Source organism: Acomys russatus, chromosome 14, assembly GCF_903995435.1.
Source record: "Acomys russatus chromosome 14, mAcoRus1.1, whole genome shotgun sequence".
Taxonomy (NCBI): domain Eukaryota; kingdom Metazoa; phylum Chordata; class Mammalia; order Rodentia; family Muridae; genus Acomys; species Acomys russatus.
Genome location: NC_067150.1, coordinates 42,246,553 through 42,353,419, shown reverse-complemented (window position 1 = coordinate 42,353,419; position 106,867 = coordinate 42,246,553). Strand labels below are relative to the sequence as shown.

The 106,867-nt window shown below is 45.1% G+C and overlaps 6 protein-coding genes across 8 annotated transcripts; 3 read left to right on the top strand and 3 right to left on the bottom strand.

Moving 5' to 3' along the window:
• Positions 1-1,314: 1,314 nt before the first annotated feature.
• Positions 1,315-65,937, bottom strand: Alg9 (ALG9 alpha-1,2-mannosyltransferase). The gene is made up of 15 exons (XM_051156430.1): positions 65,715-65,937; positions 64,409-64,544; positions 61,823-61,957; positions 59,391-59,461; positions 57,217-57,305; positions 51,982-52,117; positions 49,594-49,681; positions 49,341-49,446; positions 41,173-41,295; positions 38,241-38,395; positions 35,604-35,733; positions 34,643-34,790; positions 32,151-32,280; positions 16,534-16,664; positions 1,315-1,508 (listed from the first exon to the last, which is right to left on the bottom strand). The coding sequence occupies exons 1-15, from the start codon at positions 65,840-65,842 to the stop codon at positions 1,385-1,387; spliced, it is 1,830 nt and encodes a 609-aa protein (XP_051012387.1). The 5' UTR covers positions 65,843-65,937; the 3' UTR covers positions 1,315-1,384.
• Positions 65,938-67,357: 1,420 nt separating this feature from the next.
• Fdxacb1 (ferredoxin-fold anticodon binding domain containing 1) lies at positions 67,358-71,621 on the bottom strand. The gene is made up of 5 exons (XM_051156425.1): positions 71,389-71,621; positions 71,079-71,232; positions 69,677-69,880; positions 69,278-69,436; positions 67,358-68,606 (listed from the first exon to the last, which is right to left on the bottom strand). Exons 1-5 carry the CDS (start codon positions 71,600-71,602, stop codon positions 67,430-67,432), a joined length of 1,908 nt encoding a protein of 635 aa, XP_051012382.1. The 5' UTR covers positions 71,603-71,621; the 3' UTR covers positions 67,358-67,429.
• A 26-nt stretch (positions 71,622-71,647) lies between these two features.
• Cfap68 (cilia and flagella associated protein 68) lies at positions 71,648-76,504 on the top strand. Of its 3 annotated transcripts, none has more exons than XM_051156427.1 (4): positions 71,648-71,977; positions 74,484-74,687; positions 75,699-75,765; positions 75,971-76,504. In XM_051156427.1, the coding sequence occupies exons 1-4, from the start codon at positions 71,933-71,935 to the stop codon at positions 76,123-76,125; spliced, it is 471 nt and encodes a 156-aa protein (XP_051012384.1). In that variant the 5' UTR covers positions 71,648-71,932; the 3' UTR covers positions 76,126-76,504. The 3 variants fall into 3 exon arrangements, with proteins under 3 accessions (XP_051012384.1, XP_051012383.1, XP_051012386.1); XM_051156426.1 differs by having other exon boundaries at positions 71,651-71,977; positions 74,484-74,714; XM_051156429.1 differs by lacking the exon at positions 71,648-71,977 and adding an exon at positions 73,267-73,800 and having other exon boundaries at positions 74,484-74,714.
• Positions 76,505-81,805: 5,301 nt separating this feature from the next.
• Positions 81,806-85,274, bottom strand: Cryab (crystallin alpha B). The gene is made up of 3 exons (XM_051156423.1): positions 84,832-85,274; positions 83,581-83,703; positions 81,806-82,148 (listed from the first exon to the last, which is right to left on the bottom strand). Exons 1-3 carry the CDS (start codon positions 85,030-85,032, stop codon positions 81,945-81,947), a joined length of 528 nt encoding a protein of 175 aa, XP_051012380.1. The 5' UTR covers positions 85,033-85,274; the 3' UTR covers positions 81,806-81,944.
• A 552-nt stretch (positions 85,275-85,826) lies between these two features.
• Hspb2 (heat shock protein family B (small) member 2) lies at positions 85,827-87,319 on the top strand. The gene is made up of 2 exons (XM_051156422.1): positions 85,827-86,225; positions 86,660-87,319. The coding sequence occupies exons 1-2, from the start codon at positions 86,132-86,134 to the stop codon at positions 87,112-87,114; spliced, it is 549 nt and encodes a 182-aa protein (XP_051012379.1). The 5' UTR covers positions 85,827-86,131; the 3' UTR covers positions 87,115-87,319.
• Positions 87,320-91,623: 4,304 nt separating this feature from the next.
• On the top strand, positions 91,624-100,583 carry C14H11orf52 (chromosome 14 C11orf52 homolog). The gene is made up of 4 exons (XM_051156424.1): positions 91,624-92,249; positions 97,582-97,619; positions 98,969-99,033; positions 99,985-100,583. The coding sequence occupies exons 1-4, from the start codon at positions 92,176-92,178 to the stop codon at positions 100,231-100,233; spliced, it is 426 nt and encodes a 141-aa protein (XP_051012381.1). The 5' UTR covers positions 91,624-92,175; the 3' UTR covers positions 100,234-100,583.
• The last annotated feature ends 6,284 nt before the right edge of the window (positions 100,584-106,867 follow it).

The window sequence follows — 106,867 nt, the reverse complement described above, 5'->3', positions numbered from 1 at the left end:
TCAGGGCCCCCAGCAATGTCACACAGCACTGCTAAGAAGGCTAACCTACAGGCTCCAAAGAAATATAAGAACTCAATCTAAGAATCTTCTTTAAATAGAAGTTGACAAAACTAATTTGGTCTCTGGTCAGCCTCATCCTCTTTTCAAGTAGTATTTTCGTAGATGAGTCCAGAAGCATGGACAATCACACAAGCGTGAGAAGTCAGACCGCCTAGATTCTACCTCGAGCCCTATTACTGTGCACACATGTGACACTGGGTCAGCCACTTGACCTCCTCCACCCTCAGGGCTCCTCTTCTGTGAAGTGGGTTCTCCTCACGTGGTTGTGAGGATCAAATGAGACACTGAGAAGATGGCTTATAGGTCGTGACATATTGCAAGGGAAGGCGAAGCCACGGGCAGGCTTACCTGCTGTTGATGAGTTCTTACCAATGCCTATGTGACTAATGGTGCCCGCTGCAGGGCGCCCTGCAGCAGAACTAAGTATGGGTGCCACCTATACACTGTCACTTTCATTTCGTTAGGGCTGTTTTACAAAAAGGAATTCTTGATTTCCCCAAAATGGCCTTAGACTATTTTAAGATGTGATGTCGCTCAAATCTATTGATAGGCTTTTCTCCAGAGATGCCCTATATAATCTTTGTACAGAGTCTAGAATTCAAGATATAGCATGCTGAAACATTTAAAAAAAAAATCTTAAAACACTTCCCAAATAGCCAGATAATTAAGACCAGTTTTAAAGAAAATAAAAGGAAAATTAGAAGCATCATAGATAGTATGGTTAGGTCACAGCTCTCCCGGGGTCGCCTTTTTCCTGAGCTTCAGGACATGGTGCTAGTCCTGGGAATGCTTTCAGAAGCTGAGTCTTGCTGGCGGTGAAAGGACATGTCAGTTGGCACTAGGCTGTGCTTCCTCAGCACTGGGACTTGAACCAGGTCTGCTAGGAGCTGCCAAACAACTTTGGTGGGGAAAGCAGGTGGCCTAAGGAAGGTCTGCTAGTTCTCAGACAGCAGGCCAGAGAGGGGGGAACGCTAGCACATCCCCCATCAAGGGCGCTCTGCTCCTCCTGTAAGCAAATTCTGCTCTTCTCTGCTCTGGTAAGCAACTGAACAGGGAAAAAATGAGGAGAGGAGCGATGTTATGTCCCCAGGCTTTAGGGACTCTGCATATCCGCAGAAAGCTCACGTGCAGAACAGACACAGGGGCAGGAAGTGTGTGACTTTGATTAGACCCTGACATAGTCCGTGACGAGCTCAGAGCACCCAGAATCTGGCATCTTGTCAGGCGACCTTTATCATGAGTGTTGTGTGATGACTTGGAGGAAGCCAGCTCAGGGAACCCCCAGTTAGCGCGCTGGCTGCCCGCCCGAGCCACGGGGGCGTCGCTAACCTCCACTCTTCTTCCTGCTTTGCTTTGCTTTCCGAGGCTTAAGGATGGTGTAGTTCGCATACACTGTATACTGATCCGACAGGAAGGGGACATAGAAAGCCCGAAGCAACTTGGAAGACCTGAAAGAGAAAAGGACGAGTTGAAGAAATGTTCTCATTTTACTGATGGCTGTGAAAACCATAAAAGAAACCAAGCGCTGTGTCAAGGATAGTATTTTACATAAGCACAGAAATGTCTATTTAATATTAGATCATAATAGACTACAGATCTTGTTACTCGTGTCTGTTTCCCTAATAAGTCTAAAGAACCTATCAAGAGCTACGGGTCTGCATTTTGCATTCAAATGTGAATGAAAATTTCAGTCTCAAATATTCTACTCCTGCTTGGAGTAAATGATTTGGGTTTAAGTTTGTTTATTCCATCTGACAGATCTATGAGCAAGGCGACACTGACGCTCTGCTTCGCAGATGGCAGGCAGAGGCATAAGCCTGCCCGGGTCACCAGATGAAGCAGCGTGTTCCAAGTTCACTCAGTGACTGATAAGAGTCACATTCAAGATGTTCATCCAGGTTTGATCCTAGAGTCGGCAAGTTTACCCATGATGGCTTATCCTGCAGCCTGCGGATTTAGCCTTTCCCGGAAGCTGTAATCACAGCTTCCAATGCGTCAAGCCTGAATTTTTCAGTCAGAAAATCCAACTTGGCCCCGTTGCCGACACCAGAAATGAGATAGCTGAAGTGTGTCCATGGCCAGTCCCTTTGCAGATTCTAAACTTGTAAATGTCATGTCAACGTGGCATTTGCACTGGCAGCCTACCTCTGGGCTTGGCAGACTGCTGTAATGCCTGCACACAATGACACTGCACTTGGCACACCTCTTGTAGACACTTCCCAACTGAGGTGCTGGCAGTGCCCGCTGCTCCACAGAGATGCACTCCACTTCAACAGCTCAAGGGTTTGGATAGAGAAGAGGGGCTTAGAGGAGACTCTAGACAGAAAGCAGAGCTCTCGGGAACATAGTAGCCAGGAAGAAGATGCACCTGCCTCAGACAAAAGGTAATTTCCTCTTTTTGCTCACAATGCACAGGTAAGTGATGTCCCTGAGAGAGTCTAGAGCCGGCACCAGCTCCTTCAGGTCAGTGGCCACTCCAGAAATGACTCCTGTCTGCTAGCAGCCACCTGCGCTCCAGTGCACTGCAGGCCTTGGCTAACACCAGGGGCTGCAGAAGCAGCTCTGCAGCAGCTTTCGGGTGCAGAATGAACCACAGGAGACGCTCGCACCCGCCAGTGAACACGGCTCAGAATCCTCATTTCAACATTTCGCATCTCTCACGTCATAGGAAGAACGCTGGCACAGGGACAAGGCACATTTCCGACACACACAGAGATCAGAAGCGGACCACGGGCGTCCAAGGGTCCTCGGGTGGCAGTAAAACTAGATGAATTCCCTCAAACTCAGGAGCGGATGAGTCGGGCCAGCACCTGTTGCCAAAGCCTCGTGACCTGAGGAGGATCCCCAGAACCCACATGGGAGAACAGAACAGACCCCTCAAAGTTGTCTTCTGACCTCCCTGTGCGCGTTCCTTCCCCCTCTCCTCATAATAGACAAAATAGACAGTAAATGCAATTTTAAAAAGAAAGAATTGATCACTAAACAGTATGTTCCCAGCACAAAAAGGAAATAGCACACTCTGCACAGTTAGCCTTCAAAAAGGAGGTCATCGCGCAATATTTGCAGTAAGACCTGGCTGACCCTGCTATAATAAAAAGAGATGCCCCATCCTTTCATTTTCCAAATTGTTGTGTGTAAAGAGTTTATTTGGTATAGTTCACAAGTGGACAAGCTGAAGGAAGGCATAAAATAGTGACAGAAGGAACATAGATGACAAAGACATTTTTAAAATCATTGATCAGTCTAATTGATTTTTAAACTCCAAATTAAAAAAAAAAAGTCTGAATTAGGAAACAAAGGAGATATGTGAATCACTAAAGGTTTCACAAACACGTTTCAGTGTTTCTTTTGATGATGCAGAAACGAGGAGGCTGAGGAGCAATGGTGAGCTGGATGTTAACAGCAGCAGGTCTGAAACCCACAAACGTTCAAGATGGATGCATCATGTTCCTGCACAACAGCTAATAACCGTGTGTGTGTGTGTGTGTGTGTGTGTGCGTGTCTCTTCCCAACAAGGAAAATACAGAATACAAATTCAGAATACAGAGCCAGGCATGGTGGCCCATACTTTTAATTTCAGCACTTGGGAGGCAGAGGCAGAAAGAATCCTATGAGTTCAATCCCAGTTTGGCCTATAAAGCCAGTTTCAGGCCAGAGTTCTATGTTTATACCCTATTTCAAGAAATTAAACAAGAAACACTCAGTGTGTATATCCATAACCAGAAGAATATGGAAAAGGTTGTTTCATTTATTCATATTCTTATTAAGATTTATTTTTATGGGTGCAAGTGTTTGCCTGCACGTAGGTGTACCATGTGCATGCTTGGTGCCCAAACAAGGCCATGATGTCGGTGCAGAGAACTGAACTCAGGTCCTCTGGAAGGACAGCAAGTGCTCTAAACCAATGAGCCATCTCTCCAGCCTCCACTTATTATACCTTCAAATGAATCCATTACCCTCCTGCTCCTACTTTTGTAATTTATAAAATAACTTAAGAACATTAAAAAGCAGACAGGGTCTACTGGACTGAGACAATGAACGCTGATGACCGTTTTCCTGGTGTGCTGACAGGTGACACCAGAGCCCCCCATAGTTGAGAACACTGCCTTGGCTGCACACAGAACATACCATCACCAAAGTACTGACTAGACTGGAATGGAAAGCCCATGATTCATTATCGTTGGGTGTAAAAGGCAAGCTGGAATAACAGGAAAGAAAAAAGACTGGGACAAAATATTTACAATGCATACAATAGAGGATTGCCATCTAGGGTATACACGCTGCTCCTACAATTCAGGAAGACAAACTCGATAGAAAAAAACAACAAAGAACATGAATAGCAAAGAGAAATGCAGATGGCTAACGCAATGTGGCAGAATGCAAGCGTGGACATCAATTCAACAACCAGGCTTGCAAAAGCTATGAAGTCTGGCGATGCCAAACATGGTACAGAACCAGGAAACAAACACATCAGAGAGAGCTACACCTATCCAGCCTCATGGAGAGGCAACTTCAGCAGAACCAGTTAAAGCAAGCAGCATGCAGCATGGATAGTACGGGCTTTCGTTATTTTATGACAACTCATTTATTTTCATGCTTCACAAATAACTTTTTATCTGAATACAAATGACACATGACCATAATGTAGAATACATACTATTAAACCACCAACACATAAGTTCAAAGCGAAAATATAAACATTCAGAAAAGCAGCCAAACTTTGAGAACTGGACAGAAGCAGCATTTAGTGCACACCTTTCCTTCTCACGGTCACCTCACAGTTACTTCGCTGGAGGCGCTGTGGTTGTCTGGGAACTCTGGTGACCTTTCTTCCAGTTCCTGGGGCTCCGTTACCTTTTTCACAAACTGTATGTACTTATTTGCTAGCTTGTTGACTGTCCCTTTACACTTACACATTGATTTCAGGGACCAAGGATGTTTGATCTACGCCTGGTACTATCAGATGATGAACAGCACATATATTGGACAGACGGATGGGTGGGTGGAGGACAGATAGGTGGATAAAGAAAGTGGGCAAAGGCTATCAACAAGAGTTCAGCTGCACTCAACCACACTGAGCACCATCAGGTGCCAGCGTACACAAACACAGAAAGGCAAGGGGAGCCAATGAGGAGCTCCAAGTCCAGGAAGTCGTGGTTTGGGATCATCATCTTGTCAAGGACAAACCTGAAGTGAACCGAGAGACACCCCAATTCTGCCGTGTTCACCCAGTGCAAGGCCACTAGAAAATTAGCACTAACTTCTAAACAGCGTCCATCAAGGAGGCTTCTACAGGTAAACCTGAGCACAAACTCAAATAGGAGAATGGGAGCACAGGGGCCTCGTCAGCGCACAGCACTGAGCACCCTCTGAGAACACAGAGCATGCCTCTCTCTCCTGCAATCGCCACATAGAGCTTGGGCCAAGTTAGCTGGAGTTCCCCTTGTCTGACATGAGCTGCAGCTCTACCTACCTACCTACCTACCTACCTACCTACCTTCCTTCCTTCCTTCCGCTTTGACGCTGAGAGAAAGGAATCCCTGATTACCTTAGTTTTAACCACTGGTATGTGTACCAGCACTGTTAAGGTAGAGTTATTACATTGTATTGTTTCTCAAGAAAGGGAAATCAAATTTATAAAAGGAAAACAGCTAAGTGCTGGAAGAGGGAGTCTGCACACAGTCACACACGTGGGAACATAAATCACACTGATCACAAGCTAAGACAACATGAGTTGTCACAAGGCCTGCAATGAAATGTAATGACACAGGGTGACCTAAGAGAACACAGGCATGTAACTAAGAGATACAGGTTACATGTTACCCACACAGAAGCCCAGTAAGAAAGTCTCTTAAGCATTCACGGATGGTACAGACCTGGACAAAAACAATTGTCTGAGTGGGCCGCGTAATTAGCTGACAGCTCAGCATGTGTTCTAATTCAATTACCAGTCACATTTACTGGGGCTCCAAAGCATTCTGCTGTGGAGACTTAAGTCTGCTCTTGCTGCACAGAATGGTGGTGCACACCTGTCATCCCAGCACTCTGGGAGGCAGATGGCTGTGAGTTTGAGGCCAGCCTGGTCTACAAAATGAGTCCAGGGCAGCCAAGGCTACACAGAGAAACTGTCTCGAAAAAACAAAAAATAAAATAAAGTTCTGTACTTGCTGACATGAAGGGAAGACTGGGAGTTAGCCCCCAAGTACCACCAGTCCAGCCAGTGCAAACGGAAATACTAGGTCAATTTGTCAGCTTAAAAAGACAGCCTTCTCGGTGCTGGAGAGATGGTGCCACAGTTAAGATCGCTGTCTGCTCTCCCAGAGGTCCTGAGTTCAATTCCCAGCAACCATATGGTGGCTCACAGCCGTCTATAATGTAATCTAATGCCCTCTTCCAGTGTGCAGGTGAACATGTAGGCAGAGCCACGTGTACATAATAAATAAATCTTAACAAAACAAAAACAAAAAACAAAAAACCCCCACAACTTTCTGACACCCAGGCTTCCCTCCTGTTCTTACCTGTCTGTCCGCCCATCATCTACCTAACCACTCATCCCCCTTCATTCAAACATTAAAACCACACTTAGCCTTGCTGGTTCAGCACCAAGGGGTATTTTGTGGAGCTGCTTTTACTCTTTTTCTTCCATGCAGTGCACATTTCAGGGAGATAGTTTCTATACCTATCCGTGCAGAACTGGCCCTTCAAAGTACCTTCAGTCCTAAAGACTATCTGGATTTCCTCAAGATTCAGTCAGTCAGCCCGCCAGCCTTTGCTGGGCAGTTCTAATGGTCAAAGGACTGGTTCTGGGCAAAGGTGAAGTTGTTTTCATAGCCCTTAACAGGACACGGGGTAAGGGGCATGGTTTTATCAACAGGAGGCACTGCAGAGATGCTCACACTCCTATCCCAGTGGACCAGAAGTAATGGCTGACTTGCTGCACTTGCCGGAGGGCCCTCTCCCAGAGACAGGACTCAATCCAGTGCTGCATCTCCAACTTTAGACCTGTCCATGGAAAACACTCGTGACTCTGCAGACCAGAGTACACTCTCAAATCAGACTCTACAGTCTGCTTTCCTAGCATCTAATGTGCACCTTCCACAAGGAAACAAAACCTCAAAAGGAAAACTGAGTTCCTTTTGTTTCCTTCCCATACGTTTCAGTCCTAAAGTCCTGAGGCAGAGCGGAGCAAAGGAGGAGTCTACACAATATGCGTAGAAGGGACGAGGGAGCTAGAGTGACCTATGGGATGGCGGTACCAGAGATACAGAAGGTGTCCATGTTAATGAAGAAAATGTTGTTCTAAGAGGTCAAATAATCTTTTCAGGTTCTGGTTCACACAGAATTTCCCAAGTCATTCTGACCCACGTGACTAGTGTAATACTCAACCTTCAGCAGGTCTATCCAACGTTCAGGCCACGTGGCAAAGTACGGCTACAAGTCTGTCCGTTAGAGTAAGCTCCAAAGATCTGTGATGCGGCATGCTTAGGAAGCCGGCCGAAGCACAGGTTGGAATCACAGCACTGCAGCCTGGACACGTATGAATCATGCAGCTGGTGTGTACAACATCTGGTGTGACATCAGCCTCTGCACCAGTCACCTTTAGCCAATATTCACAACAGTAGAGCTGAGATCTTTCTCAGCTGAGATCTTGCTGTTACGCAACTGGACCTCCTTCTGGTCTCCGGGCCTGCCGAGGGTTGGGGGCACCGGCTCTTCACCACTGTTTTCCCATCTGGTAGCTACTGAGAGATGTAGGTAGGACACAAATGGTGTCTATCAGACTCTCGACCCTGTCCCTCAGACCCGTATCTACGCGGCAGGAGAGCACTGGAAAGCAGGACAGGACAACTCTGGCAAGCTTTAACGACTTGAAATAAGCAACGAGATACTCTGCCTCAACAATTTTTATTTCATTAAGGTACAAGCTTCTGACAAGATCCTTTTCTTATCTCTCTCCTTGTCACTGTTCCATAAATCCAGTTTTAAGAACATGAGTCTCGGGCTGGAGAGACGGCTCAGAAGACCCTCTAATGTGCTGAGTCGTGAAGGAGCTACAACAAAGACTGCTGATGCCAGTTGCCCAGTCCCTTAGTGTAGAGCAGGGGCCACCCTGAAACACGTACCTCCTCCCCAAACTGAGTCTCCAGCACTGACTCAGTGAAGAGACGTGGAGAGGTCTTTCTAGAGCGCTCACTCCACAGCAACAGAAAGCAGAGTGCTCTGGGCTCCAGGGGATTAAAAGGTTTGTTCTTTTTATTATTCCTAAATGTCAGCACATTTCAATGATTATGGAACTGAATAAGACATTAGGCAACATGTAGTGCGTTTCGAAGCCAAATCTGGCCCAGGACAGCTCTGTCAGATGAAGGTCTTGGCAAAGCCTCTGGGGGGAGATGAAGGAGAGGCAGCAGCTGACAGAACTGAAGACTATGAGAGCAGTGAGCTGATGAACAGGGGGAAGAGTACATAAACTCTGCTCATCCTTTTTCTCAGCGTCCTTGGCACCAACGAGGGAGGTTAGGCACCACCATGACTAGGATGCAGGAAAAGAGACAAGAGCCTACCACTTGCTGGCCACATGGAAAAACAAATTCTTCCCAAAGGAGCAGACGTCATGTGAAGTGAGCCAACTGTTGGCCATCAAATCCTGTCACCTGGGTAGGAAAGGGAAACGGCCTTCAAAGCTGCCCTTTTCTTTCTTGTAAGAAATCTTTAAATTGAAACATTAATTTAGAAGAACGGCATTTTAAAAGCTGTGGTGATTTTATGGCTGTGGTGTCCATTAAGTTCACTGGGACCCTGTGGTAAGTAAGGCAGTTCTACTCTTCACCCCTTGAGCATGGGCTTCCCACCTCCAGCAGGGGGAAGGGGAAGGGACACTGTCTGGCTTCCAAGGCTAGGATGACAGCCTCCGCTGAGATCTAGCCAATCACTAGTCTCAATGGCCAGAGGTGGGTGAGGAGAGGTGTCTCCGTCTCAGTTATCACCTGATGGCCAATGCAAGAGAGACCCCCCCACCAAGGAAAAGCTGGCTGGATAAGCCAGCTGTGATCTTCTTTTACATCTTTAAGAATGGGTAATTGGGGCTGGAGAGATAGCTCAAACGGTTAAGAGCACTGGCTGCTCTTCCAGAGGTCCTGAGTTCAATTCCCAGCAACCACATGGCAGCTCACAACCATTTATAATGAGCTCTGGTGCCCTCTTCTGGCCTTCAGGTATACATGCAAGGCAGAGCACTGTACATGTAATAAATAAATCTTTAAATAAAAGAGAATGGGTGATTGTTACACTGCAACAAGATTCCAACTAACCTACTCTTCACAATACTTACTCCAGTCACATTATAATTTTACAGAAATAAATAGTTCTGCCTGTGCTGGTTCCCATCAACCAGGCCACCCTGCTACAGTGGGTACAAATAAATACAGGTATACAGGAGTGATAGTCTTTAGGCCTCATAGTTGCTAGATTTACTTCTTGGGAGATAAGTAAAAGGCCACACACAGGCTGTAGAAGTTCTGTACATAAGGCAAAGTTCAGGTCCCTGTGCTGGGCCCTGAGAGAACAAAGCAGTAGATACTGCTATGCACTCCCCACCTGGCTACAGCTGAGGTCCTTCAACTAGAACGGACCCCTCCTCCACCCCGCCAGTTGCTGTGTGGACCTGCCTCTGTTCCTCACCTGTAATGAGATCTACGGGAGTGTGAAACCCAGCCTAAGTTCCCCTGAACCTTCTCAAGCCTCTAATCATGAGAGTCTGTAACTCAGTTGGATGAGGCCCCCAAATGCTCTAAAATGGGGAGAGCCACAGGAGGAAGCAATACAAACAAGATGAAAGAGGCTGGAGGAGCCTCTGCAGGTGGAGAGCGCTGCACATCAGACCGTCTCCAAAGCCGCAAGCAGACCCCACAGTTCAGAAGGCCAACTTGAACAACCTGGAGAGCCTTTCCCACCAGGCTCCCACACTTGGCACTGAGCTGCTAATTTATTCTAGCACTCTTTTCACCCCTCTCAGGGGACTCTTAGAGGAAGAATTACATCCACCCACTTGTCAAGCTATTTTATACAAGTAGCAATTATGTCCTGCTCAAGAATGAAAAATCCCCTAGTTTCATGTATGTAATATGAGCTGGCCATAGGATGGCAAATCTGCACTTTTTACTGTTGAGGCTGGAGAGACGATTCAGCAGTTAAAAGCACTGGGTGCTTTTCCAGAAGACCTGGGTTCAATTCCCAGCACCCACGTGGCAGCTCACAACCATCTGTAACTCCAGTTCCAGGGGATCTGACACCCCTTGAAGGGCACCAGGCTCACAAGTGATGCACAGACATACATGTACGGAAAGCACTTTTCTTTTTCATTGATAGTGTCAACTACACTGCCTCTCATCTCCTATGAGTCTGATGGTCCTTATAAGCACAGTCAGACTCAGTCATGACACTCAAGGTCCAGAAGCTAGGGCTAGAACAAGCCCCATGTGAGCAGAGCTCAGTTGGTCACCGAAATCCTCCTCTCCAGCTAGCAGGCCTGAGGTCCCTCGTCCTCGGGAAGTAGGGGTTCTGAGACAAGCAGCCAGGGCCTACCTTCCTTGCTATTCCACAGAGAATGGCTCCTTCCCACAGCCACTGGTGCCCAACTTTTCCCCCCCTGGTTTTACAAGACAGGATTTCTGTATGTAGCCTTGGCTGTCCTAGACTCGTTTTGTAGACCAAGCTGGCCTTGAACTCACAGAGCTCTGTCTGCTGCTGCCTCCAGAGTGCTGGGCCTGGCTGGTCTCTAGCATTTAAAAATCTGCCCTAATCACAAAGTTGCTTATCTTGCGCAAAGGCTCTCCAGTAGCATTCTTTCCAAAGTATGATGTGTTTTAATATGTTGGTACTTAAATTATGCTGATTGCTTCTGTTTCATATGGCTGAGGCCTTATTTAGACTATGTCAGCAAGGAATGTCAGCAAAACAAATCGAGTAAAACTGCACAAATCTACATAAGAATTAAGGACACTGTATTCTGGAACCCTGCAGAACTTGCTAATTTACTGAAAGGTCTAACTTGTTAGAATGCTTTAAATTTAAAGGCCCTTTCATACACTCCTCCCTACAAAATGTATAAAACATCTTTCTGAAAGTTGGGGCATCAGCGCAGTACTAACACCAAGAAGCCAGGATTAATGTCGCAGGTCCTGAAAACCTAGGTTCAATCCCCATGACTCACACGGGAGGAAAACCAACTACTACAAGTTGTCCTCTGACCTAATGAAAGCCATGGTATGTATGTATGTGTACATACACACACATACACACACACACACACATTGAAAACACAAGTGGCCTGACTTGTCCTCTTGTCACACTCATTACTCTTTTTGTCACTTGCTATCCTCAATTACTTCACACCCGCTCTCTGAACTTTTCAAAACGTCATCCCATATTTTCTTATCAAGTGAAATATTCCACTTCTGAGTTCCCCGAGAAAAAGGGGTGCTATCAGGAGAAATGCTCTGCACTCTACCAACCACGCGCAGCCTTGACTATGAACTCCTGTACTTCAAACAAGGAGCTGGAGAGACACGTGTGGCCTGGGGCTGTGATGTCACACAAAGGCTCCTCAGGCCTGCAGAAAGCTCTAGCAGACACGCTGTACAGACGGCCCACGGCTTTCTCTGCAGACTCTTCTCTCATCTACCTCACTGACGATGCTACAGGAATTCTTTCCTGTCTCAAACATCACCTGCTTTTAGCTGAACAAGAGTCTTCTCGTCAGCACATGGCCCAGGTGTTTTCTCATTCTTTTTTTTTTTTTTTTTAAAGGATAGTTTGGGGTGATAAAATGTTTTAGAATCTCCTGTAACTAATTAACAATTACAATAAAGTAGCAAAAACATACTGAAGTCAATCATTTTTGTACAAATCAGCAATGAACAAGCAGAACTGCAATAAAAAAAACATCAGTACCATTTGCATTAGCACTCCCCCAAAAGATATAAATCTCAACATGCGTACAAATCCATAAGAAAATTACAATGAAATGACCCATGGCGTCATCCCGTGCTCATGACCAGGGTGGCTCAATATTACTGAGACACCAGTTCCTCCCAACCTAATATTGATACAATCACAATCAAAATCCTAGAAAATTTTACAAAGACAAAAAAACTCTGAGTCTAAAGTTTATATGAGCAGGCCAAAAGCCAGAATGACCAACACACTATCAAAGGAGAAGGTGACAAAAATATCTGGAAAAATGACCACCTGAAGACTGAATATATATAAAGCAACGTCAATAAAGACTGGAGAAAAAACAAATTCATGGATGGAATAGAAAAAAAGTCCAGGAAATGGTCTTTTCACAGAAAACTACAAATCTCTGAGAAGGGAGCAGAGCTATAAAATGGAGAAGTAAGAGACTTTTCAATAAACGGTGCCCTAAGAAGTGGACACATAAAAAGCTATTTTATAGTGCTGGGTGTGGTGGCACGCACCTTTAATCCTAGCACTTGGGAAGCAGAGGCAGGTGGATCGCTGTGAGTTCGAGGCCAGCCTGGTCTACAAAGCTAGTCCAGGACAGCCAAGGCTACACAGAAAAACCTTGTCTCAAAAAACCAAAAAATAAAAAACAAAAAAGTATTTTATATTCATATAAAAATGAATGAATCTAGACACAGATATTATACCAATCTAAAATCAACATGGATTATAGGTGTAAAAATATAGTACAAAGTATAAGACCCCCAGAAGGCAGCACAGAAAAACACCAGGTCTTCAGGTTGGCTACTAACTTTTAGATATAACACTATGACACGATCAATGAAAAAAAAAAAAAAAAAAAAACAGATAAGAGGGAGCTTAATAAAATCAAAACGTTTGCTTTTTGTAAAAGACACTCAAGAAAAGGAGGAGGACACTAAGACCAATGGGACATACTTGCAAAAGATGTACCTGAGAGAGGATTGTAATCCAAAGTACACCAAGAGTTCTTTAAACGACACAGTAAGGACATAAAGAACTCAATTAAAATGAGTCAAATGGGACCCAGGCCCCCTGCACCTAGGTAAGGGTTGTGAGCAGGTCTTCCTGTGGGAATCCTAAAACGGGACAGGGGCTGTCTCTCACTCTGGACAGGGGCTGTCTCTCACTCTGTCGTCTGCCATTTGATCCTTTCCCCCTAACTGGGCTGCCTTGTCTAGCCTTAACAGAGAAGATGCGCCTAGTCTCACTGCAACTTGATACGCCAAGGCTGGTTGATAACCATGGGAGGTCTGCCCTGTTCTGAGGAGAAGGTGAGGAGAGGCGGATGGGGGCGGGGCAGGTGATAAGGAGGGGCTGGGAGGAGAAAAAGGGACAGGGAGCTGAGATCAGGATGTAAAGTAAATAAATAATTTTTATTTTAAGGGAAAAAACTGTCAAGTATGCTAGAGGGACGGCTCAATGGCAGGGCACTTGCCTAGCAACCATAAGGCCTTGGGTTCAAGCCCCAGAGCTAGAAAAAGGGGAGGAGGAGGAGGAAAAAAGATAAAGGCACTAGCACTTTAAAAACACCTCCTCCAAACAGACTTACAGTTGACAGATAAGCATATAACCAGATGTCCTCACCATTTATCTCTAGAGAAGAGTAAACAAAAGCCACATCAAGAGACTACACTCCCTACAGCAAGCGCCTCCCTCTTGGCTGGTCAGAATGTAGTGGAGTGGCAGCCTCCTACAAAGCTAAGCACACTCACACCAAACAACTCAGCACTCACACTGTTCAGAAAAGACGCAGAGCTGAAAACTCACCTGCCCAAATGTGCATACGGGTATTTATCCGAACCGAGCAATGGAATCTGATCGCTGGAAATGTGCAACAATCGAAAGCTTACAACTTTCTCAGGGCCACACCATTAAAACGTGTTTCTTGCACAGAATCATTATATAAAATCATCATAGGAGCCACAGAGATGGCTCAGCAGTTAAGAACAACATTGCTCTTCCAGAGAACCCAGGCTTGATTCCCAGCTGTTGGGGTACACTGTGTGAAGCTGTGTCTCTGTATATTCGACTGTTAATTGCTAAGCCAGCAGAGGGCTAAGTCCTAGCCATATTGTTATTTCTACGGCCCATCGCCTGCTTTGTATTTTGTAAATATTCATCTTTTCTCAATTGCCTACAGGTTATAATAAAGAGCTGAAGGCCAATATCTGGGCAGGAAGTGGAGGGCAGAACTTCCAGGAGGGAGGGGGGCACATTGGAAAAAGAAAGGAACGGCAGGGACAGGGATTCGCCAGAAAACACGGAGGTGAACAGACATGGACCAGAACGGAGCAGAGGTAGAGCTAGCCACATGGCGGATGTAGTGCCAGGATTAGTCATGTAAATCTAGACAGTCAGCTGGGAGACTGCCCAAGCTAAAAGGCCTAAGCTTTAAACTTATAAATGTCTCCGTGTCATTATTTTATTGCTGGACGGTCCAAGAGCCTCCCTATGCCCAGCACCCACTCCAGGGCGCTCACAGCCATCTCTAAGTCCAGCTCCAGAAGATCCCATGCCTCTGGCCTCTGTGGGCACCAACACCTGTGTGACATACACTCACACAGACACACAAATACACCCAACTGAAAATAAAACATCTTTTTAAAAACTACCAATAAAGGTATACGTATAAAGTATATATGAAACAAACTAATTTTGTGTGTAGACCTGGGTTCTTTCCCTAAGATATCTTATAATGCATATGCCCACATTCCAAATATGACATCTGAAACACTTCTGGTCCGAAGTATCACAAATAATAGACGCTCAATCTATAATAGCTTTACTCACAACTGGATTATAGACCTTTTGTGTGTATCCTCTCAAAATTCATGTTGAAACAGACATGGTGACTCACACCCATAGTCCCTGTGGTTGGGAAGTGGAGGCAGGAGAATTGCAAGTTTGAAGCCAGCCGAAGCTACACAGTAAGACCCATTTCTTTTTTTTCCTCTGCTCTAATTTGATCCCCAACGCAATGGTGTTGTGGAGGTGGGGCTCTGGGAGGTGCCTCTGCCCTGTGTGGAGAGCCCTCCAGAGTGCGGTTAGTTCCCTGCAGAGAACTAGCTCACCCTTCTTGGCATGTTAGATAAAAGAAGTCTCTATCTGAAGCCTACAGGGCCGCATGAGAAGCTGATTGCTAGCCCCCTGGCTTTGGACTCCGGCTTCCAAGACCTTGAGGAATAAAGTGCCTGCAGGTTAGCCCCTCAGTCTAGGGTGATTTGTTGCAGTTGTATGAGCTGGACCAATTGCAAAAACTTGGAAGCCCTTAAGGTCTTTGATAGGGGGAGACAGAAGGCCTACTTTGACCACCCAGCTAAAGGACTAACTCTCAGCTCCAGCAGGTCCCGCCCTCCTTAATGCTCCCTCAGTACCTATGCTCTTCTACTGGACTGTACACAATGACTAACCTTGACTGTCAACCTGACTGGGTGGAGAAGGCCCTAGCTCAGGAAAGCATAGTCTGCTGGGTATTTCAGAGAGGTTTGACACAGAGGACAGCAATCATTGTGAGGGTAGGGGTAGGGGATGGGAGGGAGCCTGAATATGAACATCATCAGTCAATGGGCTGCAGGCCTGCCTGGGACAAGGTTATGTCACTGGTCTCACATTTGTTCTGAGCTTCTACCTTGGACTGAGTAGGAGCTACCAAGTACTCTGGCTATCCAGTGTGCTCTAACAAGCCCCTTCCATAATTACACACACATTCAGTTGGCTCTCTTCCTCTAAAGAATCTTAATGCACCATACAATCTATCTCCTTCTTCCTGCTGCTTATTCGCCTTCAAATAGGAAGTTTACAAACACCCTTACACTGCCAGCCCACAGTTCCCATCACTCTTCTTACCTCTAACTCTGAGGCCTTTCTGAAGAGGCAGCCAAGTCCTCTAGCTCTTTGGTTTAAAATCTTCACTAGATCTGCCAGGCATGGTGTGACACACTTGCAATCTCTGCATTTGGGAGGCCGAGGCAAGAGGATCACAAGTTCAAGACTAGCCTGGTCTACCTAATGAGTTCCAGGTCAGCCCTGAGCTCCAAAGTGAGACTCTGTTTTAAACAACCAAAATAAAACCAAACAAGTCCTATCTAGTACTCGCTGAGCTTTGATTCTGAAAATTATGGACATCAAGCTCCTCAGTACACAATTAATCTTGTTAGCAATGTCAGAATGCTCGGTTAAGATAGCTAAAGTCAGTTACCAAAACCTTATTTGAGTTTCCACAGTAGACCTACCTGTACTACTCCAGGACCTTTCAGTACGGTAATAATAGAATACACTTTGCATCCCAAAGCCTGAAGAAGAGAGTACTCTTAAACGTTCTCAGTGCACATGGACAAAACTGTAAGATGTCTTGGAATCAAATAAAAAGGAAGTCAGAGTTACTCAAGACCGCAGGGGCTAGATTCTCTCAACTCCAGCGTTCATTTTTACACCAATCAGGACACCTCTCACAACTGAAGCACATACCTAGAGGCATCCAGGAAGGGTCTGTGGGCAAGGCTGACCCACTCTTCCTTGTTGGAGGAGTAGTTTGGCTCCCGAGGTGTTTCTCTCATGGTGTCCAAATCCACTAAGTAATGGCATTTGCTGATGTCAATCTGAAATGAAAAGGCAAGCTCTCCATCAGTAATTGTGAAGGTTCCTGAAGAGTGGGGACCCAACCACAAGCCTAACACTTCCCAGAAGTCTGTGTAAGGGCCAAGGACCAAAGCCACCTGTGCTTCGTCCACTCTGCTAGCACACAGGCTATCACCGAGGCTCCTGGGGACAACATGCGCTTGCTCAGACGGGCACATAGCGAGCTGTGGGTGGTCTGCAGCTAGTCTACATCTGTAAGTCCCTCTAGCCCCTCAGACACTTATAAAGCCAATTTGAGTGTACAGCTTATCTCTAGAAAAGCTGTCTTGTGCTTGCCACTGCTCCCTTCTATCTATCTTATTCTAGAGATCTAAAGGGCACAGTTAACACAGACACCAGTCTGTGAGGAAGCCCTGGCTCTCCTGAGGGGGCCAGAGGCTGCACTGCACCTCATAATAATATAGCAGGATCGTGAGCTTCTCCCGCAGGAAGTCAACAGAATGGACAAAGGAAAGAACTGTCTCCACAGTGAAGCTCAACACAACTGAGGAGCCGCAACTACGGGACTGACAAGCAGGCAGAGTACAGAATATTAGCAGTGTCATTCAACTGGTGACAGCATGGATGCCCTAGAACCTACAGGTCAGTATGAGTGCATTCCACCTTAAAACTGAAAGGGCCTGTTCATCACAGTCACCATTATGAAACACAGAAGGTACAGACTAGAAAACAGATGACACACACCAAGCAGTCACAGTTGGCAGTGTATATGATGAGCTCCTGTCCATCAGTAAAACAAAGGAAACCACCCAACAAAGAATGAGCAAGCTACTTTTGTAGGATAAGGGTCCACGCTCATTTCCGGGTCTGAAAACTTACCAAGATCTACCAATCCCCTGAAAACCCACCAATCTCTGAGCACAAAATCCCATCAATCCCTGAACACAAAATCCCACCAATCCCTGGGCTTGTCTTGAAATACCATTAGTCCTTACACTGGAAATCTCCACCCTGGAAAACTCATTCTTCCACAAAACCCTATATCAGCCTGTCTCCCGCTCGGTTCCCCGCTGGCACAGCAGGAGCCGCCCTCCTGTGTGTCTCTTGCATGAGGCTTGCTGTGTGGTGCAACTCTGTGGTATTCCTTGGCTTCCAACTGCCAAGATACCTTTCCTGGCAGCCCTACTTGAACCTTCTCAAATTGTCCTACAGTATTCCCCTCACATCCACTGGGGCAGCCTTTCCCCTCAGAGCTGTAACACTTACAGCATTATTAGGTATTTCAAAGTCTTTAAACAAAACAACTGAAAAAGTGCTCAATCTCACCAGTAAGCAGAAAATGTAAAGTTGAACCACAATAAAAAATCCTGGCCATAATATAAATCAACAATTATACATTAAGGTGGTATAAAGTTTTTAGAAAACTATTTGGTAGATCTACCAAAACTGAACATCAGTATTTCCTATGACCTTACAATCACAGGAAACCATAATTTCATATAATTCAACCTAAAATATATCTAACAAAAATACCTATATCCTTAGGACAAATCGAGAAGGGCTGGCAAGAGCCCTGAAAGCAATTCATCAGGAGCCAAACAGTGGAAGGAAAGAACTGACTCTCATAAGCTGTCCTCTGACCTCCACACGTATGTCCGCACTCATATACACAAGCAACATATGCACACACAGGCAGGTAGGTAGACCAACAATTTAAAAGGCAAAAGCAAGAAAACTATTACTATAAAAGCAGCAGGCTGCCTCAGAGATAATGTAGGTACGGTCAGAGGTGTCACTGGGAACGTTCTGTTCTTTGTCTTAGGAAATGACTTAGGAAGTCATGGGGACTTCCTCCTGTAACAACTAACTGTATACTTGCATCTTATACATTTAGGTTGCAGGTTATAGCAGAGAGAAGACTTTTTAAGTGCACATAAGAGCAGCCTGGCTTTCACCGGCTTGCAGCAAGCTGTTCTTTTCCAAGGTCTCCCTCACAGCAATGTTCTCATTCTCTCCCAGTATTATTTATATGCAAAAAGGACTTGAGTCTCACATCTGTCTCTACATATGGGCTTTTCCTCCAGGGGAGAGAAAGCACACTGCGAATTGACGTCAGACCCAATTCCATTCCACATAACTCTCTAAAAATGGTCCTTTGCATAAACACTTCAGGAAGTAGCTTTTTTTTTTTTTCTGAACACCCACTCTGAAGCTCCCAGGCAACAGTTAAGAACAAGCAATTTTTCGAAAGTTTCCCAATGCTATGCCTCTACTAAGGAGAACCAGCAAGGGGCAGAGGGTCTGACAGCACATGCTGGCAGGGAATCCAAGCCTAAATGGTTACAATCCCTAACCGTTAGCCTGACCTTCCCCTGCCAGGCACACCACGTCTAATTATGGAGGTCTGGCTGGGTACAGTCTACTGTAGCTGGAGGTGATAACTACCTAACATCCTCTTAGCAGTCAGTCTGGGTCCCACTCATCACAATACCCCTAAGGAGATTCTAAGTAAAGTCTTAGAAAGATATCAAGGCAAAGCCACATCGAGCTAATAGTGTTTTTTGTAAAACTTTATTCTCTGTCTTAGCCTTTGGAAAACAGTTGCTGAAAACTAAAACCCACGACAAAGGCCTCCGGAAACTGAGCTTAGGTACAATCAAGACAGGTTCTTCATTCAAGGCAAGATAAAGTTATTAGAAAAGGAACTTTAAAGCTAGACATGGTGGCGCACGCCTTTAATCCCATCACTCAGGAGGCAGAGTTCGAGGGCAGCCTGGTCTACGAAGCAAGTCCAGTATAGCTAAGGCTACATAGAGAAACCCTGTCTTGAAAAAAACTAGAAAAAAAAAAAAAGAGAGAGAGAGAGAGAGAGAAAGAAAGAAAGAAAGAAAGAAAGAAAGAAAGAAAGAAAGAAAGAAAAAGGAACTTTAAGCCCAGCAGTGGTGGCGCTTGCCTTAAATCCCAGCACAGGGGAGATAGAGGCAGGCGTACCTCTGTGAGTTTGATCCCAGCACAGGGGAGGTAGAGGCAGGCGTACCTCTGTGAGTTTGATCCCAGCACAGGGGAGGTAGAGGCAGGCGTACCTCTGTGAGTTTGATCCCAGCACAGGGGAGGTAGAGGCAGGCGTACCTCTGTGAGTTTGATCCCAGCACAGGGGAGGTAGAGGCAGGCGTACCTCTGTGAGTTTGATCCCAGCACAGGGGAGGTACAGGCAGGTGTACCTCTGTGAGTTTGATCCCAGCACAGGGGAGGTACAGGCAGGTGGGCAGGTGTACCTCTGTGAGTTTGAGGCCACTGCCAAGTTAAACCCATCGTGGAAAATGGCCAGGCTGGAGCCACTGACTAGCCATGACGGAAGCAGGAGCACCCACTAAAGGATGTCAAAAGCCAGGCCCCAGGGAGCTGGAGTGATGCTTACCAGTTGACAGCACGTGCTCTTGCAGAGGACCCTAGGACTCACACTCACACACATACACATGCAAATAAGGAAAATACATATATTTTAAAAGTCTACGCAGGAGAGGGAGGAGGGAAACGGATGGGAAGATTGACCTCAATGACCACTTAAACTAGGACGGTCCCCAAATTATGTTCTCACAGCACCAAGTACTTCTCAAAACACTTCACAATTACCTATAAACAGTGAAATGTCTATAAGCTTTACCAAAAACAGGAGTTATGTCTATCTGATTCACTCTTATATTCCAAAGCACTCAGCAAGTACTTAGTAAATGTGTATTTAACAAATAAATAGGAGGACCTGCATTTTAAGAGGGGAAAGGGGAGGAAGGGGGAGAGAAACTACGGAAGAGCCAGATGTGGTAGCACATACCTGTAATTCCAGTTTGGGGCTGAGGCAGGAGGACCAAGAGTTTGGGGTCTTGTCTCAAGAGACGTGAGACTGAAAGAGACCTGAGAGGAAGGGGTGTCCACACTAGGGAATAAAGGCTGTGAGAAGCTTACAGCCTGGGCAAAGGCAACTCCTGAAATAGTCAACAGTTATGCCAGCGTGTTCTATGCACTAGAACATTGCATGCAGGACAAGGAAGAACAGTCCAGCCTCCTATTCTCAGTGACGTTCCCTGTTGTCCACGCTGTAGCCTGAGCCAAACCTCCCAAGACAGCAGGAAGGATGTGAGCCTGCATCCAGGCACCTACCAGCTGGAACCGACAATGACGCACATACTGTAATGGCGAGGGCCAGTGCGAAGTCCAAGGAGATCAGAGAGCATCTCCACATTCAGCACAGACCTTCCTTCCCTGATGTCACTCAAAACCTCTAGTAAACAACTGCAGAAACAGCCTGTATGCGCATAAGAGAGTGTGACAATCAAGGGAAACCCCGCGTCCTCCAATATCCAAGGCAAGGATCAAAGCTGAAAACACCAGCCATTTTCTCCACAGCTACAACTTGGTACTGAGTCTGCCCAACAACAGTAGCTGACAATGATGGTGGTGGCTATGCATGGCTTTAATCCCGGGGCTGACAATGATGGTGGTGGCTGTGCATGGCTTTAATCCCGGGCACAGGCAGGGTGTCTCTGAGTTCACGGCCAGCCTGGTCTGCAGATGAGTTCCAGGACAGCCAGGGCTACACAGAGAAACCCTGCCCCAAAAGAAGCAAAGCCCCTGCGAGATCTGCACAGCAAGCAGCAGTTGCTAGAGGGATGCTCTGGCTTCCTACATTAGACACTGGTGCCAGTGGGGAACCACCATAGCGGTCTTACATTCAAACTGAGTGGCTGAAGGAACAGAGGCCCTGCAGTTTTATACCCTTAAGTCCCCGTGGCCTCTCTTCTTCACTGGCTAAGTGAACAGCCACCCTGTGAGTATAGATTCAGGAAAACAGTTTCAAGCTGGACATTTACTTCTGACCACAGGTCTATGTGGGACAAAGTATCTGTCCAGCACGCTTCCACTCAGGAAGGGTAGAAAAACAACAGTGAATGGATATGGTGGTGCCTGGGACAGAAAGTGGACCCAGCACTTGTGTCTCACCCACACCCATCCCCAGGGCAAACTGTGCTGGTTGGATTGCTCTTTTTTCTTTTTCTGGTGTAAAAGGGGCTTACTGGGGTAGGAGAAAGGAGTGAGGACCTGGGGAAGGGGAAGAGACAGCAAGAAAGCCATGATGGCAGAGAGAGAGGGCAGAAGGCGGGCACACACGGAGAACAGAGAGGGGGAAACACTGAAAACAGAAAAAGACCTTTTCATCTCTTAAAGCTGCAGAGACACTAGGTGGACACCAGCTGGGCAGACAGACTAACTTCTGCCCAGCTGTTACCCACACTCATACATGCACTAGCCTACCTTCTCCGGCACAGTGAGCCCCTGACCAGACAGCCCTCGGGCTGAACCAGCAGGGTTCTAGTTCAACCAACCTGAGGGATTCCTGGCTGAGCTGTGCTGTGGACTCTGGGAAAGACTACTAGCATGAATTCAGGCCAGTAGCACTTATCTGTCCAAGGTCACAAGCCAGTGTGAGAGGCAGGGTGGAGCTCAGCCTCCTCATAGCCTTTTCTTGTCTGGCCCATTCAGAACTGGAAAAGAAAATGACTTGTAGCCCTCCCCACTCCTCCTAGTGAACTTCAATAAAAGACTCGAGGGAAAAAAAGCAAAATCTCACGATCCTCAATGTCAGCAATAAGAAACTATTGGCTGGACTGTTTTTCCAGTTTGCCAAGCAGGCACTGTACATTTACTGACCGATTATAAAAAGACCATGGGCAACGGTCCTTACTTCATCCTTCTAGTGGGCCTGTTGATCTGGACCTCTCCTGTAGCCAGCATTTCCACATTCCACCAAACTGCCTTTTTCTTCACGCTACCTCCTGAGGAGGATAATTTAAAAGGTCCACAGGAAATTGTTCACTGCCTTGAAGTGTTTCTTATCAGTATAAATCTCATGAGTCAGAGCCTCCATGTAAACGATGCCACATTTACCAAGAGACTGAGCAATCAAAGAGTTAACTGTCAAGGCAATTTGCTTCTTATTGGTTTTTGCCATCAGGGTCCTTACAGATTAGCTCACTACTGCCTTGGGGTTGGGGCACTCTCATGCAATGTATGGCCCCACGTCCCTCAATATGTTAACTGAAGCCGTGTGGAGCTTAACGAATGTGCCGATGTGTATCAGGCGTGGGCAGAGAAGCTGCAACACCTTGCAGATCTCTGGGCCTGCAATGCTACTGATATGATAGGCTGACAAATGATAGATCAATAGATGACAGGCAGACAAGCATGGAGGCAGATTTTGCAGACAAATGACAATTTGGGTTCTGCAGGTCATAAAAGTTGCCATCTTTTCTTGCCACGGTAGCCACTCAAGTCTCAGCTCTGCACATCTACCTACCCATGCCAGGCCGTGGCCAGCTCTTCTGTGGGAGAGCTTCCTCTTTCAGTTCCTCTCACAGGCACTTCACTGTACTCTACCTTGGACTCTGAAATTCCTCACTTCTTAAGAGTCTCTGGCACAGCAGGAACCTGCTTTCTCTTCTAGACTCTTCTTCCTGCCTGCTGTACATCTGTTTTCTTTCCCTCACTTTATTTCTCCTAACTTTATCTCACAGACTTTCACTCTTTCCTGGTTTGCTGCTACTCTCCCCACCTCCTCCTATTATTAATAGTTACCTTTCAATTTTTTTTCAATTTCCTACTTTATTCAATCTTAGCTCTTCTCTTTACAGTCCTTACTAGGGGTATAGTTATTGTGTCCAACTGTTTTTATTATATTAAGTATCTCATTTGTTTTCTTTCAGAGGTTTGCACTGCTACTAAAGTCTGCTTATTCTTCTCCAAACGGAAGTGGGGATTGACCACAACAAGAGAACTCACAAAATACCAGGATGAAGACAAACCGTAACACAGAAACACAAAATAACAAAACATGAGACAACACGAGTCCTTCAATAGTTCCTAACTCTCCCAGAACCCAATCCAAAGAGATCAAAATGGTTCAAATATTGGCCAAAGAATTTAAACGTAAAAATTTTTAAATATCCAGTTGCCACAAAGACGCAAATTAACAAATTAATGAAGTAAATTCAAGATGAGGACGTCAACAACAAACAAAACAAAACAAAAACCCAGAAACTGGGGGGAGTGGGACCTCAATATATAAAAGGAAAAAAATCCAAAGGAAAGCAGTTCTGTGGACTAATTGGGAGAAAGAAAGAATACCACGAGCCAGAGACTGCAGACTAGGTAGAGGGATTAATAAATTAGAAAACAATAGGGGAAAAAGTAAAAAACTATAACAACTTCCAGGACTTCTAGCGTGTGGTTAAGAAACAAAGTGTGGGGCTAGAGAGATGGCTCAGAGGTTAAGAGAACTGGTTGCTCTACCAAAGGTCCTGAGTTCAATTCCCAGCAACTACGTGATGGCACACAACCATCTATAATGAGACGTGGTGTCCTCTTCTGGCATGTAGGTGTTACATACAGATAGAATACTATATACATAATAAATAAATAAATGTTAAAGAAACAAACAAAGCCTGAGTGGTACACGACTGTAACCCCAGCACTTGGGGAGGCGGATGTTTTTGAGTTCGAGGCCACTAAGTCTACACCACAGAGAAATCTTGTCTCGAAAAACAAAAACAAACAAACAAGCAGAAAAATGGGTAAAAGTTGTCCAAGCCCATTTAATCCCAGCACTTGAGAGGCAAAGGCAGGAGGATCTTGGGAGTCCAAGGCCAGCCTGGTCTACAGAGAGTTCCAGGACACCTATTGCTGAAAGAAGCTTCTCTGAGGAAGGTAGAGTGGTGCACTGACCTGGGATAGAGTGAGTCATTAGGAGTCAGTTTAACCCTACGCCCACACAGCAGCAGACCAGCAGTAACAGCTTCTCCCACGGCCTGACCTACCCAGCCACAAGTACTTGGCCCATGAACAGTCCCCGGCATGAGCTTTGTCTGGTAAAACGGGCTTTAAATAGAGTAGAAAGTAGTTGGTTGTTGCCATAGCACGTGTGCCACTATTGCACCACTGGGCCTGTCTCACCAGGCACTCACTACTGCAGTTCCCAGCATTTACGTCTGGATAAGACTACTTACTAATTGCTCTGCCAATAGCATGCATAGCACCGCTAGAAGGGGATTTTAAAACAAAAGCACCACTTATCAGGAAAATGAAAGATACAGCAAAGGCAATTCTAAAAGGAAATTTTACAGCCACAAGCACCTATATTTAAAAAAAGAAAGACAGACAGAAAAACAGAGAAATCACAAATAAAATAGTTTCATGATACAATTCAAAGTTTCCAGTAAGTAATAGGCCAAATCCACAATCAGTACTCTGAAAAAAAAAATCAGCCCTAAAATTAATAAAATGAAAACCAACAGAAAGGAACAATAAAACAGAGTTGGTTCTCTGCAGAGAAGATGGACCAGCCATTAGCCAAACCAACCAAAAGGAAAAACGAATATTCAAGCTAATAAAATTAGAGTAAAAATGAAAGACTGGGGCTGAAGACCTGGCTCAGTGGTTACAGCTCATGCCAGGAGCAATGTCTTCTGCCACCCCCTTTGTCTCCACCACCCAACAGAGTTCTGAAGAGCAGTACCAGGCACAGAACACGGGAGCTGCCGCAAACATTAGTTCTCCGCTGCTGAGCTGCACCCTCAAGCCCTCATGTCTTCATCTAGATAGCTTCAGCTAAACTTTAAAGCCAGGCACAGACTGGCTACAGTTTTTCTGTCCTGCACACAGCCTTGTTGAATACGTATTTGCCTTGCTAACCACATTTTTGTTAACCAAATTTTTATATTCACAAGCCAAAATTTACCACACTGCGAAAAAATATAAACTCAAGTAAAAATTCACCCACTCATTACAATTTATAAAAACGTTAATTTTTAAATGTCAATACAACAAATAGTAGGGAAATGATCCTGAAGTATTTTGAATGCAGTTCCATTAGGTGTTTAGTACATCCCAATCTCCTTACAGCATGAATACAGCGATGTGAATCCACCTGCTTTGATGACCAAGAACGAAACAATTAGCCAGAAAACCAACAGGGTAATTCATTTTCTCCTCAACTCAGGGTCCAGGAAGGTCAGCAGAAATGATGAGAGAAAAAGAGAAGAAGGAGCCTGATTATTTCTGTTTATTGATAAATATAGAATCAGCTACAAGTACCTGCCACAAATGAAAAAAGCTCCAGAAAAAAAATGCTTTTAACTAAAAAGCAATGCTCAGCTACTTATGCTTGTGATTTGTGTTACATCAAAGAATGATCCACCACAGCATGAAAACACTCAAGTGAGCTGTGCGAGAACACCGGGGATCCTGAAACCACATTTCTTATCTAGGACCAACTTTTGTCAGGTCACGAGCCTGAGCCTCACTTCCTTCTTCACCCACAGAATGAAGAAAGCTCAAATGCGCAAGTAACTGCCTAAAGGATAAAAAGCAAAGTCGGGAGAACTGTAGCTCCGTAAACAACGCTTCTGTTTTTAAATGTCCTTTGCATTTATGTATATATGGATGGATGGATGGACGGATGGATGGATGGATTGATTTATGTATTCATTGAGAGGGAGAGAGAGAGTGTTCACAGAGGACATCTGCAGGGGTCAGTTCTCCCCTTCCACCCAGTGGGTTTGGAAAGGGAATTGGGGTCACCATGCTTGGTGACAAAACACCTTTACCCCGAGTCATCTTGCCAGTACAGTGCTTCTGTTTTAATACTCATTTTCAAAATATAAATTTGTACCAACAAATGAATGTAATGCGGAATATTTTGGGCATAATTTAATTATTATATGTGCTAATGCATAAGAAATGGTAATTAAATGCAGAAAACTGTATATAGCTGAATCCATCGGTATACAAACCACACAATAAACCATCTGCAGCTCCCTCAGCTCCGGTGATAAGCCACTCATGATGCACCTGGTACTCTATCAGGTTTCAGGAGACCTCTCCCAGCTACAGAAGGCATCTCATCAGCACGAGGCAAGACAAGCACCGTCCCCATTTCAGAGGGTGTGTATCTTTAAACACTCAGCGGACAGTAAGCTGGGTTGCGGTGTTTATTGGGATCACATCACTTTTCAGTTTGCTTGTTTGAGACAAGGTTTCATGTATCCCAAGGTGACCTTATGTGTGCTAGGTAGCCAAGGGTGACCATGACCTTCCGATCCTTGTGTTTCCACCTTCCAGTTTATCAAGATGTGTCATGTCCCCACACAGTGCTGGGGATCAGACTCAGGGCCTTGTAGATGCTAGGCAGGCACTCTACCAATTGATCTCTTATTAACAAATTAAATATTGTGGCTTAATCCCCATAAATTCTGTGGTTTTATTTCACAATGACACTTAGCTATTCCATGCCATCTTATAACAGAACTGTCTCTACTGCTGTTTGGGGCAGGGGTGGGAGGAACTTACTGACCAATCTATTTCTTCCACAGATAACACATGGGCAAGCACCCAGCCACTCCACTTACATATCAAGTCAATGTAAGAGGAAAGCCTTTTCCTCAGCTCCCTCCTCACTAGCTGTCCTCTCCAATGCCTAGCCACTGTCTGTATGAGCCTAAAACCAGATGCCAGACTTAGGAGCCAAAGGGTCATCATTTGCTTTGAAACAGTGAGGAGGAAAAAAAAAAAAAAAACTCAGTTTGTCAAGAAAACCAACACTGAGTGTGCCTTTTAAACTCGGATCTAGTTTCTGGGACAAATTTTGGTGTGACCCACTAAGGCCATTTTTTAGTAATGGATAAAATATGAAGCAAAAATCATTTCTGCAACACAGTTGTGACACTGCATTAGAAATGGCAGTGCCTACACAATACCTCCAATTCCTGATAAACTCAGAGGGACAAGGGACAGTGAAATGACAGGAGCTAGCCACCTTCTCTGGTGTCCATGCAAGAGAGATTTATGGGAGGGATTGAACTGAGAGCAGACTAAAACCTGGCACCAATAGCCAGCAAGCAGATAAGCATAGCAGGTCAGCTACAATCTGTGTGTTGTGGCGCACTCCTACAACCCCAACAATTCTAAGTTCCAGGCCAGGCTGGGCTACACAGCAAGACCCTCTTTCAAAAATGCAAACAAGAGCCAACATCATCAGCAAACAAATGAACTTGCTGTTAAGTCTGAAGACCTGAGTTCAATCCAAGACCCAAATGGTGAAAGGAGAAAACAGACTCCTAAAAGTTGTCCTCTGACCTCTACATGGGCATATACAGACAGAGGATTAAATTATGATGTAAAAAAAGTAATGCAAACCACTACAGTACTAGTTAGCATGCTCTGCACAGGCGGGTAACGGAATAATGCTGTGTTCTATGAACCGGGGCTGCTACCAAAAGGCACAAGCATGAGTGAAGGAAAGTGTGTGCTTCCATCAATTAGGCAAAGCCATTTGGCTGTTACAATCAGAATTCTGGGCACTATTTGTTTTGTTTTGTTTTTTTGTTTGTTTGTTTTTCGAGACAGGGTTTTTCTATGGGCACTATTTCTTAAATAATTAAATGGGACTCAAACCTTTACAAATAAATGATATTTTGGTTCATATCTAAATGAACATACAGAAGAAGGAAAAATGAAAATGCCAGCAAAGACTGCTCAGCAAGCAAAGGTCTTGCTGTACAAGCCTCACAGCACAAGCTTAAGCACCAGAACCCACGTAACGGTAGGAAGGAACCAACAACAGAGTCCTCTGACCTCCACACACATCCCATGGTGTGCAATATGTAAACACACACACGCACGCACACACGCATGGATAACAATAGTGGTGGTATTTGAGCAACTAAATTAATTTTTTTCTTGGTCATAGTGCACTGTTTTTATGTCAGAGGAAAACAAATCTCTTCTGGCTTCAACAGATGACTCTCTCTCTAGTCCTGGCTCATATGGAATTAACGATAAGCCATCAAATGTCCCTACAAATTTCCAAAGGTCCAAAGAGAACACACTGGCTTTGGAAGGCACTTTCCTCACCACATGAAAACACACTGCATCTAGAAACATGGAGAAGCATGGGGCTTACAAAACACCCAACAACACGTGGGCTGGCCTGGCCTTGCCTTTCATAGCTACAGTTTGGTGACTCCTACTGGCAGGCACTAGGAAGCCCTGTCCCTCTGCGGTAAAGCTAATGTAGAGTCACTTAATCATATGTAGCAATGCCCGATAGCAGGAAATAGGAGAACATGATTTAAACAGACATAATATAAATTTCATATCCAGACTTCTCTCAACATTATCCCAACTATGAGAAGTTCATTGTCTAGGTCCCTAACCCAGTCCTCTGTCATCTAAAGTTTCATTTTCATGGTTTCAATAACCTCCATTAACAGAATATTCCAGAAATGATCAATTCCTAAAGTATTCAGTTGCATACTGCTAAGTATCATGATAAAGTCTGCTGTGGTAGTTTGAATAAAAATGATCCCCATAGGGCCCATAGGAAGTGGGACTATTAGGAGGTGTGGCCTTGTTGGAGGAAGTTTATCTCAGTTCTCTTCCTGCTGCCTGCCAATCCAGATGTAGAACTCTCAGCTCCTTTTCCAGCACCATGTCTGCTTGTACACTGTCATGTCCCTCCATGACCATAATAGACTAAACCTCTGAAACTGGAAGCCAGCTCCAATCAAATGTTTTCTTTTATAAGAGTTGCTGTGGTCATGTTGTCTCTTCATAGCAATAAAGCCCAAACTAAGACACCTATCATGATGAATTCTCATGGTCCCACTGAGCACCTGAATCATCTCTGTGTCCAGTATATCCACACTGTACCAACTACCTGCCCATCAGTCACACAGTAGCATCTTGGTTGTCACATCCATTATCAAAGCACACCGGTGCTCACACTCAAGTAACCAACTTAGCGATGGTTCCAATGCACAGAGGAAATGCTGCTGATAACTTGGACATGGCAAAGAGAGGCCAAAAGAAGTTCTTTTAAGTAAAAAGACAAATTCTCAACTTATTAAGGAAAGAAAGAATTTCTATGCTGAGATTACTGAAATTTATACTACAGTAAAGTATTTGGGGAAGATATATTCACATTTTTATTATAGTGTACTACTATACTTTTTCTATTTTATTACTATTTTTTCGTGGGGATGGTTTTTGAGACAGGGTCTCACTATGTAGCTCTGGCTGTCCAAGAACTCATTCTGTAGACCAGGCTGGCCTCAAACTCAGATCTGTCTGTCTCTGCCTCCTGAGGGCTGGGATTAAAGGTGTGCACCACCATGCCAAGTTATTGTTGAATTCTTAATGTGCCTAGTGTGCAAATTAAACTTTATCACAGATATATGTACAAAAAAATATAACATGTCCAGAGTTTCAGAAATCCACTGGGGATATCCCAGACAAAGGGCAGGCAGGCATGGTGGCACACACCTTTAACCCAGCAGTAAAAAGGCAAGTAGATCTCTGAGTTTGAGACTTATCTGGCCTACATACAGAGTTTCAAGGCAACAAGAGTGACATAATAGAGAAACTGTGTCTCAAAAATGAGAAAGAGGGGATGGAGAGATGGCTCAGAGATAAGAACCCTGACTGCTCCTCCAGAGGTACCCAGCGAGTTCAATTCCCAGAATCACATGCTGGCTCACAACATCTATAATGTGATCTGGTGCCCTCTTCTGGCCTGCAAGTATACATGCAGGCAGAGCACTGTATACATAATAAATAAATAAATCCTTTTTTTAAAATGAGAGAGACAGACAGACAGACAGACAGACAGACGGACGGACAGACAGACAGACAAGACAGGCAGAGACAGGCACAAACAGGCAAAGTATACTAACTATAATTACTAGAATACCAGCATCAGCCGAGCTCCTCCATTTACAACCTTATCCTGGATGCTGTGGTGAACACAGAAGGGACTCAGTGTGGTCACCCCCCCTCACAGTACTCAGTCACTTCATGAGGAAAAACATACAAACCAATCAGAAACACGCAGATAGAATAAGAGAAAGGCTAATAACTAAGTTACTATACAGACAAATACTTGATGCCCTTACAGAAACCCTGTGAAACACAGGTAGACATAGGTGTTCACTTCACAGTTGAAGAGCACTCTGATAGCACGAGGTGGGAAACTAGAATTCCAGACATGGCCACCAACACAAGCAAAAAAAGACACAGTAAAGGGAAGAGTGAGTATGGACAAGCTGAAAGAAAACCTAGGTTGGGCTGGGTGGTGGTGGTGCACGCCTTTAATCCCAGCACTCAGGAGGCAGAGGCAGGTGGATCACTGTGAGTTCGAGGCCAGCCTGGTCTACAAAGCAAGTCCAGGACAGCCAAGGCTACATAGAGAAACCCTGTCTCGAAAAACCAAAAAAAAAAAAAAAAAGAAAGAAAGAAAAAGGAAAAGGAAAACTAGGTCAGGGAATAGGAACAGTAACAGTAAGGAAGGAGAGCGATCTGAGCAGACTGCAGATTTCTGTAAGGGATCCTTGTCAGATTAAGATCATTTGTAGAGAAGCCTCAATACCAGGCCCTGTGCTAGGCGTCTGGACGGAGGTGCAGCTCAGCGGGACAAGTGCAGACCTTAATTTTGATTCCCAGCACTGCATACACCAGGACGCTCTCTCACTCCCATGACCGGAAGGCCTCACGGGAGTCTAAGCCCCCTGAAATGGGAGGCACAAGGCCTAATGTGGCTACAGGTCTGCTTCAAAAGACAAAAAAGACTCTCACTATGCTCTGAGTATGTGACACAAGAGAACCTAAATTAAGCATACTGACAGCTAAGCTACTAACCTAAGCTAACCTACTTAATAACAGGTCGCCAAAAGGAGTGCTTCCCAACCATTTTACCACATGGAGTTTTACTGTCTATGAACTAGGAAGAAAATGTTCTTTATTACTATTACTTTAAATTTTTCAATATATACACACACACACACACACACATATATATATTTGCGTGCATGTCAAGGATGTATGCACACACACAGGCACAACAATGTGAACTCAGAGGACAGCATGTGCCTGTACCACTGAGCCATCTCAGAGGCCGGCTCTCACCTTTTTTGACATCAGAGATTCCAGCGGTACCAAATGTCAAAAGTATTATCTTCCAAAAGAGCCGAATAAAGGTCACATGACTCAGGAGTGTGTGAGGGCAAGTAGGTAGAAGAGCATGGCCCTGACTGAGATTGCTCCATGGGACTCACTATGGAAACAGCCTTTCTGAATGTTCCTGTGCTAACAGCACAACAGCGAAAGCGAGGTCAAAGGTTAGCTGCTCACTTGGAACCTCACCACCTCCTATTTCAATAGACCGAGGGCTGACGTGAGTTTCAGTGTCCCCAGAGAGCCAACTCAAGACTCACGAAAATCTCCAGCCCCTTTAACACTTTGTAAGTCATTAGAAAAGTAACTCGGAAAGAAATGATACCATGCCCTCCTTCCACACACGCATTATTCCATCTCTCACTCGAGAAATCACTTTCTGAGAAGCTCGCCTGGTCGAAACCCCCAGGTAACAGTCCTAGAGAGCAGGACAAGATGGCAGGCCTTACGTATCTGGAAGGTTCCTCCAGGTTCTGGTCATTCACGTCAGCAGGGACAATCCGAGTGGCCAGTGGTCCCTCTGCAAAAGGCTTTGGTAGCTGACCTCTGAACTCTGATGCAATGAACTGAAGTTGCCAACTGTCAGAGACACAAATGACAAGAATGAAAAAAGCACAAGGCGGTCATATTGCTAAATACACTTGAAACAGGCAACCCTTCACCCCAAGTCGCGAGGAAAACATTTCACTTGAAGAAAACATGATTTCTGCTAAAACCTCAGTCAGAGAGCAGAGGTCAGAAGTCAGTCTGAAGCCATCAAGAAATGTACCCTTTAGTCAAGGCTCAGCTCCAAGCAGATGGCCAAGCACAGAACAAGGAGAAGAGCGTCAGAATGCCACTGATTGCCTCACAAGCAGGAACACGAGTCACACTAAAGCCACCTCAGGTGCACAGGAGAGAACAGTGCGCACTAACACACACCAGGGGACCGCTTTCACCTAAATTATCCTCAGAAGGCCTTTCAGCTATGAAACTATCTCAAATATAGACGGCAAAGGACAAGATCAATGTTTAAAATAGAAATTTCACCTTAATCTCTAATGACTGATATAAAAATCGTCATATGTTTAAAAAATTACTATTTTACCAAGTGAGGAGTTGTTGCAATCAGCAACATTACTCATCTTAACCAAATAGGAAAAGCAGAGAAGTCCAGGGTTGTATACTGTCACATCTAACGCTGATGCATCTTAATCACAGCTCCCCCTACTGCCTGTACATCAGTGTGGAAATTTACTGTTGAATGGAACATACTTCTTTCTAGATCCAGCCTTCCTGCCAGGGTCTCTATTCCACTGTTAGAAGTGGCTTAGTATCAACTGCAGAATGACAAATGTGTACGCTCCAGAGGAGCCTGGAACAGTGCTTGCTGCGCAAGAATGAAGAGTTTAGTCTGGATCTCCCTCACCCGAATAAAAGCTGGGTGTGGCAATTACACCCGTAACCCAGCACGGCAGAGAGGAGGCACACGAGGATTCGGGACAGCTTGCTGGTTGAAACCCTGAACTCCAGGTATGTTAGGGAGAAAGACCCTGTCTCAAAAAATAAGATGGAGCTGGGCATGTGGTGCATAGCTTTAATCCCAGGACTTGGAGGCAGAGGTGGTGGAGCTCTGTGAGTAGAAACCAGCCTGATCTGTGTAGCAAGTTCAAGGCCAGCCAAGGCTACATAGTGATACCTTGTCTCCAAAAAACAAACAACAACAACAACAACAACAACAAAACAAAGAACCCCAACAAAACAAAACAACAAAAAAGGTAAAAAGCAATAAAAGATGATACATGACATCAACTTCTGGCCTCTATACATGAACATGCAAGAGTGTGCGTACACACATAGCATGTACACACACATACGCACACAGCTTACTAGCAGAAGCATACACAAATAACCTTCAGAAGTTCTTAGATGTCTGTGACTAGAAGTGCAAAGCCCAGACCTAGCCAGCCAGCCTAGCCTAACTGGCAAGTCTTGGGTCATGAGACCCTGTCTCAAAAACCAGGGGAGACATGCCTTAGGAAGGACACCCAAAGCTGACCTCGGGCCTCAACACATACTTAAACATTGCACATATGCCCCAAACACACACACACACACACCCTCCAAAGGGGGAAAAAATTTGTTTTGTTTTGTTTTTTTGAGACAGGGTTCTCTGTGTAACCTTTGCTGTCCTGCACTCACTCTGTAGACCAGGCTGGCCTTGAACCCACAGCGATCCACCTGCCTCTGCCTCCCAAGTGCTGGGATTAAAGGCATGCACCACTACCGCGTGGGTTAAGGAAAAAAAAAAATTTCAACCCTCCAAAACAAACAAACCCTAACACAATCTTGCCACAGAATTGCTACTTTTTGATGTAAATTGCTGGGAAATGCACTGAAGAGAAGGCTCAGAAGCTAAGAGCACCTGCTGTTCCTGCAGGGAACCAGGACTATCCTCAACTCTAGTTTCAAAGGATCTGATGCTCTATTCTGGCCTCCTTGGGCACAGGCATGTATGTGGTACACATATGTACATGTAAGCAAAACACTCATGCATGTAAAAATTAAGAACGAGTAAATCTTTAGAACTAAATAAATGAAGTGCTGAGATTTAAGGACTGGAGGGATGATGGTTCAGTGGGCAAGAGTGCTAGCTCTGAAGACATGAGGCCGGAGCTCAGATGCCCGTACCCACATGAACACACCAGGCAACCCCATCCCATGCACACTGTAACCCCAGTACTGAAGCAGTAGGAGGCAGGAGGATCCGCTTGCTGATTTCCAGCCTTCGGAGGTGGGAACAAGCTCCAGGATCAGGGAGACTCATGTGTCTCAAAGGAACAGGCAGAGAATGTAAAGGAGGACACTCTATGGCCACATCTGACTGTTTTGTACATGCACACACACATACACACAAACCATCCACACACACACAAATACGATGAGTTAAAGGACAACTTACTCATCAGGCAGAAGGAAGCTGCTGGGAAACCGATACCATTCTTTTCCCACACAAACGTTCACAGGCCTGCCTTCCGGGACAGTGTGGATGGTTGGGTCTGTGGCAATTCGGTAAAATTCTGGATACAAATCAAGGGGCCCATGATATCCTAAAAAGGATAAGCATTGATAAAAGCCGAAGATCAGAGTCTAACTTTTAACTCATGTTACTTCCCCACTACACTGTACCTTAAAGAGTGTGAGGGCCCACGGCAGCTCAGTGAAGCCTGCTCTCCCAGCACAGCCGTCGCTCTAGGTGGAACAACCACCACAGTGGAGGCTTTATTTTGCCAAATGTAACTTGCTTTCTTGTTCTTTCCATACTTTTTTAGCCTCTACATTTTCTATTCTTTGGGCATATTTTACTATGACTCCAATAATGATTATTAGGAAACTATGTAACCATGAGAACTCAGTTGCAATTTTTCATAACATATTGAAGCTTCATTACATTAGCAGCAGCTGTTTAAAAAGAGGGGAAAGAACTAGAGAGGTGGCTCAGCAGTAAAAAGCACTGGCTGCTCTTTTAGAGGTCCCAGGTTCAATTCCCAGCACCCACCCAGCAGCCCACACTGCCTGTAACTCCAGTTCCAGGGGATCCAATGCCCTCCTCTGGCCTCCACAGGCGTCAGCGAGGCATGTGTTACCTATACATTCAGACAAAATATCTAGACACACACAAAATTTTCAAGGAGGCAATCAATGCTATTGGAGGGAAAAATGTGCCATGACATGAAAAGAAACAGCAATCTCCTCTCTGGTGCTGAGGAGTGGAGGTCACATGCCAATCACTGTCAAGTTCACACCCCTTCACTTTGGGAACAGCCTTTTCCCAGCATAAGCCAACTACACGCCACAAGTAAAGCCTAAAGTGAACTTCTTTGTGAGTGTGACACTGGTCAGGCCACGCCCAGCACATCTACCTCTGAACAGAGCCACAGAGCGAGAGAATGACAAGAGCCCAAACAGGAAGACGGTTCCCAACGCCAGCCAGCTGGACGTCACGGTGTAATGCTCCAGGCGATATCGTTGAAACACAAAGTGGTAACATTTCTAGAAGGAAAGGCAACCATATTGATAAAGATGATACACACCAAACAGAAACAATAAAGTCATGCCCCATACAGACATAATATACACAGCCACATACCATACAGAAACAATATACATAGTCACACGCCATACAGAAACAATATACACAGCCACACGCCATACAGAACCACAATACACAGCCACATGCCATACAGGAACAATATACACAGCCACACGCCATACAGAACCAATACAGAACGCCATACAGAAATACACAGCCACACGCCATACAGGAACAATATACACAGCCACACGCCATACAGGAACAATATACACAGCCACACGCCATACAGGAACAATATACACAGCCACACGCCATACAGGAACAATATACACAGCCACACGCCATACAGGAACAATATACACAGCCACACGCCATACAGGAACAATATACACAGCCACACGCCATACAGGAACAATATACACAGCCACATGCCATACAGAAACAATATACACAGCCACATGCCATACAGGAACAATATACACAGCCACATGCCATACAGGAACATTGAGGAGAGCGAAGCAGACCTGGGGTGTGAGAGGGGTCTGAGCATTTGCGAATACTTGGTATGGTACCCATTCTAAATTCAAAGATCAAAGCCAGCTCCTGTAGCACTGTCCACAGGTCAGCCCAGCCGACCAACTTGCCAAGAATAAACTCCAATATTAAAGGAAAATTATGTGCATGTTTTTGCTAGTGCATAAAGTTCTAATTCTTTTTTTTTTCCCCCTTTTTGGTTTTTCAAGAAAGGCTCTGGGGTAGGGGTACAGGTGAGCCAGCCTTGAGGACAAGAGCACAGGGAAGCTGGCCCTGTCACTCCTCTGCATGAGGTAGTGTGGCTGTGGGGGTGATGCCCTCCCTCACCTTGCCCCTCACCACCTCCAGTAGTCAGGAGAGCTGGCCTTGGGGTCATGGCAGCAAGTGAGCTGGTCCTGCCCCTCGAAAGCTGCAGCACTCAGGAGAACAGGCCCTGTGCCTTGCCTGAGCAGCACAATAAAGCTGGACCTGACAGAGGGAGTGCAGGTGAGCCAGCCCCTTGCAGGCTGCAACACTTGAGAAAGTGGACCCCAAATTTGACTGGGCAGCACAGTGGAGCTGGCTCTGGGGGGTGTGGATGTGGGTGAGCCAGGCCCTGAGAGCATGAGAGCAGAAGAACTGACCCTGCCTCCTGCTGATGACAGCATTGGGCCTAGTCAGAGCAGTGCTGGAGAGCTCACCCTGGTGGTGCAGAGAAGGCAGAGCCAGAGGGCTGACCAGGTTAGCTACCACCCAGGCCCAAAGCCAGGGCTCTTTGAGTTGGCCCACACCAAAATCTATATTATCTGCTAATGGTTGGGATGCATGAAAGGGCGAGTCCTGCTAGCCCAAAGCTGCAGGATCTCCATGACACAGGACAGTAACAGAATAAGCAGAAGTCCCAGTGAGGATCCAGTACTGAGGAGTCAAAGAAGCCAGAGACCTTGAAACAGACCAATGACTCATTGCAATAAACATCTGCAAGTGAAGATGACACACTGACATACTACAGCTTCCACAATGAAACATTTTTCTATGCTTTGTTTTTGTTTTTGGTGGTGGTGGTGGGCTGTGTGTGTGTGTGTGTGTGTGTGTGTGTGTGTGTGTGTGTGTGTGTGTGTGTGTGTGTGTGTGTGTGTGTTTTGGAGGGGGAGGTTGCAATGGTGAAAGGTAGTATGAGGGGATGGGGAAGATGAGTGGGACTAGAATGCATGATGTGAAACTCACAAAGAATCAATAAAAGGTTTTTATATTTAAATACCTGGAAAAGTTGACATCATTGTTTATAAATTATCACTTATTAAATTTGTTAAAAAACAAACACCTATCTTATTTTTTTTCTCTCCCTGACAACTGCAAATGCTAGCAAAAACAAGAGAGTGCTCCAAATTGTTGAAGTCACAAACACAGAGATAATCTAATAAACACAGAGATAATCTAACAAATATAAGATTAACAGCCAGAGAACTGGCCTGGACCAGCTTTAACTCAGGATTACAAACTGTCCTATACTGCTAATTGTCTCATACAGTCCACAACCCTGGTCATACTTGACTCCGATCTAATAGTTAAAAAAATATACATTTTGTGTAGTCTGCCCTAGTGTCACCATATGCAGTAGCCCATGTGATAAGTTAAAATGTTTTAGTAAATGGATCCTATTGACAGGAGACAAACATTATCATGAAGATCGGCACAGAGAGTGAAATGCGTCCTCATCAATACACAAAGCTGTCAGAGGCTGTTCTGTATCAGATTTTATGTTATGGGTAGAGGTGCACTCTGCTATTGCTGCTACTGGTTGAGACAGGGTCTCAGTGAATAGCCCTAGCTGGCCAGGAACTGAGGCTGGCTTGTAACTCACAGATATTCATCTGCACTTAAAGTTTTATGAGCAATTGGGTAGTAAGTGAAACAAAACAGGGCAGACAAACACTTCCCTGAAACTCACCTGAAGTGCAGAAAGAGCAACAGCACCACAGAGACATATAAGTGGATACACTGGGAAGAGAAATCGCTCCTCTTTATGAGGCTGGATAAAGAAAATTATAAACCAAATATACATTGGCGCCAAGGTAAGCCAATATGGGTGTCCTAAATTCTGAACTGCAAGACAGAAAACATTCCCTGTCATCACATGAGAACAAAAGAATATATTTAGTTTCAATTTTTTAAATTTACATTTGATACTATGTCCTAGGACAGCCCATAAAATATTTCAGCTTAGGAATTTACCCGCATTCTAACACTATGGAGACACCAAACAGAAAGAAACACACCCCTTGCGTTCCTTAGAGGGAGGTATAATATGCTAGATTGGGTCAAAACCTGAGGGAAGTACAGTTAATGGTTACCAGAGCTTAATAAATTCTAGTTGGGTAAAGATAAAAAGCATGTTCTTTGTAATGTGTCCTGTCAATAGTACTAAAGACTCCTCAAATTAGCCAAATCCACTTTTTAAGCAATCCTTTTATCCACACACCAATACGTTTGTTCAAATAGGCATGTACAGTAAGAATTTAATGTTTTTAAAAACCCAGTTATGAAGCAGGGTGCAGTGGTGCACACCTGTAACCCCAGCACTCAGGAGGCAGAGGCAGGCAGATCAATGTGAGTTCGAGGCCAGCCTGGTCTACAAAACGAGTCCAGGACAGTCAAGGCTACCCAGAGAAACCCTGTCTTGAAAAATCAAAAAACAAACAAACAAAAATATGTAAACATAATTTTGTTTTAGTTCCAGATGTGGGATATGGGGCTGCTTCAGCTTGTCCACAGCAGCAGACTGCTTGCCTCCTGAGTGCTCTCGGAGGCAGTTTAATTCTGGGGACTCTAGAGAGGGTAGAAAAAGACCAGAGCCCCAAGAGAGGGGGCGTGGCTGTCCCTCCTGCTGGTTCCACTCCTGCTGCTGCTGTGGCTTGTTTGTTAAGACGTTGAGGGAGAGACAAGAAGAAGCTGGAACCATCCTGACAAGATGAACGCTGGACTTACCCCAAGGAACTCAATGGCCCCCATCAGTAGAAGTGGTAAAAAGGTCTCAACGCCCCCTTCTCCCCACTAACCTGTCTCTCCTACCTGATGCTGTGGTGTTGTTAAACATTAGGGTAGAATAAGGGAGAAGGGAGGTGGAGGTTAAGAATCCAAATAAAATAGCCCAAAAAGGAGGCCTGCAAGTGGGCCCGGAAGTGGGGCTTGGAATATAATAGCAAAAGGAAGCAAGGAAGAAAGAAAGAAAGAAAGAAAGAAAGGAAGGAAGGAAGGAAGGAAGGAAGGAAGGAAGACAGAGTCAATAAGCATAGATAAGGGGGCAGGGAGTTCAATTCTTGAACTGTTTTCACCAAGCCCCAATCCAGTCTGCTACATTTTGTTTTGGTGTCCATAATGGCTTCAAATGCCTCATTCTCTGGAGTGCCAGGATTACAGGAGCATTACCATGCTCAGTGACAGCGCTGCAGAGCCAACATAAAAGTACTCTAAAAGGAAGTTTCCTGCTCACAGGCTCTTCTCTGTAATGTGCATCTACTCTGAATCACAAAGTTAGAACCAACATGTACTTGAGGAGTCTGGAAGGAAGGAAGGAAGGAAGGAAGGAAGGAAGGAAGGAAGGAAGGAAGGAAGAAAGGAAGGTACGTAGGTAGGTAGGTAGTGGACACGGAGACCCAGGCAGCTGCTGGAGAATTCCTGGCATTAGAACAGGAGTACTGAGAATAACTGGGTTGGCATTAATGACAATGAGAAGTGCATACAAAATGCTGGCGAAAGGTGGACAGAGAGCACCCCCTGCTGTTCATTATGTCTACAGTGTGACAGGAAAGAGCCCTCCCAGCTGTCTGATCCTCAGAAGTAAACACTCCTGACCTTGGGCCAGTGAGACGGCTCAGTGGGTAATAAGATTTGCATTCCCATAGAAACTTGACAACCTGAGTTCAAGCCCCAGAACCCACAATGGAAAGAGAACTGCCTCTATATGTGTGCTATACCTGGCTCTCCACCTCCTCTCCTCCCCCACCCTCTCTTCTCCTCATCCCACAAATCATTTTCTAAGTCTTTTTAAATGAAGATCCCTCACTGTCTAGACAGTGTACGCTTTGTAAACAGTAACGAGAAAAGCAGAGTGGATGAGAAGGAAAGATCAATCTCAGCCATGCAAGTCCACCTGAGATGTCGCCAGCTAAATCTTTCCCAATCTCATGAATTTCTGTCAGATCTGTCTCTCCACCACTTGAGAAAACAGCAGCTGAGCAAGCAACATGACTAGCACACAGCAGAGAGCACCAGGAGCACCGCTCTCTCCTAAGTACATAGCTGCTGCCTCACCCCAGCTTCAGCATGCTTGCCTGCAGCACAGATCACTGTGCACGGCTCTACAAGGAGGATGAGGGTTCAAACGGGCTGCTCTCTGAACCTTTTCCAAATGTCTCTGCTTCCCTGGTGACCAAATAGTCACACTGAACTCCATCCCTTAAGACAGTGCTTCTCAACCTCCCTAACGCTGTGACCGTCATTACAATTCTGAGTGCTGTGGTGACACCCGTCCCCACCATAGAATTCTATTGCTATTTCATAGATGTAACTTTGCTCCTGCTGGGAACTGTAATATAAATATCTAATATGCAGGATATCAGATATGTGACCTCCAAAGGGGTCGCAACCCACGGGTTGAGAGCCACTGCCTAAGAGGATACAAAGCTCCATCTCATTTAATTTAAACAATTAATGAACCCTTACCACGGGTTTGAATAATCTATAAATACGGACTGAAATCTCAGTTATTCAACCATTTCTAAAGAGAAAATGGAGCCCCAAATAAGCACAATTTCTCACTTACTATTTAATCTGCTACTTGCTTTCTCCTCCCCCAAAGCTAGCACATTCACGCCACTCACCGTGGAATCTCTGCAGCAGGTACTCCATAAGAAAAGTCAGCGGCAAGACCAGAAGAGCCAACGCAAAGGCAACATTGAAGTTCAGAAATCCATTGATCAAATAAAAATACCACGGTTCTGTACCTGAGGGAACAAGCAGGAAATCATTAGTGACGCCTTCCGCGCCACACGGTATCTGACCCTTGGTCTTTCACGTCAGCAGTGCAGCACCAGCTGAATGAAAACTGACAGGCTGACACTTTCTGCAGGGCTCAGCCACACACAAGAGTGGAAGAGGTTAAGATGCTATGGACGAGAATCACTGGGTCGTAATTATTTTGCTTTATTCCCAACAACAGGAACCGAGTCTATCTCCTCCTTGTTACAGAGGATGCAGAATTCCTCGCCTCTGAGGGATGTGGCAATACAGTGCCACTGCACAAACCCAGGCCCAGCCCTCAGCAGGGCCCAGACCTGCAAGAGCTTTCATGTTGGACTCCCAGGCTCCAGAAGGAGAAACACGTTTCTCTTCTTCATTACCCATTCCCAAGCATTCTGTTACAACACCACCAACAACCGCAACAGACCCTGACTGTACCTACCCCCAAATGCCATACCCACACGGGACAAACACTTTCTGTAATATCAGTAGCTTAAGAGCAGAGCCACATGAAGCTAAAAACATCATAGGATCATTGCAATTTAACTCCGGTTTCAACATTCTGCAAACCAAATGATCAAAGCCAACAGATACACTCACTTGAAGATATGCAGATCCTTGAAAAGCTCAACTCCTATTTTGTAGTCACACAAAGAGAGTACCATGTGTTTCCTAAGAGGCAATACAGTTGAGAGGTAGGGTACTTGCCTAGAATGCACAAAGCCCTGAGTTCAATCCTCAGTAGAGCCAGATACATTACACACACACACACACACACACACACATATATACACACACACGTGTGTGTATAAACATGATTGTCTACATATTTAATAAAAGCCAATGTCTTAGTACAGTTTTTTGTGTGTGGTGTGTGTTTTGTGTGTGTTTGTGCAGGCACGTGTGTGTGCAGGTGTCCATAAGAGGGAATTAGATCCCTAGAGCAGTGGTTCTCAACCTGGGTGCTGAACGACCCTTTCACAAGGTCACAGGTCAGATATCCTGCATATCCGATATTTACATTATGATTCTTACAGTAGCAGAATTAGTTATGAAGTAGCAATAAAAATAGTTTTGTGAAGCCAGGTGTGGTGGTGCACACCTGTAATCCCAGAACTCTGGGGACAGGGGCTGGTGGATCTCTGTGAGTTCGAGGCCAGCCTGGTCTACGAAGTAAGTAAAGGACAGCCATGACTACAAGAGAAACCCAAAATAAAAGCAATAACAGTAACTTTGTGGTTGGGGGTCACCACAACATGAAGAACCAAAAGGTGGCAGCACTAGGAAGGTTGAGAACCGCTGCCCTAGAACTGTAGACACCCGTGGTTGTAAGCTGCCTGACATGGTACCAGAAACCAAAGGTGCAAGGGTAGCCATCTCTCCAGCCTCCCCACTGTCGTCCTGCCCCCACCACTACGGAGTCTGATCAAAGACCCAGGTCCTGCTCCAAACTCAAAGGATTCCAAGTGAAGCAAAACGGCTGAAACACAGTCTCATTCACACTGTTTTAATTCTGTAACCTAAAATCCTTAAACCTGAGTGATAGGACATAGCCCCTCCCTCCCTCCCCACACACTTAGCTGTTTTCTGATCTGCTTTTCCCTCTGTATGATTACTTCAATCAGGCAGTGAATGGCAACACATGTGGGCTTAATCAGTGTGTGTTGTGACATCTGCCTTGCGCCATAGCAATTTCCGGAAATCAGCATTGCTCAAAAGGGTGATCAGGAGGCAGAGGAGCAGTCAGAAGAACCTGACATTTTGTAGCTTGTGCGGCGAGATAAGGTCAGAAACTAAGACCAGAATGCTTGAGACACTTAGAGGAGTTCGAGGGAAGGAAGAGGGCTCGCCAAGCACAGGTCCCCGTCCAACGGGGTGCCTCCTCTAGGGAAGGCTTTTCTGCTCAAAGACAACTAAGCAGTTACGATCAGAAGTCCTGTGCCAAGTAGTTCACTCAGGACACCTTTAATCGTTCATTTTTTCCCCATTTATCCTGGGTTATATAAAACCTCTGGATGGTTGTATTTTCAAGACAGTAAATGAATTCTCTCGGTTTTGAATGGTAATGCCTATTTTCTAAACTGAATCCTTTAAGATCCAGCTTCCCAGCTTCCTGAGGGGTAAACCTCATCAGCTACTCTCTCCAGCAACATGGAGCAGGCAACCCTGAACTCACTGTTGTTTTTTTCTTCTTTATTTTTTTGTTTTGGTTTGTTTTTTTGTTTTTGAGAGACAGGATTTCTCTGTGTAGCCCTGGCTGTCCTGGACTGGCCTCAAACTCAGCAATCCGCCTGCCTCCGCCTCCCGAGTGCTGGGATTACAGGTGTGCACCACCATGCCTGGCTTCACTGTATTTAACAAAAGTTGAAAATTCTGGGCCCGTGGAGAAAAGAGAATAGGCAGAGAAAATGGGGCTCTTATCTCTGCAGCCACGATGGACGCTAACCATCAGGGAGAGGGAGAGAGGCTGTCTTCTCCCTGATACTTGCTGTATGGATGCTTTCTCGGTGAGCACCCTTTTTTCAAAGCAACTGTCTCTACCACAGATGACGATACTCTCTTCCTGTGTCATCGTGGTGAGCTCATGAAACAAGTCCTCAGCTAGTCCATGGACATTTCCTGATAGGAAGACTTCCCTGAAGGATGGAGCAAACACTGAGGAACAGCCAAGACAGAAGAAAGGTCAAGCGACCAAAAAAAAGGCAACAAGGCACACAAATAAATTTTGCTAGTTGGTGTCCTCCAGTCCTGACGGCACACACGCCATAGCAGAGTGTCAGCTTCTATCTCGGCAGCACCATGCTGATGTGCAGAAGGCAGCACTCCAAGGTGACAATGCAAGAACAACATGCTTCAGGTTGACAAGCTGAGCAGTGCGGGAGCACAAGAGGACTCTCAGGGAAAGTGCATCGTTTCTTCCATGCAAATGAGCTAAGGGAACCTTCAAAGAGGCTGAATGAAGAAATGATGTTCATTGATCCACAGACTGAAGGATGGGGAAACCTTTTTTTTAGAGGCCTGTAATATTTTTTTAATTTTTAAGGCCCCCTTTAATATTATTATTATTGTTATTGTTGTTTTGTTTGTTTATTTTGGTTTTTCCAGACAGAGTTTATCTGTGTAATAGCCCTGGCTGACCTGGACTCACTTTGTAGACCAGGCAGGCCTCAAACTCAGAGATCCGCCTGCCTCTGCCTCCCAAGTGCTGGGATTAAAGGCGTGCGCCACCACACCCAGCTATGACCTATAATTTTATAGAACTGTGGGGCCTAAATAATAGGTCTTCTTACAAATGTCACATCAGCACTAAGAGGCCAAGGTAACCAGGAGCAGAGGCTCCGGAACAACACTGCCTGCCAGTCAACTCTAAGCTTCACCCTTCAGCTTAAGAATAGAAAATGGCAGGACTTCAAACAAAGGAACTCGCTCACCTTCACCCCTGAAACCTCCCCTCCGGCAATAGGAAGACCGGTGATCCTGGCCTACGTGGCAAAGCTCCAGTCTGGGGAAAACCCACTGCTCTCTTTTCGGACACTCCTCTTACACATGTGATCCTCATGAGCATCCACTCACCAGAGAGCAAATCTGAGAACCGGAAATCCTAGCAGAGGTCAAAGTCAGGGCCAAGACCAACCCTTTCATTGCTACTGTGTTAAATTTTACATTCTGACCTCCAAGCCCATACAGATGATTGGTCTAAGACTTTGTAGTTTAGTCTACACTACTCTATATTTTCTAAATGCCAAGGTCTCATTCCTTTTTCTTTTCTTTTTTTTTAACCAACCTCCTCCTTTCTCAAGGGGGACTTGACAGAATACTCACATGCAGTAGCTGTCAGTGTGTGTGTCACTCCATCATCCAAACCGGCCAGGGCTCCTGACCATCTTCCAGCCAATGGACACGGAAGTTCAAAAGGGCAACTTCTCAGCTGCTCTTTTGAGTTGGGTCTTGCATGCTCTCAGATTTCAGATTTACCTTATTTTATTATTTCATATGTATGAGTGCTTCCCCTGCATGTAGCTCTGTGCACATGCCTGGTGCCTGTGAGGGCCACCAGAAGGCAGCACATCTCCTAGAACTAGACTTACAATTGTGAGCCGCCATGTGGGAATCAAACCTGGGCCCTCTTCAAGAGCAGCAAAAGCTGAGCTTTCTCTCCACCCACCTCCGTCCTCCTTTTTACAAGCTTATTCTGTAGCCTCGATGACCAAATCCCAGAGTTTTATAAAGAATACTTTCAGTGGAGAAAAAAGCACAATCTTATGGGAGTCAGAACCTCACCCCATTTCTGCTACTTTCTTAACCATTAGCATATTTCACACTATCTCAATTTCAGTTTCCTCATCAGGAAAATAAAGATAAACGATGAGTAGCTAGAATTTTTCTAACAAAAGACCACAATACGTATGAAATTTCTGCCAGGTCATAGCTAACTCAGCAAGCCTAAGGCATCACATTAACACCTTGGGGGGGGGGGTGCGCGGGGGTTTCCTTCCATTGGCTTTAAAGGAAAGGAGCTAACTCAGGTCTGAAATATATGCTACTTAGAGCTGAAGAGACATGGCAGTGGCTAAGAGCACTTGCTGCTCTTCCAGAGGACCAGGGTTTAATTCCCAGCACCCACATCAGGCTGCTTACAATGGTCTGTATCTCCAGCTCCATGGGATCTGCCACCCACTTCTGGCCTAGAAGGGGACCAGGCATTTACATGGTCACAGATGTACATGCAAGCAAAACACCCATACACACAAAGTAAAATTAAAATTTAAAAAAAAACTATGTAAGCCAACAAACTATAAAGCACCCCTGATATCCAAAACAGTAAAGAGTCTATTTCCATGTTTACAATCTAACAAAGACTGAAGTTACCTTGCTTGCGGCTGAAACGTTTAAATGTAAAATTCAACCTCTGCTTTAAGAACATTGGTTATAACCTAGGCTTTAGGCTGAGAACGTACGTCAGCAGTAGAGTCGGGTATGTGCCATCTACCCTGGCATCTAAAACAAACAAGCCGATCGTAACCTTTCCTCCAGAGCAGCAGAGCAGCACACGGGTGAGCCCCGGTGTGGCGCCGCCCCGGCACCCACAAGGCAGGCTCCACTCCAGACTCACACTGATCCTGACTCCAGCAGAGGGACTTGTCCCTGTGACCTGCCTCCCCACACAGCAGACAATCTACTATATTATACAATGTTGGCAACCTTATGAAGCAGCAAGCTTTGTGACATGAGAGCCAGGAGCTCAGTGGTAATTTATTCCGTGTTTCTTGAACTGAAGACTACTCATGGACCCAAAAAAAATAAACAGGCTTGCACATGAAGAACAACCATAAAAACACGGGCAAAGAGCTACCAGCACAGTAAGCTAGATTTTCAGGTAAACTGAGCGCCCAGCGTAGCTAATGAGGCACTTCAAACAGCAAAAAGAATGCAAACTAGTGTCAAACCTTAACACGGAAGAGCTCGAGTTCCCACAGCAAGAGGAGCCTTGCCTCCCTGATGACTTCCAGCATCAAAGCACCTACAAAAGCTGGTGAACCAACGGACAGCCAGCCAAGTATTCCGAGATAATCTTCATGTATTATTCTTATTTGGTATCGAGGAAAATCCTACGTCAGCCCTCTGTCGGGTCCAATCAAAGCAGCTCTAAGCCACAGTGATGAGGGTGCCGACCGGTGCTCTAGACATCACTGTCCCTCCCAACAGCCTGTCACTATAAACATATGATGTAAAGGAGTTCCCGCTTAAAGCTAAGATAGGAGGATTCTCTCTGCAAGAGGCATGCTGAAGCAAGGAGTTAACAACACTCTAAGAGAATGGAAAGACTTTTTATAAAAAAAAAAACTGTCAGCAGTTGTGGTGGCAGGAGGAGGACCAGTTTGAGGCCTCTGGTCTACAGAGTGAGTTCCAGGACAGCTAGGGCTACACAGAGAAACCCTGTCTCAAAAACAAAACAAAACTCAAGTACTGATCAGTACTGGTCAGAGTAGAATCTGTGCTTCTGGATACTTCTATCAAGGAGTCCTTACGGCCAGCTCCCTGCAAGACTACACAACGGCTTCCACGGCTGGTGAGACAATCCCTGCAAAGCCACTGCTGAGAGCCTAACTAGCACTCTACAGCCAAAACAGCAAAATTAAATTGAGTAAAATTAAAGCAGGTTTAACCTTAGGACTCTAGGAGGAATGAACAGCAGATGTGAATGTCCAAGGAAAGACTGGACACAACCCTACTGTGTTCCCAAACCTACCACAGGGTCCTTGACAAGAAAGCCCCTATTAATCTCAGAACATCAAGTTCTCTACTTTTCCTATGAGCCTGACTATTTCTAGAGCTATCAAAAGGGCTACCAAAAACCACACCAGTTTCATATTTTCTTAAAAAGTTTTATAAGGAACCGTATATAATGACCATTTATGAAAATGGAGAAGCCAGTTTTTCAAAATTAACACAAATTAACGCATTCACCTTTAAAGAATGAATATATTTCGCATTGAGTACATGTAAATCGATTTTCACCATGCAGCCTGGACTGAATGGAGTCCAGTGAACTCTTATAAATAGTTTAAAACATGCAAACTTTCTCTGGCTGAAGGGAGACATCTAGAGGCTCCCAAAGCAAGCGTCTGGCTCAGCAGGCCATGTCGCCAAGCAAATACTAGACACAGAAGCTTACCTAACATACAGGGGTAATCTCAACCTGACTCCTAACAAAGCCAGGAGAATATAGAGAATGCTCTGGAGAGACCTAGAAGATGGAAGAAAAGGGAACTACACTAACTTCCAGGGGGAAATTGGCTCACGTGGTACTTACTATCCGGGCTGATCTAGAAAGCCTTTAACTTTCCTAAAGATGCCCTTAGAGGTCAAATAAAACGAGACCAGAGTGGGGTGGGTAAGAGATGGAGGTACCATGCCAGGTGCAGCGGCACACACCTAGAATCCCAGCACGCGGGCGGCAGAGGCAGGCAGATCTCTGTGTCCAGGAAAGCCAAGGCCCACAGAGAAACCCTGTCTCAAAAAACAGAAAACAAACAAAAAAGAGATGGAGGAGCCAGGTACCTGGAGCCTGCACCCCAGAGGAATTGCAGGTGTCCAGTTTCTCTTCATCTTAAACTGGTTTTACTCACCAGTTTACTCACCAATCTACTCACTGTCTTGCTGACTCAAGTCTCATTCGCTCACTTTGTAGATTTCCCAAACTTTCTTCCCCGAAGAAAAACTAACACCAAATGTGCATACATAGAAAACACTTGTAGGAATATACTCCTAAAAGTCAGTTAGGCTACATGAAGACGATGGAACTTTGTTTTTGTTTTCTTTTTGTTATTACATTTATTTTCTGGTAATAGAAAGAAGTCTGGCTTTTTATTGTTGTTTCCTAAGATGGGGTCTCGTGTAGCCCAAGTTGGCCTCAAACTTGCCATGTAGCTAGCCTTGACCTGCTGCTCTTCCTGCCTCAACTCCCCAGTGCTGGAACTACAGGCATGAGCCACTGCAACCAGCTCAAAGGTAGTCTATAATTTAAAAAACAAGCAGGTATGGAAGTTCAATCCTGTAAACCTAACACATGGGAGACTGAGGCAGGAAGATTGCTACAAGTTTGAGGCCAGTTTTGGCTACAAAATGACCCCATGCATAATCAGCCCTCCTCAAAGCTCTCTAAGTCTGGACCTAGGGATAGCACTCAGCAGCACAGTGGGTCCGTGATGACTCCCAGCCATGGAGACGCAGCAGCAAATGCGTTAGAGATAAATGCTCAGACAAGTAGAAAAGCACACAGCAGAAAAGGCCGCATTTGGCCAGTGCATGCTGTTGTCCCCACAGTATTCAGAATGTAGGAGGAAGATCAGGAGTTCTAGGCCAACCTGAACTCCACCTGAAGCCCAGGAAGAGGGAGGGAGGGAAGGAGGGAGAGGAAGAGAGAGGGTGGGGGGTATTTGATGAAATGAAAAAAAAAATTAAAATTATGGAACTCAGGTAAATTGAGCTGTTTTCTATTTTTTGCCCAATTTTTGTAAAGCCTTACCGTAAAGATCAGGTCCATGAGAAGTGAAGACATTATACAAAACAATGTTGAGAGGTGCAATCACCAACTTCCCATAATAGTAGCTGTCAATGACCACCACGGGCACCTAAGGCAGAAGGAAAAATAGCAGATGCAGTTTTCAAAATGCTAATGGAAAAACTTGGGAATAAAACTGAAAGGAGCTCCTGTTTGCTCCCCCACACACCAGAAGCTGCTGAGAACAGGAGGGAAAAACAAGAAAAAGAAAACTCACCAGAAAAAGAATCAGGGCTACCAGCGACCAGCAAAAGAAACTCTTCCACCTGTGTTTCATGGCCAGCGAGTCAAAGGCGATGGGTAAACTGTTCAACAGAGAAGCAAAGGCAGGCCTGACGTGCAGCACTAAATACTCGGGACGGAGCACACACCTTCACTGAGCTGAGGACAACCGGCTTCTCCGAGTGGCAGAGAAGAAAGGAAGCTGATGTGTGCCAAGCTGTCTTCTCAAAAACAAGCAAAGCTTTCCTAAGACCATCAGAGTTATATGTGCCACAGACGAACAAGAAACACAAACACTAAGCTGCTGGACAAACTTGACACTCGTCTCCATGTTTTGGACATGTAAGATAAATTCATTATAAATTCATGTACACTCTTATCCTAACCCTACCGCACATATAAATACTGACCTCTTTCACTTACGTGTGGGCAGGGGGTCTGCAGGCACACATGCCGTGGCATATGTGGAGGTCAGAAAGTAACTTTGAAGAGTCAGTTCTGTCCTTTCCACATTTATGTAGAGTCCAAGGATCAAGCTCAGATCTCCAGATGTGCACAGCAAGTGTCCTTACCTGCTGAGCCAACTCTCCCTCAGATGCTCTCCCCTTCCTTTTCTGAGACAGGGTCAGCCACAGAGCCTGGAGCTCATCAAGTCAGCCAGGCTAGCTGGCCAGTGCTCAGAAATTCACCATCTCCCCCAACACCAGGACTACAGAAGCACCACACACCTGCCTTATAAGGGGGTACTGGGGATTGAACTTGAGTCCTCATGCTTGCATGCCATCATCCCCCCCCCCCCAATCTCCAACAGCTCCTTTTACCTCATTAAATCTGCTTTGTTTATTGCTGTGCTGAGCTCTTATACACCCTAGGCTAACGTTCTACCACTGAGCTATACCCTTTAGGTACTTTTTAAAATATGGAATACTATATTTAAATAACCTTAACAACAACTAGACTTTTTTTTTTTTTTAATTATGTGTGTAATATGTATTTGTGTATGTGAGCGCCAGTGCCTGCAAAGTCCAGAAGAGGGTGTCAGATCCCCCTAGAACTGCAGTTATAGGCAACTGTGAGCCGCCCGACATGAATGCTGGGGACCAAACCCAGGTTCTCTGCAAGGGCAGCATGTGCTCTTAATCACAAATCATTTGGCTCCACAGTTAAGAGCACTATCTGCTCTTCCAAAAGTCCTCAGTTCAATTCCCAGCAATCACAGGGGGGCTCACAACCATCTATAATGGGATGTGATGTCCTCTTCTGGTATGCAAGCACACATGCAAATAGAGCACTCAAAAACATATATAAATGTTAAAAAAAAAAAAAAAAAGTAGTGGAAACAAAGAGTACAGAAGGAAGTGGAGACACAATTAAACTCAGGGGAAGATGCTGAAGCAAGAAAGGAGAAGGGAGGGTGCAGCGGTTAAGAGCATGGCTGCTCTTCCAGAGGACCCACGTGGCAGCTCAGTTCCAGGGAATCTCGTGCCTTTTCCTGGCCTCCAGGAACACTGCATACATGCGATACCCAGACATATATGCACTCCTTGAGCATAAAACTTTTTTTTTTAAGAGAGAAAGACAGACAAAAGGAAACATTTCAATCATGGGTGACAAGGAAGATGCACAGCGCAGAATGGAGCAGTGAGAAAACATCAGCAAGCTTTAAAAGAGAGAGAAAGGGGATTAGCAGGAGAAGGAGAGGGACAGAGTTCAACACAGGAGATAGGACTGAAATGCAGTGCATACACATATGAAAATGTCACAGTGAACCCCGGTATGTATAATTAATATATGCTACTAAAGCATTCCAAAAGGCAAGCATCCTATGGGGGCTGGAGAGATGGCTCAGCGGTTAGAAGCATTGGCTGCTCTTCCAGGAGCACCCAGGTTCAGTTCCCAGCACCCACATGGCAGCTCACAACTGTCTGTAACTCAAGTTCCAATGGATCTGACTCCCTCACACAGACATTCATGTAGGCCAAACACCAATGCACATTAAAAATAAATAAATACATATTTTTTTAAAAGCAAGCATAATATTTAAGGCAAATTACCCCAAATCTTAGTGTCTATATTCTAATTTATAATACTAGTTTGTATTTTCTTGTAGAGTTGTAGAATTTAGAAATAAAATCTGAGGACAGTTCCCTAAGGCTACTGATGCCTCACAATCAGCAAAAACTTAGTAGTCATTATCTCACTAGAACAGGTCACATGAACAAACAATAAGAACAATATAGTTTTGTTCCCCAGAGTCTTGGCCAACCAACCAGATTTCTTTAACTTCAAGTGCTGCCTGGGCAATCTGCATCCGCTACGACATTAGGGTTGACCTAGTGACGCCCAGTGATATGCAGGAAGAGAAATGATGCTGGTTTCTTACCCCAGGGCTGCACTGAATGGCCACCCTACAATAGCCCCAGCTGCCACTCCCAGCACAGCAATGGGTGTCTTGTCCATATACCAGCCAGTCATGGCGACCAACGTAGTGTACATGCAGAAGCTGCTAGGAAGGAACGCTGCGAGAGTAAAGAAATGAGAGGAAGGAAACGAGACTTGAGATTAGATGCTGAGTTTTAAAACTTCACCTGCACAGCAAAATGCCAATGGTTATGAACATCTTTTAGAAAAACACCCTCTTAGAAACAAGCAGGAAGGCTGGAGATGGGGCTCAGTTGATAGAGTGCTTGCCTCAAAGACACAAGGCCCTGGGTTCAATTCTAAGGACCACAAAAAAGCTGGGCATGGTGGTGCACACCTATAATCCCAGCCCTCAGTAGGTGGATCAGACGCTCAAGGGTGTCCTCAGCTGTATAGCAAGTCAGAGGCCACATGAGACCCTTTCTTGGCTACATGAGATCCTGTGTAGAAAGAAATATACAAATAAAGAGAGGGAGTGAAAGGGGGAAATGGGCATTCAGGCGGCCTTGTTTTTCAAACAACAAAATGCACTCATTTTTAGTTTCTCACACCTGTTTTTCAAGTACACACAACGCCCTAAATAGCATAATACTATCCATGCCAGTCCTTTTCTGGCCCACACCTAAATGTAAAGCTTACAAAAATCCAGTTTTCCCAGGAACCGTAGACTTATTTCCATGCAAGGAACATGAGTCACAAGACTTGGAGCCTTTGCAGGCAACATGCTGGTTCTGGCATGCGCTAAGACATCCTGGTGCACAGCTATCCCCCACAGGGATTCCAGGAAGCCCTCTCAAGGCTCACAGCTATATTCCAGCCTTGGCACAGGCCCTTAACTATTACACCTACCATAACTTTGTCATGTACGCAGTTGTCTGAACACACTCAAGGCCTTTGCAACAATAGCAAAATACTAACAACTCTAAACAAAAATGTGGCTTCTTATGCTTCAGAAGGCCCATTCCTGGAGCAGAAACACCAGTTGACTCTAACAAGAACTACAGTGACTAGGCACCGAGATTTAAGACACCCACAAGGGTCTGCTCCAAGGGCTCTACGGGAGGTCGTAAAACTAGAAACTCAAAGGAAGCTCCCTACACATACAAATTTGCTTCTGGATTAACGAAGAGGGTAAAATATAATGCATGTAAGATGTATCTTTCACAGACAGATGCTAAGTAATACTGATGTCAACTCTAACTGCCAACGCAGAGTACAAAAGAGCAGAAAGATCTGAGGGCGCATCTAAACTTGATGAAGCAGACATTTATTATGGCAGATCTCAAAGCTGGTCTGGGGTGGAGCTCAGAGGTCCTGTAGAACAACATTCATTTTGATATGTCCAATGAAGAAAACGCTAACCATGTAACTTTGTACAAGGTACTATTTTTATATATTTAGTGTACATACTAGATTCTTCATTATATATGCATAAACCAAAGTTGAAATAATTATACTTAGCAAGATAATCTTTCTGGAGACTTGAGAATAACCTATTTTTTGCAGCAGTCTGCCTTAGCTTAGTCCACACAACGTAAGTGTTTACAGACAGCACAGCTGGAGAGCTACCAGCCTTACATGAACTTTTCAGTCTAGTATCTAGAAGTTAACTGTAAAAGGAAAAGACTGCCAGGTGCAGTGGCACACGCCTTTAACCCCAGCACTCAGGAGGCAGAAGCAGGCGGATCTCAGTGAGTTTGAGGCCAGCATGATCTACAGAGATTTCTATGACAGCCAGGGCTGTTACACAGAGAAACTCTGTCTCAAATAACCAAAAATAAACAAACAAATGAATAAATACCCAAGAGATGCAACCTCTTTTTTATATATATATATAAATGTTACAGTCTTAGTGTTTTTGGCTATTTGTATTTGACATCCTTGAAGTTGATATTTTTCCTATCTTGGTGCATCTAAATTTCTGAATGTAAATCAATCTCCATCACATATTGTCATTATCAACTTAGAACACCTATCTAGGCCTAAAAACATCTTAACCCCTAAACAATTAAGCTTCATTGTAAAACTAAGCTACCTGGTCTTCAACTCCCTCAGAGACTTGAGAAGCAGTAAACTTGATTAGCTGAGTATGTCAGGAGTGCAGGTTAGTAGCTTTCCAAATGAAAAGATGACAGAGACAGTTTTCTACCTGAAAAGTCACCCAAAATTCTCTATATCATTGGAGCATCTTCTTTAGCCTTCAGGCCCAATATATCTGACAGACATATTTGTGAGGCAGGAACTACTGAGGCCTTGCTTACCCTGTCTTGGCAGTTTTGCCGTCGACTCTGCCTACATCCAAGCTTGCCCTTTTTTTAGGCAGAATTCTGTCTGTGGTAGAAATGAGGGCCTTTTGCCCAGTGGCTACTTTGCCACATTTGAAGCCATCTCCATAAGGAGGTTCTTTGATGCTCATCATCTTCTTTGAGGTAAGCTGGGTGTTGCCAGGAGTTAACCTGTCTCATTGTCTGTGAATCTTTAAAGTAATAAAAAACCTTTTGAATGCCATATTCTGCATGTCTCTGGGGTTTTTGAAGACCTTGTCTTTCTATAGAGTCATATCTATCTGATGTACCTAAGATGTATATTTTTGTGATAAAAGTAGACTAGCAATTGACATGACCATGATTTAATCTACTAACATTTAATTTGTATAACTTATTTCTCCTAAACAGCTTGATAGCACTTTAAAGCACTGGAAGTAAGCCTTGTGTTATAATTGAGTTATATGGGCACAATACCTCATAGTAGAGTAGAAATATATACATATAATGTTTGCTAAGAATAATCGTACATTTGAATTCTATACCACTGTATCTAGAACTTTTTTGCATCTATATACAAAATTCTATATCAGTGAATTAAAAATATCTTGTGAGTGACAACTGGGGATGAGGGAGGCGGCTATAATCAGGGTGTGAAGAATTTAAACTGCAGAACAAGCAGGTAACTTATACTGCTAATCCCACCATATGGGACTAGCTCTGAGACTGGCTGAAACGTGAATGTCTAGGCATAGACAATGATTCTTGTTGACTAAAGAACCCCTACGAATTACTATTAGATGCTATTCTTCATGTGGCATGAACGAAGATTTACAGATGTCTTCCTTTCCTGCTCATACAAAGAGCAGAAATCCAGCCTTAATTGTTCCGTGCATCACGCACCCCTTTTATACACTTATAATTTTAGGACTGTATAAAGCTGTGAGAAACTATATGCTGTCAGAGCAAAAGAACCAGGCCCTGACATTGGATCAGACCTGACAGGGTGCATTCCTCACAGCATCCTGGATGGACATTGACATTCTGTTTGAAGAAAATGGTTGACAAGAAAGAAGGGGGAATATGGAAATGTACAGGGAAGATAGAACAAAAGTAGATTAGTGAATCTACTCCTCAACTTAATGCCTCAATTGTCACTCACAAGAGATGCAACCTCTTTAGAATGTATCGCAAATAACAGGCAGAAAACACCACCAAACAAAACTATGTTCCTCCCTCTCGTGGCCAAGAAAGGAAGTGAGCGGTCAGTAAACAGAACAGAAAAGATCCTAACTCAATCTGCACGGGTTAAGAAGATAATGTGGTGCTCATCATCATCTTTGAGGTAGGCTGGGTGTTGCCAGGAGTTAACCTGTCTCATTGTAAATGTATCTTTGAAATAATAAAAACATCTTTAAATGCCATATTCTGTAGGTCTCTGAGGTTTTTTAAGACTCTAACTATTTTATATTATCTTTCTATAGAATCATATCTATCTGTTACACCTAGGATATATATTCTTGTGATAAAAATAGACTAGTAATTGATATGACCATGATTTGATCAACTAACAATTAACTTGTATAACTTACCCTAAACAACCTATGACAGCACTTTCAAAGTATTGGGCGTAAGCCTAGATTTATATGGAGATGGCTTCAAATGTGGCAAACCAGCCACCGGGTTTCTACCACAGACAGAATTCTGCCTAAAAATGGGCAAGCCTGGATGCAGGCAGGGTCAATGGCCAAACTCTGGCAAGACAGGTTAAGCAAGTCCTCAATAGTTCCTGCCTCACAAATATGTCTGTCAGATATATTGGGCCAGAAGGCTGAAGATGATGCTCCAACGTTATAGAGAACTTTGGGTGACTGTTCAGGCAGCAAACTGTCTCTGTCATCTTCTCATTTGGGAAGCTGCTAACCTGCATGCCCTGTATACTCAGGTATTTAATTTTATTCCTTCTCAGATCTCTGACGGGGCTGAAACCAGATAGTTTAGTTTTACAATTAAGCTTAGTTGTTTAGAGGTTAAGGTGTTTTTAAGTCTAGATAGATGTTTTAAGTTGATAATGACAAGATATGATAGATATTGATTGGCATTCAGAATTTTAGACTCATCAAAATAGGAAAGATATTTTTTTCAAGGTTGCCAAATACAAATAGCCAAAACACTATATAACATGTATATAATTCCTGATTGTTTCATGATACTTCTTGCTGTAGGTAGTTTGTTGTAGATATGTGTAATAATATAAATGTATATGTAAAAAAATATTTAATAAAAAAATTAAGCAGGGTGGTGGTGGTGCACGCCTTTAATCCCAGCACTCGGGAGGCAGAGGCAGGTGGATCGTTTGAGTTTGAGGCCAGCCTGCTCTACAAAGTGAGTCCAGGACAGCCAAAGCTACACAGAGAAACCCTGTCTCAAAAAACTAAAAAAAATTAAAAAAAAAAAAAAAAAAAGAAAGATAATGCAGACCCCTACACATATGCAGCAGATATGCAGTGTGGTCAACATGTGGGTCCCTAACAGTGGGAGCAGGGGCTCTGATGCCTGCCTCTGGATGCCTGTCCCCTAGCTGAGCTGCGTTGTCAGGCCTCAGTGGGAGGGAATGTGCTTAGTCCTGCTATGACTTGAAGTGCCAGGGTGAGTTGGTACCCCTTGGGGGGGGGGGGGCTACTCTTGGTGGGAGTAAGGGAGGTGCATGTGAGAATGGGACCAGAAAGAGAGGAGGGAAGGGCTGGGATCAGACTATAAAGTGATTAAATAAGTAAAAAAAAAAAAAAAAAAAAAAAAGGAAGATAATGCACACAATGACAACTTGCCAAATACTTATGAAAATATAAACTCGTGAGACAAATGCTTCCTTTCAGCAATACAACAACACAGCAAGGTAAGCCTGCTACCCGCTCGCCTGTCCTTTTACTTACCAGACGATGAACAGAACATTCCAGTGCTGAGCACCAAGAAGGCCAGCATCATTCGACTCACATGCAGCCCAAATTTCTTGCACACAGCCCTGGAAGAAAGATAAAGGCCATGAATACTGTGGACACGAAGAGATAGACATTGCAAAGCAAAGAAGAAATGGAGGCCTATGTGAGAAACGACATTGAAGAGCTAATGTCAAATACAGAACTGTCTTGAGTCATTAGGAATTCCATGTGTACAAGAAACCCAGGCCTCTTACGCCTAGCACAAAAAAACAAAGCTCCTTACTTAGGAGGAAACTCATTAGGAATTTCATGTGCCTAACAGACAGCTTCTTACTCTTGGCACAGAAGAAAAGCTTCTTCTTTAAGAAGAGCTCCACAGTTAAAAGTATGTAGGGAAACAGCATGATATGGTGAGAAATAACCAACCTCAGGTTCAGGCAGTTTCAAATTCTGGCCCTGCCATTTACCAGCAGTGGCTAGTTCTGTAATCTGCAAGATTCCACATCTGTAGGACGAGAACAGCAACCACACCTACGTACAGTTTCTATGAGGGTTAATGCCGGAAAAACACTTAGTAAAGTGCCTAGCATGAAGTTGCTCAGTAAGTGGTTGTTCTCAACCCAGATGATATAAAAGCAGAGGGGGGATGGCAGGGCGTGGTGGCGCACGCCTTTAATCCCAGCACTTGGGAGGCAGAGGCAGGCGGATCTCTGTGAGTTTGAGGCCAGCCTGGTCTACAAAGTGAGTCCAGGACAGCCAAGGCTACACAGAGAAAGCCTGTCTCAAAAAATGAAACAAAAACAAAGCAGAGAGGATAATACAAGTGCTTAAAGGTTTAAGCAGTGAGGGGGAGGGGAGATGAAGAAGATGAGGAGTGCATACCTGTGATCCCAGCACTCGGGGAGGCAGAGGTTGGAGGATCTCTGAGTTTTAGGCCAGTCTGGTCTACAGCCAAGGCTACACAAAGAAATCCTGTCTCAAAAATGGAAGAGGCAGGGAGAACTAAAAATGTATGAAAAACTCTATGGAAGCCTACTACTCTGCCAGCTAATCAAAATATATCATTCCCTTTTTTTATTTTTTAAATAAGGTTTTAACAGAGGTATCCTACATGAGCAGACAATGCTGTTCCCAAAAGACATGGATTATTAAATGAAAATACCAACACCAGGCATGAGTTTTATTTTTACTGGAGGGTGCTGGGAATTGAACCCAGGACCTCTCAAAGAGCAGCTAGTGCTCTTAAATGTGGAGCCATCTCTCGAGCCCTAGGTCTGAGTGTCTTTTAATATGTCAAGGCACTATTAAATTTTTTACGTGTTACATTTGAAAAGGGCAGCTATTTTATTGTTAGAATACTAAATGCTTAATGGAATCATTAATAGGCAATCAACCGAGAGCTACTTGGTCTGGGGCACTGCACTGAGTGCAAACACTGGCAACAGTCTCCCATGAGCTCAGCTCTAGGGAAGAAGTGAACCAACCCTCCACTTAGAGCCAAAAATACGGTCCCACTAAATCCTGCTGGATCAGTGAGGCACGTACTGCAAACATCGGCACCAAGGTGAACAGAACCAAGCCTCCTCCTCAGTTGCTTTTCAGACATGTTGTACCCTTCAGCCAGCACACTAGGAGGCAGAGGGGCAGCTGCCTGAGCTGTCAGATCACTGTGCTACAGGGTCCAGGCAGAGGGGCAGCTGCGTGAGCTGTCAGCTACAGGGTCCAGGCAGAGGGGCAGCTGTGTGAGCTGTCAGCTACAGGGCCCAGGCAGAGGGGCAGCTGTGTGAGCTGTCAGCTACAGGGCCCAGGCAGAGGGGCAGCTGTGTGAGCTGTCAGCTACAGGGCCCAGGCAGAGGGGCAGCTGTGTGAGCTGTCAGCTACAGGGTCCAGGCAGAGGGGCAGCTGCGTGAGCTGTCAGCTACAGGGTCCAGGCAGAGGGGCAGCTGTGTGAGCTGTCAGCTACAGGGCCCAGGCAGAGGGGCAGCTGTGTGAGCTGTCAGCTACAGGGTCCAGGCAGAGGGGCAGCTGTGTGAGCTGTCAGCTACAGGGCCCAGGCAGAGGGGCAGCTGTGTGAGCTGTCAGCTACAGGGTCTAGGCAGAGGGGCAGCTGCCTGAGTTGTCAGATCACCGCGTTAGAGGGCCCAGTACTTCTGAATGCAGATACTCACTTATAAAAGTAAAGTTCACAAATACAGCTCACAAAAGCCAGGAGACATCTCAAAAAGTAGAAAACAAGAATCTGAAAGAAACCCAGAGTGAAAAAACAGAGGTTAACAAGGGGCTGGTGAGGATGAAAGGCCTCATCTGTGGTCAGTAAACTTACTGTGAACCGGTACAGTCTCCTGAAAAGCCATATTTATTGAGAATCACACAAATTTTCAAATCCCCAGGCTCGGTGTACCTACTTTTACTGTAAGAGAGGTAGGAGCCTCCAGGCTTTAAGAACACCTATTGCAGCATTATTTAGTAAAGACTACAAAATATCCAATTATAAATAAATATACAACTATTCACGCCATATCTATGTCAGCGAGAATACTGAACAAATGTCAACACTCAGGGTAGCAAAGATGGGAAACACCTTGATATGTTGTTCATTTGTTGCTCACTCACCAAGTCCTCTCCTTCTCCCTCCCGCTCCCCTTCTAAGCCAGGGTCTCACACTGTCGCTCAGGCTATGCTGGAACTCACTGCGGATCCCAGGACAACGTCAAACCTGTAACAAACCTCTTCTCTCAGCCTCCCAAGTGCTAGGACTGTGCATATAAGCTGCCTCGCCCAACTAGCCAGCACTTGGCAAACAGCCATTACACTTTAAATACTGATTATTTATAAAATACACTAGCATTACAGCTATGGAAACTACATGAATATGAAAGGCTATAGAAAGACGCACAACGGTAAGAGGAGATGTGGCAGCCTACTGGGATTGAATCGTTTTAACTCCTAGTTCCTAAGTGTCTAATACGGGTTAATCAATTCTATAATGGCCTACGTTTAATAAAAATATAACAATAAGAGTTATATTGACTAGGTTTTAAGACTTACTTTTTAAATTGTATGTATTTCTGAGTGTTTTGCCTGCATGTATATGTGTGCACCCCTTCCATGCAGTGCCCAAGGAAGCCAGAAGAGGGCATCAGATCCCCTGGAACTGCAGTTAGAGATGGTCTTGAATGCAGGTCCTCTGGAAGAGCATCCAATGCTCTTGAACTCACTGAGCCACCCCTCAGCCCCTTGACTAACTTCCCAGATTTGGAGCTAGAGACATGACTGCACAACTATGAGTGCATGCTATACAAGCAAGAAGCCATGAACTCAAACATGGCACCCATGTGAAAGCTAGGTATGGACGGCCATGTGTTTTTGTACTTCACATCCGGAGGCAGAGACAGGCAGCTCCTAGGGGCTCACTAACCATCTCCTAGGAACAATGGAGAGCTTCAGGTGTAGTGAGACACCCTGTGTCAAGGGTATAAGGTGTAGAATAGGAGATACCCAACATTTCCTCTGGCCTCTGCACTTGTGCACAGGCACACATGCTCACAGACACACAAACCTACACAAACCTACACAAACCTACACAAACCTACACAAACCTACACAAACCTACACAAACCTACACAAACCTACACACACACACACACACACACACACACACACCCCTCTTCCCAAATTTGGCAGAAGGCTTAAACCTAGATATTCAAGTAACTTAATGAAGTCCAAGCAAAACAAATTCAGAAAAAAAACTTCACACATGCTGTCAAACATTTTTATCCAAAGCAGGGTCAAGTTTCAGTTAACTCTTGAACACTCTGCTTAAAATAGACCCTCTTGATATGCTATCCCATCATGCACTGCACTTTTCTCCCACTCTTCCCCAGAGAACCATAATTCACAAGAAGACAGACTCAACTTGGTCACTACCATAATCTATACTAAATAAAAGCTGCTCTATCAGTCTCTGTGGAGTGATGAACACATAAACAGTCCTTAAGAGCAGAGGGGCAGTGAGCCGGCTCGGTGGGTTAAAAAGTGCTCACTGCTCAAGTCTCACAACCCGGGTTTGATCCGAGGCACCTACAGCAAAAGGACAGAACCGAATCCAAATAGATTGTCCTCTGACCTCTGCATGGCTCACACACTCACACTCTCCCATGACATACACACACAACTTAGAAGAAAAACAAAAAACAGTTGGGCCTGATGGCCTCCAGACACAGTAACTTAGGAACTGTGGGAAAAAGTACTTGAGTTCAAAAGTTCCAACATAAGCCAGGCATGGTGGCGCACGGCTTTAATCCCAGCACTCGGGAGGCAGAGGCAGGAGGATCGCTGTGAGTTCAAGACCAGCCTGGTCTACAAAGTGAGTCTAGGACAGCCAAGATAACATAGAGAAACCCTGTCTCAAAAAAACAAACAAACAAAAAAACCCACAAAAGTTCCAGCATTGTCTACAAAATATGACAAGACACTATCTGAAAGAGGAGAGAAAAAGAAATCAACCTTTTAACCGTCTACAGGTTTTTGCTCTTTTCAAAGCTGCTCCCAGACTTACCTCATGATCGATGGCACTGCTGTCAGGTGAGCCTCCCCTTACCTTATTAGTCTGCAGGATCCGCGCATGAAATGCAGCTGGCCAGGCATGCAGCAGCAGGTAAGCGTAGGAGCGGATGGCATACACCGGGGAATATTCCCACGTCTGAAACCCCTTCCCATAGATGAGGTAGTGTGTCTGAAAGCAGAGACAGGTGCGTTCAGGGTTATACTAGCAAAGCCCCTCTTGAGGGGCTACAGATGAAGATCCTTTGTTGACATTGTTGGAGACAAAATGTTGAGAATGACCATTCGTAACTAATGCATAAGAAAAGAAACAAATGGCCTCATATTTTTAAACTAAGCTAAAATTTTACTATATTTATTTTCATAAAAGAATGTTTAATGAAAACAGAAAAACCGTAAATCTTTTATTTTCCTTAAATTACACACACAATGCATGTTTTCTGATACAAGATGTGATCGGATAACTTTTCTTCCAAACTTTCTGTAATAGAAAATCACCAAAAAACACATAAATGTATAAATCAAGAAACAGCATCCCAAGTGCACGATTAGTAAGGCTACTCTTGCTGTGATGAAACACCATGACCCAAAGTAACTTGTGGAGGAAAGGGTTCATTTCCTCTTTTTTTTAAAAAAAGATTTATTTATTTATGTATACAGTGCTGAAGAGGGCATCAGATCACATTATAGATGGTTGTGAGCCACCATGTGGTTGCTGGGAATTGAACTCAGGACCTCTGGAAGAACATTCAGTGCTCTTAACCACTGAGCTGTCTCTCCGGCCCCCATTTCTTCTTTCTTATCATTGTATTTTTCATTATTTAAAGCAATTTTCAAATTCAAATATATTTTGGTCATGTTCTCCCTCACTTTTTAAGTTCTTTCTAAAAAAAGAAGCAAAGGCCCAAGACAACAACAAAACCAAGAAAACAAAATAAAGACACATCCAAAGAAGAGGAAAAAAAAAGTAAAAACCCAAACTCCAAACTGGAACCAAATAAAAGACACACACAAACTGTAGAGACCAATTGGTCAGTCACTCCCGAACATGAGTCCTGCCCTGGAGGGATTGATACACCCAGTGTCACTCTATTGGAGAAAACTGACTTTCCCTCTCTCAGCAGGTATAAATGACAGGTCAGTTTTAACCTTTACCCCAGTGGCTAGGTTTTCATTCATTCATTCATTAAAAACAAAAACACAAACAACAAAATAGAATATAATAAACTAAAACAAAACTATGACACAGAAGTTGGACAAGACCAACCAACAGAGGGAAACTCAGAGCTCCATATGAGACTTCACCAGCTAAAGCAGTGAGGGCAGGAACTCAAGCAGGGCAGGAACCTGGAGGCAGGAGCTGATGCAGAGGCCATGGAGGGGTGCGGCTTACTGGCTTGCTCCCCATAGCTTGCTCTGCCTGCTTTCTTATAGAATTCAGGACCATCAGGCCAGGGATGGCACCACCCACAACGGGATGGGCTCTCCCATACAGATCACTAATTAAGAAAATGCCCTACAGGTTTGCCTACAGTCAGGTCTTATGGAGGCATGTTCTCAATTGAGGCTCCCTCCTTTTCTAATGACTCTTGCTGTGTCAAGCTGACCTTAAACTGTTTTGGCAAACATCTGAAGAAATAAATTTAAAAGGTTGATAGAACAGGCACTGGAAAGAATGTTCAGCAGTGAAGAGCAATGGCTGCTCTTCCAGAGGACCTGAGTTCAATTCCCAGCACCCACATACCAGCTCACAACTATCTGTAACTCCAGTTCGAGGGATCCATAACCCTCATATACACATACATGCAGACAAAACACCAATGTACATAAAATAAATAAATCATTAAAACAAACACTCTTGTTGTTAAAAAAAAAAAAAAAGTTGGAAAAATGTAGCTTCCCTCTAGTGGGATTTAGACCTGAGGAAAATGCATAACTATTCTCCTCAAGTTTTGGAGTAATTGTTACCTTTAAACCCTACATCCACAAGTATTACTTAGACTTATGGAACCATTATAAAAAATAATTATACGTTTCACCTTTGAGTATGCCAGCTAAAGGTCATAGACTTCAATAGTAATAAATCAACAGTTTGGGCGTAAGACCTTTCTTACTTATGTGTGGATATTTGCATGAGTGTATGCTACACGTGTGTGCTGTAGAGATCAGAAGGAGGCATCAGATACTTTTTTGGAGACACAGTATCTCTATGTAACCCTGGCTGTCCTGGAACTCAGTATCTAGACCAGTCTGGCCTCGAACTCGTAAGAGATCTTACCGCCTTTACCTCCAGAGTGCCGTGATTAATGGTGTGTGTACCATACTAGGCTGTCATGTTTTGGAGCAGCTGGCATTTGAACCATAATCCTCATGATTGAGCATTAACCACTGAGCCATCTCTCCAACCACAAATCAACAGCTTTTAGGACACAAAGGTGAAAGCGATTCATGTCAGTCTTTTTCACTTACACTTTATGTTTGTTAATTAGTCCCAAGGATCAGGTTCAAAGACCAAACCCCAGACCTAGAGGCTAGGGACACATGCGCTTGCTTCACATGCCTAAAACCTTGGGCTAGATCGCTAAGGACTGGGAAAACTAAACCGTCTAATGAGATCACCTACTGGCTCCCAGTAGTTGAAGGTCTCATCGCAGTCCGAGATGTTGCTCAGAAGGGCAGCGCACAACCTTGCTGAGAGCAGACACTTGAAAGCCGTGGATCCTTCAGGGGCCCAGACTTGCCCTGCTTTATTTCCAGACCTGCCCGGAAGACAAAGCAAAACCATTAATATATCAGGAAGGTCCTGCTAGAGAGCAATGCAATAAAGCCATTCACCTAAAAGAAGGAACAGCTTGTCGTGCTTGAGCAGAATGAATAAGGAATTGGGTTTTCAAACACATCTTCCATTTCCTCCTGCCTTTAAGGTACACACCTTGGCCTGTTTCACCTCGAGCCACCTAATGCTCTCACTCTCCATTTTTTCCTTAAGGTCATTCCTTGCCACAAGTTTAATCTATTTCCTCCTTCAAATGAATAGAGGTCCAACACAAAGTGCAGATGCACACCTCCTCTGATCCCAAATTCTGACAGTCCCTTTAATGCATACCTAATCTACAGGCAGGCTCGAAGTTTGATGAAAGCAAGGGCTTGAGGCCCAGCATGGTGAGGAAGAAAAATAGCAAATAGCTTCTGGGAAAATAAAGGCGCCGCCGTGAGCCTCGGGTGTAAAAGGCATACTCCCCTGCCAACAGCTGCCACAGAGGCTCAGCTAACTCGACCAGCACGAAGCCTGCTGCTCAAATGGGCCTGAACCAGAAGCATGACACACCCTCGCTCCAGTGAAGCAGGGAAGCAGTGAAGCAGCAAACTCGCTCCGGCGACTGGCAGGAGTTAGAGCCCCAGCTTGTGGCGGAGACCCAGGCAGGAAGCAAAGCCCTGGCGGGAAGCGGAGCCACCGTGGGGACCAGAGGCCCAGTCGGGGGACTGAGACCTGGCGGGAAGCAGCCACCGTGGGGAACAGAGCCCGGGCGGGGGGCAGAGCCCCGGCGGGAAGCGAAGCCACCGTGGGAAGCAGAGCCTCGGCGGGGGACAGAGCCCGGGAAGGGGCCGGAGCCCCGGCGGGAAGCGGAGTCACGGTGGGGAACAGAGCCCGGGCGGGGGGCAGAGCCCAGGCGGGAAGCGGAGCCACCGTGGGGACCAGAGCCCGGGCAGGGGACAGAGACCTGGCGGGAAGCATCCACCGTGGGGAGCAGAGCCCGGGCGGGGGACAGAGCCCAGGCGGGAAGCGGAGCCACCGTGAGAAGCAGAGCCCGGACCGGGGACAGAGCCCCACTAAGGAGCAGAGCCCCCGCCCGCCGCAGAGACACCCCCCCCCCCCCCCGTGGCCGCCCGACCCTCCCGCCGGCCACGCCCTCCCGCCGCACACGCACTCTGGCCGCGGCTCCGCGCCGGTCTCCCGGCTGCCCAGCAGCTCCCGCAGCTTCTCCGCGGCCGGGCCCGCGTCCCCGCCGCCACCGCCGCCGCCCTTGAGTCGCTGCCGGGCCCTTCGGCTCGCCATGCCTAGCGTCGGGGAAAGGGTCGAACTCCGTACGCTATGAAACAGGCGGAGGCGTAGACATTGCTTGGCTAGGAAACGGTGTCCGCCGAAGGACAAAAAGCTTTGACATGCGCAGAAAAGATTTAAATACTGTGTCACTAGACCAATTGGGACGGAGGCTGGGAGCAGCAGCCTTGGCTAGCCCTCCCACTTCTGACGCTGCGTATTTCTCCCTTCCTTTAATTTGCTCCCTCCACTTCTCGGCCCGCCACACTGACCTACGCTACAAAGTGTTGTGTGTGGGGTTATTCCACACAGCTACCTACCCAAGGAGAGGTCCCTAAAAGGTTACGTTTACATTTCACACCTTGACTTGTCTGGTTGAGTGGAACAGAGGCAGCCAATAGCGCCTGAGAGACAAACCTGTAAAGCCAGAATACAGGCTGAAAGATGAAAGCCTGAGGAAATGCGAGGCACAAGGCTGTAGACGGTAGGCGGTTTACATACAAGCTTTTTAATGCTCTCAGCTACTTTGCTTTTAGGAAGCCAAGATCCAAAGTTTCTTGGCTAAAAAATGGAGCTATATTCCAATAGAAGGCCAAGTACAAACACATACTATTCTCACTACATAAACAAGCAAACCTTTGCTGGAGTTTTGGGGGTTTTTTTTGGTTTTTGTTTTTAAAAGGGGGAAGGGGCTTGGACTTGATTTCTGAGGTATTTTACAAAGACAATTCTAGGTGATTATTCATCCAATCCTAACAGTCAATGCTGTCTACCTATGGAAATCCACACAGGGTTATAGAGGGAACACTGAGTTTCACAGAGTCCCAAAAGGTTATAATGTCACACTTCCTGTCTTAAAAAAGGAGACTGCCATACAAAGTCATTAAGTACCAAGCCCAGACAGCCAACCTAGGTAGAATTGGTATACATCCTTGTTTCCTTTGATGAAAACTAGGGAAAGAGAAGTACAGATGCAGAGTAGAGCTTTGGTCAGACAGATCCAAATGTCAACCCTAGCCCTGACACTTGTGGGCTCTATGACTTCAATAGCCAAAGATGAAAGTAATAGCAGTGTCCTGTTGATAATCCCAGACATGTAACACATGCCACAGACCACAAGGAGGAACTGAAAATGTGGGAAATGTATTTATGAATGCATGTGGTGAAACATACAGGTTCACAGCCTCTTCAGCAGGAGACAGCTAAAGTACAAAACGTTTGTTTTGCTTGTTGTTTCAGTCATTACTCAGGATCAAAAAGCTGAACTACAATAAGGCCAACCAGCCACCAGTCTGGAGAAGCGTTTTTGTTTAGCTTTGGTTTGGTTTTGAGACAGGGCCTCCCTATGGAGCCTTGGCTGGCCTCAGAGACCTGCCTGTCTCTGCCTCCTTAGCACTGGGATCAAAGGACGGCACCGACACCACTGCACCTGGCCAGTCTGTGCGTTTAAATGTTCACAGGCATCTTTAGGGTCCATCAACACAATTTGGTCACCAAAAATAAAAATCTTTTACAGAAATCCACACACATACACAAACCCCCAGAGTCCGTTGCAAGTTGCTCTTTATCACCCACAAAAACTATAGAAAGGTCATTACTAACCTATCGAAGTGAGACGTGTAACTGTCTTTGAATCTCTTTTCTGAACTGGGACTGCATTGCTGCTGCCACCTTCGGGCTGAGCGCCTTATCACAAGCCTGATAGGTCAATCTATAGCACAGACTGACCTGCTCAGTCCCTGGGCGCTGAAAACGACCAAGAAACTGTACAGAAATAATAGCGTCCTGGGATACTGCTCGGGCTATAGTGTGAAACTCCAGTTCGTCAAATCCTATCTTTTCATCTAACCAAAAACTAATATCATGCACATAGCATGGAGGATATAGAGAATAGCTTTTAAAGCGCTCTATTTTCCCAGGGGCAAATCTTTTCAGGAAACGATTATCAAAAGTCCACAATATTCTCCAATCAGAAATATCATAGACTAGCATAGCTAATAAGTCCAAGTTTATAGAAACATACACAAACTGCTGGTGTTTATGTGTAGCAGCTGTAGATGTGACAACAGACCCAATAATCAGATTCTCAGGACGATCTGGGCCAGAGTTCAGAGACTTCACATGAATTTTATAATCCTTCCCATTTGGCTGAAGGACAAATTGCACTGAAGTGCTCATATTGGCGCCCACCAGCAATGTCTGAGTCAGAAGATTATCTAGAATATTCTTCAGGTGATCCAGCAGTGATGAAAGGCATATCTCCTTCATATTTTTATTAAACCCAAGGATAAATAAAGTCTCGTGAAATGCTGGCATCATAAAAGGTGAAATGTGACACTTCCGGAAGACAGGTCCACTGAGGATGTGCAGAGGACCTGGGAGGAAGTCCAGTGAATGGACGGCAGCTTCCACATGGACCAGAAGAGAAGGCCTAAGGCAGAGCATGGTCTGTCCACAGACTCTGTCAGGAGCTGCTTTGCAGCCGTCTCTCGCAGGGCTCTTGGGACGGGGGTGTTCAGAAACTGACACAAGAATCTCTTCCCTTTCTTGGGTGATTTCACCAGTCAGGGACTCAGAATATGAGTTATCTTCATGGAGACTAATCCAAAAGGCAGACAGAAGGTCACAGGTCCCTGGGGGGAGGACACTGGTGCCTGCCCGTGACAACAAAGGCAGGGAACACTTCAGCCTTTTCAAGGGAAAAGTTTTGCCCAACTCAGCAATGAGTTTCTCATTGATGGTTCTGATAGGATGACAGGAAGGGGCTTCAAGGAACCGCCTGTTCAAACACATAAAATAACTTGTCACAATAATAACTGCAACTGTTAAAATTAAAGTAATTTGTTCTTATGTAGAAAACAAGTATCCTTAAGCTGATCCTGAAAATAAATCATTTGCCATGTGGAGAAATAGCATGTACACTTTTTGAGATAGCATGTGCATTTTTTGGTTTAGTATGAGGTGGCTTGTTTTTTGGGGGGGGGTTGTTTATTTTTTGTTTGTTTTTGCTTTGTTTTTTGCAAGACAGGAGCAAATTCTGGGCCTGGTAGATGCTGCGCAAGTTGCTTATCACTGAACTATACTCCCAGGCTGGGAGAATTAGCATATAGTCTAGAACTCTGCCTTTACCCCTATATTATAACAAGCCAGACAGGTACCCATGGCACCAGCATCATTAACAATTCATCCTGCATCCATTCAAGATGCAGTGACCATTACGACAATCATGGTACAACTAGGGACAGAAGAGATTTCCAGCAAAATAAAAGATTGCCTGTGGGGCTATGGAGAAACAGCTCAGAGGTTAAGAGGACTGGCTGCTTTCCCAGAGGACCAAAGTTCAATTCCCAGCAACTGCATGGCAGCTTACCACTGTCTGTAACTCCAGTTCCATTGGATCTAGCACCTTGCACAGACACGCAGGCAGAGCAACAACACATGTGAGATTACCTATTCAACTTTCCTGCAAGTGCTTCTGGCTCCATAAAGGAAAACCACTGCTCTTCCAGTCTGACTCTGAACGCTCTGGGCTGGGAGCCTTCAAAGGGCAAGCTCTGGGTAAAGATATGGGTCAATGCACCTTCTACATGAAAGGGCTTATCCTGACTCCTGCAAAAATAAAGGCACAAACAACTTTAAATTAAATATTCACATTGAATTTAAATTATATATGCATATGTGTGTGTATACACACACATAAATATGAAGGCTTCCATTAGTAAACAAAACAAGTATTTTTTTTTAACTAAATCAGAAAATTGCAAAGGAAAAAGCCTGGTTTTAACTTTTTAAAAATAGTTTATGCAACAGATGAAAGGGGAAAAGGTTTAGGCTTATGGCATTACTTACCTATACCCCGTGCACTTGTATCCTGGCACAGCCTCGCAGGGGAAGGGACACACGTCACTTAAAATGAACCCTCCCAGGGCTGCCATGGCAACTACTTGCCAACTGTTGTGCCACTCTCTCTGTGGCTTATCAGCAGGAGTCCCACCTTGTCCTCTACACAGTGCCACATGGACTTCTCCTTCCTTTGTAAGAACTTCAGCACAGCTTACAGAGGACAAACATCAGAAATTTATCAGCAACAGGTAAAGAAATCACCAAACTCTAAAGCAGGTAAGAAATTACCAAAGGAATTGGAGGTATGCACATGGTTTAGCTCTGAACTAATTAAAATTAATCTTACTTGCAGTGGTCTATTAGACCTAAGATTATAAAAGTCTACTTGTGTCCCCACATCAACATTGGTCACCAGCTTTGTGTTTGTATTGTTTTGCTATATGTCACAGAAAGGCCAGAGTCCATTAGCTTGTACATATAACTTGCTACTAGCACTGCTTCCCTGCATTAGGAAATTTCTTACTGCCTTCTGTCTACTCTATAGTTCAGGGCTGGGTTAAGTACTGTATCACCCATGTATAAGGCCCTGGTTTTAATAATACACACACACACACACACACACACACACACATGCGCGCGAGCGCGCACCCCTATAGTTCAACTACCTAACTTAAAATACTGCCTTTGCTAAAGGTTTCTCAACACTGACAGCCCTGTAGAGCCCTCCAACATTATCAATTTGTTATATTGGTGTAAAGCAATATTTTTAAATTCATGATCGTTTTAAGAGCAGCTCCCACTAGTAGCCCCAGTTTATAGATACGGAAGAAGCAGGTGAGGACTAAACTTGGCTACAGTGTTAACTAGTAAGTGGTGAGCCAGGATTTGAACCCAGGCCATGTGGCCATAAAACCCATGCTCCTAATCATCAGGATATACTGGCTCTTACTATTCTGCAGTTTAAAGACATTTTGGGGGTGGGCTGGAGAGAAGATTTGGCAGTTAACAGCACTGGCTAGTCAGATGCTCTCAATTCCTACCACCCACATGCCAGAGACACCCATCAGTAAATCTAATCCCAGGGGATCCATGGCCCTCTAGTGGCCTCCCTGGGCAGCAGACACACACGATGCACAGCTTTGCCTGCTGACAAAACACCCGTGTATTAAACACAGACACACACTAATCAAATTTTTAAAATAATCTTTTTCCTCATAAGGCCTATTTGTGCTTTAACATTTAGGGCTATAAGTCTCACTTTAAGACAAGAGTGTGCTTTCCCCTGGTTTATAATCTTCTTTCCACGTGAATCCTAGCAACTTATTTCTCCAACTACAAAGTTTGTGTGCAGTAACGTGGTTACGAACACTTGATAACATTTCCCAAGAAAGGACTCGTCTTTCCTCACCTCTGGAAAAACTTGGAAAGCAGTTCCCTGTTCTTAGCAACTCCAGCTTTTCGTCCACAGTGCGGAAAATTAAAATAAATTCGATCAAAGTCCCTGTGTGCTTGCAAAGCGTGTGCCAGCTGGGTGCAATCCACACCAAAACGCACTTCGATACCTGGCAAAATGTAAAAGCGTTTAGTATAGCCCAAAAGAAGGCTTAAGATTTGCAACCCGAACAAACAACACGTCCACGTGAGCGCCCCCAGGTGGCGCACTCGCGTGCCCCACGCAAGCCACACCCCTGCGCTCGAGGAGGGGCGGGACCTGCTACCTCGCTCGCGCAGGCGCTGTAGGTTCTCCAGGGCCACCGGATCCCTCTCCAGATCCTCCCGGTGCTGAAGGCAGGTAGCGGTAACACTGACGCCGGGATCCAGGGTGTCGCTAAGAGAAGCGGCGAAGGAAAAATTCCCCTCCCCGACCAACAGGAGGCGCCGAGGAACCATGGTCTCCTCCGGCTCCCAGCCGGCACTCTCTGGGGCGCACATTTCTGGCGTCACTTCCTTCTCAAAGGCCTTTCCTCCCCCCCCTTCCTCCACCCGGCACTAGTTGATGACGCATCAACCCCATGTGGTTGCTGAATAAACACTAAGAGCCCACTGCTAGGCAACTACGAGCTCGAAAATGAAGTGGAGCTAGCTGTCGGCCTTATCCTCTGACCGTTGTTCGCCTCTGAAGGCTCGTTTGCTTTTTGGTACGAGGACGGCCCCGAGCATCTTCGCTACACCTGCTTGAGGTCACAAAACAGTCACTGAGGGGTGAGGCGAGTCCTGCATAGTCCAGAGGTGCAGGGCTCTGTAACTGCACCATCTCTAGAAATGGCTGCCTGCTATTCTCTCAGCTGCTGCTCAACATTTCTCCAGGTGCTTGTGCATCCTGTTTCCCAGAAATAACAGTGAATGCCTGTTTTGTTCCAAGGCACTGTGAGAGCAGTTCGGTATATGGCTGGTCTCGAAGTGGCCTGCCTAGTGGTTGATGACGAATGCACAGAGGGAAAAAAAAAAGCATCTTGTAATACTGGGATGTGTACCCACCGTGTGTGAAGGAACTCAGGACACCGAATGAAGCATACACACAGGGGGTGCCTACCAAGTTGGGGAAGGGAGGTAGAGAAGCCCCGAAATAACCCTGAGCTGAAAGCAAGCTGAGAAGGAGGTTCATTTTATCTAGGTAAAAAGGATTAAAGAGGCAGAAGGAACAATATTTATTTATTTTTTTTTGAAGAAAAAAAAAACAGTGAAAAAACACTAGTTATATTTAGCTGAACAGAGTTGGCAGGAAAGTGACTTGCAGATGCCACTGAAGAGCTAAAAGGGGGACCGGGGGGCTGGGCCATATGAAATATTGTAACCATTTGATAGCCTAAACCTTTTTTTGACAAATCAGAAAGCCACTGAAAATCTAAGATGGCAGCCAGCAAGAAGCTGGTGCAGGAGCTTGCAGAGGTCTCAAAATGTGAAATTGAAAACTTTTTTAATATCCAGGATAATTTATTGACTTGGTAAGGGCTTATTGTTCTTAGAAATCCTGATAAGTTGGCCTTCAGAAAAATCAACTTTCCGCCCAATATCATATTTAAAACGAATATATATCACCCTAACATAGATAAGGCAGACATACATATCTGCCAGTAGTTAAATGAAAACTGGAAACCAGCCACCAAGATTGGCCAAGTAATCTGTTCCCTCTTAGTACTGGGGAATGATTCCCAATCCAAACACCCACCCTGGGATGACCTAGTTAAAAAATACTTTAAGGACCATAAAAAGAAATTATTGAAGAATTTGAAAAAAAAAAAAAAAAACATGGAGGAAAGTGACCTGTAGACTAAAATCTGTTTAGCAAGTTTGAACAGAGACCCCAATTAGTACATTCACATGCCCCAAAAAGCAGACCGCTCCAGGAAACTGACATGTGCCACCACCTATTGTTTATGGCAGTCACTCTCTACAGCTTTCTTAATCAAACGTGGTCTAGGTAACTTGTAGGATTTAAAAATCCAGGTGTTCTAACAACAATAGCAAAGGCCACTACGAAATTTAAAATAGGAAGACAACATATTCTGTCTTCCAAAACTACTTTCCTATGGAGAAAGGAGTAGACGCAAACAAGGTTGATGACAAGAAACCCCTCTAAAAGGCTAATTTTACAGTAAAAGGGACAAAAGGAGGGAGTGGTCGGAATTGGAAATGGGTAGTGAAGATGAAATGCAGTGGACCGATTCAGAAATCAGCAGGACTTAGTGACTGACGGATAGAATGCCCAAGAAATGCCCTGGTTTTCCTCCAGACAACTGAGTAGCTGTTGTCCTAGCTAGACCAGCAAACACTAGGCCTGTTGGGCTTTCTGCATCCAGTTGCCCAAGTCATCATGCTGTTTGGTGACATCAGCAAACGCATGCACATCCCTTCACAAAGGTAGATGATGAGGGAAGTCACCTCCAGTCCCACCCTTCATTGCTCTAGTCTTGGTCTTGTCTGCATGGGAAAAGGCAGTTGGGTTGCGTCTCTCAAACCATGACCATGTGTCCGTGGTGATCGGTATTCCTTTGCTTGGAGAACTGGAATGATCAGGTGTGGAGACATCCTTAATGAACATGGACCAACCACACAAGCATTACTGTTTCTGTCTGAACTATTCGAGCAGATTGTTGTATTCACCATCAAGTTACTCATCATTAATACAGGTACCGAGTTGCTCCTAAGTCCAAGGACCAGGCTTAGTTTGTAACACAAAAGGTTAGGCTTTTGATTCCTTGCCAAAAATGTAAAATACAGATAGTTACCATCTGGTATGTGCAAAGAAATATATACAACAAGGAACAAAACACGGATCCCGTCCTTAGTGGGTATGGTGTTCAGTAGATAACATACTGTGTGTTCTTGTACCTAGGACAGAAAGATAAAAAGTGAAGAAAACTTCTATGTGAGGCAAAAGGAGAGTTCGCCTATTTGAGCCGCCCTGAAATAGGAAGTTATTATTAATCATTCGTTGTGTTACCTGGTTGTAAAACTTTTCACCTCTCATTTTATCTGTGGCGATACCCTTAGGCCTCAACTCTTACATCTTGAAATCACTAGACTATTTAGCTAATTGCTCATATGGTGTCGGGGATGCTGAAAGGTTTTCTGTCATTTCAAGGAATATGGGACAGTGGCATTTGTACAGTCATCCAGTGGGTAGACCAGTGAGTACATGTACCTGAAGAGGAAGAGTCAGACCTATATAGATTAGATTCAGAAAAAAAAGCATAGAGTGATTGTAATGTGTGCTTGTGTTAACACTTTGACCCTTGAAGCAGAGGTAGAAAGGGTTTCCTTTCCAGCCCTCAGATGGTTTAGTAAGCATTTGTGTTCTTTGTCTTTCCAGAGACAGAACCTTGTCTGTTTTCTCAGAAACCCACACTATGGCAGCCTTATTTATGCTGATGGTCATGGCGAGGTGTGGACAGACTGGAACAACATGTCCAAGTTCTTTCAGTATGGATGGAGATGCAGCACTAATGAGAACTCATATTCAAACCGTACCCTGATGGGCAACTGGAACCAGGAGAGATACGACCTGAAGAGTATTGTAAAACCAAAACCCTTGCCTTCCCGGGTAGTATAGCTTTCTCTTCTTCTGTTCTTTCTGTTACAAAAAAAAATGTCAGTGACCATGTGAGAGGTTTGTGTTTAGAATTATGAGAGGTCAATCTTCAGCTGGACCACCTAGCCCACTTTAATATCCAGTTTGATTATACCTGCAAATTATCAAATGATGAGGACTCTTTTTCTCTTGCTTCCTTTGGATCTTACCTGTTAATCTACATAAAGATAGACTGTCTTCTGACTCGGCATAGTTTCTCCTCTGGGCTTCTTTACCTGAGCCTTGCCCTTCAGTCTCCTAAACAAACACACAATAGATACGAAAGTATGACAGATTCAAGACCGAGCTATTGAATTTATGCTACACTGTCCCTTACCTCTTGATGTGTTTGTTTTTGGTTGGTTGGTTGGTTGGTTGGTTGTCGAGACAGGGTTTCTCTGTGTAGCCTTGGCTGTCCTGGACTCGCTTTATAGACCAGGCTGGTCTTGAACTCACAGTGATCCCACCTGCCTCTGCCTCCCGAGTGCTGGGATTAAAGGTGTGTGCCACCACCACTCAGCTTGATGTTAACTATAAACAACTAGGTTAATGTTGTTGTTGTTGTTGTTTTAAACATTTATGCTGGGAGATGGTGGCACACACCTTCAATCCCAGCACTTAGGAGTCAGAGGCAGGCAGATCTCTGTGAATTCTGAAACCATCCTAGCCTACAGAGTGAGTTCCAGGACAGCCAAGGCTATACAAAGAAACTCTGTCACACAAAAAAGCATTATATATATATATATATATATGTATATATCATGTTGGTGTTTAGCCAGCATGGATGTCTGTTTGAGGGTGCCAGATCCCCTGGAACTGGAGTTACAGTTATATGCTGACATGTTGATGCTGGGAATTGAACTCAGGTCCTCTGGAAGAACCGGCAGTGCTCCTAACTGCTGAGCCATCTCTCCAGCCCCAACTACTAGATTCTTAATATATTTCTTTTCTTTCTAGTTTGGCCACTGCTTTGAAACAACATATGACAAAAACTACAACAGCAAAAAGCCACAATCAGCCCACAGTAGGTGGACTCCTTTTATTAACTCTTAACTCTTAGCACCCAACTTAGTTCCTGGCAGATAGAAGGAACTCAAAAGTAAAATGAGTGTGTTAATACGTGAATAATTTCTATTTTGTCTCAGTTTTGACAGAACTAGGAAATAAGTATGAGCTCTGCTACTAAAACTCCTTGTTGACTGTGGTCCTGCTGTCTTTCCTTCTCTTAGGATTTAAGCGAGAACCTCATTGGTTTCCTGGACATCAGCCTGAACTGGATCCTCCTCAATACAAATGCACAGAAAAGTCAAATTCTATGAGTAGCTACTCAAAGCCTCAGCCCACTCACTACTCTTGGTGTATATGCGATCCAAACACACACTGATTTTAGGATCCAGTAACCAAAGAAAGAAAAAATAGCTTCATTTGTTTCTGGAGTAGACTGTAGAAAGGAGCACATTCTAAGCAGACTCAAACCTCACTCTTAACGTAACTTCTGTCTAAATAAACCACACGACACACACATAGAAAAAAAAAATCTCTATTTTTGTTTACTCTGTCCTGGTGAGTTGTTGTCAACTTAACACACACCTAGACATATCTGGGAAGAGGAAATTTTAATTGAGATATTATCTCCATAAGATTGGCCCATAAGCAAGCACTCTTGATTAAAGATTGATGTAAGAGGGTCTGTCCCACAGAGGGCAGTGACACTGCTGGGCAGGTGGTCCTGGGGTCTATAAGAAAGCAGGCTGAGCCGGGCGGTGGTGGTGCATGCCTTTAATCCCAACCCTCGGGAGGTGGATGCAGGTGGATTGCTGTGAGTTCGAGGCCAGCCTGGTCTACAAAGTGAGTCCAGGACAGCCAAGGCTATACAGAGAAACCCTGTCTCAAAAAACAAAAACAACAAAACAAACAAACCAAAAAAAAAAAAAAAAAAAAAGAAAGAAAGAAAAAAAAAAAAAGCAGGCTGAGCAAGGCATGGAAAACAAGCCACTGAACAGCACCCTCCATGACCTCTGCATCTGCTCCTGCCCTCAGCTTCCGGTCTGGATTTCCCGCCCTGACTCTCCTGGATGATGGACTTAAAATTCTGTAAATTGAAATAAATTCTTTTCTCCCCAAGTTGGTTTTGGTCATGGTGTTTTATCATCGCAATAGGGACCCTACCTAAAACAATATACACACAAATATAATGATGGGGAAAAGGCCTTGAATTTGAAAAGGATCAATAAGGGTATTGGGAGGGTTTGGAGGGAGGAAGGGGAAATGTTGGAACTGCAATCTCAAAAATTAAAATCTGAAAATCAGAATCAAACTAAGGTTTTCATGTGTGCTGGGCAAGTACTTTACCAACCAAAGTACATCTGCTGTAAGCTTCACTTTCAGGCATATGCCTGGCTCCTTAGCATTCGAGAAGGCTGTGGCAGTGCACAGTCAAGGCCAGCCTTCTCTTCCTCTGGTGGAGCTAGGATTGGGGCTGGGGTTCCTTCATGGAGCGTTTTCCTAACATGCTTAGAATCCCAGCACCAGAGGGCAGCAGGGGAGGTGGGGCGAAACCTAGCCTGGCATCTCACACCTTAGAATACTCAGAAGGCTGAGGCAAGAGCACAGCTGGGAGTTTGGGGCCTACTTCCAGGCTACCTAGTAGACTTCAGAGTATGACCCTATGTAAAAACAAACAAACACCCATACCTTTCAAGTCTGTAAACCTCTCTGCTTTCCATCAGTGGAAAATCTGAAAAGCCCAACATAGTGTGTATGTTGCTAGGTGCATCCCGAAGTAAGTCAGTCAAGAGAGCAGTTTTATTGTACCCTTACTGAATAACCCTTGATGAGGACTATGAAGATAAAAACAACTTCCCTATTACAGGGAATTTTTAAACAAAAATAGAATAGGTTAATGACCTTCCTTGTGCACCATCGACTGTTTGATGTTAATGTGCTTTCTCTTGAATATTTTGGAATACAGCTCAGAAATACAGTTTCATCTTAATAATATCCAAAAAATAAGGGAGAGAAAAATCAGTTCTTAACTCCTCCACAGAGAGCACCAAGGAAATCAGTTGATCAAACAAAGCTAAACATACTAAACCCAGCAGATCCGGGAACAGGCACGCGACACAGGGTCTTGGTGGTGGTTCGAAAGGGTGCTAGAGTGAAGCTACTGACTTGAGGTACATCCTGCAGAGCAGTGAGTGGACAGAGATCAAAGGAGAAGGGGGGGGGTAGTGTAGGTGTAGGGTGAGTGTAGGGAGGCAACCGTCTTAACTGTAATACAGGTAAGCATCATTTCCTCGTCCCTAATCTAAGAGGTGCTGTCATCTCCCCAACTCTCTCATTATTTTATGTTCCACACAAAGATCTGGAATATATGTTGTTTATGATGTTGAGTCACAAGTAAGTTTCATGTTTTTCTTTATGGCTACCTAGTTGGTCCCATCACTAAATACTTAAAAGGCTATAATTTCTAAACTTTTGTTTAAGGCCATTTTATTTTCAACCAGTGTGTGTGTGTGTGTGTGTGTGTGTGTGTGTGTGTGTGTCTGTTGGTTTGTAGATTGCTTTTTTGTTTTTTGTTTTTCGAGACAGGGTTTCTCTGTGTAGCCTTGGCTGTCCTAGACTCATTTTGTAGACCAGGCTGGACTTGAACTCATAGCAATCTGCCTGCCTCTGCCTCCTGAGTGCTGAGATTAAAGGTATACACCACCATGCCTAGCTGGTTGCTTTTCTTCCACTGGCTTTGACTTAATAAGGCAGTGCTGGCCTGGTAGAATGAGTTAAGAAACATTCTAATTTTTAAAGATAGCTTTCTCTTTCTCTGTCTCTGACTATCTGTTTCTCTTGGAGTGTGTGTGTGTGTGTCTGTCTGTCTGTCTGTCTGTCTGTCTGTCTGTCTCTGCCTCTGCCCTCCTCCACCTCTCTCTCAGGAAAATAAAATGGGTTTATGGAGTACACTGCATGGGGCAGTGGAATAGCCTGGGTTGAGGCAGTGTTACAGGGGCTTTCTTTATTTTAATATTTTGGTTTCTGATTCAATCTCCATATTCTAGTAATATGTCTGTTTAAATATTCTGTTTCTTTCAGGACTTGCCTTGGGTAAATTATATGTGTCCTGAGATTTCTCTGTTTCATCTGTATTTTCAATATATTGGCATATATATATATATTATTTCCAAGTGGCCCTAGCCAGTCCCTACACTACACAACAAAGTCTAATAGGACAATTGTTATTTCAGGCCTCTAATGGTGTAGTTTAAAAAGTAGGAATGGAGAACCAGAACAGAGTTTTATACATAGATTTTTATCTTGCAGACTTGTTGAACTCTACAATTATATCTTTGTAAATGACAGTTCCATCTCTAACTTTTTGACTTTTGCATCTACTGTAATGTAACATTGGTCAGAATCTTGAGAGCAGAATCAAACATCAGGAGTGAGCAGGAGCCCTCCTTCCTGCTCAGGATAGCAAAGGGAACATATTTAAAGTCTCTCAGGAAAGCATAACATTTGTACTAGATTTTCACTGTACCTGACATTGGTGAACATAAGGAAATTCCTTTCCTTTCTTGTCAAGACTATATTTCTTATTTACTTCCCTGACCATCTTGCCCAGAAGCTGTAACCATGAAAGTGGACATTTTTGTCAAACCCCGTGGCTACTTCAGTGACTGTTACTTGACTTTTATTTGCTGTATTTGTCCTCTTGTTGTGGATCACAAGGGCCCTCCCCTCTCCAGGCCATTTTTAGTCCTCTTTTCTCACTAAGCAATACCCCATACTGCCAGTGGCATATCTGAGCCCTTTAGCTCCCATTTCTTCCTCCAGTCTCATCCCTGCTATGATTGTCTGTAAGGCCCTTTTTTGTGTTAGCAGGCTCCTCAGCTTCACTTGACCATCTGTCTCTTCTTTCTTGGCCATATTCCCTTGGTTTCCATGGCACTGTCGCAAGCGGCTTCCTCCCATTTCTCTGATTACTTCTCAGGTTCTTTTATAAGATGGCCTTTCTATGCGGGTCATTTTAAGTTTTCCTTTCCAACAATTTTGTTGTTTGTCCTTTTTCCACTTTCTGTGCTAATCCCGGTTATACTATCAACCACCTTTCCTTTAACTGATCGTTACATACTTCCAGATATCTTACTTTTTAATTACATTTATTTATTTATTGCGCGCACACATGCATGAGCACAACCATATGTCACAGTTCACGTTTAAGCTAGGTGGTGGTGGTGGCGCACGCTTTTAATCCCAGCACTCGGGACCTAGGGTCAATCACTGCAAAGGGAATTTCTCTGCTTTATTTGAATCACTCGGGGCTGAACTTGGTTTCTGTTACATGGAGCACAGGGCTTGGAAGGGTGTCATGAATACTGGACCAAATCTTGCCATTGGCTAGACCAAAAGGGAATAACAGTATTTCCTTCTGTAACCGATATTGATTGCTGTGCAGACACAGACATTGAGTGTGACTTTAGAGAAAAGGGATTTCTGAGTGGATCATGGTATGTCAGATTACCAAGGAGTTGTTTTGTTTTGTTTTTATAAGGAATCACTGAACCTATGAGACTTCAAACTCAGTTGGGCATAGTGGTGCACGCCTTTAATTCCATCACTCAGGAAGCAGAGGCAGGTGGATCGCTGTGAGGACAGCCTGGTCTATTGAGTGAGTTCCAGGACAGCCAGGGCTGTTACACAGAGAAACCCTGTCTCAAAAAACAAAAATGAAACAAGCAAGCAAACAACCCAGAAAGGACTCATATTATCCTAGCTCCTCTCTCCTGGATCAAGAAGACCTGAGGCAACTGTTTCTGAAAGAATATTTCTTTTTTGCTTGTTTGGTTTTGTTTGTTTGTTTGTTTGTTTGTTTTTTCGAGGTTTCAGCCTTGGCTGTCCTGGACTCAGTCTAGATCAGGCTGGCCTGGGATTCACAGAGATCCACCTGCCTCTGACTCCCAAGTGCTAGGATTAGAGATGCGTGCCACCACCGCCAGGCCTGAAAGAATATTTCAAAGGCATGATCAGTTTCCAAACTGTATACTTTGTGAAAGTACTTATCTCACTTTAAGATTATTTGGGGGCTGGCAAGATGGCTCATTCAAGCAAAATCACTTGCCACAGAAGCCTGACAGCCTCAGTTGGACCCCTGGAACCCATGCTAGGAGGAGAGAAAAGACTCCTGAAATTTCCTCTGGCCTCTACAGCCCAGTTGTGGGACACACACACACACACACACACACACACACACACACACACACACACACACACCGCAGACATATAATAATTACTAAATTTTTAAAAATTTAAAGATGAATCCTCAAGTGAAACTAGAATCCAGCAAGGAGCTAGCACAGGAGAAATAGGTATTACTACACAGTTGCCACACAGCATGGAGCAGGCAGCGCTCAGTGAATCAGGCAGAAGCTATATCTACACCCACTCAAGTAAAACGGATAGGCTTTTTGGGGGGGAGTTTTTTTGCAGAGGTTAGGAATTTTAGGAGGAAAGTGTTCTTTGATTTTTGGTGTTTTGTTTTACTGGAGTTTTAAACATTGTTTTTGGTAGAGAATTAATATTGTGTAGTCTTGGTTTAAAAGGTATCTGTTGAGTACTTTCCACTACACCCAAGAGGCTTGTTTGATGATCACCACCCATGTCCTGTTAACTATCCTGTGAATTAGCTGAGGACACACCTGTCATGTCGCACCAAGCTTACCATGTCTCCCTGGTGAGGTAATGAACTGCAGAGATGCACCAAAGCCTTTTATGAGGGGTTAGCCGCAGCCGGTGCAGACTTGACCTCTGCCAGGGCATCACCCATTTCTCTCTCCTTGATCTACTTACAACTCTGTCCTAACTAGTACGGTGTGTTATAAATGGAAGACAGGAATACCATGAAAGTGAGTGACTTTTCTGGATTTGTACCACTAGAAAGTTCCGGAGCCAGCCATTCTGACAAAAACCAAATTCCTTGGAGTCCCCTGAATCATAGTGTGGTAATTAGACAGACCCATCATGTTTGCACATTTATTGAAAAACACACTGAATATGCAAATCCGAGACAGATCTGTTGCTGAATGATATTTTATTAGCTTAATAAAACCTGGGCCAGCCCTTAGCATGAATAAGCTGCAGCACTAGTCACAGATTTTTCAATCGCTGATGGGAAACTCTCTTGTTTTAAAAAATGCAACGAGGAAAGGAGATCTACTTCTTAGGGGCTGCGGTGACAGCGGGCTTCTCTTCACGGGTGATGGGAATGGTGCGCTCAGGGCCAGAGGCCTGTTTCCTTGGTCCATTCACAGTGAGGACTCCATCCGATGACAGGGATGAAGTAATGGTGAGGGGATCCACATCCGCTGGGATCCGGTACTTCCTGTGGAACTCCCTGGAGATGAAGCCATGCTCGTCCTAATCCAAGAGGATGAAGGAAGAAGCAGAGAAATAGGAACAGGAAACACCACCACTGCCCCAGACTCAGACATCACCCTCCCTTAGGTTGGACCACATGACCCTGACATCAAAAGGAAAAAAAAAAAAAAAGAAATATCCGGAACTGGGGGTACAGCCTCGTGGTGAAAGGCCCCAACACTGAGAACATACAGATGTTAAGTCAAGGTTTGTCCAGGTTTAAGGCTAAAATAAATTTCCCATATGGTCACACATACCAAGCAGAGTCTAGGAAATCTGAAACAGCCCTGGGCTTCATAAACTTTCATATCTTGAGACACAATTACACCCAGGGCCCCTCTCACAAAGGCATGAATCCATGTTGGCTGGACCCATAGATTTTGGACTTCCACTTTGGTACTGAGGATCTGTGTCCCTGAGGAAGCCCATAAGTTGTCACAATTCCTCAGGAATGTCTCAGAATGTCCCTAGCCCATGAGGTTGATTATATTATATAAGGTGACTCTATCAGGGACACTGGTCCAGTCTTAAATCATATGAACAAAACCAAAAAAGCCTGAGAACATTAAGATACACTAATTAGACACAGCTTCTGAGTTACTAATTTTTTTTTTTTTTTTTTAGATAGGTAATGTTTCTCTGTGTAGCCCTGGCTCTCCTGAAACTCACTCTGTAGACCAAGCGGGCCTCGAACTCAGAGATATGCCTACCTCTGCTTCCTGAGTGCTGGGATTAAAGGCCTGCACCACCATGTCCAGCTGAGTTATTAGTTTTTAAGAAGCAATCATAACACCTTTTCAGGAAGTCAAGAAAAAATGTGCCAAAAATGCTACTCCTTATACCTTCTGAGTCTTAAGCACCCACAAAAAACATGTCTCAATTAACTAACTTCCTCGAGGTCATAAGCCTGAAGCTCTTCAAAGTGGACAAACCAAGCAGGCTAGCATTAAAATAAGCAGAAGAGACATGGAACCCTGAATGTGTAAAAGCCACAGACTTCAGTGCCTTCAACCCTGTAGTTATGCATAACCACTATGCTGTATAATACACTGAGCCTAAGTCAATGGTTGCCAGTTTTGATTACAGACTTAGATTTTTTTTTTTTAATGGCGATGCCTAAAACTCCAGATTTAACTGGCCTAGGGTGTCCCTGAGGGTTGGGAATTTCGATATTTCTTCTGATATTCTTATGTCACTGGGCAAGACAAGGCAATCAAAACACAGGGCAAGGGGAACCTCTCTCAGGAAAACCACAACCCTGACAGCAGATCCGTCCCTAACTTAGCTTCCCAGCCACTGGTCTGCAACTCTTGATCTAATCCCTTATGTCTTAGGCCTGAATTCTGCCAGCTGCAGAGGCTGATGAGGGCGGTACGTGGCAGCCAGTGCGCACTAAATTAATCCACAAAAGGAACTGGAAAAGTCCACCCACCTGGCGTTCTTCGTGTTTGCCGTGCACCTCAATCACATCTCCCAGCACCTTGACTTTGAGTTCCTCTGGAGAGAAATGCTTCACATCCAGATTGACAGAGAATCTGTCCTTCTCCATCCGCATCTAGAATAACAAGGTGGGGCGGGGGGCGGGGGGGATGGTGGGCAGGCAGGAAGAAAAGATGGTAGAATGTCTGTTAAACTGGAGAAGGCTCATCGTTCAGCAGATTTACGTCCTGTCCAGGTAATTCATCCTCCTCTTAGTGACTCCTTCGCATGTGAGCTACATAGCGATGTACAAGGGACAGCCCTTGACCATCAGTCCCATACTTTACTTAGAGGCACAGAGAAGAAGACAAGTCACTAGGGGACCAGTCACAAGGATGGGTCCGGGCCATGGCTTGTGCTGCCTCTCTACCTAGTGGTGGCTTTGTCATTTGTCTATAAAACAAAGGCTCCCTTTTCTTGTTCAGCTCCCCTGCCTGCCAAGTTTCCTACCCACTCGATCTGGAATGTTCTGTTGGTCTTGTCCTTCCAAAGCCCTTGCCCACTCAGCTCCTATGTCCTCACACCGGAATATTTTTAAGCCAGAGTGCTATCTGTGACAGCCTCCGTTAATCTTATCTCCCACCCTGTGAGGACAAGCCGGAGGCTTCTCAAGAGTGGACATACATTCATTCCTCTTAAGGCATGGGCTGAGGCCCGCCCCGAGGAACCGAGAAAACCAAAGACAATGGAAGAGAGAGAGGGAGGGAGGGAGGATTTTGATTGATGTCTCCAGCTCCATCAAGAGGGTATGAAAAGTTCAGGATGAGTGGGTTTCTATCTGATCTTTACAATTTGAGATGATAAAATCCCCCAGGACCATTATTATTAGAGAGGTGAGTAAAGGAATCGATGCAGCTCTTAACACGGGTCACTATGAATAAAACCAGAAAAGGGCATCCTGCTTCATCATTAGGGGACAGAAGGTGATCTTTGCCAGCAACATGCATAGAAAAATGTAACAGGAAACAGAGGAGCATTAGACAGAAGCAGGTGCCCGAGGGAAGAAGAAAACAGTAACCTCACTTCTCTGTACCTTTACACACACGCACGCACGCATGCACACACACACACACACGCGCACACACACACACACACACACACACACACACACACGTGCGCCCAAAGTAGCTTCAGCAGGAATGAAAAGGAAAACATATGAAGTGTCCAGGAAGGACACTCCTGCCCTGGCATAGGGGACACTTACCTCTGACAGTCCAGTGTCAATCCAGCTGGGTGCCCGCAGGAAGGAGGGTGGCCGAAGGTAGAAGGGGCTCAGAGAAGTAGCAGTTGAGAAGAGGTCAGACTCCAACAGGTGCTCTCCGAAGAACTGGTCGAAGAGGCGGCTTGGAGAGTGGAAAGGAAAGAAGGGACGTCGGATCCAGGGGTGGTGGATGGCGATGTCCATGCTGACTAGATGGATGTAGGGTCAGGTAGTTGGCTGATCAACTCCTTCAGCTGCAGCTACAGCCAGCCCCTTATATATGCAGTCTTGTGAAGCTTCTGGAATGGTGATGTCAGGGGTTTTATTATCCCAGCTCACCGCCGGTTCGTGGAGACTTGTGACCAGGGATTTGGCAGGGTGACACATACCCGGTACTCACTGAGCTAAGAAAAGAGAAACACAGACACAGCTGAGCTGGCCAGTAACTTGTCATAGTCTTGTTTCACTGGTTCCCTGTCCACACCCGGTGGCACACACCCCCTCACCCCACCCCTACCCCACCCCCGCCTGTCCGTCCTTCCTTGTTCTTTTGGAGCTAGGACAGAGTCAGGAATCCCAAGCAGCTGGTGGTGCGCGGCCCCTCCTCCCCCTCTGCAGCCTTGCATGCCAGGGGAATTGAGCCAGCAACTATCTTGGGCCTGGGCAGGGACTGGAATCTTCCTAGGCTGAGCCCCAGGGACATTAACTCTTTGTGGAGCCCTAGAGGAGAGCAGTGACCACCAATATGTCAGGCCCAGGCATCTGTCTGGAACCCTGAGTTGATCTGGGTTCAGAAGACTCTGGCATTAAAAAAAGACAGAAAATACTTCTTGCATTTTTGATGTTATGTGGCTCAAGGATCAGTTTTATGTCTTTTTTTTTTTTTTTTTAACTAGTGTGGATGGTGCCTGTGACTGAGAAGGACACAGGTGATGTGGCAATATCCAGTCTGTGAAGGCCCAATTAGGCCTCCTCTTGCCCTCCTGCTGGGCACCAATTTTCTTTTCCTAACTCACTCCAGGACCAGGACCCTCAGCTGTCCTCCCAGGCCCCCGCAACAGCTGAAGGGTGTGCAGAGGAGGGGACTTAGGGGGTCCAGGCTGTGCTGATCACACCCTCACCGCTGCACTCTGGGCTCAGGCTCCTGGCCCTCCCCCAGTGGCTCTGCACTATTTTGGGTGGTGTAGACCCCGCCCCCACTCTGACCGAGTCCTGGCTCTCCCTGAAGCTGGAGGGGTCGCCTCGATCTTGCTGGGGCTGCGCTAGGGATCAGGGCTGCCAGTCGCAACCGCAACCCGCTGCCATGTCCGGCCGCACAGTGCCACATGCCCACCCTGCCACTGCCGAGTATGAATTCGCCAACCCCAGCCGCCTAGGCGAGCAGCGCTTCGGAGAAGGTATGGCCCAGACGCCTCCCACCCCACCTCCTGAAATTCTGGGCTCAATGCCCAGCGTCACTGGCCTCCACCCTACCTGGGGCTTAAGTGAACTCCTGGGGTGAGCCATCTCCCACCCCAGACTCCCCCCTCAGGCAAGACACTCCAGACTCCCCCCTCAAGCAAGACTCTTCTGTTGCTACAGACTTCAGGGCAGGCTTTAGACCCACATCCAGTCCTTGCACGCTTCAGAGTACCTTCTGATTTCGCCTCTGTCCTCCCAATCCCAGCTTGCTTCCTCCATTCCTTTCCCAGCCTCTCTCCAACAGTTTCCCACCTGCTCTTCTCAGGCCCACATCTCCCGATCTTGCCTTTCTGCCCCGTCTATGCCCACTGGATCCTCTCTCATCCTGCCTCTTGCCTTCTCTTTCTCTCTCTGCCCCCCCCCCCCCCAGGCCTCCTGCCAGAAGAGATCCTGACCCCTACCCTCTACCATGGCTACTATGTCCGGCCTCGGGCCGCCAGAGCTGGGGAGGGCAGCAGGGCAGGGGCCTCAGAGCTAAGGCTCAGTGAGGGCAAGTTCCAGGCATTTCTGGATGTGAGCCACTTTACCCCAGATGAGGTGACCGTGAGGACTGTGGACAACCTGCTGGAGGTGTCCGCCCGACACCCTCAGCGTCTGGACCGCCACGGCTTCGTGTCTCGAGAGTTCTGTCGCACCTATGTCCTGCCTGCAGATGTGGACCCCTGGCGGGTCCGAGCTGCCCTCTCCCACGATGGCATCCTTAACTTGGAGGCGCCTCGGGGTGGCCGACATTTGGACACGGAAGTCAATGAGGTCTACATCTCCTTGCTCCCTGCTCCTCCTGACCCCGAGGAAGAGGAAGAGGTAGCCAGAGTTGAGCCCTGACTGCCTGCGGTTAGACCCAGCACCCAGTGAATCCCCCTGACTACCTCCCGCGGTGATTCCAGAAGTCCACCACATCCCAGAGGGAGCAGTGTCATCAGGGCATGGGATAGGTGCATGGTCCACATTGTATGCTTTGGTTCCTGGATGTATCATAGCCTTTGATTTAATTCTGAGTGGAGCTGAATAAACCAACCCTGGGGTGGGGCCTTGTTTGTGCTGTACCCGTTCTGTGGCCTGGAATACCGAATGGCAAACGGATGGGAAGAAAGTCAGAGACAGCTATTTCCACTGTGAAATGTGCCCATCGCCTCAGCCTCCTGAGCTCACACTTGGATGCTGAGATCACACCCGGAAGCTGACACTGGCTCCAGATCAAATTCCTGGCCATGAATTTTCTCACAGTGCAACAAAAGAGAGAGTGATCCTGGGAGGGATAGGGACAGGCCATCCAAACAGCCCAGAGGGCACTGTCTGAGCTGGTGATTAGAGACACAAAACAAGGCTCTCCAGGCTGTCTGGCCCTTTTTGGGTAGGGGTTAGGAAAATGTGGTTTTGGCTGGAGAGAGCTCTCTGAAGCTCTGGAGTGACATTTTTGCTTTCTCATTTCAACAGCTGTGCACTGAAAGGTCTGGTAGAGGCATGGAGTGTGTGTACATTGAGCGCACAGATACGTTAGTCCACTGTTACCACTGAACCCACACACCTTCCATCTTGAGTAAGGGGAAGATCCATGCAAGAAAGCAACTGTGGCCGGGCGTGGTGGCGCACGCCTTTAATCCCAGCACTCGGGAGGCAGAGGCAGGCGGATCGCTGTGAGTTCGAGGCCAGCCTGGTCTACAAAATGAGTCCAGGATGGCCAAGGCTACACAGAGAAACCCTGTCTCGAAAACCCCAAAAAAAAAAAAAAAAAAAAAAAAAAAAAAAAAAGAAAGCAACTGTGTCTGACTTGGTAAGAACCCAGAGAGAGGAACTGCAGAGCACTGTCCCTAAGTCTAAGACGCAATGCAGTTTCTGCTGTCATGTTGTGGTGGCAAAGGTCAGGAAAGGAAGAAGGTGATTTTAAGGCTAGGAACGTAGTGTGTTCAGAAACATCAGCTGCTTGAGAGGAGGCTGAGGCCTTTACAGTCAAGACAGCGTGCATGTGTGTGATTCCAGGGGTGTCCAAAAGACTGCTATATATATATATATATATATATATATATATATGAATGAATAGATATTCCAGGTATGGTGGATATCTGAAAGTCTTTCATTAATGTTGTTTCTTAACTTTTGGGTTAAAAAATCTATTTGAAACCCAACAAAAGCTATCAGTCCTCTTGGGGGGCTGGAATCCGCGCATGCAAATTTGTCAACAAAGTTTGTGAAATCCATTCACACTCCTCTTAGGGAATGTGTGGGCCCCTGAGGTAAGAGCTCTTTTTGAAATAATTTCATTATTGGCTTAAAAACCCCGCTTTCTTTTAAAAAGAAAAGCAAGACCTGGAGTGACAGATGGCTTGCCTGATAGTCACAAGGCTCGGGCTAGGTCCCCAGCACTCCATCGTGAATGATAAAATAAAAGCATACCTCAGAAAAACAGCATTGATTATAGTCTACTCTTCGCTTATCAGCAAATATTTATCAAGTAATGCACAGATCAAGTAATAAAGCATAGGAAAGCCGGGCGTGGTGGCGCACGCCTTTAATCCCAGCACTTAGGAGGCAGAGGCAGGTGGATCGCTGTGAGTTCGAGGCCAGCCTGGTCTACAGAGAGAGTCCAGGATAGCCAAGGCTGTTACACAGAAAAATCATGTCTAGAAAAAAGCATGCATGGGAGACAAGCGTTGTAAATATAAATTATAAGGAATGGGCGGCTTTGATTAGCTGCCTGCCCTCAGTGAGCCTTACATCTGTGGAAGCATAAGCCTCAAGGGAACAGTCTCTTTGACAAGACAAAGCGTATCCTTTATAGCAATGGTCAGAAAACTACCACGCACCGACCACATGTTGCCTTGTGTGTGTGTTATATTTTTAAAGACTATAAAAGAAAAAATACATGACATGGCCTGAAAATTTTTAGGTATTTCCTCTCTAGCCACTTGGGGAAAGTTTTCTGACCTGTTCTTTTATCATTAGCTATGAGATTAATACAAACTTTTATTTTCATGCAGAAAGTTAAAAGGGATGGTTAAGGAAAAGGAGGTATGTTACCCTCTTCACTCCCATAACTGTGGCACTATAATAATAGCCACTTTTTGAGGCTGGAGAGATGTCTCAGCAGTTAAGAGCACTGGTTGCTCTTCTAGAGGATGTGGGTTCAACTCCCAGCACCCACATGACAGCTCACAACTGCCTGTCACTCAAGTTCCAGTGGATCCTACTCCCTTACACAGACATTCATGCAGGACAAACACCAATGCACATTAAATAAAAATAAACACATGATTTCTAAAAATAGACAACTTTATAAACATATATAAAAGTTTTAAGTAAAAAATTAATTACCTAATTAAAATTAAAGGAAAGTTAGGCAGGCACCTGCAACCCCAGCTTTTGATAGGCGAAGCAGGAAGGTTAGGAATCCAAAGCCATCTTCAACTACATCATGAGTTTGAGGAAAAGATAATATAAAATAAAGATTTTCAATTTTCTACCCAGATTCCAACCTGAACAGCTTCATAATTTCTTTTATAGTTGAGCTTAATTGGTCTACTTATTTGTTTGGGGGAAGCCAGGCCTCGCCCACATTAAGCCCACATTCTACCTACCACTTAGCCCTGAGCTTTGTCTAAGTCAAAAAAAGACTTAAAACAAAACAAAACAAAAACCACAAACATTTGGGAACCTCTAATTTTATTCAAACCTCCACTCCATCAAAACATCAAATTCTCTTAAAGTTATTAATCAACTTCTGAGACATTTTAAATTGCAGAGACGTCGACCTTCACAAATAGCCCACTCCACTTTTTGGACACACACACAACACACACCACACACACACACACACACACACACACGAAGAGAGAGTAAATCTAAGACCTTGTACCTGCTAGGCAAGTACTGATCAGTTTTTACTGTTTATTTTAAGACAGGATCCAGCGAAGCAGCCCAGGAGGGTTTGAATTCACTATGTATCCCAGACTGGCCTATCCTCCTGCCTCAGACTCCAGAGTACTGGGATTACAGATGCAGCATCCTAAAAAAGTTTGGATCTAAGAACTCTAGCGAGGGATGTCAAGGAAAATGAAGAAAGGACAGACACACAGATGATCATACAATGAATCCAGGATTAGCTTCCCTGTTCTTTAACACCTCAGCATGTTTATTAGATACAGCACAGGGGTTAGTCTTGGTGGGAGGCTCCTCCGCGTTGTGCTGCAAACGCTGGGAAGGAGGGAGCTGAAGTTGCTGGGCTTCGCACACCTGGTCTGTCATTCATAAACATGCGTACTGGAAAGGCTGAGCCCATATCGAAGACATTCACACAGGCTTCCTACAGGCTGGTACAAGTGGTGCTGGCTTATTTCTCCTAAAGTCTCCCCCCTCCCCAACCCCCATCAGCCAACCATGATATTGTGCCCTGTCTGTTCAGCCATATCTTGCAGCACTTTCTGTACCACTCTTACACACACAACTTTCTTTTGTAACACACTGACAATAGGACCAGAAAGTCAACGGGAAGCCTATAATTATTCCAAAGCATGGAGTGACCGGGTCAGGTTACAGTACATACTCACTCATTAGCTCTTGTTATCACTCTACACTTGTGCTAATCTGCTTAAGGCGTATCAGGTGCCTTTTGTCTTTTCTGTGGAGTTTCTGGCCCCTAAAAATCTGGAAAAATTCCTGTAAACTGGCAAAGAGATGGCTGGAAATAGAGCAGACTGTGAGAGGCTTTGAGAATTCTATCCTGAAAGTAACAGGAAATTACTGGCTTTTTGAGCGGGGTGGGTGGGGTGGGGGGAGTGGGGGAAGGGGCAGGTTACAGGATGAAAAGACTAGAGTTAATAGGGTAGAGAGAAGCATGTGCTAGGATGGGAACACAAGATAGTACAATAAAATGCTTTACCATCTGCTAACTGCCTAAGACTTCCTGAGAGAGTTCCATGTGCCCTGAACTCTCATTCGGTCGTCACAGTCCTATGAGATGGTCACTCTAATCCCCTTGTTTCCTAAAACGGGGAGGAGTCCAGCATCCAATGTACTCTGTGGAGTCCAGGGCTGATTGGGCATATCCCAAGACAACACTAGAGATGCCCAAACAAAAACAACAAACAAAACAAAACAAACAAACCCTGAAGATTGAAACCGTGGGCTTCAAAGAGTCTCTTGGAGCCGTATTCTCTCTCTCCTTTCTTTCGTTTTTCTTTTTCTTTTTGTTTTGTTTATTTGAGCCAGGGTCCCTCTATGAGTTCTAAGGATTCCTGTCTTGAAACTTGCTCTATAGACCAGGCTGGCCTTAAACTCACAGAGATACGCCTGCCTCTGCCTCCCGAGAGCTGGGACTAAAGGCGTGGTTGACCACGCCCAAGCCGGAAACATATTTTCTAAGGGGAATTCTTCATTCCACGGCATCATAGCTGCTGGCCAGTGAGGAATTGAGTCCAGTTTGGGGTCATTGGAAGCGGAAGCTGCAAGCAGGGGTAAGTGGAGATTTTTGTAGTCCTAAACTGGAGAGGACATCGAGTCCTCCAAGCAGATCACGGAGCCATCTGGTTTATACCAGAGCGTGGTGGTAGGGCAAACATGAGGGAAGATATATTTCAAAGGCAGCGAGATACAGTAAGAAACATCTCCTAGGGAAACACAGGGCACTTTTGCATCTCAGGTTTCTTTACAAATCGAGGCTTGCAGCTTTATGAAAAGAAGTTTCAAATCCCAAAGGTGAGATAACGCTCACCTGGAGGCCGTGTGTCTTTCTACCCTTTGGCTGCGAACAGTCACTTGGGAATCATTCCACCAGGTGGCTTCCTAGGTCCAACCTACTCGGTTGAAACCTGACACTGACAGAGACTCCCTGGAAAGGGCTGTGGGCTGCGGTCTGCTCAACCGAGAACCAGGAAATGAGCAAACCTCTTTATGTCTGAAAACCAGCTGGCCTCCCTGAGAGACACATCCGCCATGGGAAACAGGCTGTGCTGTGGGGGAAGCTGGTGAGTAGGGCCCAAAGGTGGAGGGGACCGTCTGAGGTGGTAGATACGAAACCCTGAGATTCAGAAAGCCTGGAGAGCCTGTCTTCCTCCACAGCCATGTCCGGGGTCAGAACACCAGAGCAGTACCTTAGGACGCTTAGAGAACATTGTAGAGTGGCCAGAGGTTAGCTGGACGGGTGGACCCGCCTTGTGTCTCTCTTCTCGCCTTTCCTTCAGCTGTCCTCCTTTTCCTTCTTCCCCAGATCTTAGTAACTGGAGCATTTGAGTGCTTTTTATCTTGCAGGCGCTTTATGATCTCGGGCAATTGTCCCGACACTTCTGTGAGTAAGTGGCCCCAACTTCGAGCTAGACCAGGAACGGAGGCCCAGGGAAGTTAACATGTGGGTCACATGGCTTATAACTTAGCAGGTAAAACAAGATTGCAAGCCAGACTGGTAGACTTCAAAGCCCATACTTTTCCTCAATAGGTAATCAGGGATGTGATTGTGGATTGAGCAAGCGGATTCCGACAAATGTTTGTTAGAAACTGCAGAGGTGGAAGGAGAGTCTAATTCGTGTTATTTGCTGTGCGGCCTCAGGTAGCCCTGTCATTTCTCTGGGTCCTCACTTTTTTCTGTAAGATATACAGTCTCTATAATAGATTATTTGTGGTTTTGTAACTTTCTCCCCCCCCCCCCCAGGTTGTTCACCTCCACTACAAACTCCCAAATATGGCTTAATCTTGTCAGCTGCCTTATAGCTGTATTATTCTGCGTCTGGGGCAGAGGTCAAAGATTACTTATTTACAAATAAACATCACATGTAAAAAAGAGAAAAGGGAGCTGCATTGGAAAGCACCTACAATTTGAAAACAATACTGGACTCAAGTTCTGTGCCTGCTAGTTCACTTATCTATTTGGTTATTAAATAAATATTTACTGAGCTTGTGCTTGGTACTATGGACCAGGAAGTGACAGATGCTGAAGCTAGCAAATGAAAAACACTTTTTTTTTTTTTTTTTTTTGGCTGAGCTTAGAGGTGCATGCCTTTGATCCCAGCGACTGAGAGGCAGAAACAGGTGGTTCCAGGCTAGCCAAGCCTACACAGTGAAACCCTGTCTCATTTATAGGATTTTGTTTGTTTGTTTGTTTGTTTGATTTTTAGACAGGTTTTCTCTGTGTAGTCCTGGAACTCTCTATGTAGGCCAGGCTGGCCTTTTAAACTCATGGAAATCTACCTGCCTCTGCCTTCCCAGTGCTAGGGGGTGGGGTGGGGGGTAGGGGGAAGGCATGTGCCACCACACCCAACCCTTTTTTACTTATTTTTGAGATGGAGGCTCTGACTTATCTGTAACTTACTACATAGATCAAGACTGGAACTTGTGGCAATCCTCCTGTCTCTGCCTCCCAAGTGCTGGCATTACAGGCAAATCTCCTGTCTGCCTTTTGCTGATGTTCATTTTATGTTAGGAGCCATGCTTAATATCTTACACTATTTTATTTAATCTCTAACAATAGCTCCATAGTGTTTAGATTCCATTAACAATGCTCAATTATTTATTTATTTATTTATTTTGATAAAAGCACAGAGGCTCAGGAAGGTTAAAAACCTGCTGAAATCTCAGTTAGTCAAAAATGGCCATTCTAACTCCAGAGCACATTGGAATAACACTATGACCAAACAGTCTAGCCGAATAAGTTTTTTTTTTCCTGTTTCTTTTTTTTTTTTTTTTTTTTTGGTTTTTTTCGAGACAGGGTTTCTGTGTGTAGCCTTGGCCATCCTGGACTCACTTTGTAGACCAGGCTGGCCTCGAACTCACAGCGATCCGCCTGCCTCTGCCTCCCGAGTGCTGGGATTAAAGGCATGCGCCACCACGCCCGGCTTTTTTTCCTGTTTCTTACTATCACATTAAAACCCCAGAATTAAAGATGGTATGATAATTGATAATTTTTCTTATAGAATATTCATTCATTATTGCAGTTTTTGATAACAGAAGTAGTAAGCATTTAGTGCAGAAAATTTGGAAAATAACCAAGTAGAAAATAAAAAGAGACCATAAGGGGCTGGAGAGATGGCTCAGCAGTTAAGAACACTGGTTGCTCTTCTAGAGGATCTGGGGTTCAATAACCAGCACCCTCATGGCAGTTCACAACTATCTGTAACCGCAGTTCCAGGAGACCCAACGTCCTCAGACCAGCACATGCAGGCAAATCACCAATGCATATTAAATAGAAAAAAATTTTTTGTTTTGTTTTGTTTTTTGTTTTTTGAGATAGGATTTCTCTGTGTAACAGCCTTGGCTATCCTGGACTCACTTTGTAGATCAGGCTGACCTTGAACACACAGAGATCCACCTGCCTCTGCATCCTGAGTGCTGGGATTATAGGCGTGCGCCACCATGCCCAGCAGAAAGATAAATCTTTAAGAGAGAGAGAGAGGGAGAGAGATCATAAGTATAAGCACCCAGCGAAGACAAGTGCATCCTGATGTGTTCCCATGTTGTTTTTTAGGATCTTGGTTTTAATTATGCATCTGGTGGATTAGATTTAATAAATGGCATCAAATGCCCTGGATCTGGAGTTAACAGCTAGCTACAGAAACTGAACCTGGGGCCTCTGCAAGCACAGTGTACATTCTTTTTTGTTGTTCTTTTTATTTTTCGAGACAGGGTTTCTCTGTGTAGCCTTGGCTGTCCTGGACTCTGCTTTGTAGACCAGGCTGACCTCCAATGCATAGAGATCCACCTGCCTCTGCTACGACCATCAGGCAAACATTTTTTGTTTGTTTGTTTGTTTGTTTTCAAAATAAGGTTTCTCTGTGCAGCTCTGGCTTCCCTGGAACTTGCTCTATAGACCAGGCTGGTCTCGAACTCAGAGATCTCCCTGCTCTGAGTGCTGGGGTTATTAAAGACATGCACCACCACCAGCCCAGCTCACAGTGTACATTCTTAACCACTGAGCCATCCTTCATACTTCTAATATGCACATGTTTTAATCCTACAACATATCTTTTCACTAGCTAAATAAACAATGAAAAATTCCATGCTATTAGGTGTTCTTTCAGCATCTTTTTCAAAGTGGCTACATAGTTTGCCATTTTCTGTATCTACCATTTACTTAGTCGCTCATGAATATTGATCATTTGGGGTGTTTCCTCTTTTGAAGTATCTACCTACATATGATCATGTGTTGGGACATGAAATTACTACATCAGACAGTATACGTATTTATGTTTAAGGATTTTTATCCTCATTGCCAATTGCATTCTGAAAGGATTGCTTCAATTTTCACTCTTACAACCACTGTTGAAGATGGCCCATTTAGTTTTTTGTTTTTGTTTTTGTTTTTGTTTTTTTTGAGATAGGATTTCTCTATGTAGCCTTGACTGCCCTAGACTCGATTTGTAGACAAGGCTAGCCTTGAACTCACAGCGATCCACCTGCCTCTGCCTCCGAGTGCTGGGATTAAAGGCGTACACCACCACTTCCAGCTATTTTTGGTTTTTCAAGACAGAGTTTTTCTGTGTAGTCTTGGTTGTCCTGGATTCTCCTTGTAGACCAGGCTGTCCTCGAACTCACGAAGTGCTGGGACTAAAGGCTTGTACTACCACGCCCAGTTTCTCCATTAATAATTTATAAAAAGACTCATTTATTTATTAAGTATATAATGTTTTGCCTGCATGTATACCAGAAGAAGGCACCAAATCTCTTTATAGTCACCATGTGGTTGCTGGGAATTGAACTCAGGACCTTTGGAAGATCAGGCAGTGTTCTTAACCTCTGAGCCATCTCTCCAGCCCCTCCATTTAGAGTCTTTAAGTCTAATCTAAAACTAATTCTGTAACCTGTGACTATCAGGCTGCGTCCAGGCTCTGTGCAATATCCAACTTGGGAACAGGTTCTGTTCTTTAAAATCGCATGACTCTGGTCATGTATTCTCTAATGTTCTCTCTGTCTACTTAAATAGAAACAAGCAGGAAAACAGGAGTGACAATGGGCAAAGCATTGGTTCCTTTGATCAGGCTCTGACAAGGCAGTCACAACACAAAGCAAGAGCTGAAGAAGCAGAGGAAAAGTCGGGAGTGGTGGCGCATGCCTTTAATCCCAGCACTCAGAGAGACAGAGGCAGGCAGATCGTTTTGAGTTGGAGGCCAGCCTGGTCTACAGAGTGAGTCCAGGACAGCCAAGGCTACACACAGAGAAACCCTGTCTCGAAAAAAGAAAAAAAGAAGAGGAAGAAGTTGAAAGATGGCAGAAGCACAGACTGCCACGGCAGACACCTTTAGTGTTTAGCTGAAGACTGATTGCATAGTTCTGAGCAAGTTGCCTCAGAACTGAAAATCACTCCAAAACAGAGTTCTTTAGCAAACATGTGTGGAAAAATCCGGACTCCTCCACCCTACAGTAGGATAATCAACATGATTTAGATTGTGCACCTCCCCCCTCCCTCTCTCCGCCCCCCCCCCCTTACTTTCTCTTTCATTTCCAAGAGAAGGGAACTTCCTGAAGAGAGGCAAACTCAGACAGACAGGGCTGTGGTGAGACTGGAAATATACTAGCAAGAATAGGCACCCAGAGTAAGTCTGAAGCTATTCACCCTGTTTCCTCACACTCATGTTGTTTTCCTGGGCATCAATCATTGACTGTCACCAAGACGTGCAGGCTCCCCTAGGGACCCCAGGAGAAGGTTGCTGAGTCACTCCCCAAATTCAGTGTTCCCAGTTCTCTAGACAGACTACTCCAGAGGGCATTAAAGGTTACGCATCTCTCACTTTGTCTGTTAACAAAAAAAAAAAAAAAAAAAAAAAAAAACAAGGACAGGAAGACAAGAAGGGTAGCCACTTACTGGAATAGAGTTTTGAGGGACCCTAAATAGGTAGCCCTAGTTTTGACAGCTGCCAGAATGGAAGTCTCAGATTGCCAAAGATCCACGCCCATCCCCACCAAAAAAAAAAAAAAAAAAAAAAAAGGCAATGAAGACTCAGTCTCTGGATCCAGGAATATATTCCATAATTTGGCAGATTTCCCTTAGCCTCTACTGACATGAGCTTGGTAGACAATCCCAGAATAGCCTACAAGCCAGCAGCATCCCTGGCATGTGGTGCCTGGTTGCCTAAACCAGTATTTTGGGTTTGTTTATGTCAGTTTTACCACTGTGCTTTCCAGAGCCATCCATCGGTGAGAGGCTTGGCCAGTACTTCTTTCAGGATGAGCCCGGCACAGAGTGAATCTTGGGGGGTAGGGTGGGAGGGTAGGGGGGAATGTCATCCAAGAATGGGAAGGAGAGGACAGAACAAATATGACGGAGAGAACATACAGAGTTCTTGTACACGGGCCATCTGTTTCTCTACACAGGAGCTGCCCATCAGCTTTCCAGAAGAGAAACAAAGCAGGTAATGCTGGTGGTGGTGGTGGTGGTGGTAGGTGGGGGCGGGGAGGGTATTCAGAGCAAGGGAGTCGGAGAAGACAGTAAAGCCAGCATCCTTGGAGAAGGCATAGAACAGAGACATGGCCTGGCCGGCCAGCACTCGGGAGGCAGAGGCAGGCGGATTGCTATGAGTTCGAGGTCAGCCCGGTCTACAAAGCAAGTCCAGGACAGCCAAGGCTACACAGAGAGACCCTGTCTTGAAAAACCAAAGAGAGAGAGAGAGAGAGAGAGAGAGAGAGAGAGAGAGAGAGAGAGAGAGAGAGAATATGAGAGAGATATGACATGACCTTGGACCAGACAAAAAGTGTGTTTAGTTGACTGGGTGTGTGAGGCTAGCTCTGAACCTGCAGGTCTTAACCTTTCCTATTACTTCAGAGATGGTTGCTCGTGCTTTCCCCTATCTACAAAATACAACCGAGCACTTGTAGTGTAGGTAAGCTGTTCTGTAGGTTCCCAGTGAGAAGGAGGCCCAGGAGAAGTCTCAGGTCTGGAAGAGCTGAAAATCGACTGCGAGAGGCTGATTCACGTAAATACGTAATTATACTATCTAGTTGCTGATGCTATAACAGAATATAGAGAAAACCCCCATCCCTTGGGAATAATATCAAGCTCACAAGCTATTAGAAGAGGGCGCCAGCCACTCAGAGGTGTTAAGCAGATGCTTGGGGGAAATGGCTTGTTTGAAAGAGGCCCATTAAGGCGTGGTGCCCTTTAATCCCAGTCCTCGGGAGGTGGAGGCAGGCAGATCTCTGTGAGTTTGAGGACAACCTGGTCTACAAAGTGAGTCCAGGGCAGCCAAGGCTACCCAGAGAAATCCTGTCTCAAAAAACCAAAAAGAAGAAGAAGAAGGAGAAGAAGAAGAAGAAGAAGAAGAAGAAGAAGAAGGAGAAGAAAGAAGAAAAGATAAAAGGAAAAAGAAAGAATTGGCCCCAATGGTGTAGCCGAGCACACACTACATCTTTGTAGTGGTCGGTTGCCTCATATGCCTTCCCAGGTATACACTGTAGATTTCCCAAGGCAGAGGAAATAGTTTACACATCCTTACCTCACCAGAGCATGGCCCAGAGCCAAGCACAGTATGAGCTCTTGTCACATGGTCATGAAACTGAGGGTTGGTGAGCAAGGAGAATAGGAGACAGTACAGCCAAATAGGGAATGGGCCAGCTTGTATATCCTGTGAAGGAGTTTGGGAGTAGGTTAGTAGAAGTGAGAGGAGTAGGAATGTAGCCAGAAAGATTTGCTGGACGCCCATGCCAATAGTCTAATAGATGTTTGAAGAGGGCATTTTAAGTTATCTTTCTTTCCGCCCCACAGGGAGCCCAGCAAGACCCACACTGAGCACAGTGAAACAGCAACAGCTACAGCAGAATGGAACAAAGGTAAAAAGATAGGCCTCTGTCCCCTCTCAGGGTCACTCAGATGTTGGGTCCCAGTGCTCAGCTTTTTCACCCTGAGACAGATTCATCTCAACCATCTGTAGAAATTGCAGTGTCACGCTGGGGAGATGGCTCAGCAGGTAAAGCACTTACGTGCTAGCCCGGCTATCTGAGCTTAGATCTCCAGAGCCCACGTAAGGGCCGGAGGCAAGAGCAGAAGCTTCTGGAATCCCAGCACAGCCCTACTGGGAGATAGGAAACAGACAGGAGTTCACCAGACACTTCCAGTCACCTGGCCTGCCTTATGCAACACTGAACTAGAAAGACCCTGTCTCAAACAAGGTGGAATGAAGGGACCCTCTCCCAAGGAAATTCATGAGAATGGTTGGTTGCCTCAGGGGGAAAGGTTGGGAAGGGGGTGAGAGCAGGTAATGGCACAAAGGCTCTTCCATCTTGCCTGCCATGTTAATATTTAAGGGAATGGGTTGAGGGTGTAGCTCAGAGATACAGCCCCCAGGCATATGCAAGGCCCTAGGCTCAGTCACCAGTGGGCAAGGGATGGAAGGGTGCTTTTGTATGATCGGACTAAAATCTGATTTTAAAAACACAAGTGCTGTCTTAAAGGGTGGAGGAGCAGAGCAGTGGGAGAGCCCTTGTGTATCATGCTGAAGGCACCCACCACCACAAGAAATCCTAAATTTAAGAAATCCACAGAGAAGGGAGAGGTGGACCCTGGGAAAAGAAGGCTGGAAGCGCGCGCACACACACACACAAACACACACACACGAGAGAGAGAGAGAGAGAGAGAGAGAGAGAGAGAGAGAGAGAGAGAGAGAGAGAGGAAGAGACTGACTCGTGTTGTGTTACCTGGCCTCCCAAAGGAGCACAATAAAGGGACCTCAGTCTAACTGGCCCTGCATAGGAGCCTCCCTTAATTCTGTTGATTTCTATCAGGACTATGAAACAACAGCACCAACGTATGAGCAAGTGCTACACCCGCCTGCATCTCCAAAGAAAAGCCCAGACACCACATCGGACGAGAACAACTTGCATTATGCAGACATTTATGTGCTCAGCCAAATGCAGCCACACTCTCGAAAGAAGGCGAAACAGCTGCATTCAGAAACTGCTACAGAGTACGCCACCCTTCACTTCCCCCAGGCCACACCTCATTATGACAGCAAAAATGGAACCCTGGTGTGAGCCATTGGGAGGAAGTACTGGTTTCCATAATTTTACCACCCTGTGGGAACAATCTGCTGTTTTTGAGAACAGGGGTGTTGGCCATGTTTTAATCTTAAGGAACAGCAAAACACCTGGAACTGTGGGTCCGCCTACTCTCTCAACTGTGAATCTTTTGGTTTGCCATTGTTACCCTCATGGAGTTGTGGTCAGGCTAACTATGGATGGGCCGAGTTCCAAAAAATATTTAAGTGTGCAAAAAAAAAAAGGTCGACCTTTGACCCCTAACGTTATTTGAACTTTCAAATGCAACAAGGAACCCTCTATGCACTTTGGCTGTTTCTGATAGGATTTATTTAACGATATTTGGTTTGTTTGTTTGTTGGTTGGTTGGTTGTTGTTTTTTGAGAGATGGAGTCTCATGTAGCCCAGACTGGCCTAGAACTTTCTACACAGCTGAGGATGGCCTTGAAATCAGATATATCCCAGCCTCCCACCTCCAGAGCTGGGATTACAGACATGTGGCCACTTTGCTCAGCTAATTATACCGCCTTTACCCCAAAGCCAAAGAGGAAACAAATGCTCTAGAAAAGCTTTCTGAGCCTTTGCACACAGCCCAGGGACTGCTGTGGGCAATTAGCCTAATAGCTGGGTCAAGGGCTCCAGACCTTATCACAGAGATGGAGACATGGACCGACTGACTCAAAAGCCACAAGGACTTCAAGTTGCCAACACAGCCCGGAGAGGACATCCTGGAGAGACTCTTCTTGCAGGACTTTTGGCGCTCATCTGAGGAACCGTTAGAATCAATCAATAAATAGTATGAAGAGCAGGCTGGGTGATTCTTCTTGGGGCTGAGTTTTGTAACGTGTCCCACAATAAAGTCAGCGGTTGGAATATGGGTTGAACAGAGGGCAAGCGCCCATTGGCTGGAGGAGGGAAGTGGGCGGGACCACATGAGAGGGTGGGAACGTGAAGAGGCGTGGTTTGGCGGGGAGGCTGGCAGGGATCGTGGTCCCGACGCTAGAAGGCGGGTCAAGGAGTAGTGAGGGCGGGTTCTTGGTCTGCTGGAGGCGGGGCCTGGAAGGCTAGCCCCACACCAAGGCTAGCACTGGCTGGCTCTGGTCCCGGGAACTCAGGCCCGACCCACGCAACCTTCCGTGTCGCCATGGCAGCAGGAACGCGCAGCTCTGTCGCCCTGCGGGCCAACCCGGAAGATGCTGAACCAAACAGGCCGGTCGGTAATTTTTGAGGTAGGTGCGGAAAAGTGGTGAGTAGCTGAGAAATAGTATTACCTCCCGTTGAGCATCCACATCGAAAGTAGGGACATGTAGCAGAGAAGTTTTGAGGTCTGAGCCTTTCTGTGAGCAGAGTGTTAGTGTGCAGTTCAGACTTTAGAGCTTGGAGATGAGCTGTAACTCACTTCCCTTTCTTAACTCACAGTACTTCCCAACTATACCTGTTGGTCCGTGAAGAATATGGTTCCTGAGGATGCAACACACACACACACACACACACACACACACACACACACACACACACACACACGTAAGGGTTAGTAGTATCAACCTTAGAATCAATGCAAATTTATAACGGTTATAGTATCACATAAAATTCAGTCTTCACCATCACCACCGTTACAATTACTAGGCTTTTTCTCTCACACTGACCCAGTTAGTGCATGTGTGTTCAGAACAGCGGGGCTGGACGACTGCCCTCATCGGAGCAATTCCATCGCTTGCTTTCTTTCTCTCTCTTTCTTCATTTGGTTTTTTGAGACAGGATTTCTCTGTGTAGCCTCGGCTCTCCTCAACTCGCCTTGTAGACCAGGCTGGCCTTGAACGTACAGAGATCCACCTGCCTCTGCCTCTCTGAGTCCTAGAATTAAAGGAGTGTGCCACCGGGCAGAGCTCATTGCTTATTTTCTATGCGTTAGTTAGGGGTAAACAATATAACCCTTTTCAAGAGCTCTTAACTATTAAGGTCAAATAAAATGCTGTAGGTACCACTATGTAAACATAAACTTCCGTAGGCAAATTCTGCCTTGGAATTATAAATGCTGAACCATGTGTGGCATGTGTACCTGGGATCCTACCACCTGGAAAGCCCAGACAAGATGATCAGGAGTTCAAAGTCATTCTCTATTACACAGAAAATTGGAGGCCGGCTTGGGTTACACGGGACTCTTTCTCAACCTCCCACCCCCTACTTCAATGTATATGCTTCTTGTGGGGTTTAAAAGTTCCTCAGAGTAAAAATAAAGATAAGTTTTAAGAAGGTTTTGAAGAATTAAATGTGTGTCAGGGGCAGATCATCTGGTATTTCTTCTGGCTATCCGAATATATCCCATAAGTTTTTTGTTTGTTTGTTTGTTTGTTTGTTTGTTTGATTTTTGACAAGTATGGAAAAGATTGGGGGAGCTAAGAAAGCATCCTTCTTATTTCTGTGGAAACATAAGTTAAAATTGTTTTAAATTGTCCCTGGAGAACTAGAGAGACGGCTCAGCTGCCAAGAGTGGCTACTGCTCTTTTGGAGGACCTGAGTTTGGTTTTCCTCTGCCAAGTCCAGTGGCTCACAACCTCAGTAACTTCAGCTCCAGGAGACCCATCCCTCTTCTGGCCTCTCCAGTCACCACCTACACACACACACACACACACACACCACACACCCCCACATACACACACAGATACATAAATAAAGGAAAATGCATCTGAGACCATGTTGCAATTACAATATCTTAGCTGCTTATCAGGGTCCTAAGTCTGACATTTCAAGATGACTTAAATTGTTAGATTAAAGGGAGTGGCCTGACTCCTCCTAGGTTAATTTAGCTTTTGGAGTTTCTTCTCCTCCTATGCATTTTCACGTATGTATCTCCTTTTCCTATCCTAAGGTGGCCGTGAGTCGGTTCTTCTAGGGAATCCAAAGATGGGGACTCAAGTGGTTATGCGAGCCTGTAACTCCTCATCTGTGCCCGGAGCGCCCACAGTAAGTTCTGGAGTATTGCTGTCAGAGCGTGGTGGTCTTACAGGAATGTCAGTGCTGCCTTATGCCTGCGAGATTGTGACGCCAGGACGTAGAACCTAAAACAAGATATTGCCTTCCTTTCTTGTTCCTTCTCCTTTTGGAAATTCTAGCTCACTTGACCATCAATTCATTACTTTCCCCCCTGGAATTAATGAGACCAGGCAGAGGTTGGAAACTCTGGTCAGGATGCACACATTACTTAAAAGATGTCAGTAAAGTTTGTTCAAAGATAATGTTAATTACAGAGCATTTGGAAAGCACTGCAGATTATGATTAGAAAATAAAAAACTACCCAGGCAATGGTGATGCATGCCTTAATTCCAGCACTTGGGAAGCAGAGCAAGTGGATCTACAAGTTTGGAGCCAGCCTAGTCTTACAGAGTAAGTTCCAGGATAGCCAGGACTAAACAGAAAAACCTTTTCCGAAAAACAACCAACAAACTAAACCAAACAAAACCACCCATCCCCAAAAAAGCCCAAAACAGAACAAAACAAACTAACCCATAAGTCTCCCATCCAGAAGCAAGCCGTGAATATTCTAGGCAATATTCTTCTAGTCTTTTCATCTATGAAAATATTTTTCCATGAGATCCGATTATATGCAAACTTTAATATTGTTAACTCTGTGATATGGATATTTGTCTTTTAGCTTTATCATTATTTTATTTTATGTGTATGGGTGTTTTGTTTCTGTATATGTCTGTGCACCTCATGCCTGGTGCTGACAGAGGCTAGAGGAGGGTGTTCAATCCCTCGGAACTGAAGTTCCGGACAGTTGAAAGCTAGCATGTAGGTGCTGAGAAATGACCCTGGGTCCTCCGGAAGAGCAGCCAGTGTGTGTCCGCACATGTGCATGTGTGTGTGTGTGTGCGCGCGCCTGTGAGTGGGTGTTGGAAATGAATGGAATTCTGATTCCTCACACTGGCAGCACTCTTAACCTTTGAGTTTGGTTTCAAACAGAATAAAAACTGAAGCATTTTCAGAGTATAGAACCCTTCGCCACAGGAAAAAAAAAATTAAAATCACTTCTAAGTGTGGCAATGTGTTCAGTGACTAGTTGTGTCTAGTTCCTACTGCACTAATGGTCAATGGGGTTGAAGAGAAAGCCTAGCATTCACAGCCACCTCCTTGGAGGAAGAACATATGTTGGGTTATTTTTCATCGCAAAAGTAGTGTTTGTTGTTTCAATAAAAAGCAAGTTGGTTCCATATATCAAGATACGAGCATTTTACAGAATAAGTAACCTGTAAAAGAAGAATCATGATTTCAGATTTTGAGCGCATCCTTCAGAGGGTAGCCGAATGTCAGAATATGGATACCAAGATGTGAGGACCCTGAGCCCTAATGAATAATTGGTGTAGTCAGTGTAATTAGTAATGGTGAGGCCAGTGGTGATTATTGGCAGTGCATGGGAGCACTGTTTTCCTAGTAGAGATTCCAGTCACTTCCAAAACATCCACCAGATGTCGCTCTCTTGGTCTGGTTTTTCAACCTCGGGATGGTTGGCAGACAACCTGACATGTGATTTAGGAACAAAAAAAAAATGTGTAGAATACATTTGCAAATCGTCTGTTTTGGGGAATCTACTTTGGCTTGGTTTATATTAAGCTTTGTTGTTTGATGGTTACTTTGGCAACAGTCTACCCCAGTCTCTCACTGCTCTGTCTTGTTTTTCCTTCTGCCCATTCCTGGCTGTCACACCCACCCTGTACACTCTGTCCCTTCATCTAATGTTGAGTTCTCCATTTGTCTTTCTTTCCTCCAACCTTGTATCTTGTCACTGTCTATGATGTGTGGATGTAAGTAGATCTTTCCTTCCTTGGGTTTGTGCTAAAAGAATAGTGCCTGGCACATAAACATAACAGGGATGCAACATATGTTTAACGAAAAGAAAATACAAGAGGATATCTTAAGTTTTATCTGTCTTGAGAATACAGTAGGAGATAAAGAAAGAGCCATAGCCTTACATTGCCTGTAATTAAGAGCTAACTGATAGAGTACTGAAGGTGCTAGGCCCTTGGATTTAATTTATCTAATGTTTTGTTTGTTTTTCCAGTGCTAGGAATTGAACTTAGGTTCTCATACATGCCAAGAAAACACTTTACCACTCAGCTACATTGGTAACTCTTTTAAAATATTGCTTATTTTGAAGCATTGTCTTATTAAGTTGTCAGGCTAACCTTGAACTCTCTCTGTAGCCCACAGAGACCTTGAGTATGTGAACCTCTTGCCTCAGCTTCCTGAGGAGCAGCACTAGCAGGCCTGGCTTAGACCTTTGAGTTTTATTTTATCTTTTGCTTTTTTTTTTTTTTGAGACAGGGTCTTATATAGCCCAGGCTGTCCTTGAACTCACCATAGAGCTACAGATCACATTAAATTCTGGATCCTCCTTCAGCCACCTCCCATGCTAAGATTACGGGTATGTGTCACTGGGCCTGGTTTGATCTTTGAGTCTTTTTAAGGTTTATTTTATATTGTGTATATAAGTATTTTTGTCATCTGTATATATGTGCACTGCATGAGTGCTTGGTGTTCATGGAAGCAGAAGGGATGTGAGAGGCCTTGAAGCTGGACTTATGAATGACTGTGAGTTGCCACATGGGCACTGGGACTCTAACCTAGGTGTTTTGCAAGTGTAACAAGTGCAGCCAGGTGTGGTGGCGCCACCTTTAGTCCTAGCACTTGGGGAAGCAGAGGCAGGCGGATCTGTGAGTTCGAGACCAGCCTGGTCTACAAAGTGAGTCCAGGACAGCCAAGGCTACACAGAGACACCTTGCCTTGAAAAACAAAAACAGAAAGGAGCATGTGCTTTAAATCATCAAGGCATCCATTCCAGCCCCATTGATATTTTCATTTAAAAAAAAGAAGAAGAAGAGGGCTGGAGAGATGGCTCAGAGGTTAAGAGCACTGACTGTTCCTCCAGAGGTCCTGAGTTCAATTCCCAGCAACCACACAGTGGCTTATAATCATCTACAATGTGATCTACTGCCCTCTTCTGTCATGCAGGCAAGCACTGTATACATAATAAATAAATCTTGAAAAAATATTTTAAAAAAAAAAAGAAGAAGAATTATTAAAGAATTCAGCCAGTTTTGCATTTAGCCAGACAATAAATACTCCTAGTTCTGGGATAAACCAGTAACAAAACATACAAAATTCTAAAATTTATGAACAGGGAGAAGCTAATGGTAGATGAATAATAACTGAGGTGTGTGCATGCCTACAGTCGCAGCACCTGGGAGCCTAAAGCAGCCGGAGAGTTAGTTTGAAGTTATCCTTCAAGGGGGAAAAAAGAGGGCTGGGGAGCTAGCTTAGTAAAATATCCCCTCTGCAAACACAAGGAGCTGAGTTTGATCACAGAACCCATGTAAAGATGCCAGTGTGGCAGTGTCCCCTTATAACCACAGTCCTGAGGAGGCAGAGGAGCTGGCAGCTCAACTAGCCGAGCCTAATTTGGTGAGCCCCAAGTACCAGTGAAATTACCTTGTCTCAAAAACCAGGGTGGATGGGTGACCTCTGGCTTCTACTTGTGTAAGTACACATGCATACAAGTGCCCCCCCCACATATATGTGCCACCCCTCCTCCCTCCCCAGAAAAGAACAAGTAAATACAGAACCTCCCAGGTGA

Excerpts from the sequence above, each read along its gene's own strand:
- Alg9 (XM_051156430.1), bottom strand. The coding sequence starts at position 65,842 with ATGGCGAGCCGAAGGGCCCGGCAGCGACTCAAGGGCGGCGGCGGTGGC. Across the intron at positions 52,118-57,216 it reads AATGTTCTGTTCATCGTCTG|CGTTCCTTCCTAGCAGCTTC; the intron begins GTAAGTAAAAGG and ends TTACTCTCGCAG. Across the intron at positions 41,296-49,340 it reads TCATGGACCTGATCTTTACG|GTACAGAACCGTGGTATTTT; the intron begins GTAAGGCTTTAC and ends TTGTTCCCTCAG.
- Fdxacb1 (XM_051156425.1), bottom strand. The coding sequence starts at position 71,602 with ATGTGCGCCCCAGAGAGTGCCGGCTGGGAGCCGGAGGAGACCATGGTT. Across the intron at positions 69,437-69,676 it reads TACAAGTGCACGGGGTATAG|GAGTCAGGATAAGCCCTTTC; the intron begins GTAAGTAATGCC and ends TTATTTTTGCAG. Across the intron at positions 68,607-69,277 it reads CTTGCAGGAAAGTTGAATAG|GCGGTTCCTTGAAGCCCCTT; the intron begins GTAATCTCACAT and ends GTGTTTGAACAG.
- Cfap68 (XM_051156429.1), top strand. The coding sequence starts at position 73,705 with ATGAACATGGACCAACCACACAAGCATTACTGTTTCTGTCTGAACTAT. Across the intron at positions 73,801-74,483 it reads GTTACTCATCATTAATACAG|AGACAGAACCTTGTCTGTTT; the intron begins GTACCGAGTTGC and ends TTGTCTTTCCAG. Across the intron at positions 74,715-75,698 it reads CAAAACCCTTGCCTTCCCGG|TTTGGCCACTGCTTTGAAAC; the intron begins GTAGTATAGCTT and ends TTTTCTTTCTAG.
- Cryab (XM_051156423.1), bottom strand. The coding sequence starts at position 85,032 with ATGGACATCGCCATCCACCACCCCTGGATCCGACGTCCCTTCTTTCCT. Across the intron at positions 83,704-84,831 it reads TTGACACTGGACTGTCAGAG|ATGCGGATGGAGAAGGACAG; the intron begins GTAAGTGTCCCC and ends TTGTTATTCTAG. Across the intron at positions 82,149-83,580 it reads GCAAACACGAAGAACGCCAG|GACGAGCATGGCTTCATCTC; the intron begins GTGGGTGGACTT and ends CTCTTGGATTAG.
- Hspb2 (XM_051156422.1), top strand. The coding sequence starts at position 86,132 with ATGTCCGGCCGCACAGTGCCACATGCCCACCCTGCCACTGCCGAGTAT. Across the intron at positions 86,226-86,659 it reads CGAGCAGCGCTTCGGAGAAG|GCCTCCTGCCAGAAGAGATC; the intron begins GTATGGCCCAGA and ends CCCCCCCCCCAG.
- C14H11orf52 (XM_051156424.1), top strand. The coding sequence starts at position 92,176 with ATGTCTGAAAACCAGCTGGCCTCCCTGAGAGACACATCCGCCATGGGA. Across the intron at positions 92,250-97,581 it reads CTGTGCTGTGGGGGAAGCTG|GAGCTGCCCATCAGCTTTCC; the intron begins GTGAGTAGGGCC and ends TTCTCTACACAG. Across the intron at positions 99,034-99,984 it reads TACAGCAGAATGGAACAAAG|GACTATGAAACAACAGCACC; the intron begins GTAAAAAGATAG and ends GATTTCTATCAG.